Source organism: Sphaerodactylus townsendi, unplaced genomic scaffold (assembly GCF_021028975.2).
Source record: "Sphaerodactylus townsendi isolate TG3544 unplaced genomic scaffold, MPM_Stown_v2.3 scaffold_20, whole genome shotgun sequence".
NCBI lineage: Eukaryota > Metazoa > Chordata > Lepidosauria > Squamata > Sphaerodactylidae > Sphaerodactylus > Sphaerodactylus townsendi.
Genome location: NW_025950363.1, coordinates 361,202 through 503,230, shown reverse-complemented (window position 1 = coordinate 503,230; position 142,029 = coordinate 361,202). Strand labels below are relative to the sequence as shown.

Sequence of the window (142,029 nt, the reverse complement as noted above, 5' to 3'; positions counted from 1 at the left end):
GGGCATTCCTTACTTACTTCAGCCCTGGAAGATCTTTAACGCTGGCCGTGATCTCCGCAGCTTCAGGGACAAACTTCTCTACCAACTCCAGAGGTCCCCAAAATGACTTGTTTTGCCCCAGAAAAGTCTTCTTGGCTAAATAAATACATTGTGGTTATCTCTGCATGAACTGCATCAGAACATTCAAACAATATATTTCAAAAAACCCACTGATTGTTCCCTCACCTTTATCCTCCTTTCCCCGAGTGGCAGCTCCTGGAAACAAAGCTAAGATTTCTACTGAATTTGTTTTAGCAGAGGGAGCCGAAGTGCTTACATTACTAGGAATTAAATCTTGGGCTACCACTGAAATGAAGCATCTCAAGTCAGACGAGATAATGGTATGCCAGTGTAAACCAATGGCATAGGAAACCCAAACAACTTTTGTTTTCTTGCTTGTCACTATAATAATTATAAAGTGGGGTTTTTTTTCAGAACATGATATGACTGTTAAAGTCAGAGATGAACTGGCAGCATCATCCCTTTATCACTATTGGGATAAAGGAGCTGTTCATCTTTTCCTCGCGGACTCTGTAATTGACAGCTTTCAGACTTTAGCCTTCCTTTCAGGAAACAGTTATATAGTTAATATTTATCATGCAGGGAATATCCATACAGTTACAATTGTCTCACAAACCATTTTTAACTAGACACACAGCTCAATAGAAATAAACATAGAAATATCCTCCTTCTGCATACCCCAGCGTAGGGGCCCCTAACTTCTTGAGCTTGTGGGAACATTTTGAAATTCTGACATGGCGTGGTGGGCGTAGCAACCAATGGCTGCCACAGGGGCAGAGACATACACAAAGTGATTGCCGTGAGTTTAACTCCGAGTGTTAAGCCCACTGTTTCAATGTTGCCCTTGGCTTGAAAACCTCCTGCAAAGGGTTTTGTGAGATCTGGGTTGGAGCAGGTTTTTAATAGGCCTGCATTTTGATACCGTTCTGAGTTTTAGTGATGTGGACATATTTTATGTATTAGTGGAACTGTTTTGCCCCAAATGTTTGTGCACTGCCCAGAGCCAACTTTGGTCAGAGGAGGATGGGATATAAGCATTAATAATTCAAAGTTAAAACAAATATAAATAAAAATTAACTCTGAAGTAGCACAGTACAGAGCTAAAGCAACATTTTTTTAAAAATCTTACGGATTCAATTGCATTTTCCAAAATCAATCAGAAGATATACCCTGCCCACCGCTTCCCTGAAGCACCTGTTGAGTGCTAAGAAAGAGGTGTTGGCTGATGCCCATGTGCACGCATTAGGGAAACCCACATATAAACTAAGCCTCCATTTGGGGATGAAGTAAGTGAAGGTGAGTCCAGCACTGCAAAGCGCTGTCCCCAAAGGAGGAGACTGCCACCAGAGTTCTGTTGCTATGGCATCCACCTTTCAGTAGCCAATGCCAGTTCACATGATCTAGGAAGCTAAATCTGGGCCAGAACCAGAAGTAGCTAGGAAAATGCTTAGCCCGGTGCAAAATCATCGAGCTTTTCAGCCCTTGACCCCATATGGCGGTGATGGTGAACCTTTTTTTGAGACAGAGTGCCCGAACTGCAGCCCAGAACCTACTTATTTATGCATAAGTGCCAACACAGCAATTTAACCTGAATACTGAGGTTTTAGTTTAAGAAAACAGTTGGCTCAGAAGGCATTGATTTACTCAGGAGTAAGCTTGGTGGTAGTTGGTGGCTTTGCTTTGGAAGCAACTGTGCATCTCTTACCAATAGAGTGAATCATGACCCTGAGGAGGGGTTACTCAGAAGCAAGCCCCCTTGGCAGCAACCGAGCTTACTTACTCCCGGGTAAAGGATTAGCGGCTTTTGTTCTTTGCATGAAAATCAGTGGGGTTTAACAGCACTTAACAGGGTTACCTATGCTGCTTCCCCCAAACTTGGTTTTTAGGTTTTAATGCTAATGTCGAGCCCAGCCCTGGCCAACCCTAGATGGGGGGGGGGGGGACCTCTGTTTGCGATGCCCACAGAGAGGCTCCTGAGTGCCACCTCTGGCAGCTTTTCGTGTACTATGGGATTACGCCACCACTGCCATATGGGCAGCTTCACCCTCGCCCACCACAGCCAAACAACTTTGTTTTGTACCAGGTCTTGAAGTCAGTGTCACAGGGCCGGGGAAGGAGGAGTGGGAGGCGATTTTTCTGCCCCACATGACTAAATGGCCCAGCCACAGCCTGGGGGCATTTGACCTTGTACTCTATCCCCTGGGTGGTACACTGATTCCTTGCCCTGGGTGGTACCCTTCATTTTGCTGATTCCTTGCGCATCTAACTTCTGCAAATAGCTACCTGTGCAGGATCAAAACAGAAAGGCATAATAATTACAACCCGGTTTGCATTTCACGTATTTTTTTGCAGGCATCAATCCCAAACCAAGGCTGCCGTCGAGGTCCAAATGCTCACCTTTCAAGAAGCGTGTTTAAAAGGCAGTGCTCCATTACTGCACAAAAACCTGCTGGAGAGGGGTGCATAGTCAGAGTCCAGCGTTCTGCCCAGATTCAAGCGCAGATTCAATCAAGCCCTTTATACTCAGTTTAGCCATATTCATCAGGTTCATGCGTTCATTAGCCATGAGATAGTTGGGATCACCACAGCACCTACAGACAACCACAAAGCCTTGAAGTTTAGAAAAAAGACAAAAGCGGTACAATCCCAATCACCTTTATGCTCGGAATAACACAAATTGGTTTTCTTGAAAGTGACAGTGGTCGCCTCAGCGCCCAACAGGAACTTTGGGACCCTGCAGTAAGAGAGGCAGGGCAGAAAACCTAGAGAAACTGAGGCAAAGATTATTTGCTTAACAAAGAAGAAAAAAAAGCTTCCAATGAGAGGCAGAACAACAGACAGCTCTGAGGAGAGGGAACAAAAAAGGCACCGAAGCTGCCTGAATATTTTAAACTGATAGAAAAACCTGGGAGTGTCTCAAGAAAAAAAAATGCTTTAAAGGACTTCCCATCATATTTTTCCAGTTAGTATATTCGCCAGAGGGGGGTGTGTAACCCTGACAAGCGAGGAGGCACTTTATAATTAGCTTACAAGAATTATGAGGATGCTGGGGGTAAGTAATTAAAGAACGTGGCGAGGACTTTGTGGAAAAGTGAACGCCAATATCTATATTCTTGGCGTCTGCTTAATTCTTCAGATTGGGGAGAGGAGGTATTTTGCCTTACAAGCACAAGGCTTAGTGATTGTGCTTTGCTAAAAGGTTAATACTATGGCGTGCTTATGTACCAAAATTTAAGAGAGACATCATTATGGAAGTCTTACAGGTCAACAGGATATGCAGCGACACTGCACAAAATTATCTGGTTCTTGTAAAATGGTGGTAAAGCCCATTTAGAGGTAATAGAACCAGCCAGAGGAGTCACCAACTGGCTGTTATCTGAGGTGTTTCCTTCTGATTATTTCATTTTGGTAAATGAAGCCAGAGTCGTTTGCACTTTTTATAAAGGCTTTTATTGGACTATAGGATTAAACACATTTTTTTCTGACAACTATGCTCTATTTCAAGCCTGTAAGACTCCAGAGGGTGCCTGAACATTGCATTTAACCTCCTATGTTCAGGATAATTAGATTATAAATGGAAGTGAGAACAAAACTATTAATTCAATTTCAGAAGAAAGCACAGCACCCCACCCCTCCGAAACTCAATAAGAAAGGAAGTCATTGAAAGGTCATGAAAATGTTTTGATAGAAAATGACAAAATATAAAATTACCAACACAATCGACATTTTGATAGCTAACACTGCTTTTTAAAAAACAATTGAAGAGAAATAATGGTAGCATTTGATATTAATGATCAACTGGCTTGCAATGAAGATAGGCAGCAACTTTTATGATCTCTTTATGGAACTTTTAACAATCTTTCTAGGTTATGTTGCTACCCTAATGAAATTCAACTGAACCCTGCATTTATTTGTTTCTTTTATGCCTCACCTTTCTCCTCAATGGGGATAACAAAGTAGCTAACATTATTCTCCTTTAATTTATCCTCACATCAACCCTGTGAGGTAGATTTAGTTGAGAATGTGTGAAGCCACCATGGTGTGGTGGTTAAGAGCAGGTGGATTCTAATCTGGAGAACCGGGTTTGATTCTCCACCCCTCCACCTGAGTGGCAGAGGCTTATTTGGTGAACCAGATGTTTTCCGCACTCCTATGTCCTGCTTCTGGGTGACCTTGGGCTAGTCACAGTTCTTGAACTCTCTCAGCCCCACCTGCCTCACAAAGTGTCTGTTGTAGGGAGAGGAAGTGAAAGGAGCTTGTAAATCACCTTGAGTCTCTTTACAGTGGTGCGACCGCACTTGGAGTACTGTGTCCAGTTCACAGTAAGCCGCATCTGCTAAAAAGGATATTGAGGAGATAGAAAAAAAAAGTGCAGAGAAAGGGCAACAAAAGGATGATTGAGGGACTGGAGCACCTTCCCTATGAGGAGCAGCTTGAATTTGGGACTCTTTAGTTTGGAGAGGAAGAGGCTAGGGGATATGATTGGGGGATCTATAAAATTATGCATGGGGTAAGAAAATGTTGACAGAGAAATTTTCTCTCTTTCTCACAATACTAGAACCAGGGGGCATTCATTGAAAATGCTGGGGGGAAGAATGAGGACTAATAAAAGGAAACACTTCTTCACGCAACGTGTGATTGGTGTTTGGAATATGCTGCCACAGGAGGTGGTGATGGCCACTAACCTGGATAGCTTTAAAAGGGGCTTGGACAGATTTATGGAGGAGAAGTCGATTTATGGCTACCAATCTTGATCCTCTTTGATCTGAGATTGCAAATGCCTTAACAGACCAGGTGATCGGGAGCAACAGCCGCAGAAGGCCATTGCGTTCACATCCTACATGTGAGCTCCCAAAGGCACCTGGTGGGCCACTGCGAGTAGCAGAGAGCTGGACTAGATGGACTTTGGTCTGATCCAGCTGGCTTGTTCTTATGTTCTTATGTTCTTACAGGAGAGAAAGGTGGGGTATAAGTCCAAACTCCTCCTCCTCCTCCTCTTCCTCTTATTCTTCTAAATGGGCCAAGGTCATCCTTGCATATTTTCAAGCTAGAGTGGGGGTTTGAACTTGCGTCTTCCAGATCCTAACCCAACACTCTAACACATTGTTTCCCAACCTTTTCGAGGTCAGGGTACCCTTGACCTCACTCTTCATATCTCACGGTACCCCTGCCGCCACCCTCCCACCACTTCCCTCCCATTTGCTGCTTGCCACACCCCCACCTTCCCCTCCCAGGGTGAAGGGTAGCACTGAGGGTGGGGGTGGCTGTTGACCTTGTGGCAGGCCCTGCCCCACAGGCCAGCTCCATGTCCTTGCTAGCGCCGGTGGGAGACACCACAAAAATGAGGGGGGTGGTAGTGTTGCCCCGGTACCCCTGGGATATGCTCACGGCACCCCAGGGTACCAGGGAACCCTGGTTGAGAATGGCTGCTCTAACATATACTAAATCATCACATTGTAAAGGAAAGACAACCAACTCAGGGATAATTTTATTCTCTTTTGTCTGCAAGGGTAGGAAGGGGGAAATTAGTCTTTTATAATTTCTAATGCAATTTTTTGGGACTGCAGCAGTGCAGGCTTCAGAATTTAAACTAGACATCCATTGTAACAATTGCCTCATCCAGGAGTGTGGTGGAGTCTCCTTCTTTGGAGGTTTTTAAAGAGAGGCTGGATGGCCCTCTGTCAGGAGTGCTTTGATTGTGTGTTCCTGCATTGAAGGGGGTTGGACTTGATGGCCCCTTGGGGTCTCTCCCAACTCTAAGATTCTATGAAAGCCAGAGGAGAGGATTTCCCTGCCATCCATTCTAATCAAAACCCATCTCCAAAAGAGTACAAAAGAAAGAATGCTACTCCAAGTCAACTTCCAAGGTCGCATCCAAACATAAGAGATGGTCAGGAAAGCAGCTCGGCAAACAGTAGCAAGTTTCTTAGCTTACAAACAGGCCCGGCCAGTCTCTCGACACCACATTGCTACACACACAAAGCTCTGCAGCTACTGAAAGGGCTGAGCGAGGATTTCTTGATGTCAGAGGCAAGAAAATGTAGCATAATATCCAGCATCAAAGAAATGAACTAAAACAGAAGTCAGGTTTTTTAATTGCAAAAAGCACGTAGGGCATCTCCGTCAGGCTGCTTTAATTTTAACCAAATAACAGGTGAAGTGCATTCTGAACCGATGGTCCTGGCTCTGTTCCCATAAAACCCATTCTTGATGGGTTAGGATTCGAAGGTTGATACGGCCCTTGAATGAAGCACATGGAGAAGGTTGGTCTCGGGAATTAAATGCTTAAAATGTTGGCTTGAGAAACCAACAAGCCCGTAACTAAGACCAGCTCGCAGCTTGACCAAAATATCTCATTGGTAAGCAGAGTAGCTTTCTCAAAGTGGAAAATGAAGCAGAACAATTTGGGGTCTCCTCCCTTTCCACCGAAACGCCCTGAAAGTCACCTGATCTGCCAAAATCCACAGCAGCCAGTGCAAATGGGCAGGATCACTACATGTTCTTGAGCAACAGCTCACTTCCCATACAGAATCATAGAATTAGAGTTGGGAGAGACCCCAAGGGCAATCAAGTCCAACCCCCTGCAATGCAGGAACACACAATCAAAGCACTCCAGCCTCTCTTTAAAAACCTCCAAAGAAGGAGACTCCATCACACTCCAAGGTAATGCAGTCCACTGTCGAACAGCCCTGACAGTCAGGTGGAATCTCTTTTCCTTCTCCTTGAACTCATGGCTCCTGGTTCTAATCTCTGGAACCGCTGAAAACAAGCTTGCTCCCTCACCAACATGACATCCCTTCAAATATCTAGACAGGGCTATCATGTCACCTCTTAACCTTCTCTTCTCCAGACTACACATCCCCAGCTTTCTAAGTCTCTCCTCGTAGGGCATGGATTCCAGACCTTTGACCATTTTGGTTGCCCTCCTCTGGACACGTTCCAGCTTGTCAACATCCTTCCTGAACTGCGGCACCCAGAACTGCGCACAATATTCCAGGTGAGGTCTAACCAATGCAGAATAGAGAGGTACAATTTTATTCTCAGACATACTACACAGGGGAGGAAAGGAGAAAGGTGCTGTTACAACATCCACAGGGTTGATGCAAGGAGAAACCTGCGGCAGGTTCTGAGGCACAAACCATCCAGAAGTTCTTGGCTTACATATAAGCAAGATGCCTTATACAGAGGCCGACCGCCAGATGGTGGTTGGAGAGTCCCAGGGATCGCAACTGAACTCCAGATGACTGAGATCAGTTGCTTTGGGAGGATGAGTTCTATGACATTATACTCTGATGAGGTCCACCTCCTCCCCAAACCCTGTCTTTCTCAGGCTCCACCCACAGAATCTCCAGGTATTTCCCAACCTGGAGTTGGCAACCCTACTCAACATCTCTTTCCTCTTTGACCGTAACGGCTCTCCAGGTTCTCAGAAAAAGAAAGGTCTTGTTCAGCAACTGCTATTTCAGATATGTTAGCTGGAATTGCCAGGTAGTGGGACCTTCTACACATGAGGGAAGTAGTAGTAGTAGTAGTAGTAGTAGCAGCAGCTGCTGCTGCTGTTGTTGTACTTCTACTTCTACTTCTACTACTACTACTGCTACCACCACCACCACCACCACCACCCCTTGTGTTGATGTGCAGCGGCTCGTAATAGCGCTGCATGATAAACTGAGCTGAGTTCTTGGAATCTTAGCAATTAATTACGAACTTTCACACATGCAAAGCTCATTGCTCTTAAACTCCAAACTGGGCCTGTCTCTAGCATGTTTGTTATGATGCCTAAAAAATTAGTTGAAATGATGGTGGGAGGAAAAGGATGCACTCAGTAAGAAGATTACACAAATAATCAAAGAAGAAAAACACAGAAGTAGCTAGATCCCCAAAGGCAAAGTTCAATTAAAATCAACCTGTTGATGTTACTGTCAAACCTATTATGATTCTGTATGAAGTCACTGGAGATTTTGTGTTCAACAGCAAAAGAACGAAGACATTGTTTTACTGACTGGTTTCATGTAACTCCCTTTCAAATAAGGGCGACAAGTTTAGAGAATAGTGCAGAACTGTTTGGTATCAGTTAGCCACTATTCTTTCTCTCTTTGAACAGCTCCAGCATTGGAAAGCATATGTCCAAATGTGCAACACACACAGAAAGGACACATTTTGCACAGACATAAAGTCCCCCCCCCCCCCTGACTTAATTTCAAACCGTGCACAACTCTTCAAACCAGCTCTTCCTCTATATCTGTCATCAAGTACCTTTTCCTGTCGCAGAGTACATTCCCATTAATTTTGTTTTCCTCTCGAACACAACTTCCACTACCCCCCTCCCCCCCAATTTTTTCCTTTCAGACAAAGCAAGTGTGAGCACTAAATGGTAAGTAAACCACAGGCAACGCATCTAACATAGATCAAAGTCAACAGAAGAACTTCAGAACAGAACTTGGTTTTAACAGCTTTAATCACCCACTTGGGGCAGAATTAGACTCAGCAATCTGGAGTCTCGTCTTTCCCAAGGGAAAGAAGGAGAAAAAACCCTCTGTTGACCACCAATTTTCCCCTGTGAAAGGCAGAGGAAAGGGTTAAAAACCTCCTGGCATCTTGCAAATGTCCAACTTTTGCAGCAGAGAAACCAGTGATTGGGACCCTTTCCGTCTCCCTCGTGACAACAAATTCTACTCCTCAGCTGCCAACTGCAAGTCTTCAGAATGTTAACTAGCTAATAAAGATAATTAACAGCCTCCAAGATGTGGTACATGACTGGCATCTTTATGGGAACATTCTTCTTCGGCACAGCTTCATCAGTCACACACAGGGAGGCTGTGCATTTCTGTCAGTTACTGAAATTGTGATAATCTGTGTAATGGATGCAGACCTCGTCCCTGGTAGTTATATATATTAACATGGCTTTCAAGTTTAACCAGGATGCCCTGTGAAGCTATATGGGAATCCTGGCATTTTGCAACTCCAGGGCAACCCAGCCATTTTTACTTCCCACCTTATACAAAGCCAGTATATTTTGGAAAACAAGTGTTCTCAGACTCAAATGTAAAAGCAGCAGGCCTGTTTATTTATTTACGCCACAGCTGGTTTCTGCAGTGCATAAAGCAGAGAATGAAATGCATATTTTACCAGCAGAAGAGATGCACAAATGAGGAGAATGGAACTTGGCTTATCTCCTACCCTGAGGTCTCCAATGTGCTGCCTATGGGCGCCACGGAATCCGCTCACGCCTCTCCTGGGGCCCCCAAGTATTTTTAGAAAGCGGAGCTTAGTAGGGCTTTTGCCCAGCAAGGCTTCTGATTGGCTGGCAGATTTTTAAGGAATATTGTTTGGCAGCAGCTGTGAACCCAGCACAAGGATCTCCGTTCCAGTGCCAGCGTGGTGTAGTGGTTAAGAGCAGGTGCCCTCTAAGCTGGAGAACTGGGTTTGATTCCCCGATCTGCCACTTGAGTTGTGGAGGCTTATCTATGGAACTAGATTAGCATGCGCACTCCAACACAGGCCAGCTGGGTAACCTTGGGCTAGTCACAGTTCTTCAGAGCTCTCTCAGCCCCTCCACCCTCACAGGGTGTTTGTTGTGGGGGGGGGGGAGGGAAAGGAGTTTGTAAGCCCCTTTGAGTCTCCTTACAGGAGAGAAAGAGGGGATATAAATCCAACTCTTCTTCTTTCCCTCTAGTGTGCTTGGAGTTGTATGTTGTTAAACAGTTTGGGGAGTGTTATCTTGCTACACCCTGGATTGTTAAACACCTCAAGTTTTTATAGTTTTGTTATATTTATTAAATGTTTTGTGTATGGGCAAATTTATTGTATTTATTTTATGGTGTAAGCTGCTGTGAGCCAACCATGGCGAGGGAGAGCGGGGTAATAAGTCAAATAAATAATAAGGAAAGCTGGCTCCGCCTCCTACAGCAGCCATTTTGCGGCAGCCATTGTAGTATTTCACTAAGCCCAGCTTTGCCTCTCTCTCTCTTCTGGTGGGACTTTGTATGCATTTCCTATGCATATATCACATGTGCACACACATCCGTTACCTTCTCTTCCATTGGCATTTAAACTTGTACAAATGCATTCATGACCATCCATACTCTAACAATATGGATTTTGTTTAAAAGCACAACCCAACAAGGAATCCCAAAGTCCTTCTTGAACTAGCCAAGCTTAGTTTGGGAGAAGAAATTAGGAAGAAGACTATGGTGAGCAGCTGTGACATAATGACACATGTTTTTTTAAAAAATGTTAAAATGTCTAATAATGGAAAAAGAGGATGGAAACAATGACTGGGAAATGGGTCGCTGAATGATCTATTGTGGAATAATTTGTACCTCTTTACTGAGATTTAATTTGTATGTGACGAGGTCCTCAATCTTTTTGAGCTCGGGGAAACATTTAGTATTCTGATACACAGCATGATGGGCACAGCAACTAAGCGCCTGCTGGAAAATGGCTGTCACAAGAGGCGGAGCCAGCAACAGAATGATTGCCATGGCTGAACTTCAAGTCACACAGTACAGGTCCTTGTGCACAGCCAATCTGCATAGCCAATCAAAACTCCAGAAGTCTTGATGGGCAGAAGCCTTACTCAGCCCCACCTACTTCCATTTGGCGGGCACCCATGGGTACTACCATGTTTCCCCGAAAATAAGACAAGGCCGTATATTAATTTTTGCTCCAAAAGATGCATCAGGACTTATTTTCAGGGGATGTCTTATTTTTCCCCCATGATTTTGCGCCCCCCACATGACCAGGTCAGCTGCGCCGGGGAATCTGTAATTAGGGCTTATTTTTGGAGTAGGGCTTATATTTCATGCATCCTCCAAAAATCCCGAAAAATCATGTTAGGGCTTTATTTTCGGGATAGGTCTTATTTTCAGGGAAACGGGGTATGTTGGGGACCCCTGCTCCAGGAGTATAGCAGTAAAGAGTAACAAATCTCAGGATGAAATGTGGACCGGGCTACCTCCTGATAGTTATCAACAGTAGATCCCACCCCCCAAAAGGACAGATGGATGAACCCTAAGGATGAGATCTTTGAAAAGGAAAATACACAGAGATTTAAGCAAAAAAAGCCAGTGCAACATGCTTAGACATACATATGAACGCAGCAGCTAACACTGGTAGCTGTCAAATCAGAAAGACAACAAAAGCTGTTGGGAAATGAAATGGAAAGAGTAGCCGAAAGATGTTGGTGTGGCACGCACCTTCTGTATCATCGCGCAATTGCTCCACCAAATCTGTCAAATCCTCCCATGAGTCTTTGAAAACGGCAAAAAAAGAAAGGAAAAGAAAGAAAAAAATGTCATGCAAGCCATGGTCCAAAGAAAAGACTGGAAAATCAAGGTCAGAAAAAGGAACAGAAAGGGAACTTTTTGTAACTCATTGCAGTGGTTAGAGATTTAACACACAAAGGCGGCTTTAGTCTGCGTAAGGGAACATAATCAAATGCATCAGGCAAGAGGGAAATCACATTCATCTCCCGTAAGTCATAGAAAAGCATATCACTTGAAGACGAAAGGGGAAAGCTAAAACTCATGATTGCTTCAGATTCTATTACTTTCAAAGTACCATCCCTAAATGTAGAGGCAAATATCTGTTCCAGAGTTTTAAATTAAAATGAATGAAAGACATCGCTACTACAGCTAGAACAAGCCTTAAAATATCAATGGGGGTGAAGTTAGAGCCAAATATACTGTTATGATCACATTCAATAACGCTAGCAATTCACCTGGACCCCCCAGGCTAGCCGGATCTTGTCAGATCAAGATCTCAGTAGTTCAGCAGGGTCGGCACGGGTTAGTACTTGGATGGGAGACCCCCAAGGAAGTCCAGAGAAGCAGGCAATGGCAAACCGCCTCTGTTAATCTCTTGCCTTGAAAACCTTAGGTTTGCCATAAACCGGCTGCAACTTGACAGCACGTTACACACACATACAGCAATGCCTGTACATTGTTCCTTCCATACACAATCTCTGCATGGGGCGCTGAACAAGATTATTAGGCAAGAAGGACAGAGAAAAAGATACTAACGGGGCAAATTCCAGCCGGCTCTAAGAGAAAAGCTAACAGAAAGGGCCTTGGTTTTCACAACTCACCGCCTTGACAAACAAGACACTAACATTCAAGCTTTCTGGGTTCATACTTACGTATCCCCTCTCTCCTCCAGGTCGCATTTAGAGCTGGTAAGCAGGTTGAGCAACAAACTTGAATCAAAGCATTCCTTCCTTGTACAAGGAGAGATTTAATGAAACGTCCCAGGAGCAAGCAAGACACACCCCGTTACATCTTCCCACCCACCGGGAAGTTACTTAACTTCACTCATGTGTTGACTTGCAAACAGAAAAGAAACATTTTTAAACCTGTTGCTAACATTTAAATAGAAGCACATCACTTCCTAGGGACGAGAACTGATTTCCAACTTCCTTTTTTCACATTCTACCAACTATAAAGCTAAGGCACTCCTCCCGTCCCAGAAATTAAGGTTAAATTTGGCATACAAACCAACCAGTTTGCCAAGACATGCTTGCCCTAGAAATGCAATTTTGTACAGGGTTTCTATAGAAAGGGCAGTAAATTATTTTATAGGCCTAATATTTCTTGCTTGCAAAGAGAAGAGTTGGAATAAAAAAGATCTCAGGGGAAGCCGGTACATATCCTCCAATTTAGATACTACGATATAGATTTGTGTGTAAGGTAGCATAACACCTGCTTCAAAAGTAATATTTTTTCCTACAGCTTTGAATAAGGATGGAACATCATGGATTATGTACACAGGCAGCAATCAAAATTATGCAATCCCAAGTTTGCAGCAAACACAGAATTCTGCACCCTGCATAAATCCTGCAAAAGTTTATAATTTATTCACACTGAGGCCCCTTCCGCACATGCAAAATAATGCGTTTTCAAACCACTTTCACAATTGTTTGCAAGTGGATTTTGCCATTCCGAACAGCTTCAAAGAGCACTGAAAGCAGCTTGAAAGTGCATTATTCTGCATGTGCGGAATGAGCCTGACTTACCAGGAAAATATTAAAGGTAAAGGTAATCCACTGTGCAAGTATCAGCTCATTACTGACCCATGGGGTGACATTCCATCACAACTTTTATCAGCCAGACCAGGGGTTTGCAAACTGTGGCTCTCTAGATGTTCATGGACTACAATTCCCATGAGCCCCTGCCAGTATGGCATGCTGGCAGGGGGTGATGAGAACTCTAGTCCATGAACATCTGGAGAGCCACAGTTTGCAGACCCCTGAGCCAGACTGTGTGTTTATGGGGTGATTTGTCATTGCCTTCCCTAGTCATTTACACTTCACCTCCAGCAAGCTGGGGAAATTGTATGCTTCTATTTACCTGGCACTCCTCCACACCCTTTCCAACACACCAATCTACAAAACTACAAAATATAAACCATCAACCTGAACCACCAAATAATTCCTGGATGAGGTGAGATTTGAATGAGCATTATTCAACCCCAGCCCCTTCTTTTAACCAAAATGCTTCTAAAGCTGCTCAAAAAGTTGTCCTGTTGGGGTGAGGGTTGTTCTAACATGATGATAGGCAAAGGGATGCTGTCCTCACCTTTCAGCCTTTAAGATCACTCAAAATGTCATCAATGGAAAGCATGTGATTCACGCAGGGCCCACTCCCCAGGTGCAGTAGAGGGAGCAATGCCAGGTCTGTCTTGGGAACTACCTGGAGCTTTTAGGGGTGGAGTCTGAGGAGGAGGAGGAGAAGAGTTGGATTTATATCCCCCCTTTCTCTCCTATAGGAGACTCAAAGGGGCTTACAAACTCCTTTCCCTTCCCCACTCACAACCTGTGAGGTAGGTGGGGCTGAGAGAGCTCAGAAGAACTGTGACCAGCCCAAGGTCACCCAGCTGGTGTGTGTTGGAGTGTACAGGCTAATCTAAATTCCCCAGATAAGCTTCCAGAGCTCAGGCGGCAGAGCGGGGAATCAAACCCGGTTCCTCCAGATTAGAATGCACCTGCTCTTAACCACAACGCCACTGCTGCTCCCTCAGCAGGGAAGTAATGACTTACAGTCCATTCTCCGAAGAAATCATTTTCTCCAGGGAAACAGATATCTATTGTCTGGAGATATATTCTTTCAGTTCACACACATTCAAGACATGGGACAAGGAAATGTGTACTACACTGAGGTTTCCATATCATACCATTTACACCCATGTAATGATAACTTTTAAATACATTCTTAGAAAGTGCAACCCCCGTGCAAAGGCTGGATCACCTACAGTCTATGAATGTATAATATGCTTATTTTATCTGCTACTTAACAAACAGGGCAGGCATTGCAGCAGCTTTCAGGCCTAACAGTAAATTAGCTGGTCCTTGTGCCGATGAGAAAGCAGTGAAACTAGGTCATCTACACAATAGGTGGGGATCAATACACACAATGAGTTCTGCAGGTATTCAGGAAGAGACAACGCTGAAAAAGAACCCAAAGGGGAAGAAGTCCTCCCAAATGGCTGTGAACTAAACATGCTGCAAAAGGGGAAAGAAGCATGCTCAAGTTCCAGAGAACTTTACAAACCCTGGATGCAGAGATTTCGGGGGTGGGAGGTCCCATTTCTCAGCATCTCCCTCCCTAAAATTCTTAACTGGCCCCAGGCTTCTATAACGATTTTTAAGCTGGGAGAAAAAAAAACGGTCTTCTGTATTTTCGGGATACACTGATAACATTAATTCTCAAAGAAAAGAATTTCACGTCTCGGATTTTAAAGAACTAAGCTAGCATTTGAGGAGCTGGAACTAAGCTAGCATTTGAGGAGCTGGTATTAATTTACGAACTTCCAGTATATCTCAGGAGGCATCTCCAGCTAATGGGAAACTTCTATTCTGTGTGTGTAGGGGCGAATTTCAGTACCCCTGCGTTTCATCACAAGTCATTCCTATGGATTCGCTGACCCTTGAGAGCAGCTTCTTTGGCACAGAAAGGGCTGCATCATGGAAGGCATACCAGAAAAGCCCCAGTATAAATGCCATGTCGCACGTACCCTTTTGAATCCAGGCCAAAGTTTCGGGGAGGGGGTGGGAACGGAGGCACTCTCTCCCTCAATCCAAATGGAAGCTGCACAAAAGCTGATCCTCTTCAAAAGAAAACAGCAATCAATCCTTTGCCACTCATCACGACATTTGTTAACCTAGGATCATACATTCCTTACAAAACCTCATCAAATTCTAATCAGGCCCAAGGAGTACCAGATGCTGCCAAACCCATGATGTTGTTTTCGCTTGCAACTGTTCAGACAATCATACTAGATATTAATTCTAGATGCACCTCATATGCGTATGTGAAATCACCAAAACACAATCTTTGTTCTCCCCTCTTGAAAGTTATGCTTGAAAGTTAAGGATTTGAGAGTGCTTCGGAAGAGTCTTTAAAAATAAGAAGGGCTTGGATTTATAATCCTCCCTTTCTTTCCTGAAAAGAGACTCGGGGGGGCCTACAAGCTCCTTTCCCTTCCTCTCCCTGCAACAGACACCTTGTGAGGTAGCTAGGGCTGAGAGAGTTCTGAGAGAACTGTGACTAGCCCAAGGTCACCCAGCAGGAATTTAGGGGTGGGGAAATTCACTTGGTTCACCAGAGAAGAAACCACGTGGAGGAGTAGAGAATCAAAGCAAAGTACCTTGCTCAGTTGAAAACTACTTCTGAAACTTGGAAAGCTGCAGTTTGAGAAATCTAAATCTACCTTGGGTACACAGAATGAATCATGAGTTCACTGGATCATGACCAACATCTACAGAATTTTGGTTTTCTCTGCTGCTTCAGAATGCATCCTGGCAATCAGCAGTTTGCTTCCAGAAAATATAAAAATAGATCAGAAACAAAAGCTGACCAATTCTTTTATTTTATTTCATTTTTTATAAATATAAACAGAACTGAAAATAAAAGGAAAGAAAACAGAAAACAGACCACAACATCCATTACAATTGTGTTGAAAGAAATGAAAAATGCATACAATAAACAATGATATAATAAGCAATAATATAGAACAACAATAATTATGAGCAGTAAATAATTAAATAATAATGAGCATTAAATGGTGATTATCATCATAATAAAATTTGGCATAAATCATAAACTTCCCTGCACAATACTTGATAAACACAATAATAATGTTAGACACTATTTTTGATTAACTGTAATGAAATCAAATAGATTGGAGAAAACCTTGCAGTGGAGGTTATTGGAATATTGAATATTGAGTTCACATATTGGAATATTGGAATATTGAAAATTGAGTTCACATATTGTTGCCATCTATCCATGATATACCTTTTCAGTACAATAAATATATCAAAAGGATTATTAGTAATTCATATATATCGTTTCAACCATCTCATTCTCTGCTACCCATTTTTTGAGAAAAATATCAGTAGAATGCTTTCCATTTGCATTGAAACTCTTTCATTGGTCTTTTATTCACGTGACTTGTTAATGTTGCCATTACTGGAAAACCTGACAGATTCTGATGAGCAAAAAGAGACAGCTAGGATCTAACTCAAGTTCTTACCACGTCCCACCTTAACGCATCACATCCTCCAAAAAGTCCCTCTTGATTCTAATCTGGAGAGTCTGGTTCGATTCCCATCTCCTCCACCTGAGTGGCAGAGGCTTATCTGGTGAACCAGATGTGTTTCTGCACTCCTGCATTTCTGCTGGGTGACCTTGGGCTAGTCCAGGGGTAGGGAACCTGCGGCTCTCCAGATGTTCAGGAACTACAATTCCCATCAGCCCCTACCAGCATGGCCAATTGGCCATGCTGACAGAGGCTGATGGGAATTGTAGTTCCTGAACATCTGGAGAGCCGCAGGTTCCCTACCCCTGGGCTAGTCACAGCTCTCTCAGAACTCTCTCAGCCCCACCTACCTCACCAGGTGTCTGTTGTGGGGAGAGGAAGGGAAAGGAGCTTGTAAGCCACCTTGAGTCTCCTTACAGGAGAGAAAGGTGGGGTATAAATCCAAACTCTTCTTCATTAAAATGTCTAAGTCTATGGCCAAATTGAGAGTGTATAGCTATGATGCACCCACCTGGGATGAGTTGCACATTTTGCTAGTCTGTCTGCTGGTAGGAAGCCACCGAAAGCTTCCCATTTTATTAAACGTATGCAGGTGGCGGGCTAAATCCTGACCACTCGTTCATTTACTGTGCGGCACTCTAGTTCCATTCAGCCCTTTTCCTCAAGCCCAGTCCAGCAATAGGAAGATAGGATGGAAAAAGAGTTCTGAAAGCAACAGAATGTAGTAAGGAAGGGGACAGACAGGGTTAAACTCACCTTACCCAAGTACAGCATTTTTTATTTCAAATTGCATTATTTCAATTGTATAACCACCCATTTTAGCAGTGAATACACAGGCACAGGTGTAAATGGGCGCCCTTCACTCCTTTCCCCCACACCCCAGCATCTAGTTTGACCCTAACCCTTGGTTTAGGGCTTGGCAGAGCTATTGTGCTTCCACAAAATCCTTAATTTCCTGAAATATCAGCTTTCTTCGCCTTCAACCAGTTTGGCCCCCTTTGGGAATTCTAATGGCGTTCAGATACTGCTGAACAGAAGGGCCCTTCTCATTAAATTGAGCATTATTCTCTCCTTTGGGGGAAGGGGGGCTGGCTGTAAAGGAGCCAGAATGGCTCCCATTTTATTAACCTCTCCCTAGCCAGTCCCATTCTCCAATGAGACAAGATGTGTGGGCACGATAGAGGGGTGGGTTTTGTCGCCATCTCTCTCCCTTCTCTGCTTCCCAAAGGAAAAGAAAAAGAAAAATTAACAAATTTTAAATGCCTATGGAATCACTGTTTTCAAAAAATTTAAATGCCAAAGATTTGTTAGTCGCAGAATCTCGAGGACCAAAGAGATCATAAAATCATGAAGCCATTCCGTTCCCACCCACCCAACAAGAATAGTCCACATATCAGTCCCGCTTATGAGACCACGAACTCTGCTGGAAAAGCACAAGGTAAGGGTGGAAAACATCCAGATATCTCCAGAGCAGGATGCTCCAGGAAAGTCTACTAAGAGAGCCAACCCACACACAGCAGGGGCAGGCAAATTTATTCTAAGGGAAAAACTACTTCCTGGCAACAAATGTAAGCTCATCAGGTAAAGATCACTTGGACAATTTCTTGTTGATTACAGGAAAAAAACACAACAGAAATTATTTCCAGTTGTTATTTGGAACACAAAAGCAGAGAAACAAGTTTGTAGCAGGAGAAGCTGGTTGCTACTGGTATTACAACCCTCCACCCACACACAGACGGGCCGAAGAGAGCAGTTTTCTGACTAATCAATGCCATTTCTCTCATTTCCAGAATTTTAAAAAGAACTTCAACACAGATGGTATCAACTCACACACATGGGCCCCATGAGCAACACCAATTATTCATAAGAACCCCATGAGTATTTCACCAGAAACCAAGAGTTGTTATACTTCTTGTTGGCAGAGTTATGTGCATCTGTGTTTCTGAGAAATGGGGCTTTGTACATATCCCTAAAGTTAGAGAGGTGACAACATTTCACATCCCACGGTTTCCATACTTCAGTAGTATCCCTTATAGTCAAAGAACAGCTATAAGTTAACCGCTACTAAGGGATAGGTAGGAATGCCAGACAGGTGTAGGGAATCCTACAAGGAAGAGGTGCATTTCATCTAGCCTGCTCCAACGAAAAAAGATCACAAGACCAATGGTTTGATGTTCTAATGTTCTAGGTTTGTAGGGTGTTATATGTAAAGCAAAGCGGGAGAGAAAGAGGACTAATAATTTAAGAGAGAAGGCACTTTGTGGACTACAAGTGGATCACTGATGTAATTTTCAGCGGACCACCTACTGTCAAGGAGAACATCCAAGATGGCGCCCGTAGCGAGAGCTTGCGGCAGAGCTCCGCTATTTTCGGGTTTTTTAGGCTTTAGGCTTAGGTTTTAGGCTTCATTTTAGACCCTGGCTACTTGCTTATAGCCATAGATGAAATGAGTGCTAGGGGTTGTCTTAAATTTGTTTTATGACTAGTCTAGTATTTAGTTGTTACGGTGCTGGGCGTTGCTGCGGGGGAAGGTCTACCTGCCGTTTCGCCTGCCGTGGCCGGGGAGGAGCTGTTGTGGCCTTCGGCCGTCCGCTTTTGGGCCTGGATGTTCGCCGCCTCTGGCTGCCTGTTGCTACCCGGCTGTTTGGCGCTTTTTATCTTTTCGGCTCTCTGGGCTCCTTCCTCCGTTCGACTGTTTGCCCGGCTGCCTGCCGCTTCTGGCCTCTGGCCTTGGACGTTTGCTGCTCCCGGCTGCTGGCGTTTGTTACATTTGCTGCACGCGGACTGCGCGTTGTGGAGTCGGCGGTGGGGTTGCCGCGGGGGGATGCCCGGTAGGACGGAGACGCCCCTTGTGGCGTTGGAATCCCCCCTCCTCTCGTGACGCTGGGACGGGAGACGCCGTCCAGACACCGTGACGTCACCGAGGGGGCCGGTGGTAGAGGGCCCTCGGTGACGCTGTGAGAGGACGTCCATCTGATCCGGGGACTGGCCCAGAAGCTGTGGCAGCGTCGGAGGAGGAGGCCGGTGACTGGGACCTCCTCCGCGTCGTCGCGAGAGAGAGTCGCCTGATTGAGTGCCTAACTGGGCGGGAGACATCCATCCTGAGGCTGATATTCCACCAGGGGAGGTTGGTGGCAGAAACCTCCTGTGGCGCTTATGTGGAGGGCGAGTGAGTGGGAAATTCCTCCTTCTCTGCCCTTCACTGGACATCAGGACAAATACTGGCGGGCTGTGGGGGGGGGGGGGTGGGGGGGGGGGGGGGGGGGGGGGGGGGGGGGGGGGGGGGGGGGGGGGGGGGGGGGGGGGGGGGGGGGGGGGGGGGGGGGGTGGGGGGGGGGGGGTTGGGGGGGGGGGGGGGGGGGGGGGGGGGGGGGTTGGGGGGAGGGGGCAGGTGGGGGGGGGGGGGGGGGGGGGGGGGGGAGGGGGGGGGGGGGAGGGGTGGGGGGGGGGGGGGGGGGGGGGGGGGGGGGGTGGGGGGGGGGGGGGGTGGGGGGGGGGGGGGGTGGTGGGGGGGGGGGTTGGTGGGGGAGGGGGGTGGGGGGGGGGCGGGGTGGGGGGGGGGGGGGGTGGGGGGGGGGGGGGTTGGGGGGGCGGGGGTGTTGGGGGGGGGGGGGGTGGGGGGGGGGGGGGGTGGGGGGGGGGGGGGGTGGGGGGGGGGGGGGGTGGGGGGGGGGGGGGGTGGGGGGGGGGGGGGGTGGGGGGGGGGGGGGGTGGGGGGGGGGGGGGGTGGGGGGGGGGGGGGGTGGGGGGGGGGGGGGGTGGGGGGGGGGGGGGGTGGGGGGGGGGGGGGGTGGGGGGGGGGGGGGGTGGGGGGGGGGGGGGGTGGGGGGGGGGGGGGGTGGGGGGGGGGGGGGGTGGGGGGGGGGGGGGGTGGGGGGGGGGGGGGGTGGGGGGGGGGGGGGGTGGGGGGGGGGGGGGGTGGGGGGGGGGGGGGGTGGGGGGGGGGGGGGGTGGGGGGGGGGGGGGGTGGGGGGGGGGGGGGGTGGGGGGGGGGGGGGGTGGGGGGGGGGGGGGGTGGGGGGGGGGGGGGGTGGGGGGGGGGGGGGGTGGGGGGGGGGGGGGGTGGGGGGGGGGGGGGGTGGGGGGGGGGGGGGGTGGGGGGGGGGGGGGGTGGGGGGGGGGGGGGGTGGGGGGGGGGGGGGGTGGGGGGGGGGGGGGGTGGGGGGGGGGGGGGGTGGGGGGGGGGGGGGGTGGGGGGGGGGGGGGGTGGGGGGGGGGGGGGGTGGGGGGGGGGGGGGGTGGGGGGGGGGGGGGGTGGGGGGGGGGGGGGGTGGGGGGGGGGGGGGGTGGGGGGGGGGGGGGGTGGGGGGGGGGGGGGGTGGGGGGGGGGGGGGGTGGGGGGGGGGGGGGGTGGGGGGGGGGGGGGGTGGGGGGGGGGGGGGGTGGGGGGGGGGGGGGGTGGGGGGGGGGGGGGGTGGGGGGGGGGGGGGGTGGGGGGGGGGGGGGGTGGGGGGGGGGGGGGGTGGGGGGGGGGGGGGGTGGGGGGGGGGGGGGGTGGGGGGGGGGGGGGGTGGGGGGGGGGGGGGGTGGGGGGGGGGGGGGGTGGGGGGGGGGGGGGGTGGGGGGGGGGGGGGGTGGGGGGGGGGGGGGGTGGGGGGGGGGGGGGGTGGGGGGGGGGGGGGGTGGGGGGGGGGGGGGGTGGGGGGGGGGGGGGGTGGGGGGGGGGGGGGGTGGGGGGGGGGGGGGGTGGGGGGGGGGGGGGGTGGGGGGGGGGGGGGGTGGGGGGGGGGGGGGGTGGGGGGGGGGGGGGGTGGGGGGGGGGGGGGGTGGGGGGGGGGGGGGGTGGGGGGGGGGGGGGGTGGGGGGGGGGGGGGGTGGGGGGGGGGGGGGGTGGGGGGGGGGGGGGGTGGGGGGGGGGGGGGGTGGGGGGGGGGGGGGGTGGGGGGGGGGGGGGGTGGGGGGGGGGGGGGGTGGGGGGGGGGGGGGGTGGGGGGGGGGGGGGGTGGGGGGGGGGGGGGGTGGGGGGGGGGGGGGGTGGGGGGGGGGGGGGGTGGGGGGGGGGGGGGGTGGGGGGGGGGGGGGGTGGGGGGGGGGGGGGGTGGGGGGGGGGGGGGGTGGGGGGGGGGGGGGGTGGGGGGGGGGGGGGGTGGGGGGGGGGGGGGGTGGGGGGGGGGGGGGGTGGGGGGGGGGGGGGGTGGGGGGGGGGGGGGGTGGGGGGGGGGGGGGGTGGGGGGGGGGGGGGGTGGGGGGGGGGGGGGGTGGGGGGGGGGGGGGGTGGGGGGGGGGGGGGGTGGGGGGGGGGGGGGGTGGGGGGGGGGGGGGGTGGGGGGGGGGGGGGGTGGGGGGGGGGGGGGGTGGGGGGGGGGGGGGGTGGGGGGGGGGGGGGGTGGGGGGGGGGGGGGGTGGGGGGGGGGGGGGGTGGGGGGGGGGGGGGGTGGGGGGGGGGGGGGGTGGGGGGGGGGGGGGGTGGGGGGGGGGGGGGGTGGGGGGGGGGGGGGGTGGGGGGGGGGGGGGGTGGGGGGGGGGGGGGGTGGGGGGGGGGGGGGGTGGGGGGGGGGGGGGGTGGGGGGGGGGGGGGGTGGGGGGGGGGGGGGGTGGGGGGGGGGGGGGGTGGGGGGGGGGGGGGGTGGGGGGGGGGGGGGGTGGGGGGGGGGGGGGGTGGGGGGGGGGGGGGGTGGGGGGGGGGGGGGGTGGGGGGGGGGGGGGGTGGGGGGGGGGGGGGGTGGGGGGGGGGGGGGGTGGGGGGGGGGGGGGGTGGGGGGGGGGGGGGGTGGGGGGGGGGGGGGGTGGGGGGGGGGGGGGGTGGGGGGGGGGGGGGGTGGGGGGGGGGGGGGGTGGGGGGGGGGGGGGGTGGGGGGGGGGGGGGGTGGGGGGGGGGGGGGGTGGGGGGGGGGGGGGGTGGGGGGGGGGGGGGGTGGGGGGGGGGGGGGGTGGGGGGGGGGGGGGGTGGGGGGGGGGGGGGGTGGGGGGGGGGGGGGGTGGGGGGGGGGGGGGGTGGGGGGGGGGGGGGGTGGGGGGGGGGGGGGGTGGGGGGGGGGGGGGGTGGGGGGGGGGGGGGGGGGGGGGGGGGGGGGGTGGGGGGGGGGGGGGGGGGGGGGGGGGGGGGGCGGGGGGGGGGGGGGGTGGGGGCGGGGGGGGGGGGGGGGGGGAGGGGGGGGGGGGGGGGGGAGGGGGCCGGCGGGGGGGGGGGGGGCGGCGGGGGGCGGGGCGGGGGGGCGGGGGGGGGGGGGGGCAGGGCGGGGGGGGGGGGGGGGGGGGGGGGGGGGGGGGGGAGGGGGAGGAGGAGGGGAGGGGGGGGAGGAGGAGGAAGAAGAAGAAGAAGAAGAAGAAGAAGAAGAAGAAGAAGAAGAAGAAGAAGAAGAAGAAGAAGAAGAAGAAGAAGAAGAAGAAGAAGAAGAAGAAGAAGGAGGAGGAGGAGGAGGAGGAGGAGGAGGAGGAGGAGGAGGAGGAGGAGGAGGAGGAGGAGGAGGAGTTTGGATTTATATCCTACCTTTTTCTCCTGTAAGGAGACTCCAGGTGGCCTACAAGTTCTGTTCCCTTCCTCTCCCCACAACAGACACCTTGTGAGGTAGGTGGGGCTGAGAGAATTCTGAAGAACTGACTAGCCCAAGATTGCCCAGCAGGAATGTAGGAGTGCGGAAACACATCTGGTTCACCAGATAAGCCTCTGCCACTCAGGTGGAGGAGTGGAGAATCAAACCCGGCTCTCCAGATTAGAATCCACCTGCTCTTAACCACTACACCACGCTGGTTCTCTGGGTGAAGGATGGATGGCTAACCAATGGGGAAGACTAACACAAGCAGGGGAATAGGAAGGTATGAGTCGGGGGGACACAGTGCCAAAGAGAGGATGGAAGTCGCCCCCTCCCCCGTGAACTCTGGAGGGAATTGCTCTGAAATATACCTTGAGCTGTAAATCAGCTGTAAATCTGTAAATCAGAATAGTCACAAAATACAGTAGCTGAGAACGAGACCAAGTGTAGACTTTATTTTACTCACTAGAGACTCAAACCATCTGCAAAATTCTTGGGTGGCTTCTTTTACATTCTGGTCAAGCGGCGGAACGTAATTCAGCCTGGCTTCTCTTTCTCTTGCAGCCACTTCTTGTTTGGAGAACCACGTGTAAGGGTCCTTGCCTTTTGAACCCTTGCTGTAAGAGATGTTTAAGATTCCCGTTTTTGTATCAAGTCACATCAGACGATACTGAACCCCTGGGTTTAGAGGCAAGAGACATTGGGAATGGTTTCCATGTAAATTTGCAGAAAGCAGGGTTTGATGTATAAATCACCATATTCATTTTCTTGACTGTGTATTACTTCATGTGAAAAAGGCAAACTCTATGCTGGGGATAATTAGGAAAGGAATTGACAATAAAACTGCAAAGATTGTCATGCCCTTATATAAAGCCGTGAATGCGACCGTGCCGGAAAACTGCATGTTCAGTTCTGAGGTCACCACATCTCAAAAAAGATAGAAAAAGTGCAGAGAAAGGCAACCGAGGATGATTGAGGGATTACGATTTTAACCTACCTTATGAAAGGGAGAGGCTGCAGCATTTCCCAGGACTCTTGCTTTTAGTTTGGAGAGGAAGGCGTCTGAGGGGGGATATGATTGAAGTCTACTCTCCCATTGTATGCAGTGCGAAAAATAATGTCGAGAGCAGAGACATTTTTCTCTATATTTAGCAATGCTAGAACAAGGGCGCACTCACTTTAAGAAAATGTACTGGAAGTAGGGAAATTCGCGGATTAATAGAAGGAAACATTTTTCTCACACAGCGTGCTGATTGGTGTTTAAGATATGCTACCACGGGAAATTGGTGATGGCCACTAACCTGGAAAGCTTTAGAAAGGGCTTGGAGAGATTTATGGAGGAGAAGTCGACCTATGGCTACCAATCTTGATCCTCCTTGATCTGAGACTGCAAATGCCTTAACAGACCAGGTGCTCAGGAGCAACAGCTGCAGAAGGCCATTGCTTTCCCATCCTGCATGTGAGCTCCCAAAGGCACCTGGTGGGCCATTGCTAGTAGCAGAGTGCTGGATCCAGCTGGCTTGTTCTTATGTTCTTATGTTATGTTCTTATGTATTGTTTTCTTTCAGTAAAAAAAACCTCCGGAAATTGCTGGACCAATTTGCACCCACAAGGTGGCACTCAAAAGCTGATGTTAGGTGCATATATGTGGCTTATATTTATAGCAGGCACATTCCCTACCCATAGATGTTGCAGTACCATCATTTCACAGTGTTTTTCCACTGGGCATTTCAGGACACTCACCGCTTATGTGATCTCTTGGCCTTTGTCTTACTTTTCCCTTTGCCCTCCAACTGGGTTTGTATCTCAGACAAAGCGAGACACTCTTGTTCCACGCCAACCTTCTCTTCTTCGCTGAGCAGAAGCATCTCAGGATCCAGCACACCCACGACTTCTCGGAAAAGCTAAGAACAAAACAGAAAAGACTTCCATGGGGAAACAGGACTGCAGATTGGTGTCTCTGGAAACCAACGTTGTTGGGTTTTTTTGATCCAGCACAAACTGGATCGCAATCCCATCACAAATAAACACATAATCTCCTGAGTCACATTTTTTTCTGGTCTGATTGTGAAATTACATTTTCTGCATTTCTGCTATTACTTTGCAGCCCGTGGTATTTTAAAAAACCATGCTCCAAAGAACACACATTTTTTGGGGGGGGGGGATTTCTGCTTAATCCAATATGTATCATGAAATAGCATCCAAGAAAACATGCTATTTTGAAAGGTTTTGAACAATCCTAAAATACTATCCTGTCAATATTTTCATTTTTAAACATTCCGATGGACCGAGGCAGCTACAAAAATTCTGCAAACAGATTGATTCCTTTTACTGATTTGCTCTTCTGGCCTTCAATGCATTCTCACTCCGCTCAGAATCCATTTCCTCGTTGTCTGTTTTCTAAGCAAGGTGGGGCAACATTTCTTTCAGACAGCAAACAAATCCATTTGCCAAAACACAGGTGAAAATGGGTTACCTATTTCTAGAGCTGTAGCGAGGGGGAACTGCACCCCCGCCCCGCCCGCCCACCCAGTCTCGTATTTGCAACAAGATGGAAATATTTTTTAACCTGCGTAGGAATACAGAATCTTACCTCTTGAGAGATGCTTCCCGCCAGGTGAGGATAGAGGGCCAATGGGTGTCGGCTAAGGCAGTACTCAGTCTGAGCGACAGTCTCCTCCCGGGCTTGCTGCATCGGACTGAGTTTGGAGGTGTAGCACCGGGACTCGAGGGCCATTTGGGGGGCTCTTGGCTGGGTTTTGTGCGGAGCCTCAGATTTGCAGCGGAGAAGAACTGGGGCAGGCCCTTTTGTGGGCTCAGAGGTCATGATGTTGCTTAGAGGAGGGAGGCCAGCCCTGAAGTCATGAGGGCCCCTTTGCAAGAACCTCCAGCGCTGGCTGTTTAAGGAATCGGAGAGCCTAGCTTTAGTCAAGGTGTGTTTTTGGAAGCACCGGAATGGCATGTTCCTCTTTGGATCTGAAAAACAAAACCAGACCCAGTAGGCTGGGCATGCCACTATGGTTGCCAGCTCTGGATTGGGGAATACATGGAGATTTGGGGAAGGGCAAGGTTTGGGGAGGAGGGGAGGGTTTGTGGAGGGGAGGAAATATAAGGCTATAGAACCCACCTTCCTGATATGGACATATAGTTTATGATGTTTTAAGCCATTGTATTTAATCATACAAGTTATATGAGAGTAATTCACTGGGCACCAAGTGTAACCCCCATGCTCAGAATGGGTTGACCTAGTAAGGGGTGGAGACTCAAAGCAGCAAGAGGCTGCAGCAGACCTCATGTAGTTGGAGGAGTCAAGGCTACCAGACACGGACCTTGGTTGTATAAGCCCTTAACACCTTGTTAAGGGTTTCTTTTTGTGGTTGTAATGGGTGAGAGTTTTCCTGGAAACCTTCATCATGTTGAATCCTGTTCATCAAGCCCTTGGAGTCTTCAGGAGCCAACCCACTTGCAAAGAAGAATTGGACTTGACAGTATTAGAAGCCTGTAACTAGAAGGACTTGAAAATGCAACCTGAACAGGACCTTGAAGTGTGATGTTGATGTTATATGTTATATGTTAAGAAAGTAAACCATTTTGTTTTTAAAAATTTGTTGTTGCAAACTCATTCCAAGTTCTGCCCCACAGAACCCACAGATAGAGGTTACACAAGCACTTCAGAAGCTTACTTTAGTTGGATGAAACGAAACTCATGGGGCAGCCTGACACTGAATTTTTCAGGTGATTTGGGAAAACAGGGCCCCACCAAGGAGATAAGGAATTAGCAGAAGCTCACAAATGCAGATAAAGGTAAAATAGAAACCAGTAGTTGTTATAGAAACCTTTTACGCAAGGTGTTTTTGACTTAAGTTTCACCAAATATGGGAATGGGCAAGGGGTGGTAAAAGGTGGAATGAGACGACCAGGTCTGTACGTCTTCTTGACTCAAACCAATGGTCAGAAGACAAGGAGGGATGTTTGTAAGAGGGTATAAATTATGTTACGCAAGCAACAGCCCCTTGAACCTCCTCCCTGTTGCTAACAGAGGAGAGTTCTGTCTTCTGCGCAGAATGGAAAGAAAACAATAAATCTCTGAACACTGAAGAAGCTTTTGGATAGTTATTTTTGTAACTGGTCATGTTAGGCACAGGGCAGAGCCCTGTGTTCAGAGCTAAAACTCTGTCCGGTTACTCACAAATAACCATCCATAAGCTTCTTCAGTGTTCAGAGTTTATTGTTTCAATTCTGCGCAGAAGAGGGAACTCTCCTCTGTTAGCAACAGGGAGGAGGTTCAAAGGGGCTGTTGCTTGTGTAACATAATTTATAGTTACAAAAACATACCTCCCCGTTTCTTGCTCATTGGGTTGAGTCAAGTAAACGTACAGACCTGGTCATCTTATCCCACCTCTTACCACACCTTTCCATCTCATATTTTTAATGTAACTTGAGTCTAAAAACACCTCATGTACACAGTTTCTATAGCAATCAAGTCTTCTGCTAACTCTTATCTATTTTGTGAACGTCTTGCTAGCTAATCTCTACTGAGAGGCCCCGTTCCTTTCAACTTAGAGCTAGTGTCAGGCTGCTCCTTGGCACCCCTTCACATTCCTTGTGTTTACCTGATTTTCAGCAACTTCAATTCCAAGCCTCTGCAGGGATGTTAGCTAAGATGATTTTATATAACATGCTCCACCCTTTTGTGCAGGCTACTATATATATATATGGCTTAAAACACTGTGAACTATATATGTGTACATATCAGTCAGAGCTTTTGCTCTGTGGACAGGGCCTTGCCCTGTGCCTATCATTCCAAAGTGGTGTTAGGGTCTATTACTCCAGTCAATAATTGAGACTCAGGAATATTTCAAGAGCTTTATTGAACTGTGTCACGTACTGGGATTCAGAAAGCCAGAGCTGATGCCCCCAGAATATATCCTAAAACATTACTCCTTTAGACAATCCCGCTTCCCATCCATTCCAAAATCAATGGCAACCCTAAGTAGCTATCTAAAACATTGGTAAGTCCAAGTTTGCATGAACCAAGAGCACCAATTCTTAAAAGAGAGAGAGCAAAAGACTTCTGTTTTAAATGCTGTAATTCTATATGATCCATATAACAGGAAGCAAGAGGTTTCAAGGATCTTATGTATTGGTACTGGTACCTTAATTTATATACCGCCCTACCCCGAAAGGCTCAGGGTGGTGTACAACATGATATACATCAAAACATAGCATAACAACAGCAACAATCATAATATCAAATGGCAGAACAATAGCAATAGACAATATTTAAATAGCAAACATCAATAATCAGAGCATAACTGACATAACATCACAACATTTCAAACAATAAGCAACATTAGAAATCTCAAATAATGTAAATGATTAATTAATGTATGAATAGCTAGTGTACATCATGCACTACAATGTAGAGTTAAACTGTAGATATATCTGCTTGCAAAATAATTTTACCTTGGAGACTGAAGGAGGCATTCAAATCCTTAGCTCAGGTTGTAAAATGGAAAAATATATATATACATACCTGTCAGCAAAGGGTGCACAAATTCCACACACAGTCTGGAAACTAACTTTGAATCGGTGGTATATACAAATTTTGCTCCAAATAAGGATATCCCTAGTTAAGTGTGTTTCTGTATCTGGAATATACAGTAGCTAATCTTTTTCTTCAGGGAGAAGAGATGTGTTCCCAGTGTGGCACACTTTGTGTGTTCTCCGTTGTGTTTGGGACTGGTTGTTGTAGCAACCAAATTCTGCTACACCACCAATTCACAGGAGGAAATTTCGCACTTGGAAGACCAAAGTGAATTCTTCAGTTCTTTTCTAGTTTTACAAATTAATTGTCAGCCTTCAAAGCAAAGAAACCACACGACCTTCATGTCCTCATTCCAAAAATCTGGGGCACTATAGAAATTAATAAATCTTTGTTACTCAAAAAGGGTCTTTTGAAACTGAAGGGGGCGTCAAATAAAAGATCCACTGTGAAATGGAAGAAGTGTTTGGATTTATACTCCACTTTTCTCTGCCATTATGAGTCTCAAAGCAGCTTACAAGCTCCTTTCCCTTCCTATCCCCACAACAGACACCTTGTGAGGTAGGTGGGGCTGAGAGAGTTCTAAGAGAACTATGTCAGGCCCAAGTTCACCCAGCAGAATGTAGGAGTGGGGAATCAAACCCAGTTTTCCAGATTAGGCAGAAAGTTTCAGTAATTTTCCTTATCCACACGGCATACAACCCCAGTTTGGTTAGGGATGATTGCTTCGAAACAAGAGAAGACTGTTTTAGACCCATCATACCCAGTGGTGGGATCCAAAAATTTTAGTAACAGGTTCCCATGGTAGCGGGATTCAAACAGTGGCTTAGCGCCAATGGGGCTGGGCGGGGCATGACGGGGCGGGGGCGGGGGCGGGCATTCCAGGGGCGGGGCATTAATAATTTCTCTGTTACTGTAAAAAACTCTTACTGTAAAAAAAAGTTCCTAATTTCCAGCTGGTATCTTTCTGTCCATAATTTAAACTCATTATAGCAAGTCCGATCGTCTACTGCCAACAGAAACAACTACTTCTCCTCTAATTCACTGCCTGTCAAATACTTAATACTTGCAAATACTTAATTTTGTTTCTAGAAATCAAAAGAAGGATACTTCCCTTAAACAAGGAACTTTACCGTATTTCTAAAACATGTTTTTAAAACAGCCCAACAGGGAGAATTATCCCGTTTTCTACCTTCGCTAACCAGCCTCATAGGAAACAACAGGACTTTATGATTTTTGGACCTAATGGAATTTCTAACGGAAAAGCAGACTCAATTAGTAGCCCCCTCTCGGCACACACAAATAATTAGTAACCCACTCTCGGGAACTGGTGAGAACCTGCTGGATCCCACCTCTGATCATACCCCTGAGAATGTCATTCTCCTTGAGAACCACTGATGGCCACTTTGTAGCCATCTAACCTATACTCTTCTAGAGGATTCTTTGTGGGGTGAGCCCAGCCCTGGGGGTGATAGAGCGAGAGCTGGAATTTCCCTTTCTGGACCTACCCCCTACGCAGATTAACAAGAACAAAAGTGGAACGGGGTTATAAGTGAAGGGGATTTTCTTTTGTTTTAAGATGCCAAAAAAAGAAAATCATGACAACAAAGATTTGATTGTGAGTTTTTCCAACGCAAGTATTGTCCTTGGTACAGTTTGCCATGGACGTTGACCCCTACTGCTTTTCCGGGAAGTTTCTTTGTATGTGGGTGGGCTGCATCTTTTGTTTACAGACGTCTCTAATAGTTTCAGAGGGCAACTGCAGCAGAACAGCTAGAATGGCGTCCAGTAGAGCTTTAGAGACCAACAAGTTGTTTCAAATCAGTTCAAGTCATCCGTAATGACCTGCAACCTATACTTAGCAATGGTAACCCTCTCCCACAGGCATTTGGAAGGAAACTCTTCCTTGCCCACAGACAACCTTGTAACCTTAAACAACTTCTCTTACCCATTGTTGAAGTGAGCAACTCAGCACGCCTGGACTTTGGGGGAGAGGTCTCTAAATCACTCTGTACATCACCCATCTCTTGAATGGGCTGTTCCTGTCTTTATCTGAACCTGAGTTCTGCCCTCTGACCTTTCCTATAGCTATTTTTGCCCTCTTTCCATATGGACTGCAAGGGAGGCAGATGTTTCTGGAGGTCTCTCCTGTAGAAACAAATATCTCATACTTGAACACACATGATGCCAGACCAGCTGGCCATTTGTGTCACGGAAACATACTCTTTAGATTTGGCTTCTCTCTCTTCCTTTTGACTACAACCTGAGTATGAACAGAATCTACTTGAATAAACCATACTATCTGCCTCCACAAACCAATTTGTGTTTTTTTATTTTATTTTAAGAGCTGGCGTTTCCACTCCAGTTTCTTGCTCAGGAAGCCAACCACAAGCTTTTCCCTGACCTGAAGATTGAGATAGGTTCACTGGCTTTGGGTTGGAAATACCTGTAGGCTTGGGGGTGGAGCCTAGGGAAAAGAGGAACCTTTGCAGGGTATAATGTTACACAGTCCGCCCTCCAAATCAAGGAGCAGCAGTGGCGTAGTGGATAAGAGCAAGTGTACTCTAATTTGGAGAAACCGGGTTTGATTCCCCGCTCTGCCGCCTGAGCTGTGGAGGCTTATCTGGGGAATTCAGATTAGCCTGCGCACTCCAACACATGCCAGCTGGGTGACCTTGGGCTAGTCACAGTTCTTCGGAGCTCTCTCAGCCCCACCTACCTCACAGGGGGTTTGCTGTAAGGGGGGAAGGGAAAGGAGTTTGTTAGCCCCTTTGAGTCTCCTTACAGGAGAGAAAGGGGAGATATAAATCTAACTCTTCTTCTTCATTTTCTCCAAGGAAACTGATGGCTATCAGCTAGATGTCAAATGTAATACCAGTAGATCTTCAGGTCCCACCTGTAGGTTGGCAACCCTAAGAAGTCTGGACTTTAATGCAGAATCCGTGACCCTGACTTTGTCCTGATCTTCGCTTCCTGCAGGAAATGAGGCTGTTTCAAAGCTGGCCCTGAGTCAAGTGAACTGAAAGTGTAACCAATTCTAACAAAAAATCCCAGGGTAATTTCTAAACGGTCTGGAAAAGCCCTGGGTTAGTAATAACAGCACCATTTTGCAGAAGATGGTGGCTGTCAGGGAAGCCACATGAGCCCATTCCACACTACACAAATAAAACATCTTCAGGGTGTTTTAAAAAAGTGTTTTGGGGTGGAATTCCATACAGTTTTCCCCTCCAAAAAAAAATAATAATTTGGAAGATCGTATTATTTTTCCTTCAAACATTTTATTTCAAAAATGCTAAACTAGCAACTTCTCCCCTAAAGTTGCTTTGAAAATGTTTACTGCTTGCTGTGCAGACATTAGGAAACATTTACCCTTTTAGTAGTTCTTATTTTCATTTTCGCCACAGCTTGTACCCGCCATTTTCTGCCGCAGTGAAAACTAATTTTCAATCAGCAGTGAAAACTAACTTTGTCCATGTACTTTTAAGATTGCAGTTGCAGGCAGATGAACTTCAAGCACAGGAAACCAACCTTCTGCAAATGGTGGGCAGCACAGAGAATCTCAAAGCAGCAGAAAATGTAAGAGCTCTAACAGGGAAGGGAGAAGCAGGTAAAACAACTGTTTTGGGGCGAAACACTTTATTTTCCCACACTGTGCAGGAGAAAAAAGCCAAAATGGTTCTTTTTACAACATCTGCGTTTGATGTGTGTTGTGCAGACTGGGCCGTGCACACTTTAAGCTTCCTGGATTCCCAGCATGCAGATGATCTGGAGTTTCATAATCTATATATATAAAAAGCAAACAGTGACTTTGTTAGTCACTCCCTAACGCCAAAATGGCTGGACTGATTGCCCCCAAATTTTCACATGATGTTCCTCCCTGTTGCGGGCAGGTAATGGGACCTTCAAATCGCCGAAAGTCCATACCTGAGCCAGGTAAAACGTCTTTTTCCTGGCGCACCAGGCTATGAAGCTGCCTCTGTTTAACTGTCACCCTTAGAATGTCCGTGCAGCCTGTCTGTCTGTGGCCTGAGGGCTTAGAATGTTTGTGCAGATGGGCAGAGATGAGCAGTGAAAACAGAAAATAGGTAATACTGTTAGGTAATACGAGTGGAAGTGAAACACATACACACTTTGCCGTGTGAGACGCCAGGTGAGGTTCCCCCCCTCACAGGCAGGTAACTTTCACTCTCTGTGCCTCACCCACTGCTACCACACAATACACATCCAGCTCATCCTCACACACCTCACTCTGCCCTCCCTCACATCCAACCACCACTTACCCACTTCCTCACCCACATTCACCACAGCTCTCTTTTACTAAAAAAGCGCAGCTGGAGTTTGCACCTTTCTCTTCTAAGAACATCCACGGGGTGGGGGCGCACCACCACTACTGGCCCCGCTTCTTTTGCCCATGGCCCTTTCAGAACCCAGGGAGCTGGCCTCGATCCTGGAGCTGTCTCACCACCCTGCCTCTCAAGGCTGGCCTGACTGGGATAGCCTTTCCATTTGCCCCAGTTCTGCCCTTACCCAAGCCAGGACTATGGCGTCAACCAGCCTCATGGACAGCGGGATTCGCCCTCTGGTCAGTTCCGTTGTGCAATGGGAAGGGTTACCTTATACTAAAAAAACAAGACACCACCATATAACAATGTGAATTGAAAAGGGAAAGAGGGATTCCATTTGACCACCCCAAAAGGCTATGCTGGGGATCACTGGACCTGCATGGACATCTGTGTGGGTTGCAGACTGTTATGAGAAGGACAATTGCCACAGCAACGCATGGCCGGGCCCCGCTAGTTAAACACAAGTGGTCATGTTAATGTATCCAGCTATTTGCCTCCTGTTGCTTCGAACAGCCATTTGGGGATCTTGCAGAGTCTGATGTCTTCTACAAATCACTGTGATTATGTTATTTAGCAGGAGTATCTTGCCAGAATTTAGAATAATTGGCTACATTAAGCCTGTTTCCTCTGCAAAAAAAATTTTTTTAATGCACCTGTTGGAGTAGCACGTGCAACCAGAATACTATGTTATATCTTTTCTCCCATGGGGGTGGGGGTGGAAATAACAGCTGGAAGGGGGGGATTTTGAGGAGAAAAATATGGCACTTGGGGCAGGAAGCTGCCTTAGAGCATGAAGTTGTTGTCCTAATCCAATGTCTCACAGCTGTTTTGGGAAAATATTAATCAATTTGTACGTAACTCATGCTTTGACCTTACAAACATTTAGGGGATTTTGTTTGTTTTTGTACAGCCAAATGAAAGTCAGCAAGACAATATTTGACAGCCAGAGTTGTTAAAAAAAAGAATTCTTTCACATTAGCCTTTGGAGCGGCTTAGCGAGTTCTAGGAAAAGCTTTACTGCACAGACCCCGGAAACATAAGAAAATCCATGCTGAATTGTAGGGTTGCCACCCTGTGGCTGGAGCCTAGTGATCTCTTGGAACTATAGCTGATCTCCAGACTACAGAGTTTACTTCTGCTGGAAAAAATGGCTGATTTGAAGGGTGGGGTCTATGGCACTATTCCCCATTGTGGTACCACCCACCCCAAACCCTGCTCTCCCTAGGCTCCACCCCCAATCTCCAGGTATTTCCCAGTCCAAAGTTGCCAACCCTATGACTCAGACCAAAGACCCATCAAGTCTATCATTCCATTCGCAGAGTGGCCAACCAACTACCTCTAGCAAGCCCACAAATAGAATAGTCGCAACTCTTCCTCCCTGTCCAAACTCCCCAGCAACCAATATAAAGAGCCTTCTAGTACTGGAGGGAGTAGACATTTATTTATTTACCTATTTATTTAATTATATCCATCATGATTAGTAGCCATTGATAGCCCAGAGATCCAGGAATTTGGCCACTCCTCCTTTAAAGCCTTCTACGTTGACCGCCGTCACCACATCTTGCGGCAGTGAGTTCCACACATTAACTACACGCTGTGTGAAGAAATTCTTCCTTTTGTCTGCTCTGAATATCCCACCCTTCAGTTTCAGTGGGTGACTCAAGGTTCTGGTATTAGGGACAGGGTTGCAAACCTCCAGGTGACACCTAAAGATATCTCGCTATTACAATTGATCTCCAGATGAGCAAGATTAGATCCCCTGGAGAAAATGGCTGCTTGAGAGGGTGGAGTCCAGAGGTGGGATCCAGCAGGTTCTCACCAGTTCCCGAGAGTGGGTTACCAATTATTTGTGTGTGCCGAGAGGGGGTTACTAATTGGGCCCGCTCTTCCACCTCCGCGCCCTCGCCTCCCCGAGAGGCATCCTGCCTTTGAACGTGAAGGTTCCATATAGCAATTGCGACTAATAATGTAACTCCCTGAACTGGGTTAATCCCTTTCAGGTACCGCAATTCATTAATTCTCAGCCTTCTGTACCTTTTATCTCACCAGTCTCTATCAAAGAACCTGTGCGTTTCACCATTGCTGTGTTCAGATTTGTGAGTTGGGGCATTTTCTATAATGAGATGATGATTTAGAAATGACCTGGTACAAAAAAAAAATTGGGGGGGTCGTGGTGGGGTGGCTGCCCATGGGGGGGGGCATCCAACTCAGGATTTGCCCAGGGCTCAGGTTTGCCTAGGTACGCCTCTGCCCCCTTTGCTGAGGGGGGGGCTGGCGAGGGAACCTGTTACTAAAATTTTTGGATCCCACCACAGGTGGAGTCTATGGCATCGTATCCTCTTGTGATCCTTTCGCTAGCCCAAATCTCACCCACCCCGGGCTCCTTCCCCAAAATGTTCAGGTATTTCCCAACCCAGACCCAGCAGTCCTAATTATGGGAGAGCCGTGCCATGACACGGGGAGCCGCGCCATGCATAATTTTGTAAACAGACCCAGAGTGGTGAGATCTAGTGTAGTAGTTAATAGGAGCTTACAATTCAAACTAGGTGTCAGGTTCTGCAGGAATGTTCAGAATAAGGCTTGTTTTCGGGGGAGGGGGAATAACTATGGGGAAAACCCAGACGTGGAAGAAACCATGTGAATCGCCCCCCCATGGTCTGGAACCCATTTCCTCCAACTTTTACTTTCCTTGTGGATTTGTTACGGCGCTGCCTGGGTAACTTTTACTCTCCCAGATCAACCAGCTCTCAGCAGCGCAGAGGAACAGAAACAGGACCCAACACATTTCTATAGTAAAATAGAAACGAGTTTATTGAGATGCTGACCTACGTTTCAGCACCTCCACACCACGGCAACTGCAGCTGCCTAGCAGCTTTACAGCAACTTTTATACACAGTCTCCCGCCCGGGAAATCCGGGAGGGTACAGGACAACCTACAATCATTCATTCTCAAATACATGGGAACCAATCATTCATCTACAAATACATAGGAACCAATTAGAGTCCAGAGGGCAGTCCCTTCTTGAATTTCGCGGCAGAAGCAGGGCGAGGCGATGACGTAGGCACAGGTGGGAAAAACACAAAAGAGTCCTATGGGTGCTTGGGGCCAGGAAACGAAACCTAACAACGACAGCACCCTTATCTGCCTGCTGGTGGGATTAAGGCAGCTGGAGGCGCTTCTTCCGGGGTCCCTTTTGTCAAACGTCCATTCATGGTTTTTGCAAATGAAAAGGGACATGCCCAGGTGGAGCAGGGGTGGATTCCTGCCTTGGGCAAAGGAGGCTCCATACAGATACAAACACAAAATACAACTTTAATTCCTACAATCTACCGAATACAACTTATTCCTATCTATCTTATAAAGAAAATAAAACATAAGTTCACCTTTATTAAAGAGCAAGATCAGAAATGGAATAATTCATTTCTGACTCCGCTATCAGGTTCATGCTGCAGCACCCCAGCATCCCTCACCAGAGAGAGCGAAAAAGATCCTCCTGCTTCCAGCCAACAGTTCCCCTTTTGAAAGTAAAACTTTGCTGTTGTCCAGATGCAAGAAAAAGTTCTGGGAATGCCGTCAGTCATGCCTGAAAAAATCTCCGTGTGGAAGAGCAACACAAACTAATTTCATTTCCACTTGAAGGTTTGGGCTTTAGGGCCAAGGGAGAAGGAGCTCGGTGGGCGTGAACAGTTTGCTCAGGTGTTCCCAACGGCAGGTGCCCAGTCCCCTTCCCTCAGTCTGGCCTCCAGCAAGAGAGAGAAGGCCCAGAGCTTGACTAGGAAGAAAAAGAGGAGTTTGGATTTATACCCCGCCTTTCTGTCCTGTAAGGAGACTCAAGGTGGCTTACAACCTCCTTTCCCTTCCTCTCCCCACAACAGACACCTTCTGAGGTAGGTGGGGCTGTGAGACTTCAGAGAGAACTGTGGCTAGCCTAAGGTCACCCAGCAGGAATGTAGGAGTGTGGAAACACATCCGGCACACCAGATAAGCCTCTGCCACTCAGGTGGAGGAGTGGGGAATCAAAACCAGTTCTCCAGATTAGAAACCACCTGCTCTTGACCACTACGCCACGCTGGCTCTGATAAGGGAACTGATAATTTCCCGGTGGCTAAACAAAGGAAAAAAGTGACATATTGTAATTCCCCCTTTAGGAGTTATCATAACAAAAGGGTTTTGCTGTTAGTTATGCTGTGGTTCAATATAATGGTTTAAAACTCTTTCAGCTCAGTTAATCTGGCCTGCAGTAGGAGAGAGAAGACACAGAGCTTAGCTGAAGGAACTGATAATTTCCTTACTGACCAAAGACAGAGAAAGACCAGGATCAGCCACAGAAGAGCAGATGGGGAGGAAGAAGAAGAGTTTGGATTTATACCCCACCTTTCTCTCCTGTAAGGAGACTCAAGGTGATTTATAAGCTCTTTTCCCTTCCTCTTTTCACAACAGACACCTGGTGAGGTAGGTGGGGCTGAGAGAGTCCTGACAAACTGTGACTAGCCCAAGGTCACCCAGCAGGAATGTAGGAGTGCGGAAACACATCTGGTTCACCAGATAAGCCTCTGCCACTCAGGTGGAGCAGTGGGCAATCAAACCCGGTTCTCCAGATTAAAATCCACCTGCTTTTAACCATTACATCTTGCTGGAAGAAGCAGCCCTGCACTTCTAGTTAACATGTCGGATTTTCTTTTTCTGGGTGCTGTTATTTGCCATTGTACCAAGTGCGTTTCCTGAAGGACAATCTGGTTGTGATGTTCACAGCCACTGTGATTAAGTTTTAACTGCAGTTGTAAAGTTATTGTGTTCATATAAAATGTCTCTTACCTTGAATGTTGTTATTCCTGTTGAAGCAATTTCATATTTTATTGATTTTAAATCCCCCCTCCACAAGTCTCCCACAGAAATCTATGTAGTGAGGGTGCTGCTGGGTTATAGAACCACCTCTAATTTTGTATCGTTGACCGTTGTACTGGGCCTGTCTTGCAACCTGACTATCACCTTCTTGAAGATGCTGCAGTCTTCCTTTTCAACTACTCCCAGGTCCTAGATTTTGTAAACTTTCCTGATGCCTTATGACATAGCTTCCCTGTTCATCGCCCAATCTTGCCCCATGCAATATTGGAGTGGTCAAAACAGCACGGAAGGGGGATAGCTCTTTTATGCTTTCAGTTGACAGTGAGAAATTTTTCTCTCTTTCTCACAATACTAGAACCAGGGGGCATCCATTGAAAATGCTGGGGGGAAGAATTAGAACTAATAAAAGGAAACACTTCTTCACGCAACGTGTGATTGGTGTTTGGAACATGCTGCCACAAGAGGTGGTGATAATGCTTAACCCGGATAGCTCTTGGTATGGGCTTGGACAGATTATTATTATTATTATTATTATTATTATTATTATTATTATTATTGTTGTTGTTGTTGTTGTTGTTGTTGTTGTTGTTGTTGTTGTTGTTGTTGTTGTTGTTATACACATAACAACACAGCACAAGTGTCTGGAATTCATCTCTGAATATCGAGTCCTTCCCAAGGACCTAGGATTATGATGATGATGATGATGATGATGATGATGATGATGATGATGATGATGATAGATTTCACAGCTGCCAGATCTTTAGCTGGTTGTTGGCCTTCATTACAATTCGAGCCTCACCCAGAGGCCTAGGAAGTTGTAATGTATTGGCGTAGTATTCGTGCGGATCCCAGCAGGGCAGCCTTCTGAATTTGACAGATGTTGTTGTTGTTGTTGTTGTTGTTATTATTAAAGCTTGTATACCGCCCTCCCCCAGAGGGCTCAGGGCGGTTCACAACACAACACATTTATGGAGGAGAAGTCGATCTATGGGTACCAATCTTGATCCTCCTTGATCTGAGATTGCAAATGCCTTAGCAGACCAGGTGCTCGTAAGCAGCAGCAGCAGCAGCAGCAGCAGGCCATTGCTTTCACATCCTGCACGTGAGCTCCCAAAGGCACCTGGTGGGCCACTGCGAGTAGGAGAGTGCTGGACTAGATGGACTCTGGTCTGATCCAGCAGGCTCTTTCTTATGTTCTTATGTTCTAACTGCAGCATCCACGCAATTTACTGGAATCTGTCAGTATTTACTACATTTTTATTTTCCTCCAGACTGTGAGTGGGTCCATCTTGGGAAATCTTCTGGCCCCAGTCATGCTCATGCTCTGACGTAAATGACTTTTTGAAGGACGTTAGAGATTGCTTAATCTTGCGCTGCCTCTGAGGACGCTGTTTATCCAAGAGGACCGTTAGAATTGGCTCAACGTCGGATATTTTTGGACAAGACAATCTTGTGCGAAAAGCTGCCTTCCCATTAATTCTAAGGAAGTCTGGAGCATTCGTAAGGATCTCAATGTCTTCTAAGTACGAAGAAGACAACATTTTGCAGTTATAACAGGAAGTGAAAGAGCTGTGACTTCTTGCTCTCTAGCTGACTCAGATTCGCCCTATAACCTTCCTTCCACCTGTGATCCCTTCCCTTCCCTCCCCCTCACCTCCCTCGCCATCTGACTCATCACACCCTTGGCCAGTCTCACACCTGCCCACATTTTCTGCCTCCTCCTCAACTCCTCCACACCCCTGATGGAGTATTCATCCATCTACTCCCACATAGAGCTGACAATCTCCAGGTGGGACCTGAAGATCTGGAATTACAACTGATCTCCAGGCGACACAGGCCAGTTCCTCTGAAGAAAATGCATCTCTGGAGAATGGACTCCGTGGCATCATACCCTGTTGACATATCTCCTCTTCCCACACCCAGCCTCGCCACCCTCAAATTTTCAGGGGTTTCCCAACCTAAAGGTAGCCCACCCTACATGCCAAACTGCCATGGGTGTCTTCTGAAGCTCTGCTTTGGATGCTTCTGCCTTCCAAAACTGAGCAGGTGGCAACATGAGAAAGGGGCGGGGCTTCTCAGTTATAGCACCAAAACCCTGGAAGACTCTCATCAGGGAAGTTTGTCTGCCCCATTCTGTCACAATTCTCCACCAGCTGGAGAAGCTTCTTTTGTTTTGTCCAGTGCTCCCTCACTATATAGGCTCATTCCGCACATGCAGAACAATGCACTTTCAAACTGCTTTCAGTGCTCTTTGAAGCTGTGCGGAATAGCAAAATCCACTTGCAAACAGTTGTGAAAGTGGTTTGAAAACGCATTATTTTGCGTGTGCGGAAGGGGCCTATTCTCATGTCCTTCTAATCCTGATTGGACAGCAAGGCAGGATACAAGTTAGATAAATAAGGAAATAAGCCTTATCCATATAAAAGGCCAGGCATATTAGGAGGAGGAGGAGGAGGAGGAGGAGGAGGGGGAGGGAAGAGGAGAAGTTTGGATTTATATCCCACCTTTCTCTCTTGTAAGGAGACTCAAGGTGGCTTACAAGCTCCTTTCCCTTCCTCTCCCCACAACAGACACCTTGTGAGGTAGGTGGGGCTGAGAGAGTTCAGAGAGAGCCGTGGCTGGCCCAAGGTCACCCAGCAGGAATGTAGGAGTGCAGAAACACATCTGGTTCACTCAGATAAGCCTCTGCCACTGTGGAGGAGTAGGGAATCAAGCACGGATCACCATCACTATTCTCAAATAGTGTAGTGAACTGTGGTGCAATCAGAAAGGCAGCAGGATGACTGTAAAGACAAGGGAAGTTTCAGGATCACTGAAACTTAAGGTGTTTGGATTGTGATGGAGAAATGGAGCGTTTGTGCCCTTCACAAGTGTGTAGAAGACAGTTAGTTTTCAGAAGCAGCCCAGATATGCCACAGCTGGTGAAGTTTAACCACAAGAGAAACCCATTTGAAGCTGGGTGAAGCAACTTACAAAGAAATATTCCCATCGGGGAAGGCCTCGAAATTATCCCCTCCTTCTTTTTACCCTCACAGGAACTTTGTGGGGTAGGTTAGACTAAGAGCAGGTGGTTCACCCAGTACGCTTCTTGTCTAACTGAGAATTTGGACCCAGGGCTCTCCGGGTCTAGTATGCCATCATAGGATGCTACCACAGCATTCTGCTGTGAGCATGGGCCACTTGAATGCAGTGGTTTTCAAGGGAATAAATTTGCACACTCAGAGGCTGGTGTGGTTTTTAGCCTTGAGGCCCTTCATTTGGGTACATTTGGGTGGATCAGGGACATGCCTTACACCTCTACTCATGCACCTGTGGAGTCACAGTCTCCCATACACCTGGCCCTGGAAGATCCCTGATTATATGAACCGGAGTCTAGGGACATATTCTTAGGTCTCGAACCTAGAAGCAATAAACGGACTCTGTATTGTCAACTGGAAGTAAGTTTTTTATTGATAGGCATCGAAGTAATCTAGCTTGTCAAAGCCAATTCTGGCGAACCTGGCTTTTGCTGTCCTCTTTGTCCTAATGTTAGCCCCCCCCCCCCTCCCATGTTCCCAAAGAACGTGAGAAAGGGTTAGTTTGGAGTTAAGGCGCCCCAAGGTTGGTGATAGATATAAAACCACCTGGCATCCTGCCCCCACAAAACAACGGAAACAATCCAATTTCCCATGAGACCAAAAGTGTTAGGGATGAGCCTAGTTTTCTACTCAGCTTGTGAAGCCATAAAGCAAAGATCAAGGAAAGAATGTCCCAGAACAGCGATGGTAACATAAAACCAGACTGGTTACATATATATTGCAGCAATTACATTGAGCTAGGAATACATATCAATTCCCCTGACACATATAAATGTACACTCATAGGCTCTGTGCCCACCAGGGTTTCTAACCTCCATCTATTTATTTGTTTGTTTGTTTGTTTGTTTATTATATTTATATACTGCCCTCCCCCGGGGGGCTCAGGGCAGTGAACAGCAGAACATATAAATAGAGCACAAAATAAAATCAATAATATCAAAGTTAATTAAATAAATCATTAAGTAAGTGGCTCTATACATGTTAAAACCAAACCCCATTATATTTATAGTGCCTATATAAATGTAATTTTCAGTATATCTCCTGGAATTTTATCTGATCTCCAAACCACAGAGATCAGTTCCTCCGGATAAAACATCTGCTTTGGAGGGTGGACTCTATAGTCTTGTGTCCTGCTGAGGTTCTCTCCTTCCACAAATCTCACCCTGCTCAAGATTCACCCCCAAATCTACAAACATTTTCCTGGCCTGGATGTGGCCTTTGAACTTATTCGGATTAAGATTGGGGGGCGGAACCACTTCGTTTTGCTCTTTCCGTGAGCTTATTTCTGTTCCCAAAGGCACAAATAGGGAAGTGGACCTTTTATAATAAATGAACCCTTGATATTCTGAAAGAGGAACAGAAACTAAACAGGGAGATCCCTTTCAATTGCCTTTGCAAAATAGTAGCTTGTAATTTCATCTTCTTCTTCTAAAGCAAGATAATACCCCGTTTCCTCCAAAATAAGACCTACCCTGAAAATAAGCCCTAGCATGATTTTGGGGGGGATTTTTGGAGCATGCTTGAAATATAGGTCCTACTCCAAAAATAAGCCCTAGTTACAGATTCCCCGGTGCAGCTGATCTGGTCACTTCTGGGAGCAAAATGTAAGACATCCCCTGAAAATGAGCCCTAACATATCTTTTGGAGCAAAAATTAATAATAAGACCCTGTCTTCTTTTCAGGGAAACACAGTATGCACAGAGATACTCTATTGTCACCTGAGACCAGTGGTGGGATCCAAACATTTTAGTAACAGGTTCCCATGGTGGTGGGATTCAAACTGTGGCGTAGTGCCAATGGGGCTGGGTGGGGCACGATGGGGGCGTGGTCGGGCATTCCTGGGCAGGGCATTCCTGGGCGGGGCTGTGGCAAGGACGCAGCCGCTGCGCCGGTCCTTGGGCGGGAAACAAATGCACGCAGGCGCACCTCCTGCTAGACTGCTTCAAGTTCTGCGCGCTACTGCTGAGAGGAGGGGCGTAACTAAGGCAAAAATCACGTGGCAAAATCACCAATCTGTAACCCCCTCTCAGCACACACAAATAATTAGTAACCTACTCTCGGGAACCTGGGAGAACCTGCTGGATCCCACCTCTGCCTTACTGTTTAGACAACAGAATCGCAACTTCATTTTCAGCGAGGGAATAAGGAAGATCATGACAAACATTGGCCCATTTTACTTGGGAAAGCAGGCTGTGAACGCCCTCCCTTATTGGGATGGAAAAGAAGCAAAACTGTAGAGAATTGGCGTGTCAAAGCCGATAAACCCAGTGTGGTTAAACCTGTGACTACAGGGCACTTCAGATGTGATAACTGTTCTGTCTGAAGCCTGTGTGAGAAGTGTAAGGTCATCAACACTAAGGATTCTAAGAAAAGTATTGATTTTTTCCCACTTGCAACACAGAAAATTTTATTTATTTATTTATTTATTTATTTATTTATTTATTTATTTATTATATTTGTATACCGCCCTCCCCAAAGGCTCAGGGCGGAGTCCATCAAGTAAAAACAGCTTAAAACATCGTATATAAGTTATAAATACATTAAATAACAAAACTCCCGATGGCTTCAGCCCCTCCCTCCCCCTTTGTATACCCACGGGAGGCCAGCTGTTCTTATGGCGGAGTTGTCATCATCCCGACTGGCCAAATACCTGGCGGAACAGGTTCGTTTTACAGGCCCTGCGGAAACTTTGTAAGTCCCACAGGGCCCTGATCTCACCTGGAAGCCTGTTCCACCAGGTAGGGGCCAGAGCCGTAAAGGCCCTGGCCCTTGTAGAGGCCAGCCAGATCGCCTTGGGGCCAGGGATCACCAGTAGGTCCGCCTCCGATGAGCGGAGGGGCCTAGAAGGGTGATATAGGGAGAGACGGTCCCTCAAGTAAGCAGGGCCAAGGCCGCGAATGGCTTTGAAGGTCAATACCAAAACTTTAAACATAATGCATGCTATCTGTTGTACATGCCCTTTATGTGGGCCACATGACCTATAGATTGAATATACATATATTGGAACATCTATCCCAGATCAGGAAGAAGTCACATTCACCTGATTCTCTACGTTTTTTGGTCCTGGAGACACTTGTGAGAAGATATCTTCCATTAAATAGCAGCTACTTTAAAAAGGAAGCATTCTACCCAGCGTGGTGTAGTGGTTAAGAACCAGCGTGGTGTAGTGGTTAAGAGCAGGTGGATTCTAATCTTTGATTCCCCACTCCTCCACCTGAGTGGCAGAAGCTTATCTGGTGAACCAGATGTGTTTCTGCACTCCTACATTACTGCTGGGTGATCTTGGGCTAGCCACAGTTCTCTCAGGACTCTCCCTGCCTCACCTACCTCACATGATGTCTGTCGTGGGGAGAGGAAGGCAAAGGAGCTTGTAAGCCACCTTGAGTCTCCTTACAGGAAAGAAAGGTGCGATATAAATCCAAAATCATCATCATCATCACCATCACCTTCACCACCACCACCTTCTTTTTCTTGGACTCTTTAATTCTTCATGGACTAAATCAATCCATTGACTATTCACCATTTCTGTAAACACAGGTGAAGTTAATTAGATGGCCAGCAGGATATGTGTTACCTACCAGGGATGGTCTTTTACTTTCGCTTATGAATCAGCATAGGATGTAGGTAGGAGACAAGCGTTCCTGTGCATATACAGTGGTAGGTGATTCTTTTATATGTGAGGATAAACGAAGGTTTTTGGATAAAAACCTTTTTATTATTACAAATAGTATTGTGGGCAATTTGACTTTCCAGACAGATTGCGCCATTTGCTTCCCTTTGGAGGTTTCACAATGAGAAGATGCCAGACATGTCCAAAGCAAATCTTATTGCGGAACTACAAGGTAATTTTTTTTAAAATAGTACATCGGGGGTGGATAGATGAAGATCAGGCCACACACAGGCTGAATCCCAAAGCTGTCTCCAAATCCCGATATCTTCACTTTCAAAATTTGCCAGTGAAAAAACAACACAGAGAAATAGAAGAAGAAGAGTTTGGATTTATACTCCTCCCCCCCCCCCACTTCCTGTAGGAGACTCTTACAAAATGGTGACTGGGGTTCACCCTGGGCACTGTGCTCCTCCATATACACACAGGAGACTCAAAGGGGCTTACAAAACTCCTTTCCCTTCCCCCCTCACAACAAACACCCTGTGAGGTAGGTGGGGCTGGGAGAGCTCCAAAGAACTGTGACTAGCCCAAGGTCACCCAGCTGGCATGTATTGGAGTGTACAAGCTAATCTAATTCATAATGTTACCCCAGTTAGAGGGAACAGGATAAGTTACCCAATTCATGTTTAGAGAATCAAAGAGACAGACAAGGAAGATGATTTTAAGAAGTTAGTAAGGGTATTAGAGAGAAACAGGTTGCAATAGCACCCTGGGAGGAAACAGTTGCTACGGGGGGATTGTTCAATGGATATAAGAAGAAAATTAAAACAAAGAGAGACAAGGCTGATTTTTGAATTAGGAACAACATCCCCACGAGGACTCAATTCTGCAATTGACTACTCCGCATTTCTGTAATTACAGCTGGTACCACAGCTGAGAACAATTAATCAGTATATACTGTGGAAACTTCCTTGTATTATGCTCTCACATGAGATCCTGATATCCAGAGAAGGACTATTTAGTAAGTGTGCTTGTATATTTTGAAAGGCATTTGATTACTTTTGAAAAAGCTCAGAACAAATATATTTTGAATTTATTCCTCATTTTTTTCTCCCCCCCCCCTTTTGTTTGCTCTTATAGAAGTGAAATTTGAAATTCAGTTTGGAAACGATGTAGGTGAATTTTTACAATGAAAAGTGTCGTATTATTATTTATATGAAAATTTAGGTTTAATATTGAATAATATGAATGTTTTATTTTTTTATATAGCGTAAGAAAAAACAGTTGTGCTCCTAGAGGAGTAAGGAAAAAGAATACTTTGTACAACAATTGTAAGTGCCTATGGGAGGGTTCTTTGGGTTTTTGTTAATTATATGAAAATGAAAGGATCAGATAGACTTTTATATATTGACACCTGCATTTGTACATTTCAGATTGGCTTGACAAAGGATTGCCGAAATTAAAACCTAATCTAGAGGTTTTATAGCCATACCTGACGGTGTACTCACCAGTGAAATTGTTTTGTATATTTGTGATAGAAAGATAATGTTGAAATGATACTCACCTAGTGAGTTGGAGTACGCATGGATGTAATATTGTGACAGTATCTGCTTCAGTTCTGGCAGGAGAAGTCTAAAGGCTTATTCCAGGTGCTGTTTCATAATAAAGATATCATCTGAACACAGAGTCTTGTTATCGAACAGTCCAGAGGCACAACAGAAGGACAGAGGGTGTTTTCCCACTTACCTTCTGCCCTGCGCTGCTGTAGGCAAGTAGTGCGGGGTCCCCCGGCACTCCCCACTACAGGGGCGGTGACAACGCAGCCGCCCCGAGGCTGCCGCTGTTGCGCCCCCTCAACGTGTGTCATTCCTGGCGCTCTTCCAAACAGCGCCTTTGGTTGACCCCGTGTAGTCTTGGCGGAGTGGGTGGGAAACTTCCAGTATACGCACATAGAAATGACGCAGCGCTGAGAGCAGCCTTGAGACATCATGAGGGTCGTGGCAAGTGGGGAAACGCCCAGAGGCAGCTGTAAAATAGGATCCTTCCTGTGTCTGCTAAGTTTGTGTCATTCTCCACTTTCCCAGCCTCTGTTGCTTAATTTTAGAAAGCAATGAATGAGAAGGCGAACAAGCGCAACATTAATTAAAAGCTCTGATTTCTAAGAACTGTCTGGAATGGTTTAAAAAAACACCCAGCATTCTGTTATATCAAGCTAGGCGAGGAGAAGAGTCAGGCTTCCTTCAAAACGAAAGGGATGGAAATGGGAATTCCCCCCAGAAGTAGCTGTGGGTGAAGTGAGCCAATAAATACTAAACCCCAGAACTGTCTCTTCTCAACACATTTCCTTCTCCAACCACAGAACTGGAAGCGAGAGATCCTTAATTGAAGCAAAAATGATCAGGAAGGTCTCCCTTGCAATTGTTCTGCTTCTGCTGTGTGCGGTTATTACACAAGGTAACAGCATCTTATTTTTCTTCTGCTTAATGCTCTTGCATATGAAGCTGCCAAACTGAATCGGACGGTCAGTCTGTCAGGGTCAGCGTTGTCTGCTCAGACTGGCAACAGCTCTCCAGGTCTCAGGTGGTTTTTTTTCTGCATTGTTTAATGTATTAGTCTATCTAATTGTCAGCAGGGACCCATCTGCGGATGCTTAAAGCTGCAGATTAGGGCCATGTAAATATGAAAGGGGTATTTCTGTAAACCTAGGTGTTCCTCTCTCCAGTTTTGAATCTTAATTCTGAATGGGGGTGGGAGTTAAAGCCCCCCAAGCAGAGAAATGCACGGAAGGAGGGGAAGGGCAAGGAAGAAATCATAGAAGCCGTTGCCCTTTGCCCCACTTAGCTGCTGAGGATGTGATGCTGAAGGCAGGCAAGGGAAGGAGGAGCAGGAGCCATTGCTGCCCTACAGTGGCAGAGGCTGGGTGGATATGGGGAAAAGAGGGCCAGGAGGGCTACCTTTGACACCACAGTGGCAGTACTCAAGGCCAGATGGTTGGATGAGGAGGAGATGCAGCAGTGCCCCAGTCACATGAGCCTGGTGAGAGAGAAGTTACCTCACAGACCACTTGAGGCAGGCAGGCAGGCAGGCAGGCAGGCAGGCAGGCAGGCAGGCAGGCAGGCAGGCAGGCAGGCAGGGGTGATTCAAGTGGTCAGGCCAGCTGACAATTGTCTGACCTCCCAATCAAGCAGGTTGGAAGGGTTCCTTCCGCAAGTTCTATGGGTCTCCATTTGTCCTGTTTAAAACTTAAGCCTTGTTTCAGATCTTGGTAATCCTAGCCCTATTGCGTTGCTTATTAGATGTCTCCTCCTATTGATTGCATTGACCTACACTGCATAATCCCACTCAACTATCTGTGGCACAGGGAGATGCAAAGAAATAAAGAAATTAAACAAAATAAGTCTCTTACAGTCCGCCTTTCTGGTTGAGACTCAACAAGGCAGATATATAGCAAGGCAAACTCTTCTGAAAGAAATAAACGGCAGACAATATTTACTGAGGCTTGCAAACAGCAGAATACGACCATGATTTCACGACTGTCTCAGGTGCTTAACCTAAACATGCTGCTTGTTGCAGGAATGCCGACCTCCAGGAGAGAGCATTGTCTCTGCCGAGGAAAAGACATCTCCTCGATCGGGATCCACCGCATAGCTCAAGTGGAATACCACCGCCCAAGTGCCAGCTGTGGTCGGGAGGAGCTGATGTAAGCATCCGGCGAGCACAAAGCCATTGTTTTTATGCTTTTATGAGGCTCCCTTATCTTTACTAGGTCAGTGATGGCGAACCTTTTTGAGACCGAGTGCCCAAATTGCAACCCAAACCCCACTTATTTATCGCAAAGTGCCAACTCGGCAGTTTAACCCGAATGCTGAGGTTTTAGTTTAGAAAAAACCGGTTGGCTCCCTCTTCCTCTGCCCCATCCGCTCGAGCAGGGGCCAGCCTGCTCTAGCCTCCAGCAAGTCCTGCGTGCACCGCTCTGTGCCTCTCTAGCATCTCTGCCTCTTCTTTGCCCCCCCCCCCTCGAGCAGCAGCCACCCAGAGCACAGGCACCAGACCCATCAGCCGAGTCCTCCCTGCTCACCGCGGTGTGCACACGTCGTGCTCAGTGGCCCAGGCCAGCCCAGACATGTGTGTGGGGGTGTGTGTGATTTTCCGCCCCACACATGACAAACTCTGTGTGTCTGTGCCCACAGAGAGGTCTCCGAGTCCCACCTCTGGCACCCGTGCCATAGGTTTGCCATCACTGTACTAGGTCTCTCCTTCCTGCTGCCAGCCTTCATCCCTTCCTGCTTCTTCTTATTGTACCTCTTCACACATTTGGTCTGTTTTTAATCAACAATCATACAGTTAACTAGATCCCAAAGGTCATCTGAAGCTGGCAGTGATGTCAAAGGCTTTCGCGGCCAGAATCAACTGGTTGCTGTGGGTTAATCTGGGCTGTGTAACTCTGGCCTGGTAGTTTTGGGTCCTAACATTTCACCTGCATCTGTGGATGGCATCTTCAGAGGTATGTCGTGGTATACCAGTCATAGATGCCGGCAAAAGGATAGGACCTAGGACAATGGCCACGCAGCCCGGAAAATCCATAACATGTGTGAATTATTAGGACTAATAAAAGGAAACACTTCTTCACGCAACGTGTGATTGGTGTTTGGAATATGCTGCCACAGGAGGTGGTGATGGCCACTAACCTGGATAACTTTAAAAGGGGCTTGGACAGATTTATGGAGAAGTCGATTTATGGCTACCAATCTTGATCCTCTTTGATCTGAGATTGCAAATGCCTTAACAGTCCAGGTGCTCGGGAGCAACAGCCGCAGAAGGCCGTTGCTTTCACATCCTGCAGGTGAGCTCCCAAAGGCACCTGGTGGGCCACTGCGAGTAGCAGAGAGCTGGACTAGATGGACTCTGGTCTGATCCAGCTGGCTTGTTCTTATGTTCTAACAGCCCACAGGAAGCGATGGCTCCATTTTTTCTCAGGGTAGGGTCAATTTAGCTGGCTCCCATAACAGGAAAGAGGTGGGCAGCACAAATTAAAACTTCTGTGCCAAAACAAATGAGAGTTGAAACATGATGAGCATGATGGATCCCTGACAAATGTCTGAATCTGGAGCCAACCCAGAATCCACATTTTAAAAAAAATTATTTTCTCACACATAAAACAAACATAAAACAAAATGCAATCCAATACACTCCATATACTGACTTCCAGCTATCTCATCTTTGATTGAAATTAACCTCTAGAATCGTGCATTTAGTTAAAACATTAGTTCCATTTTAAAATGTATTCTAGTGTTTACAGTCTTTTAAAAAAAAGATTTAAAACCCTGCTACTACTTTTCTATTTGGATTTGTTTTCAAAATATATTCTGTAAAAGGTTTCCAGTTTTCTAAAGAAATTGTTCAAGTTATTGTTCCTTACTAGTATCATCAGCTTTGCCATTTCTGAATATTCTGTAATATTTCATACTTCACAATCTAGTCCTCTTTTGTTGGAATCAAACTTGGTTCTCCAGATTAGAATCCACCTGCTCTTAACCACTACACCACGCTGGTGGAGGACAGAAAGGAAGGTGTAAGCAAACCACTGGGCACTTCCTTCCTGGGGTCTTCCAAAATCTGGGACTTGTCTTTAAATCAAGGATATAGTCCCACTAGCTTCAACCCTCTCCCCAGATTCTCTTATGCAACCCAGGGCTTTCTGACACTAGATCAGAGGCTCTTTCCGCACATGCAGAATAATGCACTTTCAAACTGCTTTCAGTGCTCTTTAAAGCTGTGCGGAATAGCAAAATTCACTTGCAAACAGTTGTGAAAGTAGTTTGAAAATGCATTATTTTGCGTGTGCGGAAGGGGCCTTAGTTCCAGCTTGGCTTCCTAACATAGTGTGACCAGATGTCCCGCTTTTGGCGGGACAGTCCCGCTTTTAACCAATTTGTCCCGCAGGGTTTTTTAAATGTCCCGATTTTTGGAAGGCTGCCGCACTGCCTTCTGGGGTGTTATCCTTTTCATCCCCTTTTTTCCGCCTGTCACAGTCTGGGTGGTGGAAACAGAAAGCGCCCCCAGAAAGCAGTGGCGGTCCCGCGCCAATGCGACGCGTGCATCCCGCCTTAAAAAGGTGAAAGTCTGGTCACCTTATCCTAACACTATTAGTTCCCCCTCTTCCCTTACCACCAGCATCCAGCAGCTGTTTGCGCTCTCAGTTTTTCTTCAAGTCCCCCCTGCATTTTCTCAGACCACCTTTGAGGAAAAACACAGGGACCCCTTTGTTCTGCTGCAATCTGCCAACAATTTTTAAAAGCAAATTATCTACAGAGCAAGTTAGTGTAAGCAAACAACTCAAGTCTGGCGCTCCTTCCCTACATCATGGGCTTTTCTTTTGTAGCTGCAAATTCTAAGTAGCCGCAATCTCAAATGGGTTTCAGAAAGGTGGGGGATTTGATAACTTTTCATTTGCCTTTGGTGAAGTAGACTCTGGGTGATGACAGCTTTAAGTCTTTATTAATTTAAGCATAAGCATAAGCATTTTATTGTCATTGTGCACGCACAACGAAATTTACAGCAGCATTCCTCGATGCACACAATTTCAGACTCATACCCCATCCTCACTTTCGCCTTCCTCCACCCATCCCTACACAGCCCCAAACACATCAACACGAAGCCACGGAGTTCAGCATAGCCACAGCTCTAGAGTAGAAGCTGTCTCTAAGCCTCTTTGTCCTAGTTTTGATAGACCTGTATCGTCTGCCGGATGGTAACAGTTCAAAACAGTTCACTGTATTTTAGTTTTTGTAGTTGTGGGAACTGTGATTTGGGGGTTAACTGATATAATTGGTTATTGTTTGTAGTATATTATTGTGATGCATTATTAGGCTGTTGATGTTGTATTATGATTTGTTCCTGTTTATGCTATGCTTTATTGGGAGGGCGGGATATAAATTAAATGTGAAATGAAATGAAAAAAGAGAGTGTGCTGGATGAGACGGGTCTCTCAGAATATTTTGGGCTTTCTTTAGGCTTCGGGAATGATAGAGTTCTTCCAAGGAGGGGAGAGGGCAGCCGATAATCCTCTGTGCAGTAGTGATCATTTGTTAGTCCTTGTTTAAATTGTTGGTATCCCTATTTTTCCCCCCAAAACATCCTGATAGTGGAAAGTTCTGGCAAGCTGCCGCCAGCATATGGCAAACCTGTAGGTTTTTCAAGGCAACAGACAGAACAGAGGTGGTTTGCCCTGCCTGCCTCTGCATAGCAACCCTGAACTTCCTTGGTGGTCACTCACCAAAATGCTAACCAGGGCTGACCCTTTTTAGCTTCCAAGAGCCGGTGAAATCTGGTTAACCTGGACCATCCAGGTCAGGGCATTAAAGGGTAACAGTGGTGGTAGAAGCTGACTTCTGGTGACCCCATGGGGTTTTCCAGACAAGAGACAAACAGGTGGTTTGCCACTGCTTGTGTAACCTCTATCTGTGGGTTCTGTGGGGCAGAACTTGGAATGAGTTTGCAACAACAAATTTTTAGAAACAAAATGGTTTACTTCTTAACATATAACACAGGTGTCAAACTCGCGGCCCTCCAGATGTTATGGACTACGAAGGTTCCATCATCCCTGGCTTTCAGCATGATGCTGGCAGGATGATAAGGAACTGTAATCCATAACATCTGGAAAACAGTTTGATTCCTATAACCTCCTAACATCAACATTTAACATCACACTTCAAAGGTCCTGTTCGGGTTGCATTTTCAAGTCCTTATATTTTACAGTCTACTGATGCTGCCGAGTCCAATTCTTCTTTGCAAGTGGGTTGGCTCCTGAAGACTCCAAGGGCTTGATGAACAGGATTCAACATGGTGAAGGTTTCCAGGAGAACTCTCACCCATTACAAACACAAAAAAGAACCCTCAAACAATAGCTCCAACATTTACAACATGGCAAAATAAACAACTGCAGCTTCCCAGTAGAAGTTCCCAACAACATTGCAGTTACCCTTAACCAAGGTGTTGGGGCTTATACAAATCAAGCTGTCCGAAGTCTGGTAGCCTTGTCTCCTCCAAACTACATGAGCTCTGCGGCCTTCTGCTGCTTTGAGTCTCCACCCCTTTCTGGGTCAACCCATTCTGAGCATGGGGGTTACACTTGCTTCTGTGCAGAAATTCTGGACTTCTTCGGTGGCCTCCCGTACAAATATTAACCAAGGCTGACCCTAGGGCCATCCAGGTTGGAACTTAAATATTTTACAAATCTAAAACCACTAACAATAGTCCCAGATCCTAGTACACCAACAAGATGAAACAGCTCACCTCCTCTGCAGCTGTATCTTCCAGCCAAATATTTCAAACCTGAAATATTCTCTTGTTCATGAGAGCCAGTGTGGCGTCGTGGTTAAGAGCGGTGGACTCTAATCTGGAGAAGCAGGTCTGATTCTCCATTCCTCCATATGAGCAGTGGACTCCTATCTGTGAAATTTGTTTCTCTGTTCTCATACATGAAGCCTGTTGGGTGAACTTGGGCGAGTCACGGTTTTTCTGGAACTCTGGGCATTTTCCCATTTGCAACTTTTAACAATGCTTAAAGTAGCGCTGAGGTCCCCCCGCCTCCCACTACAAAGGCGGCGACAAGCATGGCAGCCCGACGCTGCTGCTGTCGCCCCCCCTCAGCGCCCAGCGTCATTCGAGCTCTTTGCTACTACGCCTTGATGATGACCCGTGCAGGTCGCCCAGGGTTGTGGGGAGCCAGAGGCGTGAGCCTGGAATGGCCAGCCAGCTCAGAGAAGCCCCAGCCCAAAGCCAAAGGCGAGGTAAGTGGGAAAACCCCCTCTGTTAGCCCCATTTACCTCACAAGGTGTCCGTTGTGTGGAGAGGAAGAGAAATGAATTTGTCGACCACCTTGAAACTCCTTCCAGGAGACAAAGCTGGGATATAAATCCAAATTCTTCTTGTCAGCTCACCTTGCACAAATTCCCAAATAAAATGTTGAATACTGGCCGTAATACAGAGCAATTTTGCCCCCACTTAAGGAGACTCTTTTTCCACTTACTTTACAGAGTCACATTGAAACGCAACGGGTCAAAAAAATGCTTGGATATTAACTTGGAACAAGGCAGGATAATAAAAGAGGTGAGTAAAACCTATGAAATACTGGATGGAAAAAGTATCAGTTGGGGGGCTGGGCTGGGCCCCCTCTCAATAGAGCTGCCAAGTCCCCCCTAGCTACCAGTGGGGGGGTGATGGGATAGGGTTGCCAAATCCAGACTGGGAAAACTCCTAGAGATTTGGCGAGGACAGGGACCTCATTGGGGCATAAAGTCCACCCTCCATTCTCTCCAAGGGGACTTATCTCAGCAGTCTGGAGACGAGCTGTATTTCTGGGGTGTCCCCAGATCCCACCTGGAGCAGTGGTGGGATCCAAACATTTTAGTAACAGGTTCCCATGGTGGTGGGATTCAAACTGTGGCGTAGCACCAATGGGGCTGGGTGGGGAATGACGGCAGTGGCCTCGGCATTCCGGGTGGGGCATTCCCATGGAAGGCTTTGGCAGGGACGCCAGCCACTGTGCGGTCTTGAAGCGGGAAATCTAATGCATGCAGTGAGCTGCCAGGCTGCCGCGCACATGACCGGGCACCTCCCTGCTAGGCGGGCTTCAAGTACTGCCATTGGCGCTACTGCTGAGGAGGAGAGTAACTCAAGGCAAAAAAAATCGCAGCGGCAAAAATCACCCATTAGTAACCCCCTCTCGGCACACACAAATAATTAGTAGCCTACTCTTGGGAACCTGTAAAAACCTGCTGGATCCCACCTCTGACCTGGAGGGTGGCATCTCTACCTCCCAAACCTCACTAACTACAAATAGGCATATAGCACAGCTGCAACAAACCAATCACAAAACAGGTTGCTACTTTTGTTTCCCTGACAGGCAATCATGAGGAAAAGATAATAAAGATTACCAGACGGGGGAAAAGAAGAAGAGTGTGGTGAAAAATGGACATTTCCCAGACAACGCCATTGTCGTTTTTGATAACAGAAGAGAACATTTGGCAAAGGTTATTTATGATACCTTCACGAGCAGCTGAAAAACTGTAGACCAGGGCAGAGTTTGTGCGTGTGGAGAAGGAGAATTTAAACAGCAGCGTCTTCTTCTTCTTCAGTAAAAAAACAGTTGAGACATCCTTAGGTAGTACAGGGGGAGATTTATATAGACATAACAGGGTTTGTTCTTCCCGCCTTGACTTTTTAAAACAAGGTTTCTGAAATACGGGTACGTCGGTATAGGGAATAGATCATGTGGCCTTACTTGTATTTCGAGGCTGTTTTTATTTGAAAGGGGACTTATTACAGACCAGCTGAGAAATGCATCTCTGTGGACTAATAAAAATAATAAAAATTTTAAAAAAGCAAACCACACCTTTAAAAAAAAAAGCATGGTCGTGTGCCCCATGTCATCACTGATGGCATAGGCACTAGCCAATATGTGCCGGCGATGGCTTCATGAACTTATATCTGAAAGGGGGAAATGCGGTTTGATCAGTAGTGTTGGAAATATTAGGGTTGCCAGCTCCAGGCTGCGAAATTCCTAGAGATTTTGGGACATTGCATAAGGAGGGCAGAGTTTGGGGGTGGGGGGAAGAGAACTCAGCAGGGGTATGATGCCCTAGACCAGTGGTTCTCAACCTTCCTAATTCCACGACCCTTTAATACAGTTCTTCATGTTGTGGTGACCCCCAACCCTAACATTTATCCATTTTACAGATGGAGAACACTGATGCAGAGAGTCTTAGGCGACCCCTGTTAAAGGGTCGTTCGACTCCCAAAGGGGTCCCAACCCCCAGGTTGAGAACCACTGCCCTAGACTGTTCCCTCCTAAGTTCTCATTTCCTCTAGGGTCTGATCTCTGTAGTCTGGAGGTCAGTTGTAAAATCAGGAGAACTCTGATCCATTGGCAACACTAATTACAGAGGACCCTAAAGCAAGGCCCAGGGTGTACACTCGATTCCCACAGATCCATTGGCCAGGGCTATGCACCTCCCTTTTATACGAATCAGGACACACTCCACACTCCACCCTTTTATACGAATCAGGACACACTCCACACTCCACCCTTTTATACGAATCAGGACACACTCCACATTTCCCCATCACTTTCAGATGTTTAAAGGAGGACAATCGGGGCAGGGAATTCTACCTTTACTGAATTTCTTGTTGAGGAACTCCCAATAAGCTTCTCAAGGACCTTTAGAATGAAATTCAAATCCCACTGGATTGGTTGTATAATGGCCCTATACTGTTTGGGACCAAAATCCCTGAAGGACTACCTATTGCCTTTTGAACTTACTCTATCACAGTGGTCATCTTGTGGGGGCTCTGGTTCAGGTGCTCCTACCCTCTAAGATTAGGCCGGCAGCAATTTAAGAGGGGACCTTCTTGTGGTACCCAAACTTGGAAATCCTCTCCCTGAGTAGATTCACCTCTTCCCTTCTGTTGCCATCTTCTGCCCATGGGTGAAGACTTCCTTGTTTCTCTTGGCATTCATTCAGTTATTCCATGCCCCCTCCCCTGGGTTTTAACTTTTAATTTTTTATCTTTTGTATTCATATTATGTTCAGGTTTTTATTTGTTTTAATCGTGTTTTTGAGTATTGGTGTAATTAGTTCTGAAGATGAGATTTTAATTTGTATTTTATAATTTGTGGGCCACCTTGGTGATCCTAGGTGGGCTAGAAAGACGGGATAAAAAGTTTGTTAATGTACAAATAACTAAATAACAGCATGTAGTTTTGGTTACTGCATTCAATAATTAATTTTTCCTGTTTGCTTTTGGTAACTCTTCCAAGCTACTCGGTGACTGATTTAGTCAATATTTGAAGAAAGAACAAACACAGCTACTAATTAAACCAACTGCAGCATAAAACTACATCTTCTCTGCTGGCAAAGGTGGTTAAATGAATAAAGGAAGGGAATCCCCTCCTTCGGTTTCTTTTTCCCACAGAGCTAAAGAACCTGTTTAACCATAACAGGTAAAATTAGCTGACAAGCGAAACAAAAAACCAATTTCCCAATGTCTCTGTCTTCTAAAAGCTTTGTAGCCTCGTGGCTTAATAGTCTTTGAGTGGAAGACCTTGGCCTTGAACTAGAGTAGTCAACTCTTGAGTAGAGAAATTCTTGGAGATTTGGAGGTGGGGCCCAGGGAGGGACCTTTTCATGATATAATGTGATACAATCCACCATCCAACCTTACCTTGAATGCCTGTTTATTAGTGTTCTTGTCTCAGCCATATGATTTTTTCATGCCAAAAGGTTCTATTTTCTCCAGATTTTTGCCATGGATCCTTCCGCACATGCAGAATAGTGCACTTTCAAACTGCTTTCAATGCTCTTTGAAGCTGTGCGGAATAGCAAAATCCACTTGCAAACAGTTGTGAAAGTGGTTTGAAAACGCATTATTCTGCGTGTGCGGAAGGGGCCCAGGAATGCTAACTGGTGGTGAAAAGTAGGTATTTCCTTCATGTATCACCTGGCTACGCTGGCCAAAACATTTAGAATGCTCTTCAGAAGGCCAGCCTACCTACAGGACAACTGTGGTGATGGTGCTTATATAAAACTGGATTCTACAGTCAGTGCTGAGTTAAAAGCCATTTGTTTGGGGTCGAAATTCCTATACCATTCTGTAATAGGGCCTCACTATAATCCATTATGTGTATCTGGCTTTGCACAGTGCTATTATTTTTGCTTTTTATGTTGATAGTTTATATCTGTTTGTTTTATTTGATGTGACTTTTTTTACTAGTTGTTGTTTTACTCATTTGTTATGCCAATAAAGGAAATGAAGTGTGTTTGTCTGTGTGTTTTTGATGTGTGAGAACAAAAAAAAGCAGTTTTCTGTCTGAAACAGTTCTTGACGTTTTCCTGGTAGACCTTTGAGACCATCAACAGCCTTAAGAACATAAGAACGTAAGAACAAGCCAGCTGGATCAGACCAGAGTCCATCTAGTCCAGCTCTCTGCTACTCGCAGTGGCCCACCAGGTGCCATTGGGAGCTCACATGCAGGATGTGAAAGCAATGGCCTTCTGCGGCTGTTGCTCCCGAGCACCTGGACTGTTAAGGCATTTGCAATCTCAGATCAAAGAGGATCAAGATTGGTAGCCATAAATCGACTTCTCCTCCATAAATCTGTCCAAGCCCCTTTTAAAGCTATCCAGGTTAGTGGCCATCACCACCTCCTGTGGCAGCATATTCCAAACACCAATCACACGTTGCGTGAAGAAGTGTTTCCTTTTATTAGTCCTAATTCTTCCCCCCAGCATTTTCAATGAATGCCCCCTGGTTCTAGTATTGTGAGAAAGAGAGAAAAATTTCTCTCTGTCAACATTTTCTAGCCCATGCATAATTTTATAGACTTCAATCATATCCATAAAATTATGCATGGGGTAGAAAATGTTGACAGAGAGAAATTTCTCTCTCTTTCTCACAGCCTTGGGACCTGCGTGCCATCCACCCAACCTGCATGTTTGTAAATATTTAATAACTTGTCTCCAATATTCACTGCACAAAGGAAACAACTTTTCTTGCTAGCTGCTCAAGCAGGAACTGGATTTAGCTGCAAAGTCATATTGTCGACCAGATTTGCGCCCTGCAACCACAGGAATGTTGCTTGGCAGGAAAGGTCAGGGGAGAAAGTCCCCATCCCTCATTTTGGACATGTGATTTATGCTAAGAGCGTCTATAATTCTGGCCAGCTCATTAACTCCATAAACTAATCTTATGCTCATTTGCTTGGCTGAAAGTCCCATTTCTTTCAAATAGGATTGAGTGGCATGTCACTATTGATATCAGTGAGTAAATGTGCCCATGAGCCAGGAATCAGTGATGGCGAACCTATGGCACGGGTGCCAGAGGTGGCACTCAGAGCCCTCTCTGTGGGCACGCACAGAGTTCATCATGTGGGGGGTGTAAAATCACTCCCCCCCCACACACACACATCTAGGCTGGCCTGGGCTGCTGGGCTCAATTATTAGCATTAAAGCTAAGACCTAGTTTTGGGGAAGCAGTGTAGGTAACCCTGTTAAGCGCTGTTAAACCCCACTGATTTTCATGCAAAGAACTAAAGCGCGATCCTTTACCTGGGAGTTAGCTCGGTTGCTGGCAATGGGGCTTGCTTCTGAGTAAACCCTCCTAGGGTCGTGATTCACACGTTTGAAGAGTTGCATGGTTGCTTCAAAGCAAAGTCAACAACTACCACCAAGCTTACTCCCGAGTAACGCACGCCTCAGAGCCAACCATTTGTTCTTAACTAAAACCTCAGTATTCAGGTTAAATTGCCGTGTTGGCACTTGACGATAAATAAGTGGGTTTTGGGTTGCAGTTTGGGCACTCGGTCTCAAAAAGGTTCACCATCACTGAGCTAGGTTGTGTTATCCTTGTAACTACAGTTTCTGCCTCTGGATTTGGAAATTCCTGAGGTTTTGGGAGTGGAGACTGGAAACAGTTGTGTTTGGGGAAGGAAGAAACCTCGCAGCAGGGTTTAAAGCCTTGGGCTACCTTCTGAAGCAACCATTTTCTCCAGTCTGATCTCTGCAGTCTGGAAATGAAGTGTAATTCTGACAGATCTCCAGGCCCCATCTGGAGGTTGGCAAACCAACTTGTAACTCTAGCACTAGACAAACACATTTAAGGTTGCTTCCATATGGAGCTCTTGCTCCTTACTCCCCATTTCACCCCTCCCCGGCCAGCAGCAGAAATTTTATATTTGAGCTGTTACAGGATCTCCATCTTTCTTGGCTCTGCTGCTGGATCAAGTGGTAGTCGTGAAAGACCTTAACCAGAGACCCAAGAGAGTAGTTGTCCACCATAGCAGATCTCAATAGATCAAGAGTTCACTCAGTGAGTAGGCAGGTTCATCTGTGTTCCCACCCTTCCACACACACAAACACACACAGTGGCGTAGGAGGTTAAGAGCTCGTGTATCTAATCTAGAGGAACCAGGTTTGATTCTCCACTCTGCCGCCTGAGCTGTGGAGGCTTATCTGGGGAATTCAGATTAGCCTGTGCACTCCAACATACGCCAGCTGGGGGACCTTGGGCTAGTCACAGCTTCTTGGAGCTCTCTCAGCCCCACCTACCTCACAGGGTGTTTGTTGTGAGGGGGGAAGGGCAAGGAGATTGTAAGCCCCTTTGAGTCTCCTACAGGAGAGAAAGGGGGGATATAAATCCAAACTCTTCTTCTTCTTTATTCAGCTCAAATCTTCTGGCTTGTCAGGTTGTGTTCATCGGGAATTATAATTGTAATTCCTAGTACTGCCTAATGTTAAATTATACTTAAATTATATTATCAAGCAGCTGGCCTGGTTTGGGTTGCAGATTCGATTAAAAACCCAGATCAAAGAGTAATAAAATGAGAAACAGCAGGCTTGCTTAATTATCTATGGACTTTTTAAAAGTTTTTAAAACATAGCATAAAATAGAAGACGTTTAATTAGAAATGGATTACTGAAAAATTGGGAATCTTTCCAAAGAATAGTTAGTTCTCCGATATCCCCATTAAAGCCCTCCGTAGAAGCATATTATAATAATGTGAGAAAAAATGATTTATAATATACGGGAATATAATAAACTCTCAAGGACAAATCAAGTCTTGACAAAAGATGAAGGATAAGGGCAAAAAAGTACAGCTACTATATTTTCAACTGCTTTCAAGATTTTAAAAGGACATTCACACAGCAAGAGGTGTGATAAAGAGCTGATAGTAAAAAGAACATTTATTAGGACAGATTAATAAGCTATTACTTCTATTCAACACAGACACAGAACAACATTAAAGCATGTATGGTTAGATGGGGGCAAAATTTGGAGGAAGAGATATTTCTCCAACAATTAGAAACCTTATATAGATGAAAGATGTAAAATTTATAGTTAGTCAAATAGTAAGAGAAAATTGGGGATGTTTTATTAATTGGTATATTACCCCAAACAATATTTTTTTTCATTTTTAAGTTTCCTTCATTATAATTACAGTTGTAAATATACTCATATACATCCAAAATAAATCATAACCTGTTTACAAATTCATAATACATTAAACAATTTTCCGTTTTCCATCTTAACATAAATTTAAAGAGCTTCCGCATTTGCATACCAACCTCTTAACGTTTGTTACTTTATTCCAATAATTATAAGTATTTTATACCTCTATTCTTTCTTATACTTCTTAAATTATATCTAAGATCGCATATTTTTGTTTTGACTTAACTTCAATGTATTTAATCCATAATAACCATAAATTCTTGAATTTTCCATTATTCTCCAACTTTTCATATCCTGAAAGTCTTGCTATCTTCACTAAATCTATAACTTTATGTCGCCACTCTATTATCGAAGGAATTGTCTGTTGACGCCAATATCTGGCTAGCATAATCCTAGCCGCCGTTGATAAATATTGAAATAATGTTGTATTTTCATTTATTTGCCCGTCGTCATACATTCCTAATAAATCTATTTCAGGAGTGCATTTCACATTTACCTTTAAGATTTTCTGAATTTCCTTGTGTACATCACGCCAAAATGTCTTAACCTTCTTACATTCCCATAACATATGATATAAACTTCCTAATTCCTTCTTGCACTTCCAGCATTTGTTGGTAGTGCTAGTGAATCTAGCCAATTGACATCAAACAATATTGAGTACATGGACAAGAACTATAAGGCTTAGCTACACAAGTCCCCAGATATGCCCTGGGTCTTGTTAAGGTATGGCTGCCAATCTCCAGATGGGCCCTGGATATTTTCTGGGAGATTACCGCAGCCTTAACATTATATATCTGAAAGTCCAGATTCTACATATTTTTTTTAATTGCATTGGAGTAAAGGGGTTTGTTTGTTTATTTATTATTTGGTTTTATATACCGCCCTACCCCCAGAGGGCTCTGGGCGGTGCACAACATAACATAACTTCACAACAAGATACAACCAGAACAGATGGAGCAAATAAACAATTACAGAATATAATAAATAACACAGGCTCCATTAGCTATAAACTAAAAACCCATTTTTAAAAACCCATTAAAATAAAGCTGCGTCCAGCAATAAAACCCTTATCAAAACCCTCCCGAGGAAGGGGGGACGGTGGGTCCCATTGATATTAAGAGGACCCCAGGTGTAAGGGGGATAAAAGGGGGCATTCCAATTAGCAGCCGGACACTCCAAAAGCCCTGTGGAACAACTCCGTCTTACAGGCCCTGCGGAATTCACCAAGATTCTGCGGGGTCCGGACAGCTGGAGGAAGGGTGTTCCACCAGGCAGGGGCCAGGGCTGTAAAGGCCCTGGCCCAAGTGGAGGCCAGTTGCAGCATTGAGGGGCCAGGAACCACCAGCAAATTGGCCTCTGCTGAGCGCAGAGGTCGAGCAGGGACATATGGAGTAATGCGGTCTCGAAGGTACGAGGGTCCCGAAGGTTTAATCAGTGGTTAGCGTAGCCAGATGCAAAGGAAAATGATGTTCTTGTTATGCCTTTAATAACTGTCTACAAGAGGGACCTTTCTAATTCCTTCTTGATAAACCTTAGCAACCTGTGTGGTGTAGTGATGAAGAGCAAGTGCATCTGGAGAACCAGGTTTGATTCTCCGCTCTGCCACTTGAGCTGTGGAGGCTTATCTGGTGGACCAGATTTGCTTGTGCACTCCAACACATGCCAGCTGGGTGACCTTGAGCGAGTCACAGTTCTTCGGAGCTCTCTCAGCCCCACCCACCTCACAGGGTGTTTGTTGTGGGGGGAGGAGGGAAAGGAGATTGTAAGCTTCTTTGAGTCTCCTTACAGGAGAGACAATCCAAATTTTTTCTCTGGTCCAAGGGTTGTCCTCCTTTCCCACAAAGTTTGCAGAGGGATGGTTCTTCTTTCTCCAGAGAGCCAGCGCGGTGTCGTGGTTAAGAGCAGGTGAATTCTAATCTGGAGAACCAGGTTTGATTTTCCCCCTCCTCCACTTGAGAGGCAGAGACTTATCTGGTGAGCCAACTATGTTTCCGCACTCCGACACATGCCAGCTGGGTAAACTTGGGCTAGTCACAGTTCTTCAGAGCTCTCTCAGCCCCACCTGCCTCACAGGGTGTTTATTGTGGGGAGAGGAACAGAAAGAAGCTTGTAGGCCACCTGGTGTCTCCTTACAGGAGAGAAAGGTGGGATATAAATCCAAAATCATCATCATCATCATCATCATCATCATCATCATCTTCTCCTCCTTCTCCTTCTCCTTCTCCTTCTCCTTCTTTTTCTCCTTCTCCTTCTCCTTCTCCTTCTCCTTCTCCTTCTTCTTCTTCTTCTTCTTCTCCTTCTCCTTCTCCTTCTCCTTCTTCTCCTTCTCCTTCTCCTTCTCCTTCTTTTTCTTTTTCTCCTTCTCCTTCTTCTTCTTCTTCTTCTCCTCCTCCTCCTCCTTCTCCTCCTTCCATTTCTCTTCCACAGAACTCTGAATGTTTTTGGAGCCCGTACATCTGCAGCTGGTCACCTTTGTCATGGCAGGTGGTTTGTATGTGCTGTGAGTGAAATTCTTTTACTTGTATTGAGGGACCAGAACGTTTCCCACCCTCATAGCTTACAGTGTGAGTAATATCTCCAGAGGAATTTGCAGCTGGAGGTGAATGAGGGCTTTCTAGTTAGGTTAGCCAACTGACTTGGAGAAAAAGAGTCCTGTCTCTTTCCTAGAGGCATCACGTATAGAAATGAACAGCTGGAGCGTTTCCATCGCATGGGGGTGCTTAGGAAATGACACCCCATTAACTGTCTAAAGTAGGCAATCGACAACTCTATTTTCAGTAGCAGTGAAAATCTCCTGCCAGCATTTTTAGCTACATGGCAGTTTTGTTTACCTGGAAATGTCTCATTTCTCCAAATTCAGTTTCGGTTTCACAGACTTCTGCTGACAAGTGAAGGCAAACTTCCTTCAACGTTCCAATTTTTTTTCAGAGGACCCTGAGGGTCAAACTAGACGTTGAGACATCTGCAAATCTACCGTGAGGGACTCGTGGCTACACTGGAGCGGGGATTTCCCAGTTAGGAACGCCTTTTAAAAGTGCTATGAAGGCATAATTGGAGCACCTTCCTTATGAGGAGAGGCCGCAGCGTTTGGGACTCTTTAGTTTGGAGAGGAGACGTCTGAGGGGGGATATGATTGAAGTCTATAAAATTATGCATGGGGTAGAAAATGTGGACAGAGAGAATTTTTTCTCTCTTTCTCGCAATACTAGAACCAGGGGGCATTCATTGAAAATGCTGGGGGGAAGAATTAGGACTAATAAAAGGAAACACTTCTTCACACAACGTGTGATTGGTGTTTGGAATCTGCTGCCACAGGAGGTGGTGATGGCCACTAACCTGGATAACTTTAAAAAGGGCTTGGACAGATTTATGGAGGAGAAGTCGATCTATGGCTACCAATCTTGATCCTCCTTGATCTGAGACTGCAAATGCCTTTGCAGACCAGGTGCTCAGGAGCAGCAGCAGCAGAAGGCCATTGCTTTCACATCCTGGGCCACTGCGAGTAGCAGAGTGTTGGACTAGATGGACTCTGGTCTGATCCAGCAGGCTAGTTTTTATGTTCTTATAATTCAATTTGGGACCACAGCATTCAAGAGGAAAGTTCTAGGAATCGCTGGAAACTCTATGGCTTTATCATAGAGTTTCTGATCATTCCTTGAGTTGCCATCTGTCACATCTGTCACACAGGAAGCAATGTAATGACACACACAACAGTTCTTTTAAAAAAATGAGCAGAGAGTCAGGCTCATTCCGCACATGCAGAATAATGCCCTTTCAAACTGCTTTCAGTGCTGTTTGAAGCTGTGCGGAATGGCAAAATCCACTTGCAAACAGTTGTGAAAGTGGTTTGAAAACGCATTATTTTGCGTGTGCGGAAGGGGCCTCAGAGGTAGTGGTTCCTAGCAGAATCCAGCGGTCCTGTAGCCAGAGAGACAGATAATAAGCTGCCCTCCCTCAAAGTCCACTGACACCAGCCCTGTTCCACAGTCAATTTTACAGAACAGAACCAGAAGTCGGACTTTTTAGAATTCCGGCCTCCAAAAACTGGCTTGTCCTCTGGAAAACAAAGACATCTCACCATAACAATCTACCACATCATATGTATTTAAAACTTCTGGACTATGTTCTTGAGACACACTCCTGAAACAATACCCACCCTTGGAACCCTATTGCCAAAATAAAAACATGTAGCTTTATTTTGATTCAGGGTGGCAGCCTGAACTATATTTATCAGCTTCCTTACCACGGCCAATTAGCCGCTTGGTAGGGCTGATGGAATTGTAGTTCCCTTTGAACATTCGAGAGTCGCGAGGTTCCTCACCTGACTTAGTCGATTTCTAGCCCGCCCTTCAAATACAAAGACAGCTGTGAATCACCCACCGGCTGCAGTTGCCTCTGGGGGTGGGATGGGTGGAGCCAAGGTGACCGCTTCCGCTTAACTGAGGGTGGGAGCGAAGCCCAGGCCATGTTGGGCAAGGGCTGACGTCACCAGGAGGGGAGGGTGGATTGACCCTTTAAAGGGGAAAGCCCTCCTTTGTTCTGGCCATGTGCTTCGACCAGCCGGCGATTTGCCCACCCACCTCTCCCTGGGTTTATTCGGTTGTTGCATGTTTCTGTCATAGCCGTTCAGCGGTGGCGCCTGGGTAATGATCTGGAAGTGCCGATGGCGGCAAGAGGCCACCGCCCTGCCGAACCGGCAAATGGGGATCACCTCTTGCCAGGAGCGTCCGCCCGGCAGAGCCCTTCAGCGGAGCGAAGTCCAATACAGGGCATCCGCCCGTTGGAGCTTCGCTATGAAGCAGACAGGCCAGATCAAGACCCATGCTACGCCTCACGCTTCTGTTTTGGTTGGCTAATCAAATGGCTATGGCCAAAATGTCTATCCCAGCAAAGAGTCCAGTGTGGTTATTGGAGAGGATTCACCCAGGTGGTTCCCACCCTCAGAAGGCAATCCCAGGGCAGGTTACAAACAATCTCAAAATGCATTCAACATTAGAATCAGACATTACAATAAAACAGCATCACAACCAGATAAAAATTCCTAGAACCATGTCTAAAAGCAATTATCCAGCCCCTCCCTAAAATCGCCCCTCCCCAGGTGCAGGTGGAGGGCAAGTTTCAAACGAGCCCAGTGGTCCGTGGGTGGATGACCTCCATCAGTCAATACACAGCTATTCCCCTGCACACCTTTTCTAAAACTTCCTGACTATTGTCGAAGGCTTTCACGGCTGGAATCACTGGGGTGCTGTGTGGTTTCCGCGCTGTATGGCCGTGTTCTAGCAGCATTCTCTCCTGACATTTCGCCTGCACCTGTGGCTTTCACGGCCGGAATCACTGGGGTGCTGTGTGGTTTCTGGGCTGTATGGCCGTGTTCTAGCAGCATTCTCTCCTTACATTTCGCCTGCATCTGTGGCTGGCATCTTCAGAGGATCTGAGATCCTCTGAAGATGCCAGCCACAGATGCAGGCGAAACGTCAGGAGAGAATGCTGCTAGAACGCGGCCATACAGCCCGGAAACCACACAGCACCCCACTTCCCGACTGTCAGGGCTGTTCGACCATGGAATGCACTACCTCGGAGTGTGGTGGAGTCTCCTACTTTGGAGCTGGATGGTCAGGAGTGCTTTGCTTGTGTGTACCTGCATTGCAGGGGGTTGGACTTAATGGCCCTTGGGGGTCTCTTCCGTGATTCTACCTCTATGATTCTACCTTTCAATACTCGTTTCAGACTTTATTCTAACTTGCTGAGTGAGCTCATTTTAAGCAATCATTTATTCTCCAAGCCTGTATCCAGTACTTGGCTGTCTTCCATACAATTGCAGCCTGCTTCCTTACTGGAAAGTGAAACCGTTTAGCTTCTTTATGAGAAATGGGAGCTTTTCCCCAACAGGGAGCATCCTGCCCCCGCTCCTGTTGGGGATTCCCCCAAATCCACTTGGGCTGGGCATCCCCTACTGGAAACAGCTGTTGAGACTTCCGCCCAATCAGATTGGAGGAGGGAAAGACCAGTCCAGCATAAATATCCCCCTGCAATGCAACCATCCAGCAGACAGCAAGAAACAGGTCTTCACAAAGGGATTCCCACCATCGTCATCATGAACGTTGTCTTTGCTGTTTTCCTTTGCGCTGCCATCTTGCTCGGGACTGGCATTCAAGGTGAGTGGCAATAGCAGAAAGATATAGGACCTCTTGGCACTTAGAGAGGGAGATAAGCAGAGTTTCAGGAATAAACAAGACAGTTAATCACAGTTGCTTTATAAAAGAGAAAAAAACTTTACTAGCTATGATAGTAGGAAAAGGGTTACAATAAGATAAATGCTTTCTATCAGTTGCATCCAGCTAGCAGTGTGCTAGCGGATGAAAATCTGGTCTACATTCTACACGTGGTCTTCTCCTATCCGAGCTGAACAAAGGCAACAGGTTAGCTTTATAACTTTGGTCAGTGGTGGGATCCAGAAATTTTAGTAACAGGTTCCCATGGTGGTAGGATTCAAACTGTGGCGTAGCTCCAATGGGGCTGGGCAGGGCCCGACAGGGGCTTGGCCAGGCATTCTGGGGGTGGGGCATTCATGGGCGGGGCTGTGACAAGGACACAGCTGCTGCTCCGGTCCTTGGGAGGGAAACGAATGCACGCAGGCGCAGGCTGCCACGCACGCCAGTGCACCTCCTGCTAGATTGCTTCAAGTTCTGCGCGCTACTGCTGAGAGGAGGGGGCGTAACTAAGGCAAAAATCATGTGGCAAAATCACCAATTAGTAACCCCCTCTCGGCACACACAAATAATTAGTAACCTATTCTCGGGAACTTGTGAGAACCTGCTGGATCCCACCTCTGACTTTGGTCATACGTGCTATAAGACTTGCCAGCAATGTCCGACTAAACTGACCAATGGCTAACCCATTGACCCTCTCATTAAACAGTGACCTACTTAGCATACAGACAGTTAACTCTTTCCTGACTCAATTGTGTGACAGACGCTTGCCAAATCCCAACAGTTTCCCACACAGAGATGGGCTTGCGTGGTGTCACCGTTGCTGCTGCCGATGCTGATTCAGCACAGCAGCAGCAAGCCTTCCACAGAGTAGATTTCCTGCACTGCTTGCTCAAATCCCTTGGTGGTGGTCATTCCCCACCCCCAAACCACGAGCTAATTCCCCTTACAGTGGGGAGTTACATGTTACAGTGATGAATATGCATACCTAGGCCGGCCTCAACGATCGGCTTCAAATGATTTGTCTCGCATGCCTGCAGTCATTTCTAACCTCTTAAAAATCCATGTTGTTTCAGGAGTCCCAACCACTGGGAAGGGGCGTTGCATGTGCCCATCCACGGGTTCTAACGTCCACTGGAAACATTTGAGAAAAGTGGAAATATTCCCAGCAAGCTCTTCCTGCGATCGTGTGGAGATCATGTAAGTCAAGAGTCCCCAACTTTGTAAAACCTGTGGGCATTGTTTGAACTTTGAGAATGGGAAGAAAGCACCACAACAAAATGGTGGCTGGGGAGGACCTCTCAAAAATGGATCCTTTGGAGGCTGGATCCAATAATAATATAGTGGGAAGGTTCCACAAAATACCCTCCCCAAGCCAAGCATCCATTCCCCATCCACTACCAGTGGCCGGGGGGAATGTGGTACCCATCCTGTAATGGAGACCATTGTTTCCAAATAAGCACTCCATAGTGTTGCCAGTCTCCTGGCAATGGCTGGAGATCTCCTGGGATAACCACTGATCTCCAGGCATCAGATCCTCTGGAGAAAATGATCCCTTCAGAAGGTAAAATGATGTGTTTAACCTGAGCTTATGAATCTATCATGTGATGGACCTTCTGTCTTTAGCTCTAGCTTAGTTTCTGTTCCTTTAACCATCAAATGTTCAGCGTGTGAAGTTTTTTCTCACCTACAGATGTAGTCACGGGAGGGGGGAAAGTTGGATTTATGAATGTCAGGCAGCTATTGCGTTTCCTTGATGCGGTACATCCTGTGATGTAGGGTGGCCAACCTCCAGGTGAGACCGGGATATCTCCTGGATCTCTAGAACACAAGCTGGAACAGGTCCAGAGGAGGGCAACCAAAATGGTAAAAGGTCTGGAGTCCATGCCCTACAAGGAGAGACTTAGGGAGCTGGGGATGTTTGGTTTGGTGAAGAGAAGGTTAAGTGGTGACATGATAGCCCTGTTTAGATATTTGAAAGGATGTCATATTGGTGAGGGAGTGAGCTTGTTGTCTGCTGCTCCAGAGACTAGGACCAGGAGCAATGGGTTCAAGGTGAAGGAAAAGAGATTCCACGTAAACATCAGGAAAAAACTTCCAGACAGTAAGGGCTGTTCGACAGTGGAATGGATTGTGGACTTTGGATTGTGGTGGAATCTCCTTCTTTTGAGGTTTTTAAAGAGAGACTTTTTAAAGGAGAGGTTGCATGGCCATCTGTCAGGAGTGCTTTGATTGTGTGTTCCTGCATTGCAGGGGGTTGGACTTGATGGCTCTTGGGGTCTCTCCCAACTCTATGATTCTAACACAGCCGTCTCTAGACCACTAGAGAAAATGGCTGCTCTGGGAGGTGCGCCTCATAGCACTACATTCCTGCTGAGTTGCCTCCCCACTCTCCAGGGATTTCCCAGACCGCAGTTGCCGATCCTCCTGTGACCCAATCTTTGCATTCACATTCGGTGACTGAAATCCCTTTGTCGATTCCACTTATAGGCAGTGACGTATGGGGTGGGTTCAGTGACTGAGCTGACTTTCTGGCTGTTCCGTTCCATGCATTGTTTCAAGCAAGCCGGACATGTCATGGGAGGGGTTTGAACCCGTGAACGCCACCCTCACCTACGTCCCTGCTTGTGGGCAAAAAATGGCAGTTGCCTTTTAATGAACCGAAGCGAGGCAATCACACAAACCTTGTTCATTCCTTTCCAGTGCTACACTGAAGACCTCTGGAGAGAGGCAGTGCCTGGATCCAGATTCTAGAGCAGCGCAAGTCATGTTGGCAAGGATTGCACAAAACAGGTATGCCGATGGGGGGAAATCCCCACAATCACAAGGTAATCCCCCTGTTGATTCTGTTCAGGATCAAGTCACGGAGGAAGGCGGCTTCTCTCTCCCCTGTACCATTTTCCCTAACCAAAAATAGCCCTGGTGGGGAACTTTTTTGCATAGCTTTGGAGGAACCTGGCTTGTTAATGTCTTGTCTTGTTTGAATCTCCCCCCCCCCTCTTTTTTTGTTGCATTCAATACATTAATTAAAACATCTAAAAACATCTAAATCGTTTTGAGGTAAAAACAATGCAGAGCTTCATGGAGGAAACGTTTTATTTCCTGCCTCAAAAGTTTTAAATGAATTGTATTGTCGAAGGCTTTCACGGCCGGAATCACTGGGGCGCTGTGTGGTTTCCGGGCTGTATGGCCGTGTTCTAGCAGCATTCTCTCCTGACGTTTCGCCTGCATCTGTGGCTGGCATCTTCAGAGGATCATGAATTTTAAATGAATTGTGCGGAAAAGCTCATGGTGTGAGAAAACGCTCCCAGGTGCCTCAGTTGACATCTGAGGTGTAGCCTTTAAAGCAGGGGTCCCCAAACTTTTTAAACGGGGGGCCAGTTCACTGTTGCTCAGACTGTTGGAGGGCCGGACCTATGAACAAATTCCTATGCACAAATGATTGTAAAATGTTTGATTTCACCTTTCAGCCTTTCTGTCATGGTCTATTTTTAGAACAGTGATCAAAGTACGTCAAGTACAGGGTGGGCTCCAAATATTGTTGGGGAGGCTGTGGAATACCTGCCCCTGTAAAAAAAAAAGCAGAACTTTCCCAATGAAGCATTCCATCTAGCCCAGGATCAGGTATCTTCCTGGGTTCTTTCCTCCCTAGCAGCCAGCGAGCGATTCACCAGCCTGGCTGATGCCAATGGGAGTGAGGCGGAACAGAAAGCCTGAGAGCAACACATGGAGTAGCCGAGAGGGAAGGGCGGAGCAGGCGTTGCCACATGTAAGGTTTCCAACTCTGGGTCAGAAAATGCATGGAGATTTGGGGGTGCCATCATGTAACTGCAATCAACGGCCGTTGGGGCCGGTTCCTCCTCTCCCTCGAGCCCCCGCTGCACATGAATGGAGCCATCACCACCATGCCTGGCGGGCCGGATAAATGCCTTCAGGGGGCCACATTTGGCCCCCGGGCCGTAGTTTGGGGACCCCTGCTTTAAAGTGTCAGACTTGGATCTGGGAAACCCAGGTTTGAATCCCCGCTCTGCCAAGGAATCTTGCTGGGTGACCTTGGACCAATCACACTCTCTCAGCCCCCGACAGGATTGTTGTGAGGATAAAATGGAGGAGAAGAGAAGGGTTTAAGCCGCTCTGGGTCTCCATTGGGGAGAAAGGCAGGATATAAATAACTCCTGGGAAGAACTCTATAATTCCCCAAGCCTAAAGAAAGCCCAAAATATCCTGAGAGACCCGTCTCATCCAGCACACTCTCTTTTTGATCTGTTACCATCCAGCAGACGATACAGGTCTATCAAAACTAGGACAAAGAGGCTTGGAGACAGCTTCTACTCTAGAGCTGTGGCTATGCTGAACTCTGCGGCTTCGTGTTGATGTGTTTGGGGCTGTGTAGGGATGGGTGGAGGAAGGGGAAAGTGAGGATGGGGTATGAGTCTGAAATTGTGTGCAACGAGGGATGCTGCTGTAAATGTTCGTTGTGCGTGCACAATGACAATAAAATGCTTATGCTTATGCTTAAATTTAAATAAATAGAATCTGGTACCCTTGAGGCTGGCCATTGTAACGTGTGCGTTGTTGAGGCTGGACTGGTACGCTGGTATTATGAAACCACGTGCCCCGAACAACTTTCCACGCTAGGATGAGCTGCTGAGTGTTGTGCTCCTGACAACTTCACTCTCGTTTGTTCTCTCAGGGCTTCAGCAAATGCGGGCAGGAGAAGAAAAGGAGCGGCTGGCAGGAGCTCCCCGCAGTAGAGCCATGGACGGAGACCTGATTTTGCTCACCTGCTGGATTTCTTTGGCAAAGGTGGATGACGAAAAGTCCGACGAATTTCTATCGCTAGGATCGTGTTCCTTTTCAAAACCACAGCTGCAATGCCTGTCGTGTGCACTGGGCTTGCACTGATCTGGCAAAATCACTTCACTGAACCTCTTCACATCTGGTTCTTGATACAACAGCTGTGCTCGTATAATGGCTAAGAAACTAAGTGTAAGCCAGAAAGTTCTTTGCACAAAACCTTTTGAGTCGGCTTGCGGTTCTCTCTAGGCTTCGGAGTCTGCAATTTGAATGTGTCAGCCCTGTCTTCATAGGTGTATTGTGGCATTACTGATATATGTTAGTCTGAAGCTTTTTTTAATAAGCTAAAATACTGGTTTGTGCAGAAGGGAATTTAAGGAAGCCGTTGTCGCCCCCTGCAGGCCATATCGCAGTATTTCTCTCCTCCTCTGTGGCATATGAATAAACTTTACAGATTCTTCAAGACGCGTTCCCATTAAAATTTGGTTTACAAATCAGCGTCTTAGGGTGTGTAATGTTGCCTCTTGGGGGGACTCAGTTCTCAGGTGTACATATTGTTAATAGTGCTATGTAACCCAGATATGTAGTTTTCCTCTTAGGAACTTTTTTTGAAAAATAATTAGAATGCTTGTGAGGAAGAGCTCGTGATGGATAGAAAATGTTGACCACTAACCCTTTTTATTATAAAATGTGCATAGTTTTTAAAAGTGGTCTGTTTTACAAGTTTTTGGGTTAAGGGTGGGGTTTTTTTGGTTGTATAGTCTTATTTTCATTATTAAACAGTTTCTGCTTTAGCAATTGGTGTTTGTGTTTCTTGGTTTAAAAAATGAAGGGACGTTCTAGGAATCTGTAATGCATAGTATGGAGAAAGTGGATACAGAGTTCTTTTCCTTCTCCCGTTATACAACAACGAAATAAAAAGATGTACAGCAGATTCACGAAAAGCAAAAAGAAAGCAGTTCTTGATATAAGACATATTCAACTCTGGGGTTGCCAACTTAGCTTGGGAAATTCCTGGAGATTTGGAAACAAGGCCTAAGCCTAAGGTGAGGAGAGTTTAAGAACATAAGAGAACATAAGAGCAAGCCAGCTGGATCAGACCAGAGTCCATCTAGTCCAGCTCTCTGCTACTCGGAGTGGCCCACCAGGTGCCTTTGGGAGCTCACATGCAGGATGTGAAAGCAATGGCCAGGTGCCTTTGGGAGCTAACATCCAGGATGTGAAAGCAATGGCCTTCTGCGGCTGTTGCTCCCGAGCACCTGGACTGTTTGAAGTAGGATTTCCCAGTGGGCAGGTATGGAGTATTTGAGTACAAATGGTGGCGGGGTTTGCCATTGCCTTCCCCAGTCACCTACACTTACCTTTACCTACAAGTTAGATAAATAAGGAAATAAGCCTTATCCATATGAAAGGCCAGGCATATTAGAAGAAGAGGAAGAGGAGGAGGGTTTTGGATTCATATCCCACCTTTCTCTCCTGTAAGGAGTCTCAAGCCAGCCTACAAACTCCTTTCCCTTCCTCTCCCCACAACAGACACCTTGTGAGGTAGGTGAGGCTCAGAGAGTTCTGAGAGAACTGTGACTAGCCCAAGGTCACCCAGCAGGAATGTAGGAGTGCGGAAATGTTACCGCTGCTGCTCGGGTAACATTAAGTGATTTCAGCTCAAGCAACGTAGTGAGGCGCAGGAAGCCGGTGTTCTTCAAAGCAAAGTATTTTATTCGGAAGTGGTGGTGACAGCTCGGGCAGGAGAATTGTGCCCTCGTAACCAAGCGCAAGAACTTTTATACACAATGCATCAAAAGGGGCAAAGGGGCAGGTTAAGGGGGCAGGTCCCTTACTGAACACCAATAAAGAAACATCAATACAAAGGAAAGATACAGTTACAACTTTTGTGAATGGGACCACGAAATCTCGCTGTCAAGCGTCTTCCCGCGAGACTTTACAATGGTGCTGAAAGGAGAGCGGAGAAGGTCCATTCATAGAACACAGGTGAGGCCTGCTACCGCTGCCAGTTGTCTCTGTTATCAGAGCGGGCTATTTCGCTTGAGTTGGAGCCTGAGGCTCAGCCTCAGTTCTGCAACAAAAGAAAGTTCAAACTGTCCAATGGTGGTTCTGACATGTTTTCCAACGGCTGGGACATCTGGGTGCTGTCATCAGATTTGATTTGCAAAACCAAAGGGGTCTTTGTTTTTGCTGAGGAGTTGGCTGGGTTTTGGTCTAAGCTGGATTCCAAGGCTAACTTCCTTGTCCCTTAACATCAGCTTCTACATGCTATTGCTTTTACTAACAAACACAAATATCAAAAAAATAACATTTCTAAACTTAAACATTAGAGAAAACCTTCAAGAGTACAAGCACATATACTTATAGGCAAGAATATCCTAAATTAACAATAACAATGAATTAACAATAACAAAACCTTAGATCAACTGGAAAAACCTAGCTAAAATATAAATTCAACACTAAAGGGCTTTCATTATATCCTAAAAGGGAAAAGGCAAGGGGAAACCCATGTAAAACTTTGGCATAGTCACATATAGATGTCCTTTGCAAGCCTTATGGAGGCTTCTGAACCACCTGAGTCTCTGGTAGTCACGTCCTGAAGCCGGTGGTAGTCGAGTATTTCCTGGAGCTCAGGAAAATATTTTGGCTATTTTCCTGGCAGTAACAGAAACACATCTGGTTCACCAGATAATCCTCTGCCATTCAAGTGGAGGATTGGGGAATCAAACCCAGTTCTCCAAATTAAAATCCACCTACTAACCACTACACCTCGCTGCCACAAGGTCCTTCTCTTTCAACCCCACTTCTTGATATCTCAGGAATCAGCCCACAAGATCTCCCATTAATAGGGCTCAGATTGCAGAGATCCATTTCCCCTGTAGACATGGGCTGCTTTGGAAATGGATTCTGTGGCATTACTCCACTTTAGGATCCAATTCCAACCCATACCCTGAATTTCCCGACCTGGAGCTGGAAGCCCTAGAATACAGTATCTTGGCAATCAGGTGCCAGAATATTGGGGTTTTAGGCAAAGGGGCTGCACTTTGAGGATGCTTTTCCCCATATCAAAGAATATCCGTGAGCGGGTCCAAAACACTCAGTTCTCCAACTCCCCAAGTGACCACCAATTCATATGAATGGTTAAAACCGCCCAATAGCCTTGTCTCTAAATGTTATCCCAGTCACCTAAAGTTTCAACTCCTGGAAGAAGAAGGAACGCCAAAACGGTCGCGTTCGAAGGAACATGACCCTTTGCCGGCGCCGTAGAATGTCACTCAAGCGGCACCGGATCCAAGATGGCGGCGCCCAGGTAACGTCCACGTGGGTGTTCCGGGAAGGGAAGTGCCTGACGGAGGCGGTGTCGAAGCCATGGCCGGTCGCAATAACAACAGGCTGCCCACCAATCTGCCGCAGCTGCAGAACCTGATCAAGCGAGACCCGCCTGCTTACATCGAGGAGGTGAGGGGCCGCTTTGGGGGCGGCTGGCCGTGGAAGGCGGGGAAGAGTCGCCTGGCTGGGTGTCGCGTCAGCGCTTTGACTTGGTACCTGGCCCTTGTAAAATAGGACGGAGAAGAGAGTATCTGACTACATGCAACCTTCCCGTCGTGGCTGGGCAAAGGGGTAACTAAAAGAGTGCACCTGAACGCGTGCAGAGTGCCCGCCGCGGTTGTATCCACAGATGTCAACATTCGTGTCTGCAATATGGGATCATAAGATTGTCAGATTCGGGTTGGGAAGCTTCTGGAGGTTGGGGGTGCAGCCTTGGGAAGACAGTGGGGTACAATGCCATAGAGTTTAGCCTCCAAAGCATTGGTTTTCTCCAAGGGAACTGATCTCTGGAAATGAGGTGTAATTCGGGGGTAATCCACAGGTTCCACGTGAAAGCTGGCATCCCTAGCAAGGGGAATATGGCTGGTGGTGGAAGGCTTCTTGAGGAGGTGTAAGCAGCGGCCGAGGGAGGAGAGGCTCCTGCCTTTCTCCTTACAATGTATTCCAACTCAAAACCTTGCTGAGTATTATTTGCCCATCTGCTCTCCCTTGAGTTGTTAAGGCTGGAAAAACAGCCCAGAGAGAAGGCAAGAATCTCCCTCCCTGCGTTAAGGTGACGTGACCACAATTGGGACCACAAGAGATTCCGAGCAGGAGTTAGCTTTCTAAAATGGGCACACATTAATGGGAATGCCCATCTTAGCTAGTTTGGCTCTGTGTCGAGCATGTAAACATGCGTCCCTTTCCTCAGGCCTTGGGATACAGTAAGCGGTGAGATCATTGTTGAGTATAACATTATGGGAGCTAAGCAATGAGACCCGCTCCAAACATTTCCTACAGGGTTTCCTACACCATAGGTCAGTCATCACTTGACAGCACTTATTCAGGCTCTATCTTGATATTTGGAACTTCAAATGGACAATATACAACTATATAGGAGTTAAGTAATATTAAATATTTTTAATAGGACTAGAGGACTGGCTTTCAAGTTCTTGTTTTGTTCTGTTTTGTGTGTTGTTCTTCTATATTGGCCCCACACTTTGCACTTTTCTACATTAAAATTGCCTGTATTGTTTGCTTAATTGTTTTGGATTGTGGACAGTTGTTGTCTAGATGTTTCCCTGCACTACATTTTAACCATTTTATCATTTCTAGTATGATGACAATTTCCTTCAGTCAGTTCTTAAACTTTATTATCAACGCATTTAGATTGTTCTTCATATTATCCTATTCTTAATAAGTTCTTTTGCTCCTAGTCTCCTAACCCTACTGCTAACAAATTTATTTTAGATTGTTCTGATATATAAATCACAAAGGGGGACGAACATGCATTAAACTTTTCCAGAGAGTCTTCTCTCAACAAAAAAGCCATCTTATTTAATTCAACTATGCTCCAAACTTTTTCTATGCACTCTTCTACAGTCTGCAGATTCCAGCTTTCTGCCTAAACAATCCTTGCTGTGGAGACCAAATAGAGAAACAGAAAACTATTATGTTTTAACCTTTTGTTATTGCTTTTTCCTAATAAGTATGATTCAGGAGTCATTTCACATTTTACCTTTATAATTTTTTGCATTATTGCATGAATCGATTTCCAATGTTCTTGCACCTTCCTACATTGCCACCATAAATGGAATAAAGTATCCTATTTAACTTTACAACACATCAATGCACAATTTTTATTTATTTTAGATCGTGCTTCTGGGGGAAGATACCATCGATGGAAAATTTTATAAACATTTTCTTTAAGATCCATGCTTAACATTTTCTAATATTTTTCCATAGTTTAATTTGTCTAATTTAATATTTCTTCCAATATTCTGAGTTCAAATCATCATGGCTTCTTTTACGTCTTATTGTGTGGTTTTAAATGACAACAGTTGCCTATATATTGTCCCTATTAATTTTATATCACCTCTGCATAATATTTATTCAGAGGTCGTTCTGTCTTGACTAAAACCCCATTATTTGTTGTCTGCTTTAAATCATTCTGTTAGTTGGAGGTAAGTAAACCAGTGACATACTTCCCCTTGGATTATAATCTGATCTCTGGGTTTCAGTCCAACTCTGCCCATCCTCCCCATAATATCTCTATATCTGAGACCCCTTCTGCACATGCAGAATAATGCACATTCAGTCTACATTCACAATTGTTTGAAAGTGGATTTGGCTATTCTGCACAGTAAAATCCAGCTTCAGAGTGCATTGAAAGTGTATTATTCTGCATGTGCGGAAGGGGCCTGAGTTTCTATCTTCACTATTTTCCTTTATTTGTAAAGCTTCCATTCTTGACAGCCACATCAGAGTACCATTATGGAATCTATGTTTAAATTTCATCCAAACATTTAGTAACTCATTCCTGATAAAATGATTTCTGAAATGTTTAAAACTTTTGTTTTTTTCGGGTCATAAGGTCAATCATGCCAGCCTTCATTATTATTGTGTCCTTCTCTTTTCAATAGTTTGTCGTTTCTGAGCAAATGAAAACATGGCAAATGAAAATGTTCTGTCTTGTTTAATCAAGCTCTGGGAATTGTGTGTGATCATGTTGTGTGACCAAATAAAATAGAACAATACGAACAGATACATATCTTTAAATCCTTTCATGAGTCAGCCGCAGCGGAAATAACAGTTCTTGCCTGTGTTTTTGTTTATGTGTTTCAGTTTCTTCAGCAGTATCGCCATTACCAGTCCAATGTGGAGATATTTAAACTGCAACCTAATAAGCCCAGTAAAGATCTGGCTGATTTGGTGATGTTCATGGCTCAGGTAAAAGCATCCTAATTTATTGTTGTGGAGCGGGGAAGGCCTGATTCGGTTTAATTAGATCACCTTTTCAATATCAGTTGAGTTCCCACGGGAGAAAGGTCAATTAAAATACAACAAATCAATACAGAAAATGTTATTTATAAAATACTGACAAAAGCTCTCCAAAATAATCGTCTTAAATGCTCTTCTGAACATAAATAAAGGACTCCATTCCATAGCACTAGAGTGAAATCTAGAAATGATCTGGCCCTACTAATCAGATCTGTAGGAGAGGCCAGAGAGGCCTGTAGATGAATTAGGTTAGGACAAAGGGGTACATACAGGAAGAGATGGTGTTGGAGCTAAAAGTGCATGTTTGCTTGCAACCTTTGGGAAAGAATAATGGGTTGATTTGAATTGCTGTGTCGTAAGGAATGGTTGTTCACCATAGCATATTTTGCCAGTGTGGTGTAAGAACATAAGAACTAGCCTGCTGGATCAGACCAGAGTCCATCTAGTCCAGCACTCTGCTACTCGCAGTGGCCCACCAGGTGCCTTTGGGAGCTCACATGCGGGATGTGAAAGCAATGGCCTGCTGCTGCTCCTGAGCACCTGGTTAGTGTAGTGGATAAGAGTGGTAGTCTCTAATCCAGGGAACCTGGTTTGATTCCTCACTCCTCCCCATGAGTGCAGCCTCTTATCTGGTTCACCAGGTTTGTTTCTCGGCTCCCCTACATGAAGCCTGCTGGGTGATCTTAGGCTAGTCACAGTTCATTCAGAACTCTCTCAGCCCCACCTTCCTCACAAGGTGTCTATTGTGGAGAGAAGGAAGGGAAAAGGAATTTGTAAGCCTCCTTGAGTCTCCTTACAAAAGAGAAAGACAAGGTATAAATCTCAAGTCTTCTTACATTTAATGGATTGTATCATTGACTGGATGTTCAACAAGGACTAGGGAGGTGTCAGATCTTTGCGTAGCTGTAAAGCTCATGAATTGATCTACCTTGCAGGGCTGTTGTGAGGTTAGATAGTTTGTTGACTCCTTGAAGAATGGTTGGGATACTGATGTGTGATACATAACTATGATATGTTTGAGGTTCGTGATGTAAGGTAGAGAAGAACATTATAAAGTTGCTTTTTTCCAAAACGTGTCTGTTAATGGAGACATTTTCTGCTGATCCTTCTCCCCTTTTTGGAAACAGGTTGGTCATTGCTACCGTGAACACCTCTCAGACTTTCCACAGCAGCTGAAAGATCTACTCGCCTACCATCACACTACTTTGGACGCCGATCTTCGGATGGTGCGTCTGATATTTACTCAATCTTTTTATTCAGTTGGGTCTTGTGAGAGAGATTCCAACACTGTTTGAGAAGGCATAAAAGAAGGCTTTCACGGCCTTGGCCCCTGCCTGGTGGAACGCTCTGCCTCCCGCTATTCGGGCCGTGCAGGACTTGGAGCAGTTCCACAGGGCCTGCAAAACAGAGCCGCTCCGCCGGGCTTGTGCGGGGGCTGGCCGTTGAGGTGACGTTCCTTGTGTGCTCTGAAACCTGTATATTCTGCAGGCATGCTGCTTGTTTATCATCTGACTATTACCATCATGGCCCAATTCTCTCCCAGGAATGGAAGAGGTTGTATTAGTCATGGGTCGCCATCTGTTGTTCTTTTCATTGTTTAATTGGTTATGTTTTAACTTCTGTATTGGTATTTATGGGGGTTTTATAGTGTTCTGTGGTAATTTATTTTGTACTCCACCCAGAGCCCTTCGGGGGTGGGCAATATATCGAGGGAGAGAGGGAGAGAGGGGGGGGGAGAGGGAGAGAGAGAGAGGGAGAGAAGGGAGAGGGAGAGAGAGGGGGAGAGGGAGAGAGAGGGGGAGAGAGAGATGGAGATCAATTTCTAGTACCAGCCAGTTTCAACTTCTGTTTTACCGAACAGGGTTGTGTGCATAGCCCTTCTCTCAACGTACCTTCAATCCCAGGTGAACAGAGGCAGAAATAATATTCACTGCTGGATGGGAGTAGCTGCTTTCTACTGAATCAGAACCTTGGACAGCATCCAACTGATAGGCTTCAGTTCTCCTCTATTGAAATAGCAGGAGACTTTTCTCCAGACCTATTCACAACCCTCAACACAAAATGCCAAGTTTATACAGTGCAGTATATCTTTTTGTGTGCTGTTGGCACATGTTCACTGTTATGATCACATGGCCACAGTAACTTTCTTTCCTTTGTTCCTTCCTTCACAGACTTTCTGCAAAGCCCTGATCCTCTTGCGAAACAAAAACCTGATCAACCCCACGAGCCTGCTGGAACTTTTCTTTGAGCTCCTCCGTTGCCATGATAAACTTTTACGAAAAGTGAGTGGCAAAGCTCTTGACATCATTTAAGTAACAGCATGAAAATGAGTAATGCACTTGTATCTTTACTAAGAGCTCCAGATCCCATCCTTAGAGGACAAACAGTGCAGTCCTACACAGAGTATGCCAGATTTAGACTGGCATAGCTTTCCCTAGGATTGCTGTGTGATTCTGCCTTGTTGATTCACTTGGCTTGATAGCACCTGTTGGAATATTCCCATTCACTTGCAAAATTTCTGCATCAGCGAAGGCATGCAAAGAGGGGATGGGATTGCAGCTTTGTAAGAGGTTACACAGTGGCTTCAATGAATGAAAACTTTCCAATGGAATTTATTTCAGTGACGTACTGCCCAGGGGGCCATATGGGGTCAAATGTCCCTGGGCCACGACCATTTAGTCACGTGGGGGAGGCGGAAAATCGCCCCCACACCCCTCCTACTTCCCTTCCCCCACCCCACCCCGGGTCCATATACTGACTTCAAGACCTGTACAGTGCAATTTACCTGTGCCAAAAGGGCCTCTTGAATAACTCCCATTTTGCCTAATTTGCAGAAAGGTGAGGCATGAATCTGGGACTCTGGCAGCTTTGGCAAGCAGACCAGGTGCTCGGGAGCAACAGCCGCAGAAGGCCATTGCTTTCACCTCCTGCATGTGAGCTCCCAAAGGCACCTGGTGGGCCACTGCGAGTAGCAGAGAGCTGGACTAGATGGACTCTGGTCTGATCCAGCAGGCTAGTTCTTATGTTCTTAAGTGGAAGCACTTCCCTACTCAGCTTCCTTGTGACTTTGGCATGACCCGGCTACAGGTGGCAGACGCTGTTAAAATATTTGGCATCCTTTGTGATTCCTCCTATAAGTTCTCACAGGAGTAAGATAGCTGCACTATTTGTTTGTTCCTGTTAATGCAGGGCAGGTGAGCTGTTAATAGGGTTGATTGGGGGTCACCTTCATTGTCTGCATATTATGGTGTAGCTTTCTATGCTCCATCCTTTTCCATTCCACTCCATTCCCTTACTATGCTCCTCTCCCCCTTTTTCTCCTTCTTCTGTATCATTGATGCCTTTTTTCTGGTTGATTATTATGTAAGCAGTGGCGTAGTGGCTAAGAGCAGTGGCTAAGAGCAGGTGCACTCTGATCTGGAGGAACCGGGTTTGATTCCCAGCTCTGCCGCTTGAGTTGTGGAGGCTTATCTGGGGAATTCAGATTAGCCTGTGCACTCCCACACATGCCAGCTGGGTGACCTTGGGCTAGTCACAGCTTCTCGGAGCTCTCTCAGCCCCACCTACCTCACAGGGTGTTTGTTGTGAGGGGGGAAGGGCAAGGAGATTGTAAGCCCCTTTGAGTCTCCTGCAGGAGAGAAAGGGGGGGGGATATAAATCCAAACTTTTATTCTTCTTCTTCTAAGCTTGTTTGCTTGTATGTGCATTTTGCACACGATTATTTTTTGCCTTCCTCTTTTGTCAAATATACTTTGTAGCCTGACTTTTTATAACCAGAATCCTAATAAGGAATAATTCCTTTTTTTATATAACTCTGCTGCGTTTACTCTGCTAAAGAACTGTGTAATTTCAGTCCTTCTATCAGACACCAGACAGAGTGATGCCCGTCAGCTGCCCGTGTGTTCATTCCTCTTCTGGAGATTTCCAGCAAAAGTCACAGGGTGTTGATTTTTGTTTGACAGACGCTGTACAGTCACATCGTGACTGACATCAAGAACATCAATGCGAAACACAAGAATAACAAAATGAACACCGTAAGTAATGGTCCCTCTGTCTCTCTCTTTTGTTTTTGGTTCAGCTCTGATTTAACACTGTGTCCTTCACTGCAGCTAACCTGCCCTGTAAGTTTGTGTCCCTTTAGGCCTCGGTCTCGGAAGGGAGTCACCACGTCCTTGGACTCCTCCCCTTCCTACTGTTGTCTCACCATGAGTGTAGCAATGGCCCTCTCAGACCCTTTAAGGCAATGAAGGTGAACCTTTTCGAGACCGAGTGCCCAAACTGCAACCCCAAACCCACTTATTTATCTCAAAGTGCCAGCACGGCAATTTAACCTGAATACTGAGGTTTTAGTTTAGAAAAAGCGGTTGGCTCCGAGGTGTGTGTTACTCGGGAGTAAGCAACCGTACAACTCTTCCAATGGGTGAATCACGACCCTAGGAGGGTTTACTCAGAAGCAAGCCCCATTGCCAGCAACCGAGCTTACTCCCAGATAAAGGATCACATTTTAGTTCTTCCCATGAAAATCAGTGGGGCTTAACAGTTCTTAACAGGGTTACCTACACTGCTTCCCCAAAAATACTAATAGAGCCCAGCAGCCCAGGCCAGCCTAGATGTGTGTGTGGGGGGGTGACTCTGTTTGCGTGTGCCCACAGAGAGGGCTCTGAGTGCCACCTCTGGAACCCATGCCAGAGGTTCGCCACCACTGCTTTAAGGCCTTCTATTCCCCCCATAGCCCAATTCCTGCCATGCTGGCTATCCCCATAGGAGCCCTGTGGAACACATAGCAGGCTCTACCTCGTGAACACATGCTTTGGGTGAGGCTGGGTAAAAGGATGCATACATTGCCTGGGCAACCACTGGATTGCCTACTCTTCCCGGCTTGAGTCAGTGTGATGTAGTGGTTAAGAACAGGTGCACTCTAACCTGGAGAACCGGGTTTTATTCCCCGCTCTGCCACTTGAGCTGTGGAGGCTTATGTGGGGAACCAGATTAGCTTGTGCACTCCAACACATGCCAGCTGGGTGACCTTGGGCTAGTCACAATTCTTCGGAGCTCTCTCAGCCCCATCCACCTCATAGGGTGTTTGTTGTGGGGGAGGGAGGAAGGGAAAGGAGCTTGTAGGCCCCTTTGAGTCTCCTTACAGGAGAGAAAGGGGAGGGGATATAGATCCAAACTCTTCTTCTTCTTTGAGCCCTGCAGTTCATCCATCCTGGGCCGTTTTAATGTACTGGGTGGCAATTGTCAGATTGGGACCGCCACCCCAATTCTCTTGATAAGCTGCCTTTTGCCTGTCTTTCAGACGCTCCAGAGTTTTATGTACACGATGCTACAAGACAGCAACCCAACGGCAGCCAAGATTTCTCTGGATGTGATGATAGAACTGTACAGGAGGAACATCTGGTAGGTTGCAGGGAGTCTTGACGGTGTTGGCGTTAACGCAGGGATGAACTGCAAGAGCAAATTGTGTGTCCGTTGGCATTCCTTTCCTTTTGTCAAGGCACAAATGATCTTTCTTTTCTTCTACACAGGAATGATGCCAAAACAGTGAATGTCATCACCACAGCCTGCTTTTCCAAAGTCACCAAGGTGAGAAACACATACACAAAAAAGAGAGTTTTGGATGTTTTAATAGGATCGGGCTTTAATACACAAGTTTCCTAGCCCCACGCTGGAGAGCCAGCATGGCGTAGTGGTTAAGAGCAGGTGGACTCTAATTTGGAGAACCGGGTTCGGTTCCCTACTCCTCCATCTGAGCAGCGGACTCTTATCTTGGATACTGGATTTGTTTCCTCACTCCTCCACATGAAGCCTGCTGGGTGACCTTGGGCTAATCACAGTTCTCTCAGAACTCTCTCAGCCCCACCTACCTCACCAGGTGTCCGTTGTGGGGAGAGGAAGGGAAAGGAGTTTGCAAGCCCCTTTGGGTCTCCTTACAGGAGTGAAAGGCGGGGTATAAATCCAAACTCTTCTTGGATGGAAGAAAGTAGATTTAATACAGAATGTGAAATAACTCAACCAAAATGCCAATAGAATTCAATATCCCTCTTCTTTTATTTCTTACAACCTTGATAAAGGGGGGAAGACAATGATAAAAATGGGAAAAAATTTCTATGAGAATCTGAATTGCGGTAGGAGAATAAGCCTTGTAAACTAAGATGACTAATCTGCGCTTTTTTAAATTTCATGGAATTCCAGAGCAAATCAGTAGCCAATTAAAAAGGCGTTCTTGACCATAGTCTCCTCTGACGTATGTTGACCTGTGTTTCACAGAGAGAAACTAACCTCTAACCTTTCATCACTGTGTGTAATAATCTAATCTGTTCCACCCCATTAAATGAAGACTTTGCCATTTATTTCAGATATTAGTTGCAGGCTTGAAATTTTTCCTCGGTAAAGATGAAGATGAAAAGCAAGACAGTGATTCGGAATCGGAGGTTAGTACTTCCTGCGTCCCGCTGGGATTACTTGTCTAACAAACCATTAGATATACCCATAAGTAAATGTCAGTTTGGATTTTAAGGCTTCCAGATATACAGCAACACTTTCGTTGGACAGGTGTACAAGAGGACTTTGCATTTACCTGGCGAGTGAGTGTGAAAGGGCGTGTGTGTTTAATCTCTTCAAATCATTCTTTTGTCCCCAATATTTCCACCCAAGGACGATGGCCCCTCAGCGAGAGACTTGGTGGTGCGATACTCCACAGGAAGGAAGACCACCAAGAACAAGAAGAAGTTGGAGAAAGCCATGCGAGTCTTAAAGGTGAACAGCAAGATCTGGTGTGGTGGGAAGAGACAGGGAGACCGGGGTTAAAACTTCTGCTCAGCCCTGAAGTTCGCAAAGTGACTGTGGGCAACTCTCTGCCTCATATACTTCATGTGTACCCCTCTGATGTTGCTCTTAAGTCCCGTGGAAGCGCCATAGGTCAGTGATGGGGCATATTTTTTGCCTGTGGAAGGTCTCCAGTTCAGTTTCCAACATCTCCAGTCAATAGGGATCTCAAGTACTAAAGCTAGGAAAGACTCCAACACAAAGACCCACTACCAATAGAGGACAGGACTGGTAGATGGGCAGTGATTGGTGTAAAGCATGTATATAGAGAAGAAGGTAATGGAAAGGCAATTCCTATGAAAAATGTGACCAATCTCCTTCAATCAGAGCCATTTGTCATGACACACAGCCAAATATGACGTGAAGAAACCATGTGCTTAGGCTAGGTATGATGTCCACAGATGTGTGTTAAAATTGCTGTAGCCAATACTTATTATTTTTACTACAACTACCATAGAGTTGGAAGAGATCCCCAAGGGCCATCAAGTCCAACCCCCTGCCATGCAGGAACACACAGTCAAAGCACTACTGTCAGATGGCCATCCAGCCTCTGTTTAAAAACTTCCAAAGAAGGAGATTCCACCACACTCCAAGGGAGCAGCAGTGGCGTAGTGGCTAAGAGCAGGTGCACTCTGATCTGGAGGAACCCGGTTTGATTCCCAGCTCTGCCACTTGAGTTGTGGAGGCTTATCTGGGGAATTCAGATTAGCCTGTGCACCCACACATGCCAGCTGGGTGACCTTGGGCAAGTCACAGCTTCTCAGAGCTCTCTCAGCCCCACCTATTTCACAGGGTGTTTGTTGTGAGGGGGGAAGGGCAAGGAGATTGTAAGCCCCTTTGAGTCTCCTGCAGGAGAGAAAGGGGGGATATAAATCCAAACTCTTCTTCTTCTTCTTCTTCTTCTTTAGTTCCAGTGGTATGGTTCCTTTGTCACTCCAGATGTTATGGATTACACTCTCTTATCAGTTCTTCTTTCCAGCATGGCCAATTGGCCATGCTGGAAGGGGCTGATGGGAATTGTGGTCCATAACATCTGGAGTGCCAAAGGTTCGCCACCACTGTTCTAGTCCATTCCACTGTCGAACAACCCTTCTTACTGTCAGGAATTTTTTCCTAATGTTTACATGGCATCTCTTTTCCTTCACCTTGAACCCATGACTCCTGGTCCTTGTCTCTGGAGCAGCAGAAAACAAGTTCACTCCCTCACCAACATGACATCCCTTCAAATATCTAAACAGGGCTATCATGTCACCTCTTAACCTTCTCTTCACCAAAGAGTAATATGGTTTGCCAGTATTACAAAAATGCTCAACTAACTGATAAGGCAGAAATAGCAGCGCTGCTGCGCAACTACCTTAAAGTAATCCAAGGGTCTTCACCATGTGATTGAAGGTAAGCTGCGGCAGCCATCTTCTGGCTCTGCCTCCTGCAGCAGGCATTGTGTGACTGGACCCACTATGCCAGTGATGGCGAACCTATGGCACGGGTGCCAGAGGTGGCACTCGGAGCCCTCTCTGTGGGCACGCGCAAACAGAGTTCATCATGTGGGGGGCGGAAAATCACAAACACACACCCACGCACATCTAGACTGACCTAGGCCACTGAGCACAATGTGCACGCACCGCAGTGAGCAGGGAGGACTCGGCTGGCGGGCCTGGTGCCTGTGCTCTGGGTGGCTGCTGCTGGGGGGGGGAGCGCAGGAAGAGATGCCAGAGGAGGCACAGAGCCATGGGACTTGCTGGAGGCTAGAGCAGGCTGGCCCCTGCTCGCAGGTGGGGTGGGAGGAAGAAGGAGCCAACCGGTTTTTTCTAACCAAACCAGCATTCAGGTTAAATTGCTGGGTTGGCACTTTGTGATAAATAGGTGGGGTTTGGGTTGCAATTTGAGCACTCGGTCTCAAAAAGGTTCGCCACCACGGCACTGTGCTGTGCCAGAATCCCAAAGGTCCCCTCAGGTTCAAAAAGGTTGGAGACTTATGCTCCCAATGCCCCACTTAATTTTGTCCTAGCGTTCCTCTGAAAAATGTATTTCTCCTTCCCTTTTGCATAGAAACACAAGAAGAAGAGGAAGCCAGAAGTGTTCAACTTCTCAGCTATTCATTTAATCCACGACCCGCAAGGTAAGGGCCGTTGTCCCTGGTTGCTCGTGCTCTTCTGCTGAGGGGTGAAGGTGAAACAGCATGGTGTGCTGGGATGATAACGCGATTTTAGACACACCTGGGATCAATTCAGTCATTGGAATCAGGACCTGGTTTTCCTGGAGTCAAGCCTGTCGAGCAGCATTCATTCAATTATAATGGTCAGGTAGCCTTTCCCATGTTTGAATCAGCTGCCCTGAGGTGACAAGGGATCCATTCTCTTTTCTTTGTGCCCAGCGAGGGCCCTGGGGTAGTTTCTTAGAAACAAGTCTCTAAGATTAACAAATAGAAATTCCAAGAGACGGGACTCCCCATGCCTCAATGCTACCCTGTTTAAAGTCTGAGGTGATTTTGTTTTATGACTAAGGCCCCTTCCGCACATGCAGAATAATGCTGTTTCAATCCACTTCCAATGCACTTTGCAGCTGGATTTTACTGTGCTGAAAAGCAAAACCCACTTGCAAACAACTGTGAAAGTGGAGTGAAAGTGCATTATTCTGCATGTGCGGAAGGGGCCTTACACATCCTCGTTCTTTTCGCTCCCATCCTCACCCTCCACCCTGGCGGTTCTTCCTTATTTGTTCAGACTTTGCAGAGAAATTGCTGAAACAACTGGAGGCCTCCAAGGAAAGGTTTGAAGTGAAGATGATGATGATGGAACTAATTTCTAGACTCGTCGGGATCCATGAGGTAGGAACGAACTCATGGGTTTAGAGTTTGGAATGTTGGTCAAGTAGCGGAGGCCCCCCAAAAGACCCTTTAAGATGGTAGGTGTTTATATGAACAACATATGTTCAGCAGCTGTAAGTCATATGTTAAATGTGCATTTTTTGTGTTAGGGTTGCCCTATGGCTCTTCTGATAGTATAGAGTAGTGGTGGCGAACCTTTGGCACTCCAGATGTTATGGACTACAATTCCCATCAGCCCCTGCCAGCATGGCCAATTGGCCATGCTGGCAGGGGCTGATGGGAATTGTAGTCCATAACATCTGGAGTGCCAAAGGTTCGCCACCACTGGTATAGAGCCTGCCTTCTGCTGTGATGTGCTGCCTTCTTTCCCCCACCCCTAGAAGATGTGTCTTCAGTAGGTCTCTGTACATAAAGCTAATGGCCTTTTTATATGTGGGGAGCTGCAGCTCAGAAACTTCTAGTATTGCCTTTTTGCAGCAAATGTTCTTTTCCCCTTAAAGATGCAGTTCCTGCTTTGCATATCCAAGGGGAAAAAGTTGCACCTTTCTGTTCAGTTATCTATGAAGGTATCATTCAAGCTGGTCTTGCCCTAGATTGCTCTTCTGATGTCCTAGCCCAGGGGTGTCTAACTCTAGCCCTCCATATATTCATGGACTACAATCCCCATCAGCATAATGCTGGCAGGTGCTGATGGGGATTGTAGTCCATGAATATCTGGAGGGCCAGAGTTAGACACCCCTGCTCTGTGCTGAAAAGCAAAATTCTCTCGCCCCACCCTGCTGGGCCCATAACCTGATAGCAGACTTGAGCTGTACTACTCAAAGTAGACAAGTGGACATATACAGCAGACTCCCACCTTCCAGAAGAAGAAATACTCCACACAGCAGTTTCTTTCAAAAGAAGGCTTTTACCTTAGAGTTGCTATATGTACATACTATATACAGAGTATATTAAGCAGTCCAACAAAGTGCTTCACCAGGGTGTTCAGTTACAATACATTGCTGTTGCTTATATACATGGTTCCACCAATCACTGTAAAGGTCACTTGCAACTGGAATGAACTGGTCTGCTTGCTGTTCTCTAGCTGTCAGATCATTCCTTTCTTGCTGACTCATACCTCTGCTGGATAGTATATGATCACCATGATCTAACTGTCATGACAGAAATGTCAGCTTCTGGTTGTAAGTGAAGGTAGATTAGTTATTTGGGGGTGGGTATTTATCACCCATCCCTCAACTGAAATGTTCTCAGTGCAGCTTAGAATTGCAGCCCAGTGAAACTCATATGATAAAATTAGTGAAAATAATTATACCGGTCAGAAGAAATATAAAAACCAACAGCCACGCCATTAGCCAACATATTCAGAATACTAAGCAATATGATAAAGTTAGTCTACAGGAGGAAAAGTACAGATAATAAAAGCGACAACAGACAGCAAATAAACACACATTTTAATGTATGGGGCCAGCCCAAAAGAAAAAAGTCACTTGGATTTAGGGGGATGAAACTGTATATAGAAGGGAAAAGAGGGGAAAACATATATAAAGCCAAAAACTAACCTTGCAAATGTCTTGTGTGTCTCCACAGCTTTTCCTTTTCAACTTCTACCCCTTTGTACAAAGATTCCTACAACCGCATCAGAGAGGTTAGTGTGTAGTCTTTTCTTTTGCTTTTTTGTAAGGTGGGAGAGGAGACCTTTTCCAATCCATTCCATACTACTTGCCAAGGTGGATTTTGTGTTAGATGCTGTGAAGAACCAGTGTGATGTATAATAATAATAATAATAATAATAATCATTATCATTATCATTATCATTATCATTATCATTATCATCATCATCATCATCATCATCATCATCATCATTATTATTAATTAAATTTAGTATACTGCCCTATCCCTGAAGGGCTCAGGGCTGTGTACAGATAAAACATCAGCTAAAAACATACATATAAGTATATCTTAAAATATAAGTCATATCTTAAAACATCGCCCGCGCCCTTACGAAACCCTCCTAATGTGAAATAATGGGTCTTGGTGGTATTAGGGCTCATGGGGGTAAAGAGGAGGGGGCAAGGGCACCCTCAGCGGCCGGTCTCTCCAAAGTGGTTGTGGTTAAAGCAGTGGTGCTCTACACATTCCCAAGACAAATGGAGGATTCACAAACTTTACAGTTTGTGTTTTATGGATGGATCTGAGGCATTTTGTCCAAGCCCTGACTCTTGTTCACACAAAAAAATCCAGGCTTACAAGTGTGACATTGTAGAACTGTACACATTTTCAAAAAGGCCCGACATTTTATTGCTTTTTAATTTACTCTTGTGTTGAAAAATGGCCCAACGTTTGATTGCTTGTTAATTCGTGTTGGAAAAAGTATGATTTCTCAAGCATCTTTCACTCTTTTGACTTCAATTTTTTTTTAGAAGTTACCAAGATTCTGTTGTTTGCCGCACAAGCTTCCCACCAACTTGTACCCCCAGAGGTGAGGACCGTTTGAAATGTTATTGACTTTGGGGAAAGGGCGGGAAGTAACACAGCAAAGTAATTGCTGAGCTTTCTGGCTTTGAGTAGTAAAAAACAAATGGGGTGTAGATCACTGTATGTGACACTCCTGCAGATGTGCCTTGGTCGGCATTTGCTTGAATAGAATGCGCATGCTGGGAAGCTGCAGGCAATTTCTAGCTTTTAACTGAGAGGTTTTGAAATGGGGCCCTGCCAGATGCTCAGGGATTCCTCCAGAAGGTAAGCCAATGCGGAATGAATTCCCTGGAGGTATGTACTCTGAAAACCACTGTAATGTGTGCTCGTCAAATGTAATGGTCTATGCCAGTGGCGGTGAACCTATGGCACGGGTGCCACAGATGGCACTCAGAGCCCTCTCTGTGGGCACGCATGCACAGAGTTCGTCATGGGTTGGTTTTTTTTAAATCGCCCCACCCACATCTAGGCTGACCTGGGCCCCTGGGCACAACGTGTAGGTAACCAGATTAAGTGGTGTTAAACCCCACTGATTTTTAAGGGAAGAACTAAAGCGCAATCCTTTACCTGGGAGTAAGCTTGGTTGCTGGTAATGGGGCTTGCTTCTAAACCCTCCTAGGGTCGTGATTCACCCATTCGAAGTGTTGCACAGTTACTTCAAAGCAAAGCCACCAACTACCACCAAGCTTACTCCCGAGTAATGCACGCCTTGGAGCCAACTGTTTTTTTCTAAACTAAAACCTCAGTATTCAGGTTAAATTGCTGTGTTGGCACTTTGCGATAAATAAGTGGGATTTGGGTTGCAGTTTGGGCACTCGGACTCGAAAAGGTTCACCATCACTGGTCTATGCACAGGGTAGCCTGCAGCTTCCTACCCATAGTGTCTCTTCTGCCCCTCTTTTGGAAGTGCACTTTGGAAAACAAATTTAGAGCGCCAACCAAGGAGGTGTGCGGATCCGCTTCTGGGAGCGGCACACTGCCTTGCCAGCAGATTCACCCTCCACCGGGGCACTTGCCCAGTGGTGGGATGCAGCAGTTTTTTGCACCACTTCGGCAGAACCGGTTGTTAAAATAGTGCTTGTAAACAACCAGTTGTTAAATTATTTGAATCCCACCACTGCCCTTACCCTAATGGAGGGGCGATTCTGCTAGCGTGCAGACACTGCCCCACACACACGGCACTAGAATGCGGCACTGAACACCCCACAAGTGTACCACCGCTGTAGCAGGGACAGGGCGGAGCCAGGGAAGCAGGATTGTAACGAGGCAAACTGTAGCCCTGGGCAAAACCTGAGTTGGATTCTTTGCTAAGGAGATGGGGCTACCCTTTTGAGGGTCCAATAACTTTGGACCCCCGGAACCAAACTGCACCAAACTTGGGGGGTGCCATCATGACAGTCTCCAGATGATACCCTGAAATTTTGGTGCTGATACATCCAAAAATGCACCCCCTGCAGGAACATCCCAGAAATTTGCCCAAGAATCTTTGTTCCGCATTGCTATCAATGGGGGTTGCAAGCTGGGGGGGGGGGGGCACATTTCTGAAGGCACAGTCTCAAAACTTTCATGGTCTCATCAGGAGACTTCCCTAATGATATCCTCCAGGTTTGGTGCAGTTTGGTTCAGGAGGGCCAAAGTTATGGACCCTCAAAAGGGTAGCCCCCATCTCCTTAACAAAGAATCCAACTCAGGTTTTGCCCAGGACAGTCTCCTGATGTTACGCTGAAAATTTGGTGCCACGTGACTAGCCTTAAAATTGCGCCCCCGCAGGCCAAAAATGAAAAACCACTAAAAATACCCAAAAACGAACCCTGCATTTTGATGCCCCCCACAAGGTGGTGCCCTGGGCAGCTGCCCACCTTGCTCAATGGGCATTACACCCCTGCAGGGAAGGAGCCAAAGTTACTCAGCTCCCTCCCGAACTTTTCTGGTGTTCCGTCGGCAGGCCACAGTCTGGACTGAATCCAGTCTTTTTGCTGGTCTAATGAGGCTACTTGGCGGCAGGGAGACTGTTGCTCTCTGTAAGCCTCCCCACGCCATTGGGAAACCTCTTTGGGAGCGGTGGGGCGGCACTGTGGGCCGCCATCTCCCGTGTGGGTGGGGGCTGCCCATCTTCTACCAAGTGGCCCAAGGCTAAAGAACATCATCTCTAAGTTCTGTGTAACTCACATTTTCATATTATGTTAGCACAAGTTGATCCTCAAAATATTTCAACCTGGGCTGGGGGGAAGAAAGGACCCACTCTGAGCACGTCTAGAAAAATAGTTTCAGGAGACACGGCATGTAATTAAAATGCCAGCATGCAAATCTAGATTTATATATTTCCTTCATTAGATTGTCCAGTCGGTGTTGATGACAATCGCCAACAATTTTGTCACGGACAAAAATTCTGGAGAAGTGATGACCGTTGGGTGAGTCACTGGATCTCAAGGAAATTCAAGAACTCTGTGGTTGTGGTGAAAACCTGGCTTCTTTTCATTCTGTAAAGTTAAGGTAGTAGAAGGGCAGGACAGGGCCTTGTCAGGCATGGCCCCAGCCTTCTGGAACTAACTGCCTAGAGAAACCCACTGCAGGGATTCGGGAAAAGGGATAAAGCCTGCTTTCTTCATGAAGCTGAACTGCTTTTATGCTCTATCTAGATTATGTATTTTGGATATTACTTTTGGTTGTTTTTGTGAGCTACAAAATATGCATTTAAAAACACCCTTATTTCTGAGACCCAGAAATATTCTGGAAGGAAAATGTGTGTATCAAGAATTTGGTACTGTAATGAGATGAAATGCAATCAAATAGAGAATCTGGACTAACTAGCTGTCTACGAATTGTTCTTTAAACTATTCAACCCAGATAGCTCCAGGATCTATCATATTTAAAGTTGTTTTGCAACCTTTAATGGTTTAACAGTACAAATGGATTAGTTGTGAGTTCTGCTCTTTGAACTATTACCAGCAAACCAGGCAGGCAACCTACAGAGAGCTCCTGTCTTTAATTAAAAAAGAAATCATTACCTTTATTTGACAAGGTATTGGAAAATATAAGCTTGTTAAAATTAACCCTATAGCTACTGCAAAAGCTGCTTTTAACAATTTTTCTAAAAACCCAAGTCACAGGTACAAACAGAAGCCTCACCTAATTTCTTCTGAGAGTTCCATCCAGAGAAATCTGATTTGCTTATTATATCAATGCATTTGTATAGAGGGGAAAAGCAATCTTGTCTTAAGCTACATTTTTACTTAAACATGTGATCGTCATCTAGATATTACCCATTATCTGTACACCAGCCTGAGCCCTTCGGGGATAGGGTGGTATACTAAATTTAATAGTAATAATAATAGTAATAATAATAATAATAATAATAATAATAATAATAATAATAATAATAATAATAATAATAATAACTCTGATTTCTAACTATTAATGTGATAATCAAACAGATGCATCTAAGAATACATCTCATGTGTTCATCAGCTGTTTCAAGCAAGATTTTTTGATGCCGTCACAGCTGACATCTGGTGACCCTGTAAGATTTTCATGCCAAAGGGACGTTCAGAGGTGATTTTCTATTGCCTGATTCTGCATCACAACCCTGGTGTTCTTTGGAGGTTGCCCATCTATATACTAACCAGGGCTGGCCCTGCTTAGCTTGCTAGCCTGAGGTGATCCAGGTCAGGCCCAAGCAAGATTAGAAGGCCAAATTTATCTCTTCATCTCTAGTAAAAAGCAGTAAATCTAGTATTTCTATAACTGTTTTAATTAGCTGTCGAAGATGAAAGAAAAATCTGATGCAATCAGTAGGTGAAGCTGACATGTGCTCACTTCTGCACGGAAACATGCTTGAATCAAAATCTTGTGACAGCTCCAGGCCCCACCAGGTGAAGACATTAGTCACAGGTTGTGTAGACAGGCCATTTTTTCATGTAGAGATGTCACTCAGATAGGGGGAGGGTTTAGGCTGACTCATTTCCTCATGGGTTATACTGAAGTCTCATACCTGGCGGTATGTGTATAGAGTTTAGGATGCCTGCTGCCACTGTGGTCTAGGCTGCTGCGTTTAAGACACTGAGCGTGTGTGGGGTGGGAGCTGGGGAGCAACAGAAAGGGGGGGAAACCACGTTTCTAGTCCTTGAGACTGGAAAGGTGAGCTGGGAAGTATTTCGTGAGACATCTGAAGCCGAGGAAGGAAGGGATTGAACAAAAAGTGCGTCATCCATCTCCACTATGACTGTCAGAAGAAGAAGAAATTGTGTAAAATGAGCAGTTATATGAAACTATGCTCAATTTACTAGCATAGTGCAGTGGTCAAGAATGGCGGGCTCTAATCTGAAGAACCATGTTTGATTCCCCACTCCTCCACATGAGGCCTATTCGCTAGCCTTGGGCCAGTCACAGTTCTCTCAGAACTCTCTCAGCCCCACCTACCTCACAAAGTGTCTGTTGTGCGGAGAGGAAGGGAATGAGTTTGTAAGCCACTTTGAGACTCTATAAGTTAGAAAAAAAGCAAGATATGCAGAAATTAGCTGTGGGTTGCTCTTTTAACAAGGTTTTAATTTTGTTTCAAAGGCTCATAATAAATATAAAGAGAGTTTCCATTGTTACCAGATTCCATTGTTCAAAGTGTTTTAATTAACTTCCCGCTTTCCAGGATTAATGCTATCAAAGAAGTGTCAGCTAGATGCCCGCTCGCCATGACAGAAGATTTGCTGCAAGACTTGGCCCAGTACAGATCTCATAAGGATAAAAGTAATTTCACTTCCTTCTGCTCATGCAGTCTTTAGGTTCCCCTTTGCATGTTTATTATAATAAAATGTAGGAGTGGCTGCTATTTAGTAGCAGCTGTAGTTCCACCACCACCTTGAGAGCCAGCATGGTGTAGTGGTTAAGAGCAAGTGGATTCTAATCTGGAGAACCGTGTTTGATTCCCGATTCTGCCACTTGAGCTGTGGAGGCTTACCTGGTGAACCAGATGTGTTTCCACAATCCTACATTCCTGCTGGGTGACCTTGGGCTAGTCACAGTTCTTCAGAACTCTATCAGCCCCACCTACTTCACAAGGTGGCTGTTGTGGGGAGAGGAAGGGAAAGGAGCTTATAGACCACCTTGAATCTCCTTACAGGAGAGAAAGGTGGGACATACATCCAAACTCTTCCTCTTCCTCCTCCTCCTCCTTTTAGAGACTGGAAACCTGCTCCTTGCACAATATACAGTGTGGCTATTTTCTTTGATTCCAGACGCATGGAATCTTTTGTTTGCTGCTGGTATCAGATTTCTGAGAATTCAGATGTCCTTAATTTAAAAAAAAATTAAAAGAAGGCAGCAGCGTGTTTTCTAAACCGGTCACATACAGACACGTCCCTGTTTTTCAGAGCACCTTTAATTGTAACCATGTTTCTTTACAGACGTCATGATGTCGGCAAGGACGTTGATTCAGTTGTTCCGGTCACTGAATCCACAGATGTTGCAAAAAAAATTTAGGGTAACTAATCAATGAATTTTCATGTCGGGAAAAGGAGGGGGGGCTTCAAAGGGGGCCCCAGTGTGTTGTAGCCGCTAGAGCAGGGAGAACAACGTAGGCCATCCTGAACATTTTGGGATAGGGTCTGCTAAGATTTACCGAAATAATTTCCAGGTTAACATACCACGTCGGAATTTGCCTTCGGCAATTTCGCTTTTCAGAGTTGGGCGTGGCCTACACAGAGGCCTCTGAAACGGATCTTTGTGATTCACTGAGCTTGGGCATTTGTTCTAGAAGCTGACTGATCTTAAAAAATAAAGGTGTTTTTCAAGGCAAGTGGATTGCTGTGGTTCAAGAGCAGGGGACATCAGAGAGACATTTGTGAAGAGGCCTCTTGTCAGGAGGGCAGGAATGTGAATCTTAGACTTTGCATAAGAACATATACTTTGGTGGAAATTGCCGTGAAGCCACAACCTGATGATCCCCATGGGGTTTTCAAGACGAGGTGAGCAGACGTGGTTTGCCACTGACTGCCTCTGGGTAGCAATCCTGGACCGTTTCTGCATGGCCACGATTGGGGGGTGCGTCGGCGTATACGACGCTGACGCCCCCTAGAACCTTTCGCACAAACAGTCCCGGTAGGGGCGGGGAAGATGGCACAGCACTGTGCCGTCGCCCGAACTCCTTCCCTTCCCTCCAACCTTCCGGCGCGTCGCCCAGGCCAGGGCCCCCCCCCCCGCCCTTCGCGACACTCTGGAGTCGCAGGGCAGGGGGGGCGTGTCGGGGTGTGTGTCCCCAGGCCTGGACAACGCGCCCGAAGGTCAGAGGGAAGATAAGGCGTTCAGGAAAGGGGGGGATGGCACCTTCCAGCGACTGCCGTTTGTACGGCAGCGGTTGGAAGCCGCTGTTTCCGAAATACCTCACCCAGGGAGCGAGGTTCCGAAATACTTCGCCCAGGGAGCGAGGTTCGGAAACAGCAGCTTCACGCCGCTCTGGGGTTGCGAGGCCGCCACTGCGAGGCCGTGAGAACCCCTCCCTAGGGACGCTGTTTTTAGCATCCCTGGGTCGCTGTATTCCGCCCGTGCGGAAACAGCCCTGGACTTCCATGGTGGTTTCTCATCCAAATACTAGCCGGGGCCAACGCTGCTTTGTTTCTGAGATCTGACAAGATCATACCAGCCAGGACCAGTCAAGTCAGGGCTAAAGTTATGTACACATTCATACTTACGCTTCGCTTCTGCTCTGTTTTTTATATTTCCGATTCGTTCCAGATTTCTGGAATCCTAATCCCATTTCACTGTTCATTGACAGTCCCACCCAGGTGCTGGCATTGCCTCATTCTGTGTAATCTGCCATGAAATCAAGTGAGAAAGGCGGGCTATAAATAACATACATGAAATTAATTACATGCATAGAACTGGGACTGCACATTTTAAACAGCCCTGGGTCCCCCCCCCCCCCCCTGGTGTGAAAGCTATATGGTTTAGATTCATAATGAAACGATGCCCAATTTGCCAGCACGGTTATAGTGGCTAAGAACAGTGGACTCTAATCTGAAGAACCAGGTTTGATTCCCCCCTCCTCCACATGAGACCTACTGGGTAGCCTTGGGCCAGTCACAGTTCTCTCAGAACTCTCTCAGCCCTACTTACCTCCCAAGGTGCCTGTTGTGGAGTGAGTAAGCCACTTTGAGACTCTATAAAGTATGACTTAACACCAGTGGTGGGATCCAAAAATTTTAGTAACAGGTTCCCATGGTGGTGGGATTCAAACTGTGGTGTAGTGCCAATGGGGCTGGGCGGGGCACGACGGGGGCGTGGCCCGGGCATTCCTGGGCGGGGCTATGGCAAGGATGCAGCCGCTGCGCCGGTCCTTGGTCGGGAAACGAATGCACGCAGGCGCAGGCTGCCACGCACGCCGGTCCACCTCCTGCTAGACTGCTTCAAGTTCTGTGCACTACTGCTGAGAGGAGGGGCGTAACTAAGGCAAAAATCACATGGCAAAATCACCAATTAGTAACCCCCTCTCGGCACACACAAATAATTAGTAACCTACTCTCGGGAACCTGTGAGAACCTGATGGATCCCACCTCTGCTTCACACCCAGTGAGAGAGTCAGAGACACAAAGAGTGACAGACACACACAGGCAGATAGACATCGCTGAAAGAATTATTTGGTGATTCAGGCAGAGTGCTTTGCTTGTTTGAAAATAAATATCTGGATTGCTTACAGGGTAAACCAACAGAAGCCACCCAGGAAGCCAAAATTCACGAATATGGGGAATTGAATGCCAAAGACTACATTCCAGGAGCTGAAGTCTTAGACCTTGAGACCAAGGATGAAGATGAACGTGAAGAAGGTTCTTGGGTTTTTTGCAGAATGCTCATGACCATGGAGTTTGGGTTGGACTACAAAAGGGGGTGGAGAGCCAGTGTGATCTGTTTGAGCATCTTTTTTATGACTGTGACCAATTGTTGAAGAGTTGTTTAAATTGGCACCCAGGTCTTCCACAACAAGTCTTAAAGAGTATAATGCAATGTGCCAATCATGCCCAATTCCTGCTATGACAAAATCTTATAATGCTACAGTCATAGGAAATTCTTTTAGACTAAAGCAAACGAATTAGGTCAAAGAAGTGGCCCCTTGAACAATTTCCTGACTCAGAGGAAGGCAGCTTAATGTGTTTTCTTGCAGTCTTTGGAGATGAGCTTGCTTCTTTGAAGTAAAGTCTGAAACTGTTATTGTGTTTTTCCCTTACTTTGCATCTTTGTACCTGCTTACAGATGGCTGGGAGAGCGCCAGTCTGAGTGAAGAGGACGAAGATGGACAATGGATTGATGTCCACCATTCCTCAGATGAAGAGCAGCAAGAACTGGTAACTTTTGCACTATTATCCAAACTGGGCCCCTTTCATGCAGGCTATTTAACCCACCTCGGCTTCTGAAGGCAAACGGTTTTTGTTTTAATGTATCACACACCTTAAGGATACAACATTGACCTTCCCCACTTAATGAAGCTTTAACTGGGGCTGGCCAAAGCCTGCTTAGATCCAGTTGGGTTGAGCATTATCCTTGACGAAGAGGAATCTAACAGGTTGAACTCACTTTGGAGAGGAGAGCTGTGCAAAATTCTTCCCCAAAACTCTTTTCATAATGTCCTAAAGATGTCATAAGAACATAAGAACAAGCCAGCTGGATCAGACCAGAGTCCAGCTAGTCCAGCTCTCTGCTACTCGCAGTGGCCCACCAGGTGCCATTGGGAGCTCACATGCAGGATGTGAAAGCAATGGCCTTCTGCGGCTGTTGCTCCCAATCACCTGGTCTGTTAAGGCATTTGCAATCTCAGATCAAAGAGGATCAAGATTGGTAGCCATAAATCGACTTCTCCTCCATAAATCTGTCTAAGCCCCTTTTAAAGCTATCCAGGTTAGTGGCCATCACCACCTCCTGTGGCAGCATATTCCAAACACCAATCACACGTTGCGTGAAGAAGTGTCATATTTGTCACAAATGTCATATTTGTACAGAATCCACTTCACACAGAGAAGGGTAAGTCTTAACAGGACTCCCAAGTTAGATAATGCAGGTTTCAAACACACATTATATTAAGAATGGTATCATCTTTACTGTCTGGGTGATTCACAGTACGATCTTAAGCGTGGCGATTAGAGCTCAGAACAGTGGTTCCCAACCCTTTTTTGGGTGGTGACCCACAGGTTCAAAACTTTACTTCCTATGGTTACTCATTCGTGGCTGGCCAATGGCTTTTTAGTGCCCTGGACAAAATATGACCTTCAGCCCCCTCTAGGGGTGGAGCCAAATCTGCTGGCAGGAACGGCATGGGGTCACAATAGTGGATTTGCCCTCCCGCTTTTGGGTCTCGTCCCACAGTTTGGGAAACACTAGGGGTGTGAAACCTTAAAACACATCTGTTTGCCTCCAGAAGCCAATGAAATCGAGTGTATTATTTACTGCTATCTAGTATATTCTTAATAACATGAATTGCTGCCACGAATGTATTTTCGCTACATCAGAAATGTTTCATTTTTCAAAGAATCTGGTGTAGTGTGAGAAGCAGATTTGCCTGGATTAAATTGGTTTTGGGGTTGAGCTGGTGATTTGTTGTGTGAACTATTCCACAAGTTACCTTTTCCCACTTTTGGTCTTTCCTCAGTAACAGGGGAGTTCATCATATATCTGATTTCCAACTTGACCCTTGCGCGCGGATCAAAAAGTCTGCACAGTGGGGCCATGTAGGGGTAGCGGGGTGTTTATTGCTCCCTTCCACATTTGACAAAAAAGCCTGATCAGTAGAGGAGGAAAATTGTAGGGTTGGCCAAAAAGCCACAACAGTAAAATTGCTAAGGAAAAAAAACTTTAGGAAAAAAAATTATAAAATTGATAACATGTCTTATTAACTGGTGTGTTAATGGATAAGTGAGCTGTGAATCAGGAAGCCCTCAGTTCAGATCACTGCTCCGACACAAATTTATTTCTTGTTTATTTCTTGTTGCTAAGCAAATTTGTTTATTGTTGCTAAGCAAGCCAGTTTTCTCAGCTTCACGCACCCATCTTGCAAATGAGTCAATATGGTCCTACCTTAGAGAACCTTTGTAAAGATTAAGATAATCTAGATCAGGGGTAGGGAACCTGCGGCTCTCCAGATGTTCAGGAACTACAATTCCCATCAGCCTCTGTCAGCATGGCCAATTGGCCATGCTGGTAGGGGCTGATGGGAATTGTAGTTCCTGAACATCTGGAGAGCCGCAGGTTCCCTACCCTTGATCTAGATGGAGTGCTTTGAATGCTCCAACAGCATTAGAAATGTGAAGCCTTCTTAACCCCCACACAAAACACCATTTCCCTGTTTGCACCTGTGTATTAAAGGCTGAGAAAGTCAAAAGCATGCCCATGGAGCAGAGGAAGGCTAAAGCGGCGGCCGTCAGCACCAGCAGACTTCTCACCCAAGAAGAATTCCAGAAAATACGCCTGGCCCAGCTAAGCAAAGAACTCAACTCTGCCCCAGGCAAAGCTGCAAAGAGGAAAAATGTTGATGTAGACAGTGAAGAGGAAGCAAGGTAAAAGATCTGGAACTCGCCCTTCCTGTGCTGTAAAGAACTGCCTTTCATCGTGTTGCTGCCTGTCCTTTTAACATCTTGGCGGTAATGCTCAGAGTGTGGACTTTGGTTTAAATCTCCACTCTAATTAACCCAGGAAATAGCGCATCACACTGGCTGGCTGGTAGTGAAAATGTCAACAATTAAAGTCAAATAAATAATCTACTATAGTACAATTTTACATAGTAATGTACTGAGATGCATCACAAATCCTAAACATAAAGAGGTATAGTTCATAAGAAGCTAGATTCCTTATTCAGTGCTATGTATCTAAAATAGCAGAAAGCAAACCGCAAAAGTCCGTAACAGAGTGCAGTGCCAGCAATATCTTGCCAAAGAATTCTAGTGACACTTTTCATAATTACATATTACTGATCTTGATTTAAAGATCTTGATTTTTCCTGCCACTTTAACTGAATGCAAGCAGAGTACTTCACACCTGTAATTGATTAGAAAGAACATATAATTACTGTCATCAGGCAGTAGCACACAGACAACACATGGATAGCTAAAGGCTGAGGTCTAAGACATCTTGTCTAATGTAAGTTCATAGAGCAAAATATATGTATATATATATTGCTGATGCCATGTAATATGTAATTATGAAAAGTGTCATTATGATATTAAGAATAATGTTATATGATATGTTATTATGTTTAGATTACAGCTGGTTGGCTTAATTAAGTTATAGTAAACTAGCATGTTCCTGAAGAAGATGGATGATTGAAAACGCAAATACACGATTGCGTTTGAATTGAACTATTGAACTATTCATATCATCATAAATGGAGGCTTGCATTACCGCAGCGGAGCAGCTTACAGGCAGTGACGCTCAAATTTCGCAACAGCGGAGCAGCACTCGAACTCCTTGGCAAGATATTGCTGGCACCGCACTCTGTTACGGACTTTTGCGGTTTGCTTTCTGCTGTTTTAGATACATAGCACTGAATAAGGAATCTAGCTTCTTATGAACTATACCTCTTTATGTTTAGGATTTGTGATGCATCTCAGTACATTACTATGTAAAATTGTACCAACAGTTTAAGAACTTATGTCAATAAGATACATTTGAGTTTTGAGACTGTAGTAGATTATTCATTTGACTTTAATTGTTGATGTTTTCACAACCAGCCAGCCGGTGTGCTGCGCTATTTCCTGGGTTAATTAGTTTCACGCCGCACACCTGTTTGTGTTCATTTTGTAGTTTAAATCTCCACTCTCCCATGGAAGCTTAGCTGGTGACTTTGTGCCAGTCACATATTCTCAGCTTAAACCTACTTCGCAGGGCTGTTGTGAGGATAAAATGGAGGCGAGGAAAACAAATCTAACTTACTTTGAGGCCTTGTTGGTAAGAAGAGGGGGATATCAACATCGATCTGAGACCCTCCTCCATTTAACTTTTTTTAAAGAGGGGAAGTGGATCACAGTGAGAAGCAGGGCCTTCTCAGTTGTGACCCCCCCCCCAACTTTGGGATACTCTTCCCTTGGAGATTTGCTTGGCACCAGATCTGGTGCTTGAATCACTTCACTCACTTCAGGATATATTACGTGCATTCTTACTGCGGTGAAGAAGTGTCTTTGTTGTGACATAATGCCATAGGGTTGCTTTGCTTGGTTCTTTCTTCCAGGGGAGAGCTGCTTTCCCTCAGGGACATCGAGCATTTACACAAGAAGCCCAAGTCAGACAAAGAGACGAGATTGGCCACGGCGAAGGTGAGGTGTTTTGATGTGTTTTTAAGTCTGACTGGGCTCAGTAGGATTTATTTGAAGAGTTCCCAAATGAGCTCCCAACATCTGTAAGATGAAATGGACTCTGCTAGAATAAAGAACAATGAAATAAAACACATTTCTGCTTGATGGGGGGAAATTCAACTAGAGCAGAAGCAAATGTACGACAGTGTCTCTCGGAGCAGTCTCACAGAGAAATTGGCCTTAATGGTGGCTGGTGATGGGGGTAAGGAATCTGTCTCAAAAGTTTGTACGCCACCTGGCCAACGAGGTTGGGTTAGCTCAAACACGGGTGTAGATTTCAGCAGCCTGTATGACAGCTGCTTTTTGGGGGTCCCTGGCCCACCATCTCCCCTTCTTCATTTTCTTATTTGATTATTCATAGTAACTAAATTGCAACTTTGATTCTCCTGTAAAGTCTCCCCCTCCCCCCCACACCCCATTCAATCCAGGACCATCAGATCTTCCCTTCTATGTTTCAGGTTTCTCTTTCTTTTAGATCCCTATTTCTCAATATTGGGAGCAGCAGTGGCGTAGTGGTAAAGAGCAGGTGTACTCTAATCTGGAGCAACCAGGTTGGATTCCCCGCTCTGCCCCCTGAGCTGTGGAGTCTTTATCTGGGGAATTCAGATTAGCCTGTACACTCCCAACACACGCCAGCTGGGTGACCTTGGGCTAGTCACAGTTCTTCTGAGCTCTCTCAGCCCCACCTGCCTCACAAGGTGTTTGTTGTGAGCGGGGAAGGGAAAAGAGATTGTCAGCCCCTTTGAGTCTCCTATAGGAGAGAAAGGAAGGATAAAAATCCAATTTCTTCTTCAATCTCTCTCCCCTTACCATACTGCCTTCCTACTGATGTCTGTTCCTCATATTCCAACAGCACAGAGCTCTCTCAAAAGCTTTCACACAAGCTGAAAAATGCACTTTCAATCCACTTTTCAGTTCAATTTGCAACTGGATTTTACTGAGTAAAACAGTGAAATTTACTTGCAAACAATCATGAAAGGGCTTTGAAAGTGCATTATTCACTGGGTGTGAAAGCTTTGCTCTGTCCCCCCCCCCCCCCCCAATATGTTTTCCCTTAAGCCCCAATTTTTCACATTACCTCTGGGACCCTTTTCCTCTTTACTTTTCTGGGTCTTATACCCCCAAGTAGTATGCGCATATTTGCAGAAAACAGAGATATCGGGAACTCATACAGAGATAAGTGACATTTATATGTGACACTGGGTATTACTGGTGAAAAAGAAGTTTGAATTTATATCCCTCCTTTCCCTTCCCCCGCTCCGCCCACAACACCCTGTGAGGTGGGAGGGGCTGAGAGAGCTACAAAGAACTGTGACTAGCCCAAGGTCACCCAGCTGGCATGTGTTGGAATGCACAGGCTAATCTAGTTCACCAGATAAGCCTCCACAGCTCTAGTGGCAGAGCGGGGAATCAAACCCGTTTCCCCAGATTAGAGTGCACCTGCTCTTAACCACTACTGGCTCTTAGAAAATACCTTGGTAGGTTTTTTGAGAGATCCTAAGCTTGGGAGCCACATCTGGTCGCTCTCTCATCTGTCTTACCAACTTCAGGTTGCAGCCCTGTTCTGTTTTTAAGTGACGGGCTGTTTACTTGGGCTTAATGGTGCTCAGGTTGATTGAGAGCCAGTTTCCAATGTCACAGATGGGCAGGCACATGACGCAGCCATCTGCTGAAGCTAAGCAGGCCTGGGGCTGAATAGAAGCCCTCCTGAGAAACCCTATTGTGCACCACCTTGTGTTTCATGATGGAAGAAAGGTAATAAATAACTAAAACTAATTGGTTGTGGTAATAAATAACTAAAACTAACCTGCTGTAGGTTTTGTTTTAGCTCGGATTGATCTAACATTACACTGGTTTTTTTGGTAGCTATTTTGAGAACTGTGGTTAGCAAAACAGAATTTATGTAGACACTAGCAATAGAGCCCATTGTGCAAAACAAAGCAATGGGCTTTAGAAAACTGTTGTGCAAAACAAAGCAATGGGCTTTATGTAGACACTAGCAATAGAGCCCATTGTGCAAAACAAAGCAATGGGCTTTAGAAAACTGTTGGTGTCGGGTGGATAGTAATGAAGTACAATTTCCAGCAGCCCCTGCAACTTGAAGAACCAAGTGTCGCAGCCACACATGCTCAGTCGCATCTGCCAAAGTGGGGGGTGAAGGGAAGTGTAGTCCGTGGGCTTCAGGATGCACGGAGTTCTGGCCCTCCTGGATACTCATAGGCCCGTGGTGGCAAACCTTTGGCACGCCAGATGTCTTGGACTACAATTCCCAGCAGCCCCTGCCAGCATGGTCAATTGGCCATGCTGGCAGGGGCTGATGGGGATTGTAGTCCATGACATCTGGAGTGCCAAAGGTTCACCATCACTGTCATAGGCCAATTATACGCTAGGGGTTTGCTGCGTGGTGGAGACGAATGTCTGCCGCAGCACGAGTATCACCACAGGTGGAGGCAACTGACATTCCTCCTGCCGTGATGGCCTCAGGGTTCAGGATTGAGTCAAGCCACCTCTGCTGGGTTGCCCGCACTGCAGGGTCTACTTTTCTCTACCTGCTTATGGTTTGTTGGAATGTCCCACCGCCCTGCGTGCATGCAATCTGGTTACAAACTCAACAGTGTCAGGCAGTTTCCTTATACCAGAAGAGGAGCTTTTGAGTGGAACAAATTTTCAGCTGTTTTTGGTTTTTTCTCCCTCTCCATTTTTAGGCTGGCAAGACAGACCGAAAAGAATTTGTGAAAAAGAAAACAAAGCTGAATCCCTTTGCCAGTTCTACTAACAAAGAGAAGAAGAAGCAGAAGAACTTTATGATGATGCGATACAGCCACAACGTCCGGTCCAAAAACAAGCGTTCGTTCAGGGAGAAGCAGGCAAGTCGTTCATGACTAAGTTCAACTTTCTGTTTCCACCTAAGTAAGGAGACAGGCCCCCCAAACTCTAAGCCCCATACAGTCACTCCTGCCTCAGGGATCCCAACGAGTCCAGAAATAAGTTCCATTGTCATCATCTTCACTTCAGATCTTTCCTTTGGGGCTTCCAGTTGTTTCAGCAATTCCTTTGCAAAGCCTGAACAATATGGAAGACCTGCTAAGGTCAAAGGGCGGGGATTGGAGAGAAAACTTCCACCATTTTTTCCTGCCCTTCTTGTTGCCCAGTTCTCCCCTGCCCCCCCTCCCCAATCCTGTTCTTGAGGGTCTACTGACCACCCCCCAGAACAGAATTTTGTAGGGGACTCAGTGGCCGCAGAAGCTGGAACATCCTGCCCTGTAGAGTCCATGGAAGGTGTATACCTATTAGTTCCAGAATTGGAAGAACGTTCTGGAAGTTGTTTACAGTCATTGCATGCCATCCCAAAGTGTTAGAGGCTCAAACCTGGTATCCCATGCCGCATTTGAAGATGAAGCAGAGTTAGCATATGACTCCTAGTTTATACTATATATCTTCTTGGGAGAGACATGGGCGTTTCCTGTTTGTATGAGACAAGAGAAACTCCCACTTCCTCTTTTGGGCTAAAGGTTAGCATATAAACTTAAGAAAGTAAATGTGTAGGAGAAGCATGCTGCATAGAGACAAATCAATTTATGTGAACCCTCCCAACTGTCATAATTGGTGACAATGCTTTCTCCTCAGTTATTGGGCACTGGTTATAAATGAGCAATGCATTGTGCTGGGATTTATCCAGTTAGATCAATCTTTCAGTTCAAATTCAGCCATGATTTTTTTGTGATAATTATATATTGAAAAACTTTATTAGCTTCTGTTCTTCCTTAGGAGCAGCAGTGGCGTAGGAGGTTAAGAGCTCATGTATCTAATCTGGAGGAACCGGGTTTGATTCCCAGCTCTGCCGCCTGAGCTGTGGAGGCTTATCTGGGGAATTCAGATTAGCCTGTACACTCCCACACATGCCAGCGGGGTGACTTTGGGCTAGTCACAGCTTTTCCGAGCTCTCTCAGCTCACAGGGTGTTTGTTGTGAGGGGGGTAGGGAAAGGAGATTGTAAGCCCCTTTGAGTCTCCTGCAGGAGAGAAAGGGGGGATATAAATCCAAACTCTTCTTCTTCTTCTCTTATGGAGCTCAAGGCAGCTTCTAAACTTAGATAAAAATCACATCGTGTAAAATATATTAAAACGTAGAATCAAAATATATAATTATTGCTATTAAATGTAACTAGATCAGTGATGGCGAACCTTTTCGAGACCGAGTGCCCAAACTGCAACCCAAAACCCACTTATTTATCGCAAAGTGCCAACACGGCAATTTAACCTGAATACGGAGGTTTTCATTTAGAAAGAAATGGTTGGCTCTGAAGCGTGCGTTACTCAGGAGTAAGCTTGGTGGTAGTTGTTGGCTTTGCTTTGAAGCAACCGTGCAACTCTTTGAACGGGTGAATCACGACCCTAGGAGGGTTTACTCAGAAGCAAGCAACCGAGCTTACTCCCAGGTAAAGGATTGCGCTTTAGTTCTTTGAGTGAAAATCAGTGGGGTTTAACATCACTTAACAGGGTTACCTACACTGCTTCCCCAAAACTAGATCTCAGGTTTAATGCTAATAATTGAGCCCAGCGGCCCAGGCCAGCCTAGATGTGTGTGTATGTGTGTGGGGGGGGGGGCGATTTCCCCCCACATGATGAACTCTGTGTGTGCCCACAGAGAGGGCTCTGAGTGCCACCTCTGGCACCCGTGCCATAGGTTCGCCATCACTGAACTAGATGCTGTCCTAAATGAAGCCATCATCAGCTGCCTCCTAAAGATTAAAAGCAGGGGGCAGGGGGGCGCCACTGAGAAGTCCTTGTCTCATGTTCTTTTAAGATGCCACAGAACTTCCTTTTGTTTGTTTATAAGAAAGTTGTAACGGATGTTAAAATGCATTCTGCCACCGAGTTATTCTTCCGTGTAATGAACTAATAAGTATTATGCGTGTAATGCTGAAGAAATTTGAAAGAAAAGGAAAATATATCCCTGGAAAGTGTTTTGTTTTCCATGAGCTTTGGTTGTTCCGTGCAGGAAGTAGCAGGGTGATGAAATTGTACCTTACTTGGGGCGATTTCCTTGACACATCCCTGACTTACACAAATGGAACTCAGCCCGCCAGGATGGGCTCTCAGCAAAGAAACCATTTATGCTTAAACGTGATACAAAATCAGGCATCCAAATGGCAGAGGAAAAGCAGCCGGAGCAAAATTAATTGTTTCTTAGCACACCCTCTTTGCCAGTCAGCTAAATGTCTTCCAGGGAAGAAGTAATTGAACTGACTCAGAGTTGTACCTGCCTGTCCTGAAGGGTAGGCACATTTCCATCTGTTTTATCTGCCTCAGCCACCCCAAAATTCCACTCCGTTTTTTAATTTAAATTGTTTTATCTCGGTTTAATTAGGTTGTTGTGTTTCCCGGAGTCTCCCAGACTGCAAAATGACTGTTTCACAATGTATGCACACTCAGGATTTTTTTAAAAAACCAACATTCTGTGGAATTACGGTATAGGGTGCAATTGGGTAGCCTTCAGCCCCTCTGAATCTCTGGCCCCTTCCGCACACGCAGAATAGTGCGTTTTCAAAACACTTTCACAACTGTTTGCAAGCGGATTTTGCTGTTCCGCACAGCTTCAAAGAGCATTGAAAGCAGTTTGAAAGTGCAGTATTCTGCATGTGCGGAAGGAGCCTCTGATTGCTTTTAGATCCCCCCCCCCCCCTTTTAACTTCTCAGTCGAATTTTTAGTCTTCATGGTTGTGAAGAAACAAGGAAAAGTGTAGGAAATGAGTGGTGAAAACCTTAGCAGCTAGGATTTCCAGTGGTTAAGGTAGGAGTCCCCACCCTGGTGCCCATGGGCACCTTGCCATGGCCAACCTGCCATCACCACCCACCTGGAGCTGCCCAGCAGGGATGATACAGAAGCTTTGGGGCTCCTTCCTGGCCAACCAACCACCTAGAAAGGGGCCGCAGCTCACGGCAGATGCTGGTGCTGCAAGGGAGGTGGGGGCACAAGCAGCACCCCGGGAGCCTCCCTGACAACGACGCACGCAGATGAGATCCGGCGCGAGGCAGGGCTCGCCCCTGCCGAGCCAGCACAGGTTGTGGGCTGACATTCCAATTTCTTTTATTTTACTAATAAATAGGCCCTCAAAATTTTAGTGGGTCATGGAGGAGAGGTATTAAAATCACCGGGTCATGGGGGGAAAAAGTTTGGGAAACGCTGGTGTACACAATAAGTTGGGTAAAAACACAGGGCCTGGAATATAAAAACATCAGCGTAAACTATCACAAAGATCTCAAAGTTGATGATGTCCTTATTTTAAATGGCTAATACAGGACCATAAGCGTTTCAGACTATTGGGCCTTCCTCAGTGGTCATAAATACAAAACATTAGAGACACAACTGGAAATACAACTTAAGTATTTTTATTTGGAACTAGCGTGCCCGGCCACACTTCGCTGTGGCGTACAGTGGCGAGGTAGGAAAGGGAGGGAGGAGGAAGGGGAGAGACGTAACGGGTTTTTCCTACCGCTTTGGTGGTAATGCTTCCTCTCCCTGTGTCTCGTGGGCGAGTCACGCAGCAGGCAGTTTCGTGTGGCATGAACACGCACGCCACGGCGAAGGCAGGCAAGCCAGCCCACCCTCCCTGGTACTGCGGCCCTTGCTGGTAACGCTCCTCCTTCCTCTCCCTGTGTCTCGTGGGCGAGTCACGCAGCAGGCAGTTTCGTGTGGCATGAACGTGCACACCGCGGCGAAGGCGGGCAAGCCACACCCCCGGTACCGCGGCCCCTCATTGGTCCGGCGTAGGGTTTGGGGAAAAGTAAGTTTTACCAGGCTCAGGTAGTAAAGGTCAGCAATCTGAAGGTCTGAAAACCTGCCTGCAATGGAAAGCCATGTTGTGTGAAAATTTGGGAGCAATCGGTCCAGGCGTTTCGGCGTTAGAGCATCAGTAACAAATACACGGTTAGCTTTTTATATATATAGATAGAAAATCTTATATCTTGTGTAGCCTGATGTTAACTATTAACACAAATCATGAGTCTTGCTACATGGGAGCTTGCTTGCAAAAATCTGGCATAAATTTACTAAGGTTTCCAGATGTGTAAAACATCAACTGGGCCAATACATTTTATTACTGGTTGATATTGCTCATATTGGCAGCGGCGTAGCGCCAATGGGGCCCAAGGGTGCAATGCCCCGGATGGAGCCACAGCAGGGCCGTGGAGGGGGCGTGGCAGGTGGCGCCACGGCAGGGGCGCAGGGCACACACGTGCCTCAGCACAGTTTCCCCTCACTTCGCCCCTTATTGGAAACTTTGGTAACACTGCAGAAGGCCCAGTAGTATGAAATGTGTATGGTCCTAAACTAGCTATTTATAATGAGCATGGCCTTAAAATGGGTTAAAGGAAATGGGAAACCCATTGGTGGCCATCATGGTATCCACAGATGCCACACTAGGGATCACCACTCTACAACTTGGTTTAGTGCCCAGTGCCATTAAAGTCACAGTTTATGGCGATCCCATTGGGTTTTCAGAGCAATAGATGGATAGAGGTCTGCGTATCAACTCTGAACTTTCTTGAAGGCCTCCCATCAAAGTATGAATCCTTAATTTCTGAGATCCTTAACTTCTGAGATCTGGAGAGATCACGTAGGTCTGGAACATCCAGGATAGGACACTGTACAGCTTATTTTAAAAAGCCCTGGAAACCTGAGAAGATAATTATGAAATGCCCAGTTTGCCAAACTGTGATCCCAAGACTTGGGATTTCTCTGTTCTCGGTGCAGAGGGTATGCAGGGAATTTTCAATACTGTACAATGCAGATGGCTTCAGAAATCACCCTTATGTGTTCCCCTTACTGCATTGTGATACCTATTTTTCTGATTTTGCAGTTGGCCTTGCGGGACGCACTCCTGAAACAGAGGAAAAGGCTAGTCAAGTAACTGTGGACACAGCCAGAGACAAAGACCATATTTTGTGTCATTTATCAGCTTGGATTTCTGATGCTTCCTCCTGTTCTTGAATTACCTAAGCTGCCAGTGAGTTTACAAGCATGAACATTACACCTGGCTTGTTGAAGACAGTGACTCCTCCTGCTCACCACATATGAGTAAAAATCACTCAGTGACTATTTAAAGAGTTTACAAGCTGGAAATATACCTTGAGGAATGGACTTGCCTTTTAATTAAATGCAATTTATTTGAGTGCATTTCCAGCTTGCTGATAGGTTAGGACTCTAATTACCTTCATAAAAGAGCTGTGACTTCAGCGGCAAAGATCCTTCCTGAGTAAACCACGTGGACTGCAACGGCTTTCTAAGTAAATCAGTATGAGAAGATTATATATCTCTGTAAATGTTCTACCTGAATGTGAGAAGAAACGCAGTACTCTGGTATTGTTATAAAATACATTTTAAATACTTTATCTTACACTTTTAATGATTTTGTACCTATTAGAAATTACAGTGATTCATTTGGCTGAGCTTTATTGGATAACGTTTTAATGTTTCCGGTTGAGGGCAAACCATAAGTGGTGTGGTGTAGTGGTTAGAATTGTTGGACGACAACCTGGGACAGCCAAATACAAATCCCCCACTCTTATAGCTTCTCAGCCCAATCTACCAGCACAAAGGGAAGCCATGTGAAAAGCTACTTTGAGTCCCCAGTCAGGGAGAAAAATGGGACATAAATAAAAACGAATAGGAGCAGCAGTGGCGTAGGAGGTTAAGAGCTCGTGTATCTAATCTGGAGGAACCGGGTTTGATTCCCAGCTCTGCCGCCTGAGCTGTGGAGGCTTATCTGAGGAATTCAGATTAGCCTGTACACTCCCACACATGCCAGCTGGGTGACCTTGGGCTAGTCACAGCTTCTCAGAGCTCTCTCAACCCCACCCACCTCACAGGGTGTTTGTTGTGGGGGGGTGGGAAGGGCAAGGAGATTGTAAGCCCCTTTGAGTCTCCTGCAGGAGAGAAAGGGGGGATATAAATCCAAACTCTTCTTCTTCTTCTTCTAAATACAATAACAACTGGGTACAGGGAAACACAAGTTCTGCATCTAATGTGTGACCCTGGTCACCCAGTAACTCAAGGGTGCAAAAATATTTCATTTAATTTATTTAATCTCAAAAGCTAGAAGGGAGTGCTAGGGTGATTGGAACACCTTCCTTATGAGGAGAGGCTGCAGCGTTTGGGACTCTTTAGTTTGGAGAGGAGACGGCTGAGGGGGGATGTGATTGAAGTCTATAAAATTATGCATGGGGTAGAAAATGTTGACAGAGAGAAATTTTTCTCTCTTTCTCACAATACTAGAACCAGGGGGCATCCATTGAAATTGCTGGGGGGAAGAATTAGGACTAATAAAAGAAAACACTTCTTCACACAACGTGTAATTGGTGTTTGGAATCTGCTGCCACAGGAGGATGGTGATGGCCACTAACTTGCATAGCTTTAAAAAGGGCTTGGACAGATTTGTGAAGGAGAAGTCGCTCTATGGCTACCAGTCTTGATCCTCCTTGATCTGCAAATGCCTTAGCAGACCAGGTTCTCGGGAGCAGCAGCAGCAGCAGCAGGCCATTGCTTTCACATCCTGCATGTGAGCTCCCAAAGGCATCTGGTGGGCTACTGCGAGTAGCAGAGTGCTGGATTAGATGGACTCTGGTCTGATCCAGCAGGCTCTTTCTTATGTTCTTATGTGATCTAATTCCTGCCAGTGCAGGAACTACAACTATAATATCCTCAACAACTAATTATCCAATTGAAGTTTAAAACCTCCAAAAACAAACGTTCTTCCATTTCATGAGGGAGAATCTGCTAGTGTCAAATACGCTGCTTCATCAAGAAATATCTTTCTCAAACTTAAGATGAAATCTTGAATCATCTCACATGACTGAAAACTTCAGACAAAACCTATTGTCTTACATGACTGGAAACATATCTGTCTCATCCTCAGCGTGGTGTTGTTGTGTGGATAATATAGCGAAGGACGGGGTGGAATCCATTAACCCTGCCCTGATCTCCTAGGAAGAAGAATGGGATACAAACTACACTGGTATCAGAAAACAGCAATCATATAACCTTGCAAACATCTCTTCTCCAATGTAGATTCCCAGTTCTGTTAACCTCTCCTCATAAGACGTGGTCTCTACACTGCTGACCTCATGGCCCTGTTCTGGATTCCTTCCAGCTTATTTTTAAAAAATAATGTTTTAATTGTTTTTCAACATTTATTAAACATACAAGGAAAAAAAGCAGAATAATAGAAAACAAACACGATTACATCAAAGAAAAAGAAATCTAACCCTCATGATATTAAGTACATATTACATAATGGATCCCAATATAACATTTTCTATTTATCAGACAGACTTTGTAAGGTTTTAGAATCTTTATTATTTATATACTTCTGAGCATTTTTACTAGCCCAGTTATTATATCTTAAACATTATTAAGTTTCCAGTCTTCAAGTTATTTTGTTCTTACATGGCCTACCTGAAGACTGGCAGCTGCTATTTTCATATAAGGGAAAGGGATTTTTTTTTGTTTGTGCGTGTCAGAGAATAAGCCCTATATAGAGTCAAATATTTTATTTCTATATGAACTATTGGGGCAAGACTTTATGAACTATTGTTAGCAGCGTTTGGGGCTCTTTAGTTTGGAGAGGAGACGGCTGAGGGGATGTGATTGAAGTCTATACAATCATGCATGGGGTAGAAAATGTTGACAGAGAGATATTTCTCTCTCTTTCTCACAATACTAGAACCAGGGGGCATACATTGAAAATGCTGGGGGGAAGAATTAGGACTAATAAAAGGAAACACTTCTTCACGCAACGTGTGATTGGTGTTTGGAAGATGCTGCCACAGGAGGTGGTGATGGCCGCTAACCTGGGTAGCTTTAAAAGGGGCTTGGACAGGTTTATGGAGGAGAAGTCGATCTATGGCTACCAATCTTGATCCTCCTTGATCTGAGACAGCAAATGCCTTAGCAGACCAGGTGCTCGGGAGCAGCAGCAGCAGCAGCAGGCCATTGCTTTCACATCCTGCATGTGAGCTCCCAAAGGCACCTGGTGGGCCACTGCGAGTAGCAGAGTGCTGGACTAGATGGACTCTGGTCTGATCCAGCAGGCTAGTTCTTAAGATGCAAACTACACTGATCTCCTAGGAACAACTGTTGAACAGTCTTCACCACCTCACAGGGTTGTTGTGAGGATAATATAGCGAAGAAGAGGGGTGGAATCCATGAACCCTGCCCTGATCTCCTAGGAAGAAGAATGGGATACAAGCTACACTGATCTCCCAGGAATAAGATGCAAACTATACTGATCTCCTAGGAACAAGAATGGGATACAAACTACACTGGCTGGCCACCTGAGGCTCCAATGCGCTGTGCGGCAGGCAGAAACCCATCAGGTGAAGCGGGGCCAAAGTTGGCGGGTTGCCTCGTGCCTGGCACCTGCCGGGGCGTTTCCAAAAGTGCGGTCGCTCACGTGCGCCCAGGCCCGGAGGCGCCTTGCTCACCGCGGCGCTTTGTCAAGCCGCGCTTCCTCCGCCCGCCCCCCCCCCCCCCCGGGCCCGTCTCTCCTCCTCTTCTGCTCCTCCCCGCCACTTTCCCCCCCGGTGTCCGGCTCGCCTTGCAACGAGCAGCACCACAGGCAGCCATGGGGCGGCTGCCGGGAGCCGCTTGCACCGCTTGGGCGCTGCTGCTGCTGCTGCAATGGCGCGGCCCCGGGGTGCTCGCCGGGGGCTCCTGGGCGCCTATGCACTGCAACGTCAGCCTGGACGTCGCGCCCGAGCTCCGCTGGCTGCCGGTGTCCGCGCGCTTCGACCCCGCGTACCTGCGGGCCGCTCTCGCCGGCGTCATCGAGTGAGTCCCGGGGGGCTGCCGGAGCCCCTCCTCCCGGGGAGATGGGCGGGGGGGGGGAAGTCCTCCTCGGACTTGGGAGCCGGAGCTCCAGTGCGCGGTTTCCAGCGGTGCGGGGAAAAGGGGGCGGCCCCGGAGAAAACGCGCCTGTGCCTTTAAGGGCTGCAGACATCCTCCGGGCGAGCTTTTCAAAGGCCAGCTGGAAAGGTTCTTGCTGGTCGCTGCGAAAGGGGAAGTAAAATCTTCAGCCCAAATAAAGCAGGGAACCAAGAGACTGACAAATAGCGGTCGGTCGGTTGTTTGTTTTATTATTTATACATACATACATACATACATACATACATACATACATACATACTGTTTGTAATATATTAAAGTTTTGTTAATTTATTGTCGAAGGCTTTCACGGCCGAATTCAACTGGTTCTGGTAGGTTTTCCGGGCTGTGTGGCCGTGATCTGGTGGATCTTGTTCCTAACGTTTCGCCTGCATCTGTGGCTGGCATCTTCAGAGGCGTATCACAGAGGGAAGTCTATTACACACTGTTGTTATTTTGTTGTGGTTTTAAATATGCGTGCTGTTCCTAGACTCTTTGTCCATCCTTTTGGTTAACCACTGGCTCATTGCTGCAAATGAAAGAGCTCTTAAATGCACAGTAGCCAGATCTGTAGCCGGAAATATTGGGTGGTTGCTAGGGTCGTCAAGTCCTTGCTTCCCAAATTGAGAGTCATGGTGTCAGGGGTATCATGTCAGGGGTATGAGTCCTGCAATGTGGTAGCACGGGGCCTATTGATTTCAGAGGTAGGGGGTCGTCCTGTGATGTCATGGCGTGGGGTCTGACGATATCAGGGGTAGGGGGGTCTTGTCACAGCATGGGGTCTCATGATGTCAAGGATAGGGGTTTGATGATGTCAGGGTAATGTGTAACAGACTTCCGTGTAACAGACTGTGTAACAGACTTTCCTCCGTGATACACCTCTGAAGATGCCAGCCACGGATGCAGGCAAAACGTTAAGAACAAGATCCACCAGACCACGGCCACACAGCCCGGAAAACCCACCACAACCAGATCGCATAGGGTTGTTGCAAGAATTAAGATGTGGGAGACAACAATGATGTAAGCTGATTTGCGTCTCCATTGGGACCCAAAATAAATGGGAAGAGATGGACCATTTACTAGGCTGGCCTTAACAAATAAAAGTAACATGGAAAACAACCTGTATATACTGACTGTAAAATGTAAACATACCGTTAGTACTGGCGAGTGTTATCAACCTCAGGGCTTAACTTTGGAACTTGTGGAGAAAAGACTAAAGTCCCCCTGAGCAGGTACAAAATGCATGTTTATCTTCGCAGAGTAAGCAGGCAGATCACTTCAGGTGACATATTCACAGGAAGGATTTTCCAAGGATACCACGAGGCCCTTTTGAATAGTGGAAAGAGCTGAATCTTATGAATGAGAAAATAATGGCAGTCTGGGTACCATGTATGCTTGTGTACACCCAGTCACCAATGTTTACCAACCTCCAGGTGGGGCCTGGAGATTTCCTAGAGTTACAACTGATGTTCAGATGACACAAATCATCTCCCCTGGAGGAAGTAGCTACTTGGAGGATGGTCTCTGTGATATTATACCCTGGTGAAGATCTCTCCAAATGCCATCTTTCCAGACTCCATCCCCAAATACCCAGGAATTTTCCAACCAGAGTTGGCAACCCTACATGTGCCCAACCCCCAACAATAGATTTGTGTGGGTGAACTGTGGTTAGTTGGTTGCAGGGGCATTCTGCATGTCCCAGAGAACTCTTGTTCAGTCATACACAGAACAGCGATGTGATTCAGCAGCTAAGAAGGCAGATGCTATTTTGGGCTGGATCACGGGAAGTATAGTGTCTAGATCACACAAAACATACCAGTGTACTCTGTTCTGGAGGAGCAGCAGTAGCGTAGGAAGTTAAGAGCTCGTGTGTCTAATCTGGAGGAACTGGGTTTGATTCCCAGCTCTGCCACCTGAGCTGTGAAGGCTTATCTGGGGAATTCAGATTAGCCTGTACACTCCCACACACGCCGGCTGGGTGACCTTGGGCTAGTCACAGCTTCTCAGAGCTCTCTCAGCCCCACCTACCTCACAGGGTGTTTGTTGTGAGGGGGGAAGGGCAAGGAGATTGTCAGCCCCTTTGAGTCTCCTGCAGGAGAGAAAGGGGGGATATAAATCCAAACTCTTCTTCTTCTTCTATCTTTCCCCTCCCCCACAACAAACACTCTGTGAGGTGGTTGGGGCTGAGAGAGCGCCAAAGAACCGTGACTAGCCCAAGGTCACCCAGCTAGTGTGTGCTGGAGTGCACAAGCTAATCTGGTTCACCAATAAGCCTCCGCAGCTCAAGTGGCAGAGCGGGGAATCAAACCTGGTTCCCCATATTAGAGTGCACCTGCTCTTAACCTCTATACCACGCTGGCTCACTTTAGCCTTCTTTGTAGGTTTTGAATTTCCTTTTTGCCCTTATTTCACTGGAGAGCCTTTGCCAAACTCAGATTTCATGACCCTCTCTTATGGGCCAGGATAGTGACAATTACTGATTTGGGGTCAAGTTGGGGTTTTCATCCAGGCCATATTGGCCCCAGTGTTCTGAAGAGGGGGAGAGCTTGTCTTCCTCAGGGAACACAGTGGGGGCCACTAGGGAAGTTGCGGTGGAGATAGGCATGAATTTCCAGTTTTGTACAACAGGTTGGACTAGATGACCCTTCAGGCGCTACATTTCTATGTATTTAACTTCAAAAGCAGTGTGAAAAACCTCTACTCGGCCTTTTGTGAATATTGTGGCTTTTCCTTTCTGACTAGTAATGTGGAAAACCCTGGTTTAAGGCATGTTCTGTCATGAAAGCTTAGTAGGCGACCTTGGGCAATCTCTGCCTGATCTGTATTTCACGGCCAGAATCACTGGGTTGTTGTTGGTTTTCTGGGTTGTATGGCCGTGTTCCCATCGCATTTTCTCTTGATGTTTCACCTGCATCTGCGGCTGGCATCTTCGGAGGATGTGCCTGATCTATTCGGCTTCCTTTTGCACTCTAAAGCAGGGCTGTCAAACTGATTTGTTGCAAGGGTTGGAAATGAAATAAATGTGACTTGGCCACGCTGGGTCCTGGGGCGGGGGGGCTGCCTTTGCTGGTGAGCCTGCAGTTCCTGCCAGCCCAGATCAGCACTGGAAGAGGTGTTCAGCACTGGTGTGGGGGGGGGGGGGACCAGAGGTGGGATCCAGCAGGTTCTCACAGGTTCCCAAGAGTAGGTTACTAATTATTTGTGTGTGCCGAGAGGGGGTTACTAATTGGTGATTTTGCCACGTGCCTTTTGCCTTAGTTACGCCCCTCCTCTCAGCAGTGGCGCGCAGAACTTGAAGCAGTCTAGCAGGAGGTGCACCGGCGTGCGTGGCAACCTGCGCCTGTGTGCATTCGTTTCCCGCCCAAGGACCGGCGCAGCGGCTGCGTCCTTGCCACAGCCCCTCCCAGGAATGCCCCACCCCGGAATGCATGGCCACGCCCCCGTCGTGCCCTGCCCAGCCCCATTGGCGCTACGCCACAGTTTGAATCCCACCACCATGGGAACCTGTTACTAAAATTTTTGGATCCCACCACTGGGGGGAACTGTCTCAGCTGGTGAGCCCACAGAAGATAAGTCAGCCCAGATTGTACCAGGGAGGTGGCTGGAACTGAGTTGGGGGCGGGGGGCACTACAGCAGGTTCCCAGCCAACGTTGGCACTGGGGGAGGTGCCAGGCCCGATCGGGAGCAGGTTGGGGGGAGGTTGCCTCAGTTGGCTTAAAGGCCTGATGAACCTTCCCAAGGGGTCAAGTTTGGCCTCTGGACTACATGTATGACTCCCTTGCTCTAAAGCCACATTCTCTGACATGAACCACAAGTATTCTGTTACTGCGCTATGAAGTTCCTTCACCGCCTGTGCTTTAACTCAGATACTGACAGTCTTATCCTCCCCCAGCTTCATGAATCTAAGTGGTGGCGGGCAGTGGAAACTAAAATACTTTCCCTGGGATTTTCCTGGGAAGCCTTGCAAATGCTGCCTGCTTCTGAAATCTTCTCTCAATTAAAAAGGCAACTGCTAGATCCAGAGTTTCAAGTTCTGCAGGACAAGGCAAGAAGCAATTGCTCCCCCCTCTTTTTTAACATCAAATTTAAAATCAATCGCATGGCAGATTATTTGAGTTTACTTCAGGAGCCCAGGTGTAGATGGATAATCAGTAGGGCTCGTTGTAACTCCTTCCCTTGCTCTATGTTGCAAGGAAGGTTCCGAAAAATCGACCTGCAAGAGCGGAAATGTCCTCATTGTATCACAGCGATTCAAACCACGGAACATATATTGCTCGACTGCCCCAAATACGAGGGATCTAGGACCAGACTTTTTGCTCTTTGTCCTGTAATCTTTAATGAATACTCTGCTGTGGGGAAGATTACGTTTCTACTAAACAATTCCGCCTCCGAGATTTTAACTTTTGTAGCTAGGTTCCTTATAGAAACTTTGGAATGATTACCTGCGATGGTTCTCATGTATGGGATACTTGTTTGGACAATGTAGGCTGTTATATGGATTCTATGCCTAATAAAGGTTTATATATATATATAAGTTCCTTCAAAGTCAGTGACAGTTTTCTGTTTTGTTTCCTTGCCTTCCAGTTCAGTTGTCCCCAAGTGGGTTCACGCTGTGATTCGACCTATAGCTGAAAAACTTGAATTGTACGTCCCGGAACCGTTTGCTGGAGAGATCCGGGGACTCTGCAAAGCTGTGGGGGTTAATGTTGGGGATGGGTTGCTACTCAATTTGGCTTATGAATCCACCGCGTAAGTATGTATGTATGTATGTATGTATGTATGTATGTATGTATGTATGTATGTATGTATGTATGTATGTATGTATGTATGTATGTATGTATGTATTTATTTATTTATTTATTTATTTATATTTTAAATTTATAGGCCGCCTCTTCCCCGGAGGGCTCGAGGCGGCTCACAACATGACTGTTGTCCAACAGCAACTCAAGCGACACAACTTAAACATATTAAAACTCCAGCAGCAGTTACACACAGTTTAAAACAGTTCAAATAGACGCCCGATCCTAAGGCTAAAAAGAAAGGAAAAAAGAGAAAGATAAGTAGAAGAAAGGGAGGGAACAGGCGGGCCCAGATGGAATCACAGCAGGCCCGACCAAGATGACAAAAGATGGAAATTGGCAGCCTCAATTACAATTTCAGTGGGGGGTAGTAAAGCCGCGGCCAGCCTCTCCAAAGGCCCGGTGGAAAAGCTCTGTCTTGCAGGCCCTGCGGAACTCACCAAGATTCCACAGGGCCCAGACCGATGGAGGTAGAGCATTCCACCAGGCAGGGGCCAGAGCCGTAAAGGCCCTGGCCTGGGTTAAGGCCAGCCGTATCATCGCGGGGCTAGGGGTCACCAGCAGTTCCGCCACCGCCGAGCGTAGTGGCCTATGTGGGACATAAGGGGTGATGCGGTCCCGTAGGTATGAGGGCCCCATGCCACGTAAGGCCTTAAAGGTTATTACCAGCACCTTGAAGACGATCTGGAATGTATTTTAAATCACAGCATGTAAGAGAAGGGCGCATTCTGAGAGGGGGCTCTTGTTCAGTGGCGGAGCCTATGATTTGCACACAGAAGGTCTAGGATAAATTTCTGGCATCTTCAGTAACAGTGAAATTATTTGAAACTCCTTTGCTGAGGTGACTCTGCTACACGGGACTGTTCATAAGGATTGTTAATATTACGGTAAGAGATGTAAGACTCTTGAACTTTCAAGGTGCCAGATAAATGCAAAGATTATTTTGTTTTTCAAGCCCTTTCCCCTCCCCGTCCTCCAAACAGAGAAATTAGAATCATAGAGTTGGAAGAGACCCCAAGGGCCTCTTCAGTGCAGGAACACATAATCAAAGCACTCCTGACAGATGGCCATCCAGCCTCTGTTTGAAAACCTCCAAAGAAGGAGACTCCACCACACTCCGAGGTAGTGAATTCCACTGTCAAACAGCCCTTAGTGACAGGACGTTTTTCCTGATGTTTAGGTGGAAGCTCTTTTCCTTCACCTTGACCATTCCTTGACCATTCCTTGACCATTAGTCCTGGTCCTGGTCTCTGGAGCAGCAGAAAACAAGCTTGCTTCCTCACCAACATGACACCCCTTCAAATATCTAAACATGGCTGTCATGTCATCCCCTTAACCTTCTCTTTGCCAAACTAAACATCCCCAGCTCCCTAAGTCTCTCCTCATAGGCCATATCAATGTCTTTCTTGAATTGCATTGGCCGGATTTAACCTGGGACTTTGAACCCATGCTAAGTAGGTGCTCTACCACTTAGCCATGGTTTCTCCTCAAAGGCAAAAGAGTTTATTCAGACATATTAGAACTGCCTTGCCTACAAGGAGGTGCCATTGAGGCTGCAAGAAACAATGCGGCCATCTTGTTTCCTCAGAAACCTGTGACATCTTAAGGTCAGAAAAGTGTACCTGTTAGTATATATCGGTTTTTTCTCTTTCCGTTCTTCTCCCACAGATTCTGCACTAGCATCATTGCCCAGGATATTTATGGAAATATTTACCATGGCCGAAATCTGGATTATCCTTTTGGAGATATTCTTCGCAATATTACCATTGACGTGGACTTCTTAAGGAATGGGGAGGTATATAGTGGGCTTTAGCTGTGGTTTGGAATCACTGATGGCATAGTGTAGTGGTTAAGAGGGTTAGCTGCAACCTGGGAAGTCCTTGGTTCGAATCTCTCCACTTGGTCATTAATTCTTTAGGGAGCCTCTGCGACCTTCTCACAATACATCTGCAATGTCCTCACAACACCCCTGTGAGGTGTGTTAGACTGAGAGAGGGTATGAACCAGTGTCATCCACTGAACTTCATGGGGATTCGAACTTGGATCTCTTAGATCCTAGTTCTTCATCAGGAGTCCCTAACCTCTTTAAACCTGAGGGAATCTTTGGCATTCTGACATAGCATGGAAATTGCTGCAGGAGGCAGAGCTGGCCATAAAATGGGTGTCACGGCTTCCCTTCAGTCACACAGTGAAGATCCTGAGCTGTGGCCGCAGCTGCTGCCAAAGCAATATTTTTTTAAAATCTGTGTGACCAATCTGAAGCCTTACTGGGCAAAAGTCATACCTGTCACTACCTGATTTTTAAAACCTCTTGGACAGCACCAAGAAAGGTGCTGGAGCATACCATGGTGCCTCTAGTTAGATACCCTAACTTGATGTGGCGGCGAACCTACTCTTCCGGGTACCAGAGGGTAGCACTCCAGAGCCCTTTCTGTGGGACACTGTGCGCGCTGAAGTTAGTCGTAAAATGTGGGGTGGATCTCCCCCCCCCACACACACACACACATCTAGGCTGGCCTGGGCCACTGGACTTAATGTGCATGCACCTCAGCGAGCAGGGAGGACTCGGCTGGCGGGCCTGGTGGCTGTGCTCCAGGTGGCTGCTGCCCCGGGGGGGGGGGGGGAGGGGGAGGCAGCAGAGATCCTAGAGAGGCACAGAGTGGCGCATGTGGGACTTGCTGGCCCCTGCTTGAGGGGGTTATTCAGGTTAAATTGCCGCGTTGGCACTTTGCGATAAATAAGTGGGTTTTGGGTTGCAATTTGAGCGCTTGGTCTCTAAAAGGTTCGCCATCACTGCCCTACCCTATTACTTTAGCCTCTTTATAAATACTAAAAGTTATCAGCCTGTCATTCCATGCACAGAATTCAAAGTTTTCCTGTATTCTCCCGTGTTCCTGAAGCTGCTTCCGCCCCTCGGAATAGTTATTTCTGGAGCAGTAGAATCTGCACAGAGGAGTGCTGGGAGGGGCGTAGTGAAGAAGAGCAAGGGAGGTTATTTTGTTCTTCCTTCCTCTTCTGCAAGGCATCGCTTTGCTGAGGGGAGGGCTCAGTTTCATAATAATGAATGAAAGTACATGCGCCCTTTAAGAACTGGGGAATAAGGACCGAAAGAAACACGTGACGCACGTATGCTGCTCTGTGGCTATATTCTATACATTTTTGATACATATAAGCAAACACATTCAATATACAGTACTGAGTGCTAATACACTAAAATGACAGGTAAGTATCTTTGGCTCCTTTAATTGCTACACGGGAATGTCTCCGGAGGGAGAATACAGATTTGCTTGAGATGCGGATATTATGAACAGATATATGTCCTGAGAGCAGCAAATTGATTATAGACTTAAAGAAAAAGAATTGCACATGGGATACAAGATATACAGCGAATGGAAATAATAATAAGACTGTATCCTTTAATGTTATGAACAGCACAGCCTTGCGCTGATCATTACAATCGTGTGACTTCTCCCAAAGAGACTTACCTGTCATTTTAGTGTATTAGCACTCAGTTTCATCCCAAGTGTGGTCTTGTCAGTTTTTATGTAGGAGTTTTGGAGGTATAGCTGGTGTCCAAGAGCATTTATACATGCAATCCTTTTCTGGAATCTTCAGTAGCATAGTCTACTATACTAGAGTAGACTAGACAAGGGGGGGGGCCGTGAAACTGATGGGAGGATCCCCTCTCCCCTTAGTTGTGTGGAGAGCCAATCTCCCCTTCCCATCACTGTCCGGTCTGACTCACCTTGGAGCCAGGCCACAACAACGGCAATTTCTGGGAGTTGCTGTGAGCCCAGGGTGACTCCAGGTCTCTTCTTCCACAGGGGGGCCTAGACGGGTTGGCCATGCTGGCAGGGGCTGATGGGAATTGTAGTCCATGAACATCTGGATCGCCATAGGTTGGCAACCCATGGCCTAGAACAAGAGTCTGCAACCTGCTGCTCTCCAGATGTTCATGGGCTACAATTCCCATCAGCCCCTGCCAGCATGGCCAATTGGCCTAGAAGACCCCCTGGCCTAGAAGGTTTTCTGGACTGTACCAACGCTGCCACCAGGTACCAGGGCTCCATCACAGCAGCTACCACTGGACCCCTCTTAAATTTCTTAATGGTATTTAATTTGGAAGGAATTTAAACTCCCAATTTTATTTTAATTTTTCAGATTTTACTGCAGATCTAGGGTTTTCCCAAATTTGGGAAATATCTGGTGTAGCGGTTAAGAGTGGTGGACTTTAATCTGGAGGACTGGGTTTGATTTTCCATTCCTCCACATAAGCGGCACACTCTTATCTGGTGAACCTGATTTTTTTCCTGCTCCTTCACAGGAAGCCTTCTGGTTGACTTTGGGCTAGTCCAATTCGTTCAGAACTCTCTCAGCCCCACCTACCTCACAAGGTGTCTGTTGTGGGGAAAGGAAGAGAAAGGAGTTTGTAGGCTGCTTTGAGACTCCTTACAGGAGAGAAAGGTGGGATCCAAAAATTTTAGTAACAGGTTCCCATGGTGGTGGGATTCAAACAGTGGCGGGGCACGACGGGGGCGTGGCCGGGCATTCCAGGGGCGGGGCATTAATAATTTCCTCTATTACTGTAAAAAAACCCTTCCTGAAAAAAAAAAAAAAGTTCCTAATTTCCAGCTGGTATCTTTCTGTCCATAATTTAAACTCATTATAGCAAGTCCTATCGTCTACTGCCAACAGAAACAACTACTTCTCCTCTAATTAACTGCCTGTCAAATACTTAATACTTTCAAATACTTAATTTTGTTTCTAGAAATCAAAAGAAGGCTACTTTCCTTAAACAAGGAACTTCACCATATTTCTAAAACATGTTTTTAAAACAGCCCAACAGGGAGAATGATCCCGTTTTCTACCTTCGCTAACCAGCCACATAGGAAACAACAGGACTTTATGGGTTTTGGACCTAATGGAATTTCTAACAGAAAAGCGGACCCAATTAGTAACCCCCTCTCGGCACACACAAATAATTAGTAACCCACTCTTGGGAACTGGTGAGAACCTGCTGGATCCCACCTCTGAAAGGTGGGGTATAAATCCAAACTCCTCCTCTTCTTCCTCCACAGATTGGGACTGCGCTTAGAAAATACATATCTAGATAAATTGCACAATATAGATATATTGCACAGTGCAATAATTTTGGATGTGTACATTTAGCATTGAGTCCTAGCTGCTCATAACAATATCGAACCATCGTCTCACATTTTGTCCCTATGTTTTGGCATAAACAAAACAAACATTAAACTGCTGGAGTTATGCAGTTAAGATCATCACTTGTTCCTGGTGGCTAGGGTGAGGTATTGGCTGGTTTAGCTGACCGGTGTGGTTGGGCTGGCTGTTCCTGCTTGAGCACAAGGGTTGGCGAAAATCCTTGAGCAAAAGTTATATCACAGTCCAATTCCTTCCCTTTGTGGCAAACCAATATATAATTTGTCCCTAAACCTAAAATGACTAAACTGAGGCTATCATATTTTAGCCACATTATGAAAAGATAGGAGTCCCTGGAAAAGACAGTAATGCTAAGAAAAGTTGGAGGTGGCAGGTAAGGAGAAAGACCCAATGTGAGATGGACTGACTCAGTCAAGGAAGCTACCACCCTCAGTTTGCAAGATGTGAGCAAGACTGTTAATAGGATGTTTTGAAGGTCAGTGATTCACAGGATCACCATAATCAGAAGTGACTTGACGGCACTTAACACACACAATTCGCAATTATGTACAAACTTTGAAACCCTGGTTTACATTCATCCCTCAAGCAAGAATTGGTGAGCAATACAAAGATTTCTGAGCCTAGTTCAAAAAGCAAGCGCAAACTGCAGTTTGATGATTTGCATATAATGACAAACTGCAGTTTGCTTGGGAGACCTGGAGGGATTTGCAGTGAATCAGGGGAAGCTCGGTGTTGACTTCTCAACTAGCTGGCAAGGCTTGACTTAGGATAAAATCAAATGGCCTTGAACGTCTTGGAGGAAATGTTAGATATGAAATCTGATTCAGCAAATAAATAGCTGTGGTTCAGCCCGTTCCGTTTGCCACTGTAATACTGGTTAATGATTTAGCAACATCTGACCTTTAATTGCTTCCCTCTAAATCCCTGAGACGAGCCGTTTTAGTTTTGGGTTCTTGTTTCTCTTTTCAAACCTCCCATGTTTGATGAAGTTAAATTACACAGACCATCTCTGGCGTGATGCTGCTTTACATTTCAATAGGGGCTAAAATAGCATGCATTATTGTGGCTAACTGCAGGTTATCTCTCACCCTCTAATTTACAGGTACAGTACACGGGCACTACGTTTTTTGGTTACATAGGTTTATGGACGGGACAAAGTCCGTACAAGTTTACAGTCTCTGGAGATGAGAGAGGTGAGGCTTTCTGATCAGGGCGGGGCCTAATTCATTTCAGGCAGTGCAAATTCCGTGTCACAGGTGCCCAGATTTGATACTCTGGATACTTGGAAAGCTGTACAACATCTGTTGGGCTGAAGTTGTCACGGGCGACGCAAGGAATACGCGAGACGCAGCGATATCATCCGGTGGAGAGAAGCCAGTAGCGGGCTAATCTGCCATACTCTGGTCCCTGGCACCTTTTATTAGGGTTTTTGGGAGGCGGGTTGGGAGGCGGGAGAGCGGGAGAATATTGCGCAATACATGAATCATAGGGGCTGCGTACGTGCGGGAGGAAACGCTCCTGTCTGGGCCTAATCCATACCTGGGGGTATGCACCTTTTGTCCCTTTGTCCAGGACATCTAGTGACCTGTGAGTCATGGGGTCTTGTGATTGGTGAGTCTGCTTGCCCAGAGGGTAACAGATGGCGCAGGCATTCCTGTGCTCTTTCTGAGACCCTAAGAGGTTCGCCGGCTCACCCCAACATCGGGCTGTGAAGGTTGTGTAATGTGTGTTGAGTGTAGTTCTGTTGGGGGGTTTTGCAAGGATTTGTGCAGCCAGGGTTCAAGATGGAAGGTTGAGTAGGTGTGGCTGAGGAGCCAGATGAAATGAGGGACGTTCAGGGAGATCACTGATGATGGGATGGAGGCAGGGCAAGGTTACTCCCCAAGTTGTCATCAGCCCAGGAAGCAACTGGCATCCTGTTCTAGGGATGTGCCTCACCCACCTCCAAGCCACCTCCCTTCAGCAGCACCCCAAAGTCTTGCTTTGGACTCAGGAGAATCTAAACAGTTCCCCCCCACCCTTATGTCCTTCTATCTTTGCTACGGTTGCCACCCTCCAGGTTGGGTCTGGAGTGTTCCTGGGATTACAACTGACTTGACTATAGAAATTAATTCCCTTGGAAGCAAAGGCTGCTTAATTAATTAATTAATTAATTAATTGTTTGGACTTTTATACCGCCCCATCCCCGAGGGGCTCTGGGCGGTGTACAACATAAAGTACAGTTAAAACACTGGCTAAAACAATTTAAAGCATCAATAATAAATAGAAGGCGTCCAGAAAACCCCATTTAAAAAAAAATCCTCCCTAGGAGGGGGGGAACGGCAAGTCCCATTTGTTGGAATGGGGCGGGGGGGCACCATCAGTGGCTGGTCCCTCCAAAGGCCCGGCGGAACAACTCTGTCTTACAGGCCCTGCGGAACTCACCAAGATCCCACAGGGCCCGGACAGCTGGAGGAAGAGTGTTCCACCTGGCCGGGGCCAGAGCCGTAAAGGCCCTGGCCCGCGTGGAGGCCAGCCGCATCATTGAGGGGCCAGGGACCACCAACAAATTGGCCTCCGCCGAATGGAGAGGCCGTGTAGGGACATATGGGGTGATGCGGTCTCGAAGGTACAAGGGTCCCAGGCCGCGTAAAGCCTTTGGAGGATGGATTGTATGATCACATCCTTTCTGAGTTTTCCTGCCTTTCCAAGGCTTCTCCTCCAAACCCTCAGACTTTTCCCAACTCAACCTGAAGCAGCGGGGAATCTCCATGCACGAGAGATGCTCTGGCTTCCGCCCCTCCCAGCTTCTGTCCTTTCTTTCGTAGGAACCTCCCCCCAAATCTTTGTCCTGACTTTCTCTATCTACTCTCCTTCTCTATTTATTCTCTTTCTCTCTCTAACTTTCTCTATCTATTGAGATATAGATAGGTACAGACTGAGATACAGATAGGCCTGTAATGTTAGAGACCCTTCCGTCCTTTTGTGTCACCTCTTGTCTGCCCTTAGACTGGTAATCTCAGGTCTGATTTCCTCCTTACCACAAGTCTCCTCTCTCTCATTTCCTAGCTAGCTAGATAGCTGAAGGCCATCTGTTTCTCAGCTTTCCTATCTGAAATGTAGTTCTCTAATAAACATCTACCGTATGTACTCCTGTATAAGCCGACTAGTGTATAAGCCGGGAGGCAGAGGGAGCTCCTTATTGGGCAGTGACTCCCTCTGATGTCATTGCCCAAATAAGGAGCTCCCTCCACCTCCCAGCTGGGTTTGAGGAAGCCCAGGCAACCAGGAGGTGGAGGGAGCTCCTTATTTGGGCAATGACACATCACAGGAGCTCCCTCCACCTCCACAAAGCCTCTAGCCAGCTGGGAGGTGGAGGGGAGCTCCTTATTTGGGCAATGATACTGTGGGAGTCACTGCCCAGAACTCCACCTGGCTGGAAGCCTAGCCAGCTGGGAGGTGGAGAATCTATTGGGCTGTATTTGATCCTGCCCAAATAAGGAGCTCCCTCTGCCTCCCCAGGTTTGAGGAAGCCCAGCCAGCCAGGGTTCCCCTTCACCCTCTGAGGAGGGCAGCAACAAGTGGCTTGTGCAGCCGCAGGGAGGTCGTCCCGGCCTGGCCCCTACCTCGGAGGCAGAGGCTTGAAGAGCCGGCTGGTAAGCAGTGACGTGTATAAGCCAAGGGGGTATTTTTCAGCCTTAAAACAGGGCTGAAAAACTCGGCTTATACGCGAGTATATACGGTAACTTTACCTATAATCAGTGAGTCTGCCATTTCTTTGCAGAACTAGGAATCTGCCAGCAATCGTTTTGTTTTGCCTCAGTGACTAGGAATTTGGCAACACAATCCTCAACAGTTCTATTCTTCTAAATCTGTTGAAGTAAATGTGTATCTTCTAAATCTGTTTAGGTTGCATTGAACGACACAAGTTTTTATCAAAGCATATGGTAATTTACATAGTTTTCTCTATATCAGTGGGGGTTAGAAACACATACACACACACATTTATATTAGCCCTTCTGACTCTACTGTGAGATACACACACAAATATGCTTCCCTTCTTTGGAGCAACTTTGGGTGGCCATGGTAGTGTTTGGGCTAAATTGTAAAGAGTGACACCTTGGTTCAACCAACCCGCAGTTCTTACTGGGTGATCTTGGGCCTTATGCTCTTAAGAACATAAGAACAAGCCCGCTGGATCAGACCAGAGTCCATCTAGTCCAGCTCTCTGCTACTCGCAGTGGCCCACCAGATGCCTTTGGGAGCTCACATGCAGGAGGTGAAAGCAATGGCCTTCTGCGACTGTTGCTCCCAATCACCTGGACTGTTAAGGCATTTGCAATCTCAGATCAAGGAGGATCAAGATTGGTAGCCATAGATCGACTTCTCCTCCATAAATCTGTCCAAGCCCCTTTTAAAGCTATCCAGGTTAATGGCCATCACCACCTCCTGTGGCAGCATATTCCAAACACCAATCACACGTTGCGTGAAGAAGTGTTTCCTTTTATTAGTCCTAATTCTTCCCCCCAGCATTTTCAATGAATGCCCCCTGGTTCTAGTATTGTGAGAAAGAGAGAAATTTTTTTCTCTGTCAACATTTTCTACCCCATGCATAATTTTATAGACTTCAATCATATCCCCGCTCAGACGTCTCCTCTCCAAACTAAAGTGTCCCAAACGCTGCAGCCTCTCCTCATAGGAAAGGTGCTCCAGTCCCTCAATCATCCTCGTTGCCCTTCTCTGCACTTTTTCTATCTCTTCAATATCCTTTTTGAGATATGGCGACCAGAACGGAACACAGTACTCCAAGTGCGGTCGCACCACTGCTTTATATAAGGGCATGACAATCCTTGCAGTTTTATTCTCAATTCCTTTCCTAATTAACCCCAGCATAGAGTTTGCCTTTTTCACAGCTGCCATGCATTGAGTTGACATTCCCATGGAACTATCAACTAAAACACCCAAATCCCTTTCCCTTTTCTTCTTCAGCCTCTTTTACCTCCTGGTGCTTGACAGAACAAAATAGAAGCAGGAAGAAGACTCGTGTACAACACCCTGGATTCTTTTGAAGAAAAGTGGCATTGCTAGAAAATCTGGGATGGGGTCACTGGAGTAAGACATAAATTATTTTCAGGAGCGTGTCATGTTGTGACTTAACTGTTTTATTTAATTAGTCCTCATTTTGAGCCTTCAGGATGGAGCAGAATAAGTGGAGAAATGATTCAGAATATATTGATGTTCCGTTGATATCTCACTTTTATTCCCCTGTTTTTGTAGACAGCGGTAGATGGTGGGAGAACGCCATAGCTGCTTTCTTAAACCGCGATGTACCTGTCAGCTGGCTCATGAGGACAGTATGTGGGCACGTTTTCATTCTTTTCTTTTCTTACAGTCATTGCTGTCTGTTGCCATAGGGTTGCCAACTTTGGGTTCAGAATTTCCAGGAGACTTGGGGATAGGGTCTGGGGTGAGTGGACTTTGGGGAGCAGAAGCAAGCTCAATTGAATATAACTCATAGAGTCCATGCTCCAAAGCAGCCATTTTCTCCAGAAAAACTGATCTCTGTAGTCGAGATCAGCTATAATTCTAAGAATCTCCAGCCCCCATCAGGATGTTGTCAGAAAATTAACACAGGAAGAAGGTACGGAGGGGAAAGCAGACAGAGAGGAATGTAAACAGAGGCCACATTTCAGTAGGGAAAGAGGACTGAAAAGCGTAAGAGCCGAAATGTAATTTTAAAACTCAAACTGGCTAGATTTGGATGTCAAATTTCAAACTAGGCAAAATGTGGGTGTTTTGAACTTTATTTTGATGCTTATCAGGCTTAAGTGGAGGATGTGACGTTATTCAAATTGTGATGACAATACTGAGGGGTTTGGCACTAAAACTCTGTTGATGGCTCTTCAAATATGTGCCAGTTAAAAATAATTGTTTCTAGGTCTGAATTGCCCTTAGCTGTGCAAGGTTGAGGACTAGAAACTTCTGTTTAAAACTACAAGCCTGGTTTGTTTTTTTTAAGATTCTGATAAGTTGCCACCCTTCTATTATACCTCTGAGAATTCTACGGAAAGAAAACTTCCTAGCAACTTTGAAGCAGTGTGATTTAGGAATCTGCATCTGATACGATTTTTCCTTCTGAGTAACAATTAAAAGCACAAGATGTCTTTCGTGTTACCTTCTCTGCCAATGTGAGAAGGTGCACTTCTTTATAAAACCTGATAATATTGCATGTGATTTCCCCCACATACACCCCTCTGTTTTTTGCTATGATACAGGTTTTGAGTAAAGCTGATAGCTATCAGACTGCTTCTATGATGCTGGCCCAGACACCCATAATAGCCGGTGTCTATTACATCATCGGGGGAACAAAGCCCAATGAAGGGATGGTCATTACAAGGAACAGAAGAGGACCAGTTGATATTTGGCCCTTGGACGCAATGGATGGAGGGTAAGAAGGCATATTTCCTCGCTCCATCATCAACCAAAGGGAGACTGCAACCAAGAAACCAGAAGGAAATTGAGACATGGGGCATTTTTCCACTTACCTTTGCTGCCCTTTGCTGCGCGCTACTTCACCTTGACTTTCTAATAGCAGCATTATTTGGGGGAGCATCTTAATAGCATCATGCTTTATACGTCCCACTTCTGCATTTTCTCTGCCTTGTTCCGCCCACGTCAGTCCTGTTCCCTTTTTGCCCACATAATCAGAAGACAACTGACAGTTCGCAGTTGTCAAATAGCAATTGACAGACTGTAACAATACAGTTATGATGGTCTAATATGACAATGTACTAATTCCCAGCTTTCGTTGCAAAATAGGTTTCTGTGCCTTTTTGTTGTGAATGTGCAGCGTGTATGTTTTGCCTTTATAACTCATGAAGGAAAAGGGCTACAGACTTTTTAAAAAAGAAAGAGAGCTGGGGTCTAAAATATTGTTGTAATACCCTGTTTCCCCGAATATAAGACATCCCCTGAAAATAAGACGTAGTAGAAGTTTTGGTGAAGTACGAAATATAAGGCATCCCCCGAAAGTAAGACATAGCAAAATTTTGGTTTGGAAGCATGCCTGATGAACAGAACACAGAAAAATAAGACATCCCCTGAAAATAAAACATAGCGCATCTTTGGGAGCAAAATTTAATATAAGACACTGTCTTATTTTCGGGGAAACACGGTATACTTTAACAAAAAATATCCCTGTAGCAACATGTTTTGAGGGTGTATCCTGGCACACAGCATTGCCTCTCAGAGGAGTTGCCACAAGTGACAGGAGAACAGTTGTTTCCCAAGATCAGATTATTTCAATAATTCTGGTGCAAAATGAGGAAAAGATATTGCACAATACAATATTTGTTGCCTCCGTGTCTAATTCTTCATTATAGACAATCTCAAACATCAGTTGAATGAAGACAGGGGAAAACAGATACTTTGGGAACTTGAGCAGTTTCGATGTTTTTGCTTCATGGTGAAGAAGGAAAAATACTTAGAACAGGGGTGTCCAACTCTGGTGCCCCAGATGTGCATGGACTACAATTCTAATCAGCCTGATGGGAATTGTAGTCCTTGAACATCTGGGGCACCAGAGTTGGACACCTCTGGCTTAGAACAGAGGTCTGCAGCCTGCGGCTCTCCAGGTGTTCATGCACTACAAATCCCTTCAGCTCCTTCCAGCATGGTCAATTGGCAGGGACTGATGGGAATTGTAGTCCATGAACATCTGGAGAGCCGCAGGCTGCAGACCCCTGGCTTAGAAGAAGGAAAAATGCTCTAAGAGATCTTGTAGATTTTACTGACGTCAAACTTAAAAATCTAAATTCCACCACCAATTCTCCCTGCCACCACCACTTTAAATATATATATGAGTGTTGAATTCCCATATGCTTTACTTATATGGAACTGTAATAACATTTAATTGGTTTTTCTGTTGTAGGTGGTACCGGGTAGAAACAAATTATGATCACTGGAAGCCCCCTCCGCCTTCTGATGATCGAAGGTATGCGCTATTGGGAGTGGTTATGTTCAGATTGCTTTTTATAATAGAAGGAAGACACCTAGTCTATGTGTCTGGTTACACAGTGATCATCTTCTGATGTTGAGGTGTAGTTGTTAGGGCATTAGGCGACAGTGTAGGACCGTGGTGGCGAACCTTTGGCACTCCAGATGTTATGGACTACAATTCCCATCAGCTCCTTCCAGCATGGCCAATTGTAGTCCATAACATCTGGAGTGCCAAAGGTTCACCACCACAGGTGTAGGAGATCCATGTTCGAATTCCCACTCTGCCATGAAGCTCAGTAAGTGACCAGTAATAAACCTTCAGCCCAAATCGTCTCACCAGGTCGCTCATATGGTGGAGTGGGGAATCAAACCCGGTTCTCCATATTAGAGTCCACCTGCTCTAAACCACTATACTGTGCTGGCTTTATGGCAATTCCTAGACCTAGTACTGTCACTTTGGGGGTTTTCCCAAGAGTGTCAGCTTCGTTCTCACAATGGCCTGTCCCTGCCTCTCCCACTGGTCATCTGGCTTGACCTGGCAACCAACAAGAACTGCCCAAGAGCAGTCGTTACTGGGGGGGAGGAGGGAGGGAGTTGGGGAATTTCCTGCATTGTGCAGAGTGTTAGACTAGATGACCCAGTAGATCCCTTCCAGCTCTATGACTGTGATCGTGTGTGGTGTTGTTACAATTGTAAAATCACAGATACCAGAGATTCAAACTGAATAGCAATAAATCCACCATTTTAAAACCTTCCAACATCCACCAGTTATAGAGTGCTACAATACTGCCCAGGAACAATGTTATGTATCTAAATGTGTAGATCAGTGTTTCCCAACCTTTTTGACGTCAGGGTACCTTTGACCTCACTCTTCATATCTCACGGTACCCCTGCCGCCACCCTCCACCTTCCGCTCCCATTGCCCCGATTGCCACACACCCCACCTTCTCCTCCCAGGGTGAAGGGAAGCACTGGGGGGGGGGGGGGCTGCTGACCTTGTGGCAGGCCCTGCCCCATGGGCCAGCTCCATGTCCTTGCTGGCGCCGGTGGGAGACACCACAAAATGAGGGGGGGCGGTAGTGTTGCCGTGGTACCCCTGGGACATGCTCACGGCACCCCAGGGTACCACGGTACCCTGGTTGAGAATGGCTGGTGTAGATTGTGCAAAAAATACCCTATTGAGTACAGAAGGAGTCTTGGTGACAGCTTTTTCAGGTTTCTGCGTTGTTAATTTGCGTGAGATCAGTCGTATTAATGAGTACATATTTTATTTTATTCTACAGAACTCCAGCTATCAAAGCTATGAACGCTACTGGCCAAGAAAATATTAATCTTAAGTCCCTCTATAACGTATGGTCTCTCTATTCTGTGTATATCTATATCTATTATTGTTTTTTTAAATTTAACACTTTTCACTTTTGAGAGCTTTCAGGTGGAATTTCCGAAGTAATACCAAACAGGAAGTGAAGGTCTAGAGAGAAAGGCAGGATATCAGATGATGTGCTGTTCTCAGGGATTTAGCCCTCTGCAAAAACACACTCCCACACATCACAAGCGCATGCGACAAAGAAGCATAGCAAGTTAAATTGAATAACCCAGGGACTTCATTTCCAAATGAAAATCTCAATCAGTGCTTTCACTTTAATAGTTTTAAAATTCTAATTACTGTATTCACAGTAATCAGGGGAAACTTATCTGTATGTTACGGCATGACCAATGTAAGAAGGCAAAATGTAAGAAGGCAAAATAAGCAATCGTTTGTGTACATACATCTTCCATTTTAATGGGCTGGATCTGACCAGTTTTACTGCTGATAGAGGAAAAAGAGGAAGGGTCCCCCTTTGAGCACCAGAAATGGCTGTGCTGGAGGGCTGGGCCAAGAAAAGCCATGTGAGATGAATTGGGGAAGGGAACTTGGCCAGATTGAGTGAAAAAGTTGGCAGGATCCCACCCAGCATTTACAATGATATGGTTTTTAAATATCTATAATTTTCACCTTCATTGCATCTATAATTTTCAACTTCATTGCATCATTGTGGGACCTTGGTGAGTTCCGCAGGGCCTGCAAAACCGAGCTGTTCCACTGGGCTTTGGGGCGGGGGGGGGGGGGGGCTGGCCGGCCGCTGATTCCGCCCCTCCCTGTTGCCCTATGTAGCATCCGCTTATTTGAAAATCTGCCGGTCCCCTCCTGGGGTTAGGACCGGACGTCATCCACCTAATTATGGATGGTTTATTGTTGCTACTGATTTTATTGCTTTTTATTGGTTTTATTCGATTTGCTCTTTCTTTTTAGTTGTAATTTATTGGGGCTTTTTTGGCTTGTATACCACTCTGAGCCCTTCGGGGGTAGAGCGGTCTACCAAATCGAAGGAAGATAGATAGATAGATAGATAGATAGATAGATAGATAGATAGATAGATAGATAGATAGATAGATAGATAGATAGATAGATAGATAGATAGATAGATAGATAGATAGATAGATTAGATATAGATAGATAGATAGATAGATAGATAGAGATAGATATAGATAGATAGATAGATATAGATAGATAGATATATATATAGATATAGATAGATATAGATAGATAGATAGATAGATAGATAGATAGATAGATAGATAGATAGATAGATAGATAGATAGATAGATAGATAGATAGATAGATAGATAGATAGATAGATAGATAGATAGATAGATAGATAGATAGATAGATAGATAGATAGATAGATAGATAGATAGATAGATAGATACCCGTTGTAGTTTGGAACACCTTTGTCTAGAAGGGAGAACTGGGTGATGCCGAGGGATTCTTGCAGGTGACCAGTTGAGCGGTTAAGTGCAAGTCTGGATTACAACCTAGCTCCCATTGCACATTTTCTGGGACTGAGCTCTGGGCCTGCATCTGGAGCGAAACCCTGGTGACCTTCAGTTCAGATTAAATCACGAGCCAGAGGGGGTATTTTTGCTCCTCATCTGAGGCCCTCCTTACCTGAGAGCCAGTGTGGTGTGCAGCAATAGTTAGATCTATGGTTTTGAAGTGTTGAGGCTTGGGTTGGAATCTCTGCCCTGGTCATAAAGCTTTCCTGTGTGACCTGGGGCCAGTTTATCTCTTTCAGTGTAGCTTAATCCAAATGGTTACTTGGGGGGAAGGGGAGAGGGTAACCCCATCCATGTATATTGTCACTATCTCCTTGGGACAGTGAGTAAAGAATAAGTTTCTTCTTTTTTAAAATTTCAGGTATTGTCAATGTATCCAATCATGAACAAGTAAGTTTTTTTTATTGCTAACTTCAGTGGTTCTGACCTGACCTGGGCCCTTTCCCCACTTCACTTTAAGCCTCAAGGCTTACTCGAGGAGGAAGTAGCCAGCGGGGTCCCACTCCCCACTGAGAGGGGCGGCGACAGCGCAGCCGCCCCGAATCTGCTGCTCCCAGCGCCTCTCAAGGCTGCGCCAGCATCCCAGGCTCTCTTCTGAATGGCGCAAGCTTTTGACTGCATTCCCAGCACAGAGTGCACGAGGGAGTGCGTGAGGACGCCTGAAGTGGCCTGCAGCCTGGGATGCCGCTGCTGTACAGAGCAGCGCTTGGCAGCATACTAGGGGGGATGGAAGCGAGTGGGGAAAGGCCCCTGGATAGCCAAGGCTAGCTTGATCCCATTAGATCTCAACAGTTTAAGCAGGTCGACTCTGGTTAGTACTTGAATGGAAGACCACCAAGGAAGTCTAGGGTTGCTATGCAGAAGCAGGCAATGGCAAACCACCTCTGCTAGTCTCTTGTCTTTAAAACCCTGGAGGGTTGTCATACCCTATGGGACACTCTATGAGGTGAAGAGTTCTGACCTGGATGGCCCATACTAGCCCTGTCTGAACAGATCTCATAAGCCAGTGGTGGCGAACCTTTGGCACTCCAGATGTTATGGACTACAATTCCCATCAGCCCCTGCCAGCAGGGCCAATTGGTCATGCTGGCAGGGGCTGATGGGAGTTGTAGTCCATAACATCTGGAGTGCAAAAGGTTCGCCACCATGGCCATAAGCTAAGCAGGACCCACTCTGGCTAGTGAGGTAGGAGCCCACCAAGAAGATCTAGTGTTGCTACGCAGAGGCACGCAATGGCAAACTACCTCTATGCATCTCTTACCTTAAAATCCCCTTGGGGATTGCTGTTAGCTGCAACTTGACTGAAAAAAAAATGGTTTTGTTTCCAGGTTTACATGCACACAACAACCTACCTGTGCATTCTCAATAGGGCATTGCTACTGTGGGTTTTTTAAATCTTTGGTGCTTATTGGGTGCAAATCCTTAACCTAGGCCCTTTCCGCACGGGCCAAATACAGCGCCCTGGGGATGGCAAAAATGCCGTCCCCAGGGAGCTGTTCGCATGGGGGGCGCAGCTGCTTCGCAGCCACGCCGCCCTCGCTCCTCCCCAGCAGCGCAAAGCCGCCGTTTTCCCACCTCACTCCCCAAGCGAGGTTGTTGGAAAACGGCGGCTTCCAGCACCATGGAAGGCGCCATCCCTCCCCCCTTTGCCCGATCGATCTACCTCCTACCCCACTCCAGAGCGGTCGTGCCGGGCGGGGGGGCGTGTCCCCTGACCTCGGCAAATGACAGCGCCAGCACGAGCAGTCACAAAGAAAGGTAGGTGCGATCGGACGGCTGGCGCTCTCGTGGCGCTCCGTCTTCCCCTTTTAGATTATCGGGACCGCTTTGTGCGGACTTAGCGGGTTCAGGGGGTTGGGTCGGCGTCATGTACGCCGACCCAACCCCCAGTGTGGCCGTGCGGAAACAGCCCTATAAATGAAACCCCCTTAACCAGAGACCTTCTGTTGCTGTTTGTTTTGACTTCTTGCACAGATTTGAGGAAGAAAACCATACAATCCATATAGCTCATTCTTTCCATCATTTTTTTTAACCAGGGACACTGTGTATACCACTGTAATGAGTGCTGCACTACCTGAGAGGTACATGACACGAGTCAGGTTCCAGAAGTGAAACTGTGTAAGTCATGCCAGTGTGTATTAACAAGGTGGGCCCTTATAATTCCACCCCAAATACCCTGCAGTTAATTCAACGGGCCTTAAATGCATTTGGGTGGGCTGCTTTGGCGGAGAGGCTTGACTGCATTTGTTACTTACCCCCAAGAAGATGCATGTCTCGTTTAACTTTCTCTCTTTCTGTCTCTTTAAACCAGGAAAGGAAGAAGGAAACAGAATACTTCTTTGGAAATCAATGAATATTGGGTGGATTTTCTGCAGTGCAGCTGCAGAATACAGGCACCGAACGCGTGTTGTGTTGAGAGCTCAATATTCTAAAAATTGGGGAGGGGGGTATTTATTTAGGAAATGTTTGTGCTACCTTTCTGCCTCTAAATGACCACACCTAGGTTAGCTGACAAACCGTAAAACATTATCTTTAAATCATTTAGAATCATTAAATATCAGTTTATGACCGTATAAAAGGAGCAATAAAAACATTCGTTACGGGCATTCAAAGGCCTTCTGGGATTTAAAAAAAATAAGCCTAGTTCAAGGGTTGGCACTCATGCTGGAGGGTGGTTGAGAAAATCCTTTGGCAGTTCTCTGCCAGCCTTACTACAGACGATCCAGGTTCCTTCAGGAAAGTTCCACCCCATAGATCTTAACACTCAGGCAGACTGATATATACAGGTTCCAAGTCCCTGTGAATGTGAGGGCAGGATTCAAAATGTATGGATGTTGTCTGATGATACTTCAGAGAGCAGGAGAAAAGGGTGGGCCAGAGTAGGATTTCTGACCAGAGAGGCAGGGCTGTTCGCCATGTCCTCATGACTAGCAAAAAGAGCACATACTATGCAAAAATAAGCAGATGTAGGCAAATGTGTTTAATTTATACAGGTTGCAGAGTGCAGGTTTTTGTGGTATTGAATATGGGTCACCGGAGCAGGTGACACTAGTGACCATGGCAAAAAGATTTATAATAACAACACTGGAAATGATTGAAACATCTTCAAATCGACAACATCAACGTCTGTCAAATTCAGAAGGCAACCCTGCTGGGATCGGCACGAATACTACACCGATGCATTACAATGTCCTAAACCTCTGGATGAGGCTCTAGTTGTAATGAAAGACCGACAACCAGCTAAAGAACTGGCAGCTATGATATCAAACAAAATTTAATAATAGTAATGTTATTCCTTAAAGTTTTAGCCTTCAAACAGAGTTTTAAGAAATCAAGAGTTTAATATTTTTATATGATTGTGCTTAGGATAAAACGAATGTTTCTGCACTGAATGGACTGGGAAATAAAACTTGTCTAGCACAGGGGTATTGCTGTGTCTTGGGTTTATTTTCTCCCTCGGATTTGCAGAGACCTACAGTCACTCTGAAGTGACATCACCGCGTCCGACAACACTGGAAATTCACCATTGAGATTGGGCAGATTCCTAGAGCATCACCCAGAAGGGATGTCGCTGCTTTGAGTGCAATGGCTGTGATAGAGCCTTCTCAGAAAAAAGACCCTAGAAAGCTGTAACTAGACAATATGGTGCTAAATAAACCCATATCTACAATCCAAGAAAGGAGGATGAATTAGGGTCCATACATGGCTCTTCCTTCATGATACACCCATACATGGACAGACAAATGAAGCTGTTTTACATTGAATCAGAACTTTAGGGTCAAATCCCCACTACCATTTTAGCCAGGTTTCAAAACACAAACTAACCAGGTTTGAGGAACGACCTCCCCATTGCTTGTGTGGCAGATTCCGTTTCTGGCGCTCGTTCTCCCTGTTAATCCGCGTTCCAGCAGGACCTGGTTGCAAGTGGTATAGACCCCATTAACATGGTTCAGAGCTGATCTGAGGGGAGGGATGAGGGTTGAAACCCTGACTCGTTTCCCGCCCTGGAGCGTGACGCAGAATTCGGGCAACCAATCAGCGCTGTGATGCACACACAGCCTTTCCTTGGTTTCGTTTCCGCTTTTGCAATCGGTCAGCAGAAGGGGATGTAAACGTTAAATAGTCAAACATGTAACTTTGAATCGTTAATGGTTCACACAGGTAACGATTAACTGTGCGCAGTTAAACGTTAAACTTTTAGACGCTGGGTTTTTTTTATCACGCCCCTACAATGTACGTTTCCACAGTGGGAAAAGGTCCCGCCCCATCAAGGCACACCAGGTAATCGGGAGACAGGTGAAGTGAGCTCACCTGGTAGTGGGGATTGCTGAGTTCTGCAACCAGGTGTGTCTGCTGTGTGCTCGCTGCGGTGGGGAGGGAGAAACTCCGATGAAGACACGGTTTCACAATGAACAGGTTTGGATCTGCGTGCAAATTTCAAGTGGGGATTCGACCTAGGTCTTGAGGCTGGGCAGGGAAGACTTGCGACCTTTCACATCTACTATTTTTTAAACCAGAGATGTCGTGGCCCTCACGGTTTTTGCTTCATGTTATTGTTTTCTGCAAATAACCAGGACTCAAACAACTTGTTTCAGTATCAGGTACAAGCTTCCCGATCTTCACGTGTCTTCCCTGCCATGGGGACATAGGCAAGTTGTAATGAGGATCTTTTTTAAAAATATCTTCACCATGCTCAGTCAGTCCTCAGTGTCTATCTTTACCTTGTGCTGTGAAATCAGTGTTATGCAAACAGCAACGATAAAATAGTAAGGTCTGTCTTGTGTTTTGGTTTCCCCCCTTACATCTACCAAAAAAGGAGACACTTTTGTTTTGAAGTCAACAACAACAGTGTTGCCAAGAGCTTTAATGAGATCAGGATCTCACCCGAAGTGTCACTACCTACTTACCCAGACACGCTGCTTTATCTGGAGTTAAGCGAGCTTTGCTTTGACCCGGTTTATGCTCAAGTAGTGTCAAACAGCTGCGGTTTCTAATTCTTTAATTGATGCAGAAATAGCGCTGGTTTGGGGAGATCCCGAAAGGGGGTTTGGTGGGGAGGTCATTCCCGAAAATTGATTAGATGTAAGCTGAGGAAATATTTGTTAAATGTCATCTTCAAGCTTTTTTTTTTTAAAGGACTAAATAAATAAATGAAAAATGGATCTATCAGTGGCAGCTAGAAAAGCGAAATCTCTGACTTCAGGGGCTGTATATCCATACCTAATAGCAGAGTGAAGGAGGGCAGGTGGCAGTTCCTGTTATCTGAGCCACCCAGGGGCATGTCAGAGTGCCCAACAATCCTTGGGCATGGTTCTGCAGGCCAGTTCTTAGGGTTTCCCCTCCCACTTCAAAGGTAAACAGCTACACGGATGTCACTGCTGAACTGGTAGAGATAGGCCAGGGAAATTCCTGGAGATTTTGGGGCAGTGCCTATGGAGGGAAGAAGTTGGGGATGGTTTTCACCCAGTGGTGGGATCCAAAAAATTTAGTAACAGGTTCCCATGGTGGTGGGATTCAAACTGTGGCATAGCGCCAATGGGGCTGGGGGGGCACGACGGGGGCGTGGTCGGGCATTCCGGGGATGGGGCATTCCTGGGCGGAGGTGTGGCAGGGACGCAGCCGCTGCGCCGGTCCTTGGGCGGCAAACGAATGCACGCAGGCGCAGGCTGCCACGCACGCCGGTCCACCTCCTGCTAGACTGCTTCAAGTTCTGCGCGCTACTGCTGAGAGGAGGGGCGTGACTAAGGCAAAAATCACGTGGCAAAATCACCAATTAGTAACCCCTTCTCGGCACACACAAATAATTAGTAACCTACTCTCGGGAACCTGTGAGAACCTGCTGGATCCCACCTCTGGTTTCACCTAGATTCTCTATGGTATACCATAGAGCCGTGGTGGCGAACCTTTGGCACTCCAGATGTTATGGACTACAATTCCCATCAGCCCCTGCCAGCATAGCCAATTGGCCATGCTGGCAGGGGCTGATGGGAATTGTAGTCCATAACATCTGGAGTGCCAAAGGTTCGCCACCACTGCCATAGAGTTTGCACTGCCATTTTTTTCTGGAGGACCTGATTTTGATAGTCTGGAGATCAGTTATAATTCAACTCCAGGCCTCACCTGCAGGCTTGGAACCCCAGCCATAAGCATTCCCATGCGATCCCTCGGGGCCACACATAAACCATGCATGTAATAACTTGCAGTCTTCCACTACAGGGACTGTGTGTTTTCCATGTTGTGATATCTTACTATGGGTGCTTCATAGGGTTGCTAACTCCGGGTTGGAAAATTCCAGGAGATTTGGGGATGGGGAGGATGGGGTCTGTGGAGGGGAGGGACATTAGTGTGGGGTAAAGAGTCCACCCTTCAGAGAAGCCATCTCCCTCAAGGGAACTTATCAGTGGTGGGATCCAAAAATTTTAGTACCAGGTTCCCATGGTGGTGAGATTCAAACTGTGGCGTAGCGCCAATGGAACTGGGCGGGGCACGACGGGGGCGTGGCCGGGCATTCTGGGGGCAGGGCATTCCTGGGCAGGGCTGTGGCAAGGACGCAGCCGCTGCGCAGATCCTTGGGCGGGAAACGAATGCACGCAGGCGCAGGCTGCCACGCACGCCGGTGCACCTCCTGCTAGACTGCTTCAAGTCCTGCGCGCTACTGCTGAGAGGAGGGGCGTAATTAAGGCAAAAAATCATGTGGCAAAATCACCCATTAGTAGCCCCCTCTCGGCACACACAAATAATTAGTACCCTACTCTCGGGAACCTGTGAGAGCCTGCTGGATCCCACCTCTGGAACTTATCTCTAAGATCTAGACACCCCTTGTAATTCTGGGAGGTCTCCAGGCTCCACCTGGAGTCTGGAATCCGTGACATACAATGGGAGACTTAGGGAACTGGGTATGTTTAGTTTGGTGAAGGGAAGGTTAAGAGGTGACATGATGGCCATGTTGAGATATTTGAAGGGATGTCACGTTGGGGAGGGAGCAAGCTCGTTTTCTGCTGCTCCAG

At 46.5% G+C, this 142,029-nt stretch overlaps 6 protein-coding genes across 6 annotated transcripts in view; 4 read left to right on the top strand and 2 right to left on the bottom strand.

Annotated features, from left to right (window-relative positions):
* The window catches only part of LOC125425183 (RUN and FYVE domain-containing protein 2-like), a 48,257-nt gene extending 28,451 nt beyond the window's left edge, over positions 1-19,806 (bottom strand). Inside the window, exons 1-2 of the mRNA XM_048482737.1 lie at positions 19,134-19,806; positions 18-135 (exon numbers count right to left, since the gene is read on the bottom strand). Of these exons, the coding sequence (XP_048338694.1) occupies positions 18-135; positions 19,134-19,806 (791 nt within the window). The remainder of the gene's footprint in view (positions 1-17; positions 136-19,133) is intronic.
* Positions 19,807-23,273: 3,467 nt separating this feature from the next.
* LOC125425182 (protein FAM47E-like) lies at positions 23,274-28,794 on the bottom strand. Its single transcript, XM_048482736.1, has 5 exons — positions 28,606-28,794; positions 25,663-25,966; positions 24,813-24,973; positions 23,536-23,686; positions 23,274-23,327 (listed from the first exon to the last, which is right to left on the bottom strand). The coding sequence occupies exons 2-5, from the start codon at positions 25,894-25,896 to the stop codon at positions 23,274-23,276; spliced, it is 600 nt and encodes a 199-aa protein (XP_048338693.1). The 5' UTR covers positions 25,897-25,966; positions 28,606-28,794.
* Positions 28,795-46,842: 18,048 nt separating this feature from the next.
* Positions 46,843-55,062, top strand: CXCL11 (C-X-C motif chemokine ligand 11). Its single transcript, XM_048482707.1, has 4 exons — positions 46,843-46,944; positions 48,064-48,190; positions 53,529-53,601; positions 54,398-55,062. Exons 1-4 carry the CDS (start codon positions 46,884-46,886, stop codon positions 54,416-54,418), a joined length of 282 nt encoding a protein of 93 aa, XP_048338664.1. The 5' UTR covers positions 46,843-46,883; the 3' UTR covers positions 54,419-55,062.
* An 11,452-nt stretch (positions 55,063-66,514) lies between these two features.
* On the top strand, positions 66,515-72,298 carry LOC125425162 (C-X-C motif chemokine 10-like). Its single transcript, XM_048482706.1, has 4 exons — positions 66,515-66,653; positions 67,784-67,907; positions 69,411-69,500; positions 71,401-72,298. Exons 1-4 carry the CDS (start codon positions 66,530-66,532, stop codon positions 71,459-71,461), a joined length of 399 nt encoding a protein of 132 aa, XP_048338663.1. The 5' UTR covers positions 66,515-66,529; the 3' UTR covers positions 71,462-72,298.
* Positions 72,299-74,798: 2,500 nt separating this feature from the next.
* On the top strand, positions 74,799-110,658 carry SDAD1 (SDA1 domain containing 1). The gene is made up of 22 exons (XM_048482723.1): positions 74,799-74,966; positions 77,661-77,765; positions 78,944-79,042; positions 79,988-80,098; positions 81,779-81,850; positions 83,116-83,216; positions 83,345-83,402; positions 84,176-84,250; positions 84,474-84,575; positions 86,694-86,763; positions 87,368-87,471; positions 89,059-89,116; positions 89,892-89,950; positions 92,281-92,357; positions 94,589-94,686; positions 95,343-95,419; positions 97,631-97,757; positions 98,182-98,273; positions 100,285-100,475; positions 102,143-102,227; positions 104,972-105,133; positions 110,127-110,658. Exons 1-22 carry the CDS (start codon positions 74,877-74,879, stop codon positions 110,175-110,177), a joined length of 2,064 nt encoding a protein of 687 aa, XP_048338680.1. The 5' UTR covers positions 74,799-74,876; the 3' UTR covers positions 110,178-110,658.
* A 3,183-nt stretch (positions 110,659-113,841) lies between these two features.
* Positions 113,842-138,448, top strand: NAAA (N-acylethanolamine acid amidase). The gene is made up of 11 exons (XM_048482705.1): positions 113,842-114,094; positions 118,773-118,937; positions 120,656-120,782; positions 125,271-125,361; positions 129,425-129,501; positions 130,423-130,595; positions 132,078-132,140; positions 133,429-133,495; positions 135,384-135,412; positions 137,059-137,140; positions 137,334-138,448. The coding sequence occupies exons 1-10, from the start codon at positions 113,889-113,891 to the stop codon at positions 137,132-137,134; spliced, it is 1,074 nt and encodes a 357-aa protein (XP_048338662.1). The 5' UTR covers positions 113,842-113,888; the 3' UTR covers positions 137,135-137,140; positions 137,334-138,448.
* The last annotated feature ends 3,581 nt before the right edge of the window (positions 138,449-142,029 follow it).

Excerpts from the sequence above, each read along its gene's own strand:
- LOC125425182 (XM_048482736.1), bottom strand. The coding sequence starts at position 25,896 with ATGACCTCTGAGCCCACAAAAGGGCCTGCCCCAGTTCTTCTCCGCTGC. Across the intron at positions 23,687-24,812 it reads GCCAAGAGATCACATAAGCG|CAAGGGTTCAAAAGGCAAGG; the intron begins GTGAGTGTCCTG and ends CATCTCTTACAG. Across the intron at positions 23,328-23,535 it reads GCAGATGGTTTGAGTCTCTA|TCTTCCCCATTGGTTAGCCA; the intron begins GTGAGTAAAATA and ends TGCTTGTGTTAG.
- CXCL11 (XM_048482707.1), top strand. The coding sequence starts at position 46,884 with ATGATCAGGAAGGTCTCCCTTGCAATTGTTCTGCTTCTGCTGTGTGCG. Across the intron at positions 46,945-48,063 it reads GTGTGCGGTTATTACACAAG|GAATGCCGACCTCCAGGAGA; the intron begins GTAACAGCATCT and ends TGCTTGTTGCAG. Across the intron at positions 53,602-54,397 it reads AAGGCAGGATAATAAAAGAG|GCAATCATGAGGAAAAGATA; the intron begins GTGAGTAAAACC and ends TTTCCCTGACAG.
- LOC125425162 (XM_048482706.1), top strand. The coding sequence starts at position 66,530 with ATGCAACCATCCAGCAGACAGCAAGAAACAGGTCTTCACAAAGGGATT. Across the intron at positions 67,908-69,410 it reads TGCGATCGTGTGGAGATCAT|TGCTACACTGAAGACCTCTG; the intron begins GTAAGTCAAGAG and ends ATTCCTTTCCAG. Across the intron at positions 69,501-71,400 it reads GCAAGGATTGCACAAAACAG|GGCTTCAGCAAATGCGGGCA; the intron begins GTATGCCGATGG and ends TTGTTCTCTCAG.
- SDAD1 (XM_048482723.1), top strand. The coding sequence starts at position 74,877 with ATGGCCGGTCGCAATAACAACAGGCTGCCCACCAATCTGCCGCAGCTG. Across the intron at positions 84,251-84,473 it reads ACAGTGATTCGGAATCGGAG|GACGATGGCCCCTCAGCGAG; the intron begins GTTAGTACTTCC and ends TTTCCACCCAAG. Across the intron at positions 105,134-110,126 it reads GTTCGTTCAGGGAGAAGCAG|TTGGCCTTGCGGGACGCACT; the intron begins GCAAGTCGTTCA and ends CTGATTTTGCAG.
- NAAA (XM_048482705.1), top strand. The coding sequence starts at position 113,889 with ATGGGGCGGCTGCCGGGAGCCGCTTGCACCGCTTGGGCGCTGCTGCTG. Across the intron at positions 120,783-125,270 it reads ACTTCTTAAGGAATGGGGAG|GTACAGTACACGGGCACTAC; the intron begins GTATATAGTGGG and ends TCTAATTTACAG. Across the intron at positions 135,413-137,058 it reads ATGTATCCAATCATGAACAA|GGACACTGTGTATACCACTG; the intron begins GTAAGTTTTTTT and ends TTTTTTAACCAG.